Genomic DNA, 119,951 nt, shown 5'->3' on the forward strand with positions numbered 1-119,951 from the left:
GGTACTTGCCTTTAGTGCATGAGGTTCCGGGTTCAATTCCCGGCGGTGGCGATTTGCTGGGATATTGACTTGAAAAAAAATTAATTGGCAACCTCTGCAGATTAAATTCAGACTTCCGCTCTCCCCATGGTTCATTTAGAATTGGGTAAATGAATTATGAAAGTCCTCCGGCCTTCGGAGGGGACGTTAAGCCGTCGGTCACGTGTGCAGAGAGCCATTATATGTACATGTATCTCGCAGCCAGTTTCGAAAAGAGTAGGGTGTTAACCCCTGACTGTTTCCAACCTGTCCCGGTGTTCAAATGGACCCCAATGGAAATAAGCTTCAATAGAGGCTTTCTTGGGTTATCCAGGGTTGTCAAAACCCGAACAAATCAAATCAAATCGAAAATCTTCCAAATCGAAAGTAAAATAAATCTTCTCATTGAATATAAGATATTTAAGGTTTGGCACAGGCGTCACTTTAAGATCCCTTAGATTAGTAGCAAATGCTATAGGTTAATAATTATTCTCAATTCACGTATGTTCAACTAAATACTTTAATTGTGTTAGGAAAATATAAACAGGTTTTTTTTTTCTTCTACCCTATGCTTGGAGCAGAAATGCGGAGTAGTATAGCATACTTTTGCATTCTTCCATTATTAATACGTGGCTGGTATGCGAGATAGTATTCATCACTTTAAGAATAGGGTTTATTAATAACGATTTAAAGATAAATATTAAGCAACAAAGTTTATTCAGGGGTTTGAAATATAAACTGAAACATTTAAAACGCAACCGGATAGATACAGAATGACAAAGCAGGTATAATGTAGGGCACACTTGTAACCCGGAAGATGTGTAGTTTTCAGTTGTGATCGATACTACAAACATGTGATAGTTGTTAGTCAACGCGAGTAAATGGGGCTGAGGTCGGAAAAGGTTTGGTATCATAGCAATATACATAATTAGAAAGATTAAATGACACATACTCACTCCCATATTGAGACTATAGACGAATCCAACGAGCCAAGTCATGGTCAGGATTTGGTCGGCCATTATTGGGTCCCCGCATGCACCAAACTGGTGTTGGGTGGATTAAACCCGTTTAAAATTCGATGTTAGATTCTTTTGTGTTGTAAACTGTCATCATTCTTTTGTCTACGTGTAACACGGGTGATAGAATGCAGTTTAAAATACCCTCCAAGGCCGCATCATTTCACATTTTAGGTGTGATAGAGCCGACGGGGACCCAGCTAATGGCTGCCATTGAGGTGTAGGAATGCGTGAAATTGGATTCGTCTATAGTTATAGTGATGGAAGTTCAAGAGGCACTCTAATCTGCAGCGCCACCGAAAGTCATTACGGGCCCGGGGGTAAAATGAACGCTCGGGCCCCTGAATTCTCTTTTCTTTGCTTTTATATGGACCCATTAAGGTGTGTTTTCTTTATTATTACGGGCCCCCTAGGACCACGGGCCCGGGGGTAATGTACCCCCTTAATCCCCCTTGTCGGCGGCACTGCTAATCTGACAATATGAAATAGAGCAGGTAAAGTACATTCAAACACTTCCGCATCCGCATTGACTGCCCCTTCCCCCGCTGAATTTAATTCTTATTGAATCTTGAACCGGAAGCTTGTGTCAACTATTATAAATAAAACATATAATCTTTGAACAAAACATTATAATAGTAGTATTGAAAGAACGCCATAGCTCGGTATGTGTACTTGTAATACCAAGCATGCATTGTGGACATATTTCGTGATTCGCTTTTGACGACAAACGTCTCATTTAATATCGTTGCCACATAGTTACTTGTACAAAAAAAACTGATTGGCAATGCCTATACCTTGGAAAGTATGTTATTCTTAAGGGGATATAATAAAAGCTGAACAAAAGAAGTAGGTTACGTTTCAAACATAAACTTTATCAATAAATTTGCACTACTTAATCAAAAGGGTGCATGGTTTTCCTTATTTAGGCATTCCAAGTGTTACAGCTACATGTATAATACGTGCATGCTTCCTACATATTTAGTAATCATTATTAATGTCACGTTATTTTTACATTACACTAGGAAATTGGTTTAAATTTAAATTAAATTATGTCGATCAATTTCCAGTGATTTTAAAATGTTAAACATAATACAACCAAAGAAGAAGTGACAAAATGTGCCTTAATATAATTATTTTACAAATCGTCATTGTTTAAACACTTATGCACGGCTTGCTAACTAGGGCGTGACGTCATTAACACGGTCTGTATTATTCCCGAGAGTATCAAGGTATCATTTTTAGAATCAAATTTGGAAAAGCTTTACACAATTATGATTAATTTGATTTATGTTGTCGTTCATTAAATTATGTTTATTAATTTCATTTTGTTATCGTTACGAATTTGATTTCAGCAAAATTGTTTGAAACAATCTACTCAAATTCAGCATGCTTGAGAAGTTGTCAACGCGGTTGAATGGAATCACCGTTTGCACTTCATCAGCGCCACATTACCATGATTACACTACATCGAAAAAATCAACATCATCTTAAAGAATATGTGACCTAATCGACAGTATCATCCCACCACTTTTTCCTATCAAAATGGAGATTTAGCATCAGAAGAAAGCTCATATTTGCTCATAATCCCGGTGAAAATGTTATGAATGAGAAAGTGATAGCCTAATCCCCAATTCTGGTATGCCACACGTACCGTTCTATGGGTTGTTGTTAAACACGTTTTTACTTCTAATATCAAAACGGCTAGTGCAATTTACCTCAAATATTTAAAATCAGCTTATTTTGGTACATGCCTCAATTTGAGGTACAAACACAATCCAACAAATTTGACCACCAACCTTTAATTGACATGACCAACAATAACAACAACACCCACGATTATTATGATAAAAATTCCATGAAATTTAGATTATCAACAACGTGAACTTGTAATCCGACTTTAAATCATCGAAATCGGCCATACCACTGCTTGAGATGCAAGCGAATACGCTCGCTACACAAACCTGTTCAATTCGGCACAGAAACAGTGGCGAAAACAAAACTCAAAAATCACATTCTTGAAAAGTGCCCCTCCAGATTTCAGATTTAGGTTGAGAAATGTTTTCGAGAAATTCACACAAATTTGCATGACGATATAGTATTGCGCACGAAACAGTAGCACGCTTTTCTATCGATATGGAAGATCTCAGCTTAGTAAACGTTCTGTACACAAACCTGTTTATTTTGGGCAAAGAAACAGTGGTGAAAACAACGCTCAAAAGTCACTTTCTGTTTAATTAATCTCCTCCATATTTCATATTTAGGTTGAGACATAATTTTTAGAAATTCACAGAAAATTGCCTGATGATAAGTATTTCTGAGCGAAAGAGAAGCACTTTTCACTAGCGCTACGGATTGTTAAGACCCTTTTCAATTCGGGCATAGAAACAGTGGTGAAAACAACGCTCAAGAAACACTTTCTCCTTAATTATACTCCTTCATATTTCAGATTTAGGTCGATACATATTTCTAGAAATTCACAGAAAATTGCATCACGATCGGTATTTGTGAGCGAAAAAGAAGCACTTTTTAATATCGCTGGGATTATCTAGACCCTGTTCAATTCGGGCATAGGGGTGAAAACAACGCTCAAAAGTCACTTTCTCTTGAAATAAAACTCCTCCAAATTTCAGATTAAGGTTGAAACATATTTTCTAGAAATTCACAGAAAATTGCACGCCGATTAGTAATAATAATTAACCCTGTTACATCACTTCTACGGCGGCGAATTAAGTACAGAGCAACATAAGGAAGCAGTGCACGTGCAAAACTCCCGGTCCCCAAATTAAAACGTTTTCGTTTACTCGTCAATCACCGATCATCAATATAATCGTGAAAATTTGGTTTCACATTTTCTTGGCTGAATTGGTTACTGCATCATCATTATTCTTTAATTATAATTGTATGGCCGAAGTAATTTAATAAAGGTCATTCATACTAAATGGATACAGCACCGGAATAATGTAAACAAATGTGATGAATTCAAAAGTATACTGTTTGCTTACTTGACCAAATTAAGAACACAATTCATTAACCCTATATTTAGTTTGACCTTGCAAATTATGTTTGTCATTAGTCAAATACAATCATTATATAATTGAATATATGAATACAAAAGCCACCTAAGTCCATACTTTGGCCAAATTGAGTTAAGCATGGGAAATTGTTGCTATACATAGGCCTGTCATATGCATGAAAGAACAACTCAAATTCATTCTCTGTGTCTATTGGGCATGTGAAAAATAGCATGTATGAAAGAATCACCCAATTCCATGATTTGAGTCTTGTAACACATTGATTGAAATCCAGTATGTATAAAAGTCCACTTGTAACACATTCATTGCTAGAGAATGACTTTTGAACAAAAAATGGGTTTAATAAAGGAAAGTGTGTGGTTTATATTACATGGCAGAATGCTTATCAACATTATACATACCTGTGTGCTTTATTTTGTATTATCTTACTAGTGGTAATCTCATTCTAACATTGTTGTCTTTGTATATGATTCAAAAAACCACCTAAGTCCAAAATTTAAAATGAACCCCACGAAGTCCCTGAAATGCTAATCGTCATACCTAATACAGGTTAATCCACTCATTTGCACGTAAAACTTACCATATTGACCAGGTAAATCTAACTGAGGGAATTAAAATGATACACGGGTTTTTCCCTCAAAATAACTTCGCATGGACTTAGGTGGCTTTTGTATTCATGTATTCAATTACATCGATGGTTTCTCCGCAATCCATCAATTTGACCGTCATTAGTTTTATTCGTATGTATTTCTTCAGACCATTTTGATGTACTGTTCTGTAACGAGGTTTCTCAGGCTCATTATATTAATAAATCCCACATGTTAAATTATTTTTGTTGGATGTCTTTGATAAAGTTATCTTTTGCTAATGAATGTCGTGAATAACACCGCTCAGAATGAAACCAGAACAGCTCCAGGAGCGATCTCTTAAGAGTGCCTCAATTCCAGAATTTAGGTCATTGGAAGCGTAAAATCTGATTTCGACAAAACTTCTACTGAATGATTCCAAACGTTTTTCTTTATATTGTAATGATTATAAATTATTATCCATAATTATTGTATAATTCGAATGTAAATTTTCTTTTTTTTTTTTTTTATCAAACCGGATTGAAATACAATCAAACTGGTGGGGAGGAGTTAAGTTCATTCAACCCAGATGAAAACACCAGGAGATCCTGCTGCAGCGCCGAGAGGCTGCTTTCACAGATCTCTCTAATACCATAGTCATTACTGCTGATTCAGGCCATGATATGTTATCAACTTTTTACTGATGGAAGTGTTTTACCTCTAGAACATCACTATGGGCAAGACAGACAGAAATAGATGGCTATTTTTCTGTATTTTGTGCCTGTTTTGGGTAACATTTCTGTATTATTATGAGCCTACATGGACAGTATACAGAGTATCATGCAGTTACCTGTTGATTGATCTGCCTACTCAACCAAGTCAGCCTGGAAACAACTTATTGACTACAACTTACTACCAGTGGGGTGATCATTATTATCATCTTGATCACCCACTTATCATCCTACCAAGTGGAAGTGATTATCCTCCACTACCAGTGACTAATCAATGTATTTTCAATATGGAGTGTGATCAGCCCTCATCCAAATCATCTCAGTCAAATATGACATTAAGTTTTCAATACACAGCTTTCTTCTTATGTGGATTGTCTACTACCAATTATACCAACTGCCCGCTAACAACTGAAACCTGTCAAAAACTGGACTCACTTAATCTCTTAAAGCAGCCATGTTTAACTCATCATCATGAATCTACACCACCCCGAAAGACTAACAAGAGAAAACGATGGCGTCACCGTGGAAATAGAGGTGGCAAAAAACTCAAATCAAGGCCTACATCAGCACATATTGATTCCAGAATAAGTAGACCCACAACATCCATCAACACAAGAGACTGTCTTAATATTCGTTTATGGAACCCCACATCAGTTAGACATAAAACTACATCTGTATCTGACTGCCTTATTGGTGATAATGTTGACATTATGTTTATAACAGAAACGTGGTTAAATCAGAATGATAATGTTGTAATTGGTGAATGTAGCCCTCCAGGGTATTCGTTTGTTAATGTACCCAGAGGTACAAGTGATCATGGTGGCATTGCAATTATCTCAAAAAGTTCTTTAAAACTGCACACTGTTCAGCTTCAACATAGTGTTACCACCTTTGAATCTGCTTCTGTAATTGACCCGGCTTATGGCATTCAATATATTGTCATCTACAGACCCCCTCATTCCAAAAAGAATGGATTATTAACATCTACCTTTCTTAATGAGTTTGAGGATTTCATGGGTGAGATAGCCTTGTTCCCTAATAAGGTTGTGTTACTCGGGGATTTCAATGTGCATGTTAATAAACCATGGAAATCTGATGTCAGACGATTTTTGACATGCCTTGAGGTCTCTGGGTTTCACCAACACGTTAACCAACCCACTCACAGGTCTGGTAACATTTTAGATTTGATTATTTCAAGACCTGAAGATAATCTTGTTCACAATTGTCTTTCTCAAGGCATTTTCCTGCCGGACCATAGCATGGTTCATTGTTACCTGAATCGGAAAAGGCCATCTCAAACCAAGAAACCCAGTAGAGTAAGGAATTATAAACTCATTGATAACGAGCAATTTAGAAGTGATCTTCTTTCTGAACTGGAATACTTTACTGAACTTAATGATCCTATTGACAACTTGGTTATCTTATTTGATAGCAAGGTCCGGGATATTCTTGATCACCACGCCCCAGAGGTTGTTAAAATGCGCACGGTAAGAACCCGCTTTCCATGGTATAATAGTACTATCAAAGAAGAAAGGCAAGTGCGTAGAAAGTTAGAACGTAAATGGCGCAAGACCGGATCTGATGAGGATAAGCGAGCTTATCTTGATCAAAAGAATGCTGTTAATAATCTTATTGATTCTGAGAAAGCTCAATTCTATCAAAACAAATTTGCCAATAGCGATGTCAAGGGTATGTTTCAGAATGTAAAAACCCTTCTGAACCAAAATACGCGTATCCTCCCTTCCTCAGACTCCACTGTGAGTTTGTGCAACCAGTTTGCCACTTTCTTCAATGATAAGGTCACCACGATCAGAGAATGTCTTGATTTGCATCCTGGTACCCAATCTCAATTTGTTGACTACCGCACTGAACATGTGTTCAGTGATTTCATGTTGGTCTCTGAGGAAGATGTTTGCAAACTTGTCAATGCTTCCTCCACCAGTACTTGTATCCTTGATCCAATCCCTACTTGGTTGATGAAAGACCACATTGAGCGTTTTATTCCATCAATTACTCATATCATTAATGTGTCTCTCTCATCTGGTATTTTCCCGGAACCTCTTGGTAAAGCTGTTATATCTCCTATCATTAAGAAATCTTCTCTTGATCATGATGAACTTAAAAATTACAGGCCGGTATCAAATGTGTCTTTTATATCCAAACTCATTGAAAAGGTTGTAACTCAGCAAATAACAAATCATATCAATGACTGTAATTTAGGTGAAATCTATCAATCGGCTTACAAAGCCAACACAAGTACTGAAACCGCTCTCTTAAAGGTGAAAAGTGATGTGTTGAATGCCGTAGACAGAGGGAAGTTGTCCTTCTTGCACTTTTAGATCTGTCTGCGGCATTCGATACCATCGACCATGGTATCATGCTCAAACGTTTACAGGATAGAATTGGTTTGTCTGGTAATGTATTGCAATGGGTTCGTACATATCTTAATTGTAGAAGTAGTCGTGTATTTATTGATGGTTGTGTTTCCAATTCAAGCCCTCTTGTATTTGGTGTTCCACAGGGTTCTGTGATTGGGCCAATGATGTTTGTTATTTATACCTTGCCAGTGGGGGACATAATTCGTAAACATAATGTCTCATTTCATATATATGCAGACGATACTCAATTGTATGTTTCCTTTTGTCCTAACATCCCGGGCGCTGCTGAGAAGGCGTTACAAACTCTTGAAGCCTGTATCCACGAACTGCAAAACTGGATGAATATAAATAAACTCAAACTGAACAGTGACAAAACAGAATTTTTCATTGCTGGATCCCATTATCGCCTTCAAAAGCTTCCGAATCTTGAACTCAAAGTTGGCCAAAGCATTATAAAACCATCTCCAAATGTGCGTAACCTCAGGGTGATTTTTGACAGTCATATGTCTATGACAAAACAGGTGAACTCCATCGTTTCCTCTGTCAACCTCCAGCTTCGCAACATCAGAAGAATACAGCATCATTTGGATACGGACACTAAACATCATGTTGTCCGGGCCCTTATACTTTCGCGTTTGGACTATGGTAACAGCCTTCTCTATGGACTCAAGTCTCAAGATCTTCGCCGCCTTCAATCCCTTCAACACAAAGCATCCAAGCTAATTTTCTCCGTCCCTAGACGTACTGATCCAAAACCTCTCATGAACAATCTTCATTGGCTTCCGATTAGCAACCGCATCCAATTCAAACTCTGTCTTCTGATTTATAAGTGCCTGACTGACTCTGCTCCGCGATACCTCATCGATTCAATTAGTCTTAAGCCAACACCGTCCAGTGGCCCTGTTACAAGATCTGCCCTGGACAGAACTCTCCTAAACATTCCCATGTGCAAGTTAACCTGTGGAGATAAGTCATTTACAGCTGCTGGACCGTCCATCTGGAACAGCCTGCCACGGAACGTACAGGAAGCTTCTTCTCTCACACAATTCAAAAAGCTGCTGAAAACTCACTTGTACAATTTTAGTATTTTCATTTTGTCTTTACATTGACTTTTCTTGTTTTCCACTGGCTGGTTATTGTTTGTTGTTGGTAATGTAGTTTTGTGCGTTTAGATCAATTTTTTGCATAAGCGCCTTAAATCACCTTTATGTATGTATGTATGTATGTATGATGAAATTGAACCATTATTCTTTAGGTTGAGTAAATAAAAGTAACAACTTAATGAATTCATAAAAATCATTCGCATTTCTGTCCTGACAATGATATAATGATATTATTATGATCTAATTCATACTTGTTGTTTTTAATTAATAAGTCATTACAAGAAGATACTACAATACGGTTTTTTAATTAAAGGGCCTTGAACAAAATTATATACCATGTATACAGGGCAAAGTACATCCAATAAATTCCTGGAACCAATAAAAACAACATCATATTGCAGACTAGCTATTAATGTTTCATTTTGCAGTAATATGTCATAATATTTGTTCAATAAATTTCCAAATGTTTGTGCGAAAGGAACATTGTCATGATTAAATATTCATATGCTCTTTTTTGAACGATGAAAATATCAAATGTGTTATATAAGTGCAAAAATATCAAATATGTTACTGTTGTATAAACAAAAATATTGCAATGAACTAGTTATCATGGTTATTAATTAAGTGTCATTGCTTGGAATTTCTGCTTTTGCTATAGTTCATATTATACGCTGTTTGTTTGTTTCCGAAAAGGTAATATCCTCTTTCTTTAGTTGAAAATGTAAACCTAACATTAGGCAATCTTTCCGTTATAGGAATATTGAAAAAATATATAGTAAAAGGTCCATTACTTTTGCACAAACAGTTAATCAAAAAGTCAAAGCATATCTAAAACTTTCTATCAACTGTATATTGCATTTGTTAGCTATTTAAAAAATGAGACTTTTTTATTCTCTCTACACGTAGACAATTTCATTCACCACAATTAATTTTTGTGTTCCATTTTAAATTGTTTTCAGATTCAAGTGAAACGACTCTTTGAGAACCGAAATAAAAGAGTTAAACCGTTTTATTTTCCTCAAAAACTTAGGAACAATGATGTAAAATCTTTATACTAATTATATTACGCTTGCGTTAATGGTAAACTGACATTGTTTAATAGTATGTTTCAAGGTTCCAAATTAATAAAATTGGCGGTATTAATATTCGTCTGCTAAAATCAGCAGTGTCGACATGGACAACATTGTGTAACGTTGGTCAAACTTAGTGATGTAATGATTTCACATAATGTTTGTTTAAAGCCATATTATAACATTTGCTGAGAAGAACGCCCTCAAAAAATGTTTAGTCAGGGTTTTACACAATTGTAATGTACTTTAGTAAACAAAGATTCTCTGCAAAAATCAAGACTTTAGGTGCTGTAGTTTTGTCAAAATCCGTGATTTTGAATAAACCGCCGGAACCGTCGTTTTATTATTACAATTTGTTCCCTTTTTTGGACCCAAAAAGTCCCATTTGCGAGTGTAGCGAGCCAAAAAATTGGGATATTTTATGCCTTTTTGGCCAAAAATGGTCCAAATTTTGGAAAAGAAAGTCCACTTTTTCAAAATCCACCACTAGTCTAAATTTTGAGAAAAAAGTCCTCTTTTTCAAAATCAGCACTCCAGTATCCTTTAACGCGCAACATTACAACACTATGTACTATGCATGTATTTAGTAGCCTTAATACAAGACTTCTGCCATTCCCCCTATTCTTTCAATTTTTGATCACTATTTACTATTCAGTATGCCCATATCAATTATTAACATTTAACTATCCCATTTCATCCATGTGATATTCTCATATTAATGCCGAGTTAGAGCAGCTATGGTCAACCATGTAAGTACCATGGAAGAGTCCGAAGAGAGCGGATCAACTGACTTTGATTTCATGCAGTGATGATTGGTGATAGTACATTGTTGACAAGCATACTACTGCATACTGGAATTTTAACTGGTAAAATAAACTGGCCTGTGGTTTCCAGATACCATCGACTGTATTTATAAATGCGTATTTATAAATACGCACGTGACCCATGGGCTCGACATACCAAGACCAGCAAGCGTGACCAAATCCCCATGACATTGAAAAGGATATGAACTCTTTATAGATAAATATCATCAAATTTAAGTATCAATTAAATGGCAAAATTAATACAGATGGAGGATATGTTATCAAAACAACATGAAACTATTTACCGACGGAGAAAAATCGACAGAAACGTTTACAGTATAATCCCAAAGTTGAACAAAATTTTGCTGCACGGTCTCGCGTTGTTTACCGCCGTTGCATTCAAATGTACATGAAGACCACCCGATTTGTAGATCACTTCGAGACTTACTGACGCGGAGGGAAGTAGTCAAATCATCCAACACCGAGGGACCAGTAGTTTTGACTACTTCCCCGAAATGAAAGATGTTGTATTTGTTTTACTATAGATCATAAATATTTTCACTATCACAGTAAAAGTAAACAAAGGTCAAAACACACCGGTACAGGTCCGCATGCAGGCCAGCTTAGTAAATAGGCCTAAGTTTAATATTTTGCCTTACCTGATTTTATTAGAAGATTATTTTATGTTCAATCAATTTAAATTTATATAAACCTACAATTGTCTTTGTTAACTCTCCATAAAAAAACATTTTGTTTCATAAAACGTCAAATTCGCCTGTTGTTATCCATTGGTTATTTGGTAACTGCAGCATCAGGTGCCAATTTTACGATAAACGCATCTGCCGAATCGCCGCGCCGTTGTGTAGCATAATGATATACGTCTCAAGGAACGGTGTCTCGCGGGTCAGACACCGTGTGGTAGTAGGGGTGCGGAAGTTATTACTACCCGCGTGCGCGTAATTGCACAGGCGAGGGGAAGTAGTCAAAATACCGTACTCGGACGCTGGCGTTATAAACCAATACGATGTCTAGATTACCTAATAAATATTTATGAGGTATAGTATTTATAAATACGTATTTATAAATGTAGTCGAAGCATACTGGTTTCTGATGAATTGAAAAAAAAATCTATGGATAAAAGGACACGCCTGAGGACTTGTAGCAAGTCTACGAATGCGGCAATAATGACCAAGAATGCGACAACAATTACCAACAATTAACCTGTACATAAGTGTAAATCAATCGCTTACATCTGCCTTTCCAAGTAAAACACAGCATATGTTTTATAAATTGCTAGCATATAATATGCATTACTTTGTAGCGGAATGATTCAACTATTTCACTCAAAGATAAAATTGTAGTATCTGATATGTTGAATCCTTGAATATACTGCATTATAAATATGTGGTAAGGTTGGTTTTAAAGCACCTGCCACCAAGTAAAAGGCAGCATGTGTTCTTAATTAGTTCACGGATACTGCTTTTGTATTTGGGAGGCATGTATGGGAGTTTCCATAACCTGACCACCTTTTCTGACTACCTTTTCTGACCACCTTTTCTGACCATCTTTTTTGACCATCTTATTTGACATTATTTTGATGTTTGCTTCATTTTTATTATCTTTACACTTTGCACAATAATGTTGTACCATTCTGGATGTTAAAAGTGACATAAAATTGAAATTACTAGTATCAAGTGAAATTTGTTTTGTTTTTCACAGGGCAGTTTAGAGAGGAGACAATTATCATTCCAGGTGCTGGGTCAATAATCAATAAAGTAAACACAATTACCACTTCACAAGGTCATATTCATGGTATTTGTCATACATGCCCTGGTATATTAAGGGTGCAGCACAGTGGGTGCAGCATGAATGTGAATATGGGTTTAAGGGTATACGAGGTATTGTTAGTCGTAGCAGATTTTCATTATCTGAATCAATATATTATTGAAAAATAACACTTTGGTGTTTTGCAGAAGTTCATTATACAAATCATATACTTTGGAAAACTTGCTTAATTTATTGTTAATGAGTTATGTACGTTTTACAAAAGTGTTGTTTTTCAGCCCTTTTACAGTACAACATAACTCAAGAACCGCAGCACCTACAAAAGTATATCTGTGATATTTGAATTATTCTACACGCTTGCTATGAATAAGCCCAATCGCCATTGTAACTTTCGGGTTTTTTGGGACACTTTGACCCATATCTGGAAAATTACTGTAATCATTAATAATTAATTTATCATTGTAATAATGTTAGCATTATAAATAATAAAATAATTAATTTATACAATAATCAAATTTTTGGGTTTGTTTTTATTCTAGTATAAACACGTTTTAAATTATATTTTGTACGCACAAAACCCCAATTTTTCTGAATTTTCCCGATAGGTCAAAGGACAATGTGTCCCAAAACTGCAAAATGTGTCCCACAATGCATTGCAAACTTCCAATGCCGATTGGGCTTATTGAGCAATGCAATTTTTGCTAAAGCTCACTACCATTTGCAAGGTGCTGTGAACTACTTTGTTTTCTGCTGCTTCGACCAACAATACATCGTATATCCTTAATTGTCCATCAGACAGACAAAGTCTGAACAGGGAAGTGCTGAGGGTAACACTAGGGAGCACTCGTTCGAATGAAGTCAGGAAAATTGGATGTGTGTGCAAAATTTTATTTTATTGGTTTTAAATAATTTCATTTACCATGAAAGTGTTGTAGTTTTTAAGTTTCAAGTTTTTATTTGGAAATTGCTTTTACATCAGTGGCACTCGATCGGATGGTGCATCCAAGACATTAAATATACAAACAAAACTCATGAAAACTGGGTACTCGACAAGCAAAAGGTACAAATAAATAATCTAAAGTGAGAAAGAAATAACAACCATGTACCCTTAAAAATCTTGTTTATCTATTAACAAGTCCGTGAGAGAAAAGCTTGCAAATTATCACCCAGCATGGTAAAAAACTCTACTAGGATCCAATCTATAGATCTCATCTATTAGTGCACAGTTCTTTAACTCCAATACATTTGTACATTCATTGAATGACCTTTGAAAATTGGGGTACAAAACTCATACTCTGCAACTTGAGGTCAAATTTTGCACTATGATTGTTTAGTTAATGTTATTGGACTATGGCATTGGGATAAGGCCATTGTGGTCTATAGTGTAAGAATCAAATATCACAGGGCTCACTGTAAAATCTGGTCAGAAAAGGTGGTCAGAAAAGGTAGTCAGAAAAGGTGGTCAGGTTATGGAAACACCCGGCATGTATAACATATTTTGAATAAATTCACTAATAACATAACTAATATCGTCAGCCTCATAACAAAAAAGAGATGTATTCCACAAGTTAAAAAAGAAAGCGGCTGCAAATTTGATTAATTATGGGTTTATTACTCAGAAAATCAAAATGGCAAATGAGTAACATGTAAGAATGACTTAGGCAATTTTGTTATAAGGGTGGCGATATTTAAAAGTCGATAATTTTATAGTAGATTAAAAAGTTCACATTCAAATACTTAATTTCGGTTGCAAACAAATTTTAAGTGTTCGTATTGTGTGCTTAAAGATATATTATCACGTCATTGCTAATAATATTAATAATGACATATATTAATAATAGCTTTATTTATTCACGGTAAAACATGTTCACTATAAATTTCATTGTTCTTTAACATGTCAAGGTGGAAAATAAATATGAAATCTATTAAGGTTTTGCTATGGAAGCGCCAAAAAGCAGACTGCTGAACGACCTGACGAATATTATAGTATTATTATTTAATAGTAGACTTCAAATCTTTAAAGACAAATCGCATCCGAAGTTCTCACAGTTCACCCTTGCAGCCATGTAGACTAGACAGTAGAATGTGCATGTAAACAACCAGGTAATTCTTATCAATATCCTTATACAGAACTACCCAAGAATATATCACTGCGCTTTTCCTTCAACTCTGCGGGATAGACAACATTAATATTGATTGCCGTACTCATGAGGACAGAATTATCAACATCCTATGTCTATTACTCTGCCATACCAGTATAAAAGGTAACACGTTGGGAGACTTCACACGAGAGTGGGATACACAGTAAAATATTTCGATGTGATCTCCAGGGATGCACATCCTTGTAGAAATTGTCTATAGACGAATCCAACGAGCCAAGTCATGGTCAGGATTTGATCGGCCATCTTTGGTTTCCCGCTAGCACCAACCTGGTGTTTTGAGCACCCGAGTGTGCAAATAAAAGCCGCCTAACACCTAGAGAAGATGCAAAGACGAGGAGGGTTAATAGAATAATATATACATTTGTACATCTATGAATAGGCCTAGATGCGACGGGATTACCTGCGGAATGTGTACGGCGGCTTTTATTTGCACAACTGTTGGAACTGTATTGTGTTTTAAACTTTAATCATTCTTTTGTCTACCTGTGTTTTCGTGGAAGGTGTAAAACGAGTGATGGAATGCAGTTTAAAAGTTCCTCCAAGGCCGAATCATTTCACATTTTGGATGAATTGTAGCCGACGGGGACCCAACTAAAGGCTGCTAGTCAGGTGTAGGAATGCGTGTATTTGGATTCGTCTATAGTCTATCAGTACATCCAGTCATGGCACTATCTTTGAAGTTCAGCGTGTGCTTCGTTGTCTTAGCATTGCTTGTTGCATGTACATATGCGCCACATTGATCGCGAGCGTAAAATTATGTACATGCAACAGTTAACGCTACACTAACGCAGAACACACTGAACTTCAAAGCTAGTGCCGCTGACTGGCAGTTGAATCCGCGCATTGGCCCGTTTCTTGTGTGTTGGGGGCGTGCGTCTGTGTGTAGGACGCTCATTGTGCGATGTGGCGTGCGTGTAGCCGTGTAAGGCGCTCATAACGCGATGCTGTCTACTCGCACACTGAGGAGATCACATTGAAATGCATTCCGGAAATGCATTTTGGATGCTGATTACGCCACTCGTGTGGCGTCCTTCATTTACCAAATTTATATACATATGGTACGGTAGAGCTCTTATAAATTATTGCATGGTAGAGCTCTTACAACTGTATAGACATGGCAGAGCTCTTATAAATTCAAAAGTTTGCACTGCTCATCTCATCCTGTGTTTTGTTCATCCGCGTAATAATTATAATTAGCTAGTAAGAACCGCAAGACCTATGTACATATAAAATACCATGATTGGCTTCCTTGACTCATTTTCTATCAAATAGATGTATCAATATTAAGAAATACTCTGCAGTTTGTTAGTTAACAAAAACATATCCAACTCGCCTTAAACACGTCAAATGGTTTATCACCTGACGCCGATGTATAACACATTACAGCAGACGAAGACCGTTCCTGTGTTCATTTGATTCGAAACGTGATAAGAACAATAGTATTAAAGGTGTGTTTATTGGTAGCTTGCGGGTAAACACGATACGCACTTGTCACTACAATAATAAGGAATGAAATTATAGCTTACATAAATATGAGCATTACCGGCAAAAATGTTTTGCCCCTTCGGGTTTGTCTCCTAGCAACAATAATTGGAATTTTATTGGAAAATCATTTTTCTACAAACTGGAGTTACTTACAGAACACGAACACAATCCTCGCACCAATTTGTCCCTTTTTTATCGACATGAAATCTTCTATTGATCCACACGGGTTTTGATTTTGTTAAAATTGACTTAAATCCCAACGTATCAGGTGTATTCTTATGTCTTGTTCAAGTTGAAGCGAAATCAAATACCTACTTTTGCAGAGAGATGAAATGGTGGGATCAGACATCATTGAGTGTTCTATTTTCATTTGTGAGTTTTGATGACAGTACAAGGCCGGTAACGGATATCGTTACATTTTATTGTTATTGGATGTGGCTTGTATCTTTGCAAAGGAATGGAATAGAGACAGTAGTTAGTTAACATTCGTTTTATCTAGTCCTCGTTGTAGAGCAGTGATCATGATGATGTCTGTCTAACTGACCAGTGGCTACTTTGTCGTTATTGACTTATTTTACAATAAATACACTTTTATTGCATTTGGATCAAACTGTCCAACGAAAATGGCCGGGTGTATGTGGGTATTTTCAGATAATCTTCTTTTCAAATCATGGCCTTACAGTCCATGTACATGAATACTACAAAGGCATACAAATTAATAATACACATGAAACTTGAAATTTGAAAATTTTTTGGTGTGGCAACCTGGGGGTGCCCGAGGGGGCCCCCTCAAGCCCCCCGGTTCCTAAGCCTATGGCTGATTTGTTTGTATAAAACTAAATCAGATTGGTCAAGATAGCTAAGAGCCTAACACATTTCGAATTCACTTTAAGCTATTTTACAGTCTGACAGGTTACTTTCAAAAGGTTATTATAGTAGATATACAAGTACAAAGGGCAAACGACCTAACGGGTTTGCAATAAACCAAGATTGTCCAGTCAACCACCTGTATAGTGCAGGGTATACTCTCACATGCTTTATTCGCTGATAAATAACCACCCTTTCCATATCACCCACATATATAAATCATACAATACAAAATAGCCCATATATCTTTTCGCTAATCACACTGGCTAGACACAAATTAGTGGTAGACGCGAGGATGACAGCACACCTTCCGGCATAATGTGGGCGTAGATAGAAAGGGGACAAATTAGCCAATACTAACAAGCTCACACTTCATAAGCCGCCACATTAACATTTCGCCTTCAGTATGAAGGTTTTGCTCTATATCACCAAACTGCTTGACTGCTTGATTCTTATAGTTATCTCCTTTTATTCTTTTTATTATGTTGTGTGTGTATTTTGACTTAGCATATGCAAGGTTACAAAATAAATATTGAAAATAGAATAAAAAACAGACCATGTTATCGGTAAGTTATCTTCATACCCAGAGCTTCAAAAGCATACATACATCATTTTAAAACAACATAGAAGTTGACGGACCTAAACCCAATCCTTGTGGAACGCCATTATTGAACAGAATCCATTGATGATGTATGAATAAACAAAAAGTTGACTTCTGTTGGTAAAGTAACTCTTGGAAACCTCAAAACATAACTAATATCGTCAGCCTCATAACAAAAAAGAGATGTATTCCACAAGTTAAAAAAGAAAGCGGCTGCAAATTTGATTAATTATGGGTTTATTACTCAGAAAATCAAAATGGGAAATGAGTAACATGAAAGAATGACTTAGGCAATTTTGTTATTTAAAAGTCGATAATTTTATAGTAGATTAAAAAGTTCACATTCAAAATGTATACTTAATTTTGGTTGCAAACAAATTTTAAGTGTTCGTATTGTGTGCTTAAAGATATATTCTCACGTCATTGCTAATAATATTAATAATGACATATATTAATAATAGCTTTATTTATTCACGGTAAAACATGTTCACTATAAATTTCAAAGGCTTTCACTCGAATAGCATAATGGTAAAGTTTAACAAGAAGAATATTATGACTGATTGAATCGAATGCCTTCTTGTCTCAAGATCCAATAAAATACCCAGATTAGCTATCTGAAATGATTTATTATGAAGTTAAAGGACAGCAATATATGAGGAGTACTGTTTATGAAGTAAATAACAGCGAACACTGTAACGTCTTTTGTGAATAATAGGTTTCAAAAATAACCTGAGAGAACTGCAATAGGTTGATAATTGTTACACTTTACGGAATCGCTAGATTTATTAAACTGGAACAATGCAGCTTTATTGACAAAGTAAATACGTGAATTAAAGGTAATTTAATTAAATAAATTACATCTTTGACAAGTACAGTTCGGTTATGTGTTTTGTGCAAGGATACGGATGTTCAGGTTTACATTATTTTGGACAGAGGATTTTAAATTTCACCGCAAAATAACCACTAAAATACACTAAAAAGCGAGAGTTACACCGGGGGAGTTACGGCTCAGATCTAATGAATTTTGTGATCAAAACTCAGGGTTTCATGGAAAAAAACGTAGTTTCATAAACAAAACCGTGGGTTTTGTTGATAATTGGACAAAATATAACCTTTACATACTCATACATTATAAGCACGATGTTGCCTGTCAGAAAGCACAACTTTATACAGGAAAGATCCATTTTAGAGCTATTTCCTTTCCTTTTTTTTTATTAAGAAAATCATTTCAACCTTGAAATACCTTATATCTTTATAAAAGATCCTAATTTAGCAAGAAATTACAATCCTACCTTCTTTCTAAAACTACCCGAAACTATGAGCCCCCAAACTACTGAAATTTTTACTTATTTTGTACAAGACCAAAAAAAAAATGTTTCCTGTAGCGCGCGCATTTTGTTTTTGACGGCTTATTCTGCGCATTTGAATTTTTTTCACTTACAAAAAAAAAAAAAAAAAGAAAAAAAAATAAAATAAAAACGCGGAAATCAACACAAAAAAATAATATAAAACACTACTGGAGTAAACATTTACACATTACACAACAAACGAGCATAGTGAAAAACTACTGCAGGTTAAATGGGGTCAGAAATATTCTTCAATATGAAGAAATATGTGTGTGTTGTGTGTGTCGGAGAAACCCACTGTAAATTCCCATTCCAATTTGCAGCGAAAAGGGTATTTGTTTCCATTTCAAAACGTGGATTTAAAAAAAAATCGCATTTGACTTTTTGGACATGCTACTGGAAACAAACATGTTTTTTGGCCTAATTCGAAAACGTATTAACATGATCAAGAGCTTAAATATCCTTTTTATTATTATATTCCTAACCTATGGAAAATTACACGTATACGAACAATAACAGCAACACATACATTATAATTATACCGCTCTTCAAAAACCAATATTAGTATTCCATTATATTATTGTCCACGATAATGGATAATAAATCAAAAAACATTAAAACGGTAGCATAATCCTTCGTAAACCACTTTGTCAGTTTCTGATAATAAATATCACGATTCACCATTTCGTTTAAAAAGACAATAAAGTGTAATGGGCCAACATATAATACGCATGTTGATCAATAATTCTATTTGGCAATACTTATTTCGTTCTAGTGTAAAAATGGTTCACCAAATGGCTTCAATTAGGCTTCATTTTTTTTTCCAAATTCCCAGACACTATTGATTTGTTTTAATTTATAATACAATATAGTCATAAAGATTATCAGAAGCTGAATAAAAAAGAAAGAAATCCTATCTCATCATATCCTGTGATTTCTGCAGATGACTGAAAAAGAGACGATTTTATTTTTGAAACATAATAGTGTTTTATTTGCTAACAATAGCTCACAGAGATGGTGAAACATTTATAGCGTTGCTACTCTGCAATAAAATATTGTTTTTATTGGTTCTGGGAACTCAATTGGATGTACTTTGCTCTGTAAATAATTTAGACCAAGGTCGTTTTAATATAAAAAACCGTCTCTGTGGTATCGTGTAGTATGTATTAAAAATGCCATTACGCATTAGATCATGTAAAATGTTAAATCATAACTGTAAAGACGGAAATGCAAATGAAAAGTGTTTTTTTTTTAAAGAACACATTTGGTTAATCTGATTTCAGATGACGATTTTCCCTGAAAACCTTAGCCAAAAAAATGTAGACTACGTCATAGTCAATGTGGACATAATTGATATATTTTGCAATCTTTATATTGTCTAATGTTATCAAACCCCCCCCCCCACACCCTGGCAATAGTGATGAAAGTGTATGGCCCGCACGGCCGCCCATAAAGTGTAATGAAGGCGGTAACCCAGAGCATGGTAAGTGTACAATGCGCTCGTGTGTTGCTTCGCCGGGGTGTGTGTGGTGACATGGAAAACATACACAATTTCCTATGTACGTTGATCTGTATACATGATTGTGCATGACATTGAACACGATGCAAAGACACGGAAAAGGGATGAAAAGATCGTAAAAGTGACAATTAGCTTACATTGTTCTTCTCCGACTCCTCTTTTTTACGCTTCGTTTTTGCTTTATACATACACAACATTAAATGAGGGGCTAGTCTAGAGACAATGTGATATTTTGTCTGGATTTACCTTATTCGTGTCCAGAGTATTACATTCACTCCGATAACGCTTTATCATTACAGGCTGATAAGCATCTAATCAGACTACACCGAAGTACTTACAAAACACTGCCTCACCAGTCTTCTTACGCCTAACCTTATTATGCACTTACTCTGGCTTTAAACAAAGTATAATATGTCTATTGCTGTCACTGTGTAAACTGTTTGTTTTACTATGACCTGTTATTAATACTTCAATTATTTTATACCGGTAAGGATTATAACAAACTAATTCATTTTGGAACTAACCCTCCGGTAAACGACATTACTCTAGGTAACAAGCTCCAAAGTATCAGTACCAAAGTTGTTACATAAATTGCTTTTTAGACTCTGCTTGTCACCAGGCTTTACTCAGTGATGGAATGATAAGTCCCGCATCCTGTATGATTAATCGTTTTGGACACAATTGCTGCTGTAACATATTATGATCCTAGCGCTCATTCATCATATCTAAATTATTTTTAATCAGCATTTATCATTTGACTATCCAAGTCTGACATGTTTCGTCCTATATTTCACAAATCCTAATGTATTTAGTGCAGTTAATTCTAGTCTGGCAAAGAAAGGGATTGGCTTGTTGCAAATTAATTGGCTTGTTGCCACAGGTGTACTTGTATAAAGACGTTTCAAATGTTGCTGAAACAAAAAGAGCACTTTTAATTTTGATGTGATTCGCACACAAACACCCTATGAACTGATACTGGCGAGGAAGCATTGATCTTGCGTTTGTGTTCCGGCAACCTAGTGCTTAGCGTGCGCTCAGATTCTCCAACATAGGCAGCAGGGCAATTCTCACATGAAATGTGATAGACGGTTCCGGAACGTTGCTTATTAGGCCACCCAAAATGTTTGCTTGTCCTCCTCCGACCGACCCTAATCTGGAAAATCTGGAAAAAAAGTGTTGTTGTTTTTGTTTTTTTAGTTAACAAATTGTGGAAATTTCAGAAAAAGTTTTTTTTTACTTTCAATATTTTTGACATCCTAAAAAGTTTTTTACAGTTTCTACACACTTATAAACTGTTTTAAAAACATAAAAGAAGTGATTTACAGCAGAGAAATATACCAATTCACAACTATTTGGGCTATTTATTAAGACAATTAAAGGCATACAGTCATGTTTTGGCTATGACCTTTAAAAATTTATTAAAAAATTCCCGACCGACCCACCCATTTCTGACAAAGTTGTGGCGTACAAGCAAACAATCTTTTTTTTTTTGGCCTTTAACGGTCTAGTCTTTAGGAGCAACAAGATTTTGTCGTAAAGGTATGGAATAGATAAAGTAGTTAACAATCGTGTTATTTAGTCATCGTTGCAGAGCAGTGATCATGGTGATGTACGTGTAACTGACCAGTGGCTATTTTATCGTTATTGACTTATTTTACAATGAATACACTTTTATTACATTTGCATAAAACTGTCCAACGAAAATGGCCGGGTGTGTGTGGGTATTTTCAGATAAACTTCTATTTCAAATCATGGCATTACAGTCCATTTACATGAATACTACAAAGGTATACAAATTAATAATACACATGAAACGGACATACAAATACAATCAAATTACACAATACCAGGCAGAGGAATTATTGCATTTCAAAAACAAAATGTCAATGTCGATTATAAGCTATTATAATGCGATCATGTTAATTTGGCTTTGGTAAGAGTACATTTTTTCTACATCTACATAAATACTCAACAAAGCTATAATAACGCTGTTTGTAGAAATGCGATAATTATGGTTAGTGCTAAAGGTTCCCGGTAAATGGTTTCTGCATTGCATTGAATACAAGTACCCTGTCCCGTGTCCGCAAAAATTCTTAATGCAGCTGATTTGTTTGTATAAAACTAAATCAGATTGGTCAAGATAGCTAAGAGCCTAGCACATTTTGAATTCACTTTAAGCTACTTTACAGTCTGGCAGGTTACTTTCAAAAGGTTATTATAATAGATATACAAGTACAAACGGCAAACGACCTAACGGGTTTTCAATAAACCAAGGTTGTCGAGTCAACCGATTGTATAGTGCAGGGTATACTCTCAACTGCTTTATTTGCTGTGCTCTGATAGTTAAATAACCACCCTTTCCATATCACACACAGATATAAATCATACAATACAAAATAAACCATATATCTTGTCGCTAATCACACTGGCTAGACACAAATTAGTGGTAGACGCAAGGATGACAGCCCACCTTCCGGCATAATGTGAATGTAGATAGAAAGGGGACAAATTACCCAACACTAACAGGCTGACACTTCATAAGCCTTCACATTAACATTGCGCCATCAGTATTGAAGGTTTTCCTCTATTTCAACAAACTATTTGACTGCTTGATTCTCATAGTTATCTCATTTTATTCATTTTATTATGTTGTGTGTGTATTTTGACTTAGCATATGCAAGGTCCTTTTAATAGGGTAAAGTTGGGGATGAGGCTGTCAATCAGGTCACCCACCTTTAATAAATTAGACAACTATTAAACTGAACCAAGTAGAAAAGTTATACAATTCATTGTTTACATTGCTAAGATAATAATTATTCAGATTGGAATGCGGTATAATGACATATGTATCATCAACATCAGTAAGAAAAGGTAAATGTATCAGAGTATAAACGAGAAATCATTAAAAAACAACATAGAAGGTAACGGACCTAAACCCAATCCTTGCGGAACGCCATTATTGAACAGAACCCATTGATGGATTACGAATACATAAAAAGTTGACTTTGTTGGTAAAGTAACTCCTGGACAACCCAAAGGCATTCACTTGGATAGCATAATGGTTAAGCTTGACAAGAAGGATATTAGGATCGAATGCCTTCATGTCTCAAGATCATATAAAATACCCATATTATATATCCCCACGTTATTATGGGGTTCAAGGACAGCCATATGAGGAGTACTGTTTATGAAGTAAATTACTGCGATCAAGAACACAATAAAGCCTGTTGATGAATAACCTGAGAGAACTGTATTAGGGTGATAATTATTGGTACAATTTGCGGAGTCGCTAGATTTATTAACGGAACAATGGAGCGATATTGAGCTGGTCAGGCATATAGCACCACTGCATATCTAGACTGTCCCACAGTCTCGGTTCGGTCCGGCCTGGATAATGGAACGATACATAATTACATAATAGCCTACCAAAATATGCCATAGTCCTTCACCCCCCCCCCCGATTCTAAATACACAGCCCAAAACCAATTCCTCTCTCTACACAAATTAGCTCAAATTGATGCCACTACACTAATCACATCTCCTATATTGAACGCTAAAATTCAGTGACCGCTCCCCACGCCGAGACTGTTCCGAAGTGTTAGAGATTTCACTTCCAAATATTCGTTCAACGAAGCCCGGTGATTCTGATGTCAATTACGAAAGCCCCGCCCCAGTTTCAATTCAAATATGGTAGCACAAAGCTATGCCGCGGGATGTGACGCAAGATCGGATGGGACACGTGTCATTGCTTGTCAACAACTGAGAGGTATTGAGCTCAAGTGACACGCGTCTGATAGACCCATGGTACGCGCAATAATAAAAGGCAACCACTCGACTCGGACTTAGGCCTATTGTCCATATTGCGTATATTATCGCGTGCGGTTTGCAAATGTTTGCACATTATTTAGCTAGGGAAGCCTTTTCAAATATCCCCGCGCTGCCAAGCTGCGTTGATTGGTCGGATACAATAACGTTGTTTTAGTCGCTTACACAAACGTTAATCTAGTGACAAAGCTTGACAACATGGACGTGGTATATAGAAAGATTGCGTGACTCCAAATCCGTAAAAGTGAACTCCCAGCATTTTGTGGGAACTGGAAGTCAAATTGCTTACAGACTGGGAGGGTCCATGTATTGGGTTGATTTTTAATGCTATGTAATCTACATTACCAGTCGTTCTCCATGGACCCGAGGGAGGGTCTACTGCATATCCTGCTTTATTGACAGAGTAAATACGTGAATTAAAGGTAATTTAAGTAAATAAATTACATCTTTGACAGGAACAGTTATAGTTCTGTTATGTGTTCTGTACAAGGAAGCGGATGCAATTCAGGTTTACACTATTTTGGTCAGAACATTTATAATTTCGCTGCAAAATAACCGAGAGTTTTACACTGAACAAATGCTGAAAAGGCGAGAATAACGGCTCTGATCAAACCAGTTAAGACAAACTCTGCTTTATTGATAAAGTAAATACGTGAATTACGGGCAATTTAATTAAATAAATTACATCTGTGACAAGTACATTTTTGTTATGTGTTTTGTGCAAGGATACGGATAGAAAAGCGGATGTTACAATCAGAAAGCGAGAGTGTGATCAAAACTCATGGTTTCATGAAAAAAAAACCCTGTGTCTCGTGAACAAAACCATGGAGTTTGTGGATTATTGAACAAAATAACTTTCACATATTCATACGATCGTACATTATAAGTATACTGCCTTTCATAAAGTACAAAACTATACAGGAAAGATCCATTTTTGAGCAATTTCCTTTACTTTTTTTTTATTAAGCAAGTCATTTTAACCTTAAAAGATCTTATATCTGAAATTTCAATCCTTCCCTCTTTCTAAAACTATCCGAAACTATGAGCCCCAAACTTTCCCTTTTTTACTTATTTTATATAACTCAAGAACTTATTAACATTATCAAGATTTTTTGTTACTTGTATTCCTAACCTATGAAAAATTGAACATACGAACAACAACAGCAACACATACATTATAATTATACCACTCTTCAAAAACATTATTAGTATTCCATTATGTTACTGTCCACGATAATGGACAATAAATCAAAAAACATTAAAACGGTAGCATAATCCTTGGTAAACCACTTTGTGAGTTTGTAATAATAAACATCACGATTCACCACTTCATTTAAAAAGACAATAAAGTGTAATGGGCCAACATATAACACGCATGTTGATCAATGATTCTATTTGGCAATGCTTATTTCGTTCTAGTGTAAAAATGGGCCACCAAATGGTTTCAATTAGGCTTCGATTTTATTTATTTTTTCCAATTGTCAGACACGATTGAGTTGTTTTTAAATTTATAATACAATATAATCATAAAGATTATCAGAAGTTGAAAAAAAAAGAATGAACATTTACTATGGACTGCGTTCCATATTATTAATATCCTAAGAAACCTAAGAAATTCTATACCATCAGATCCTGTGATTCCTACAGATGACAGAAAACGAGACACTTTTTATGCACAATACTCGATCCTGAAATGGTCATAAATATAATATGTTGAGTGAGTTGGGTTTTTTGACACATAATGGTGTTTTTTTTTGCTAACAATAGCTCACAGAGATGGTGAAACATTTATAGCGTCGCTACTATGCAATAAAATATTGTTTTTATTGGTTCTGGAAACTCAATTGGATGTACTTTGCTCTGTAAATAATTTAGATCAAGGTCGTTTAAATATGAAAAACCGTCTATGTGATATCGTGTAGTGTATATTGAAAATGCCATTACGCATAAGATCATGTAAATAATGTTATATCTTATTGTAAAGACGGAAATGCAAATGAAAAGTGTGTTTTTTAAAAGAACATTATTGGGTTAACCTGATTTCAGATGTAATTGACGATGTTCCGCGAAAACCTTAGCAAAGACAAGTAGACTACATAGTCGATGTGGACATAATTGATATGTTTAGCAATCTTTATAATATTGTATAATGTTGTCAAGCTCTCCTCAACGCGCCCCACTCACAGACACACATAACCCCACCCCACCCCCACCAACACCCCACACACCCCACGCACCCCAGCAATAGTGATGAATGTGTAACGACTGTGGTAACCCAGAGCATGGTAAGTGTACACAGCGTTCGTATGTTGCTTCGTCGGAGTGTGTGTGTGGTGACGTGGAAACCGAACACTGTTTCCCTATGTTGATTTGTTGAAAAGGGATGGAAAGATCGTAAATGTGACAATTAGCTTACATTGTTATTATTCGACTCCTCTATATTTCTTTTCTTACATACATACAAAATTAAAAGAAGGGCTAGACAATTTGACATTTTGTCTGGATTTACCTTATTCGTGTCCAGCATAACATAACAGAGCGATAAGCATCTAATCAGACCAGACGGAAGTACTTAAAAACACTGCCCCACCATTCTTCTTACGCCTAGCCTCATTATGCACTTACTCTGGCTTTAAACAAAGTATAACCTACTTATGTCTATTGCTGTCACTGTGTAAATTGTTTGTTTTACTGTGACCTGTTATTAATACTTCAATTATTTTCTACCGGTAAGGATTACAACAGACTAATTCATCATAAATTTTGGAACTAACCCTCCGGTAAACGAAATAACTCTTGGTAGAAGCAAGGTAATGAAGCTTGTTACATAATTGCTACTCTGCATGTCACCTGGCTTTACTCAGTGATGAAATATTAAGTCCCACTTCCTGTATGATTAATCGCTTTGGACACAAATGCTGCTGTAACAAACTATGTACCTAGTGCTCATTCATCATGATCTGTTTTTAATCAGCATTAATCGTTTGACTATCCCAGTTTCGTCTAATATATTTCACAAACCATAATGTATATATTTAGTGCAGTTCTCTTTAAGGCTACATGCTCTTTTTGGTTGAAATTTTTGGCGGGAAATAATCCCGCACAAATATTAAAGTTTCTTTTCCCACAACTAAATATCATAGTCAGGAAATTAATGATGCATCTGGTAGCTTAGATCATAATTTTCATATAATTTAGTTGCAATTTGTTTTTACAGAGTCTTGAATTGACGAGGTTTATAATCAAAAACCGTCACTCGGTGTATTTTGACATTCGAGGCCATAACTCTTCTCGAATTAGCCCCAAATCATAATTTATTATATACACGTGTAGCAAACACCAATGGGAATAATTGGACGTTGTTTGCGGAGCCTAAATTTTATTTGATTTTATTTCACAATATTTCTAGTGTGAGAATTTTGACCTGTCAATCCCTTTTCGGATTTCGCATCCGAATTCATTAAAATATGATATTTTGAATAAATAATGAGTACGCTTACCTTTCTGCAACACTTCCCGGTACCATTGCGCATCTGGTGACAGCCACTATTTTGGCTGAAAACAGCCCCTTCCTATCATTTTTGAACAAAATATGCCTCGAAATTACGTCCAAGACACGTATATCTTGGCACAGCGATGATATGAAGAAAGCTATTTACGGTGGGGTAGGCTATTGGAAGCTATTATGGTACCAGGCATGTCAAGCAGATGCATACATAAGCGCGGTATATTCAAATGCTATTGTCTGGATCATTGAGTATCGATCGCGCAAGTAGGCTTATACACGTAGGGGTGTGTTGTCGCTCCCCTGGTTTTGACCTAAATTACAAGGACGTCTTGCATGACCCAGCGTTTTTATTATATTTATTAGAAAATTAATCGTCGTTTATTACGAGTCCTAAGAGTCATACCAGTTCAATTCATTAAAATTAATTTGTATTAAATGAAAAACAAACAGACAAGTAGAGTCCAATGTCTTACTCGATATCATTATGTTGGTCACACTCATGTGCACTTACTTTATTGAGTTGTTACAACTCAGAAAATGAAACTAGGTTAGAACAATTTTCTAGAGGTGTGCTATTAGTACACAAAATTTTGCACTTATTACAAAAATAAATATTTGAATACTGCTAATTGTGCAGAAAAATGTACTTTGGAAATATTATGTTTTGTTTACTTTTTTTTTTTACAAACATACAGGTTTTCATAATAATTTCACCCCATTTTAGAAAACCTCACACGGCTAAAGCAGATAATTTTATTTTCTCTGATACTTGTCAATGATATTAGTTACACAGTTAAAGTTTAAAACATTATTTTCCTACCAAACAAAACATTACGCTTCCCCACTTTTAACGGCAGTATTTACTCCAACACTGACACCAATCACACAATCACCATAATTATTTCTCCCTAAAATGCATCCATAAATTTTAACCCCACCCCCTAATTAAATTAGAGCCATCAAAGTGCATTTATAGACTATAAGCCATGCGTCTCTACGGCCCTTGGTTTTCAACTTTCGTTGTCCACTCATGGGCAGAACATGAAAACACAACAAATCAAGAGTTAAGATATGTCTGAATTAATATCCAAAAAGTTCCCACATTTTACTTTACTCATTTAGGAGTTATTTGGGGTTTAAAATGTGTTTTTCGTGATTTTTTTCCATTTTTGCCTAAAAATTTCAAATATTAAAATAGCTGTAACTTTCATAATAAATTGAGTAGAAATTTCATTTTATTGTAGATGTTACATATCACGTGGATGTCTAGCACTGGTGAATAAAAATGACACAGCACAAGTCTAAATATATTTTTAAAAAATGGCAAAAACCAATTATTGATTTAAAAAATATATCATTATGTCAACCTAGTTATTCTGAACAAAAAAGTTAATGATGGTGAATGTCTGTGACCTATAGTTTTTGATCTATGACCCTTTCAAATTCACATATGGACTAAAATGGCATGCATTACTCGTTGATGGTCGATAGACGTCCCAATAAATCGGTCAGTTCTACAGCATAGATATCCATGGCTAACGATGGTTAACTATGGAAACATGTTAACGATGGTTAACTATGGAACCCCCCGGTCGCTGGATTTTACCACTGTGCTACCTGAGTTCACAGTCGGTACTCGGGCAATCTCAACTTACGTCCCCATGATAACACTCTCATTGTGTCTCAGCGGCCAATTATATAATCCAGGTAATCCAGCGACCGGGGTTCAATCCTTGCTGAGTCCTGATTTTTTTCTCTCTCAATATTTTCATGTGCCAGTTTGCTCGAGCCCCAATCACGCCATTTAAATTATAATTTCTCGAGCTTGCATCGTTTATTTCCGATCCTCGCACATATTAATTTGTGTTTCGCATTGTCTTACGCCCTGCTAGGGTGAAGCATATAGGCCGCCTACTTCTTCATTACTGAACATTTTGTTAAAATTACAAAAAAGTACCATTTTCAGCCTAATATTGGAAACATTGACAAAAACATGCTATTTTAGTCCATATGTGAATTTGAAAGGGCCATAGATAAAAAACTATAGGTGTCACAGACATTCACCATCATTAACTTTTTTGTTCAGAATAACTAGGTTGATATAATGACATATTTTTTAAATCAATTAAATATATATTTATTTTTTCCCCATGCAAAAATTACGTTTTTAGGTCATAAATGGCCAAAATAACACAAAAATATGGTTTTTGCCATTTTTGTATATTTTAGAGTTGTGCTGTGACATTTTTATTCACCAGTGTTGGCAATCCATGTGACATGTAGCATCTACAATAAAAATGAAATTTCTACTCAATTTATTTTGAAAGTTACAGCTATTTTAATATTTGACATTTTTGGGCATAAATGGAAACAAAATCACGAAAAACACCTTTTTAACCCCAAATAACTCCTAAATGAGTAAAGTAAAACGTGGGAACTTTTTGGATATTAATTCAGACATATATTTACTCTTGATTTGTTATGTTTTCATGTTCTGCCCAAGAGTGGACTACGGAAGTGAAAGATAAATGCCCATGTCGCATAGTCTATTAGGGTGTTCAGTCCACTTTTTTTACATCAACGTAAAAACGGTCTACATTTTGGAAAACTTACATGCCTGAATGCCATAAATTACAGCTACCCACCCAGTTAATTATTTTCCCTGATTTGAGGGCAAAAATAAATAAAATTGCCCACCCTGTAAATTATCCTTATTTACCTCCCTGCATCTTGGTGATCCACTATATTATTCCTAAAAGTTATTGCTAGTTATTATTATACTATAAATTTCATTATTATAATGGCTTTAAAGCAATCAAGTGAAGTATTAGAAATATTTTTTTCTTCTTCGGTATTTATGGTAATAAAAACTTTCAATATGAGCATAATTATCTTGGGTTTGACTTTTTTATACTGCTGAAACGTTGCTTACAAAATGTGAAATGTGTGTGTGTGTGCTCATTACGGTAGGTCGGGGGGGGGGTGCTCTTGTGCGAGCATTCTTGTTGGGTACTGTGTTAGTTGCAGCAATAGCTTATGTTTACAATTTCTCTGTGGGAATATAGCTTATAGGTCATCATAAAGCATGCAGCGCACAAAAGTGACATTTTAGAGGTACCTCATAGGGGGGGGATTAGGTGGGTCATTGTAAAACGATGTTCCCCACAAGCTATTGGTGGTACATTTTTCGTACCACACAAGAATGCTGTGATAAGAAAAATTATACCCTACAAAGAACCACAGGCCTGTTTTATACACACATAATGTTGGACCCCACAAGAATCTTGGTGTAAATAGAGGTGGTTTGTGTAAGATTCTAAAAATGACTTACTTGCATTTTTTTTTAATTCTCTGAGATGCTTACCCCATTTAGTTCATAGCCAGTGCGTTTAATCTTTTGTATGTAATGAAATTTGTATGCAACTTTACCGGATTTTATAGAATTTGCCGACAACTTATGTACCTTTTCCTCACTTAGATTGCAGAAATCTGATCACATTTTGAGAATTTTACGCCACTATGCGAAATTTTAAGAGTTGGTAGGGACACGTGTGCATTGCATGCAACATTAAATACAGAATTTTGTATGAGTTTTTATGATTTACATTTTTTTAAAAATAATACCGCTTAACTTTATGACAGAAAAACAGCTCTGTACTTTCATCGAGTTGTTAAAAATGATAATTCAATAAAATGGATTGACATTTTAAATGAAAACCTACCCTTCTTAGTAAAATCAAAACATTTGTTAAATTTAATATTACATTTTACATACATTAATCTCGTGCAATTATAGGCACATGTGTGCATTTTATGCATTTGTGCAGAGTTTGTATACGTTTTTGCATTCTGGTTAGCATTGTATAAAACATGATACCAATAACTTACTGACATTAGTGAACCTGGTGTGTACTTTTATGGAGCTGTAGGTAATTAAAAATAGTCAATTAAATAAATTTACATTTACCCTTCTAAATAACTCAATAAAGTTCTTTTCTGATTAACATTCTATAAAACATAATACCTTTAACCGGTCATTAGTGAACCTGTCGTGTACGTGTATTTTCAACAAGTGGATTGACATTTTATATAAAACCTACCAAAACAACAAGAAGTTGTCCATACGATGATAGTACGTCAACATTTGGAAAATTGTAAATGATTTATGTTATTAATTTATGGTTGAGGTGTACCACAATGGTAAAGTCATATTTTAAATATAAACGATAATAAAATACATCAAAGAAGTTTCCATCAAATTCTCTCTGCTGATTACACAACAAATCATATTATATTCAATTTTGAAAAAGGTTTTTAACACAAGTCTCCACGTACATAATGACAGCCGATGAAACAATTTTACTGACCATCCAGGGCTTGAATCTGGGACCTTCGGATCACCGGACCGATGCTCTACCGACTTAGCTAACGAATCAGATGGAGAAGAATGGTGATGTTATTATCTATTCTACAAATAAATAATAAAAGGATGGCACAGTGGTTGTGGAATGCAATCATGGTTGTATGAAATCAACAAAGAGCTATCAAACAATTCGTCGTATGTATTCCATAGTGGCGGATAGTGGGGCACTGCGAATAAACAACTTTTCAATAAAATCGGGTTTGAAGAAATGCAAATTTAAAATCGAGTTGTGTAAATGTTAAATTTCTGTAGTAAACTAAATAGATTTTATTTCTATATATTTTTCAAAAGAAATAAATACATAATATTAGTACAAAACTATACGTCACTATGGAAACACGCAAAACGCACTACCCTAACATAACGGTAACCTTACACCACCTCGATCGCCGTGTAATCCCTATGGCGTTACTTTTCGTCGGCTTCATTCCATAGTGGCGTATAGGTCCGATACGTCACTATGCCATGTAGCGAGGTATACGCCACTATGACATGCAATGTTTTTTTTTTTTTATAATTTTTCCGATATTTCTTAGGCACCAGGAACAAATTTGTTTGATCTCTGTATCGACCGTCGATGCTGCTTCGATGCTTGTAATTAATGAACTAATAACTAATTAATCAGAATTAATGCTAAATCTATGTTGGTCGATATGAATAAAGACACAGATTCATATGTTATCATAATTAACAATAGTCTTGATTGAATGATTGCTTGACTTCATAAATATTAAGGATCGACCAAGCATCGATGGTCGATCAAAATATCGAACTAATTTGGTAAACAGCTCTTCTTCAGGGACAGACAACAAAATATAAAAGCAAACAACGAAAACTACATTTAAATTCAAGTCAAAAACTGAAGGCAAGTTCAAATAAAACTTTTTTGTTTGATTTGTGTATTTCATGTCGATATGCATACATCAACAGGTGTTTGCAATTAACTGTTATCCATTACCGATAGTCATTATCAAATGTCAATATCATTGTACTTTACATTAATGTTACTCTAACGGTTATGTCGATAAAGGTCAATAAATTACAGATTGCAGATGGATATCAATTGAATATATGAATACAAAACCCACCCAAGTCCATACTTAAGCCAACTTGAGTTAAGCATGGGAAAGTGTTGCTATACATAGGCCTGTCTTATGTATGAAAGATCAACTCAAATTCATCCTCTGTGTCTATTGAGCATGTGAAATATAGCATGTATTACATAATTACAGAACGAAAGGCAAACCATCCCCGAAACCATCATCCTAATCGAGGGGTAAACTTGTCAAATTTGAAACAACTGCCTAATTTGTACACGCCACCCCCCATATGTGTCAATGCTTGTCTTTGGAACGTCCAATCTGCTGCAAATAAGACTACGCAGATTGCTGATTATATTCAAGAACATGATATTGATGTATTTATAATGACTGAAACCTGGCTTCATGATTATGATGCAGTCATCATTGGGGAACTCACCCCTCCCGGCTATACTTACCTCAACGTACCTCGCCCTCCGGTACCCGTGGTGGTGGAATCGGCGTTGTTTTCAAAACACCCCTTAAACTGCGTCAGATTCCACAAGAAATTCACACTACTTATTTTGAACATGTTTACATCACCGACTTTACCAAGCGCCTTACATTGGTTGTAATATACAGACCTCCTCCTTCTCGTGACAATGGCTTTCGTACATCTGACTTTTTAACTGAATTTGACTCCTTTGTTGATGATATATCTGTGTCTCCCAGAAAATTACTGCTTGTTGGTGATTTCAACATACACTGGGATGAACAAAACAAATGGGATGTTAAAAAGTATGCCTCCATCATCTCCTCTGTTAACTTCCAACAGCATGTTGACAAACCAACCCACCGATCTGGACACATATTAGACCATGTTTTGTCATGTCCTGATGATGAATTAGTGAGTGATTTCCATGTCCATGAGATGCTTGTGACTGTTCACCACTGTGTCCTTTTTAGAATCAATCTTCCGAAACCTTTGCCACAAAGAATTACCCAGACTGTTCGCAATTACAAGAGTATTGATGCCGAACAATTCTCTCACACATTGTCTAACAAACTGAAAACTGTTCCAGTAGTCGACAATGTTGACGATTTGTACAACTGGTACAATTCATGTACAGTTGATGTCGTAGACCAATTTGCCCCAGCTACTACTCGCACCCGCGCTATAAGAAATCGCATGCCATGGTATAATGATAGTGTCCACGCTGCTCGCAGGGAAAGACGAAGAGCTGAAAGGAAGTGGCAAAAAACTCGCTCTGATGAAGATCGTGATCGGTTTTTGACCATAAACAGTTCAGTCAATGTGTGTATCTTAGAAGCAAAACAATCATATTTCACTGACAAACTTGCAGATGCTGACAATAAGACCGTTTTCAGCACTGTGAATCATCTCCTTAACAAGCAGGTGCGTCATCTTCCTGCTCACGATGACCCCAAGGTGCTAAGCACCAACTTTTCCAAATTCTTTGTCACAAAGATTCGTAAGATTCGTGATGACTTGCATGCAGGTGTTTGTGACCCAGCTACAAAATGTAATGATGTTCCATGTGATAATTGTCCCCAATTCGCTCAATTCCATCCTTTAACGGAGGATGAAGTGTTGCACGTGATCTCTAAGTCATCTAATGCCTCGTGTCTGCTTGACCCTGAACCAACATGGCTGCTTAAGGACCATATTCAATACCATCTCCCTGCACTGACAGCTATTGTCAATGCATCCTTAACATCCGGTGTGTTTCCTAAAGCTGCCCACTCTGCTGTTGTTTCACCACTAATTAAGAAACCTTCTCTTGATAAAGACAATCTCCAAAACTACAGACCAGTCAGCAACCTATCACACTTAGCTAAAGTCATAGAGAAATGTGCTTCTGCTCAACTTGTTGAGCACTTTAATACCAATGAACTCACTGATCCCCTCCAATCAGCATATAAAGCTATGTATAGCACAGAGAGTGCACTGATCAAAGTCACCAAAGACATTACTTCTGAGATTGATTCTAAGAAGGTTGTTTTAATGGTTCTGTTAGACATGAGCGCGGCATTTGATACTGTCGATCACAAAATCTTGATAGACCGCCTCAATAAGCGTTTTGGAGTTTGTGGTGTGGCATTAGAGTGGTGCCGTTCTTATTTGCAAGGATGGACAAGTCAAGTCAATATAGGTGGCCATCTATCTGATCCCGTCGTTGTTGAATTTGGAGTTCCTCAAGGATCGGTACTCGGTCCTTTGAAATTTACCATCTATACTACACCAGTTGGTGATATCGCACGCAAATATGGTATTCACTACCACTTGTACGCTGATGACACCCAGTTATATACGTCTTTCGATCCTCGTATCCCTGGTGAACTTGATTTAACTCTTGCCAATCTAACATCTTGCATTGATGAAATTCGATCTTGGATGGCCTCCAACTACCTCAAATTGAATGATTCCAAAACAGAATTCTTTGTTGCCGGCTCTGTCTACAGCCTCAGACTTCTCCCATCGCTTACTCTCACCATAGGTACATCCATGATCACACCATCTCAAGTAATCCGCAATCTTGGCGTATTTTATAACCAGACAATGACATTCACTAATCACATAAATCACCTTCGCCAAACTATCAATTTTCAGATCAAGAATCTGTGGCGCATCCGTAGTTTCATCGACTTTAACACCTGTCATCATGTTGCACGAGCCTTAATAACATCAAGGCTTGACTACTGTAATGCTCTCTTTACTCATCTATCTGCCACAGACATCTGTCGACTTCAGCGTCTCCAAAATGCCGCCGCAAGAGCCATCTTTGCTGTCGGTCGGAGAGTTGATGCTGCCTCACTGTTGGTCAAATTGCACTGGCTCCCCATCTCTAACCGCATTACTTTCAAGCTTCTGCTATATGTTTACAAATCTATGCATAATCTCGCTCCAGTGTACTTATCTGACTGTTTCATTCTATATGTTCCTGGCCGACCTCTCAGATCATCGGGTGATACCACTCGCTTGGCAATTCCCAAAGCAAGTATCACTGCCTTTGGTGAAAAGCGTTTTCACATCATTGCTGCCCAAGCCTGGAATGATCTCCCCATTACAATCAGATCAGCTCCATCCATTGATTCTTTCAAGAGACTGTTGAAATCATATTTATTCTGATGTATTTTGTATTATGTATTATGTTTTTTTTTTAATGATATTTGTACACGCTATGGTACTTTTGTGTATAGCGTTCTAAATGCAGTGTATTATTATTATTATTATTATGTATGAAATAATCAACCCAAGTCCATGATTTTAGTCTTGTAACACATTGATTGAAATCCAGTATGTTTCAAAGTCCACTTGTAACACATTCATTGCTGGAGAGTGACTTTGGGTTTAATCAAAGAAAGTGTGTGGTTTATATTACATGGCAGAATGCTTATCAACATTATACATAACTGATGTGTGCTTTTATTTTTTATTATCTTACTAGTGGTAATCTTATTCAAACATTATTGTCTTTGTATATGATTCAAAAAACCACCCAAGTCCAGAATTTAAAATGAACCCCACGAAGTCCCTGAAATGCTAATCGTCATACCTAATACAGTTTAACCCACCTATTTGCACGTAAAACTTACCATATTGACCAGGTAAATCTAACTGAAGGAATTAAAATGATACACAGGTTTTTGTTATCAAAATCACTTCCCATGGACTTGGGTGGGTTTTGGATTCATGTATTCAATTGCTTTTATATCTTTTCCTCAATGATATCATAACTTTGTTTTGTTTTTTATACTTTTGGTTATCTTGTTTGGTCTATATTTCAATTGCATATATCTATATATTATCATGAGGACTCATTTAAAAGCTCTCCGCGAGTTTCTTCATGACTCCTAGCAATCATCTTTCGATTCATTCCTTAGCAATTTGCATCTATTTTTTGCATGTATCATGTGTATAGTCATACTTGTACCATTGCCATGATTGCCGCATGATTGCCGCATGATGTTTACTTTAGCATGTTGTTTGTCTCATCTCTTATCCCAAATCTAATAAAAATTCCTTTAAAAGGAATAGGGCGGGCAAATGAAAAACTGTCAAGAGAAATGAAATAATAAGTAAGACTTCACAATAAAAAACAGGGAAAATATGACACAACATCGATTTCCAATGGGGGAATAACACAAAACGTATAAACAAAGTTAAAAGAGTTTTTAACTTTATACGTTTATACATTTGTTATTCCCCCATTGGACAGTTGGATGTTGTGTCATATTTTCCCTGATTTTAATCTTATCTATTGCTTATCCTTTGGTTCTCTGCTGGTCAGTTGGAACAGATTTTCCCTGTTTTTATATTAACCCTTCACATCATAACAGAATACGTTTTATGTTAACATTTTATATAAAACATTGTTATAAAAGTTTTGTAGATAATAGTTATTTAAAAAAAATTCGTAATCATAGGCCTAGAGGTTTTTTTTTATCATCAGATAGAAAGACTTCTGCTCATCTTCTCTGGTGAGACAACAGGGTTGGGGTATCTTTCCATATCAAAGTTTAAAAATCTGTCATATCAATTTCCTCAATATGTTGTTTTGATACAACTTATGAGGGGAAAAGTTTGATTTTACAATATTTCGATATCATTTTTTAACTTTGTAACTTTGTTATGATTAACATAACTGTATTTCAAAGCGTCAAACTATATCATTATTTTGTCCCAACAAAAATAATCCAGGTAATAAAATATTCATTCATATGTTTATTTATTTTATTCAATCTGGGCCATTTTTACTGGTGCACATGCATTATAATAATTTGTTTATAATACCTTATACAAGCATCAGCAAGCACAATTTGTCACAAGATTTGAAAAGTAAAATAGCCTATGTACACACTGAACACAATGCACATACAAGCTGTAAAGTACATATCGAAGCTGTCAGTATAAAATGATATATATGACCTTCACGATGCTATTAATTTAGCCCAAAGATTAGGAAAACTAGCAAAACTGGTGAACTGGTACTGTTCAAATAAAAACATCTGCAAATCTTGCTGCAATTTCCAAAAAGTATTTCTATTACTTAAATAATTATTTTTGTTATTTCTTTTAATACAAACACATTGTACTGCCTATGACAACTTTATCGTATTACTTACATATCAAAATCAAGTAATAATTACAAAACTCGCCGTAAACTATCACCTCTGTGGGTGTTTGGGATATAAGCGGCACAAATATTTTCTCAACACTGCGGCATGTGAAAAAGTAGGTCAATAGTCAGACAAATATAGGGCGTGTGCAAATACACTGCAATTTTTGTGCAAATACACTTCAAAAAAATATTACCCAACTTAAATATAGATATCAACAGTCTAAATTAATGGACAAAACTTACCCTTTTTAGGGATTGCTCATAAAACTTTGGTGGGGGGTGGAAAAGTTGGAACCCCCTAAAAAAGGGTGGATTTTTTTGATCCCCACCTTTTTATGGTCTAAGTTTTTTTTATCCCTCCCTTCATGTCCTACAAAAGAAACCAAGAATATACACCATTAACAGTGGCATAGATTTCTCTTTTACATTGGGGTTGGACAAAATTTCAGTCCAGTGAATCCATCACCTTTTGCCGACAAAATAATATGGTACAAATGCGCGCGAAGCGCCCAAAAAAATTTGCCATATTGAAGCTAAACTGGTGATATATAGTACAAAACTGGAATTAATTTGCGCGAAGCGAAAAACAAATTCGCACTTTTTAGTTTAAAATGACCAAATATGGGGTTAATTTTGGTTAGAAACCTATATATACAGGCGTCAACATTGGGCGATGTTCATGCCATGAGCATGGCAAGACATTCTCATTCTTTTGTTTTGTATATGGCATGAAAATTCTCTATTAAGGATTCATGGGTCGTTAATTTTGAACCCATTAAAACTGTAATTGACGCCCTTGACTAAAAATAATGGGCATGGAAGTAGAGAAAATTTGACATTAACCATGATTCATGCCATGAGTTACCCATGAATAAGGAATTTATGGGCATGAAAGTAGAGAAAATTTGACATTGACCGCGAGTCCTGAACATGTCAAGGCTCTGACTACACGCATAACAAAAAAAAAAGCATGCAAGGGCATGAATATTCACGGGTGAGCATGAACAATCCATCAAAAATTCCCAAATTCATGAAAATTCATGCCCATTGCTAGCGAAAATAGGGCATGTTCTTGGCATGTTCATGTCAAGATCTTGGCATGTTCATGGACATGACTCATGCCTTAATTTTTTGCCTGGGAGGGCCTAATATTGTCATTACCTTACATTTCGATGGCTCGATCTGACTGCTCAGATAAACAGATTGTCTGCCCAGATAGGCAATATCACTACAGCCAGGTCTCAAAAAAAATTGTGAAATTGAAACGCTCCCTCTTTGGCAATTAGAAAATACTGTTGTGACATGATGCTTACATTAACGTCAAGGGTGCAGTTTTAGCTTTCAAAAGCCGTTTGTTATGTTCAATGTGCTTGTTTTAATCTCGAGATATGTTTCGTTAATAACGAAATGGTAAAATCACAATTGTGCAACTTTTAGTAGGGAAGATGGCTAAAAATCATTGAAAGCATCACGTTTATCAAGAGTTCCTTCGTGAAATCAAAAGAATGCACCGATACACAACAATATACTGTTCTTACTGTTTTACCATGATACAGGTATGATTCTCCTTTTGCCACTTACAACAGATTAAAAGAAAAATAAATATTTCACATTCTGCTGTAAAATTAAATACATGTACAGGTCATAGATTTTATCATGGTAAATATTGTTCTCTTTGTCACTCAAGACATGTTAAAACGCAAACAAATATTGCACACTCTGTTGTAAAATTACAATCATGTCAACAAAATACTGCATATCGTATACGTTTGAAATTTTACTGAGCAAAGTTGCATAATCATTTCTACTCCTACGAATGAATGCTCTTTTATTAATTGTTATACTGTACAAGTATTTGGATCTAACATTCTATTCAATTTTTTTTAAGTGGCCTTTTATGGTTTTCATACATTTGTGTTTAGTGAAGCAGATCTCCGGATTGCCGTAACCAAACTGAATGAAACAAGCGGTATTTAAAAGCCAGGAATACTACGTTGACGTTGATGTAAGCATCATGTCACAATATTATTTTCTAATTGCCAAATATGGCGCTTTCCACTTGCATAATTTGTAGACAGGCTGTAGTTATCCAATCTTTCAATTTGAGTATCAATTTGCATACTCCGTAATTAAGCGCAAAAGTGCAATGCAATCACAGACGTCCTGAAAGTATATAAATGGAAACAAATCGATGAGATAGCATAACGCTTCATCGCAATCTTTTCTGCTGGTAATCCGTAGTGTCGTTATCTTATCACTGGTATCCAATTCGCCTAGTTCAGTACAGCAAATCGGGGTAAGTAATAAACTTAATAACAAAAACTCCTCAAAATAAAGTTTGGAAAGTATTTTCAAGCATCTAAATGTCAGATTATTTTGTGACGCGTTCATAGCGTATTGTATATTAATGGACAACTAATTTGTTCTCCTTTACATGACACCACATTTGAAACAATCACCTTTGTACATGGCTTGTGATTATAGTGTGTTCTCAAACAAACTGTGCTAAATATGTTCCATAGCACTATAGCTGACGCCTTTGATTGGTTGCCACGCATTAAGCTGTGATGGACTATAATAGCGCTTGAAGCTTGCGTGACGATGCAATCCTTTATGCCTGACGAAACGTTTTGTCGTTTACGGCCAACGATAGATTGTGTTTACTTGAAACGTTTTTCAATTCGCTGTAAAAGTAGTGATGTCACCTGCTTAGTTACCATAGTAATAGGTGAAAACAACTTTTGACTCTATCGCCTGCACTCATAAGGTCTTTTTATATTTTTGGTTTCGGATCCTGTTTCAGTTTTCGGTTTCAGATCTCATTGTTATTTTGAAGTGTTAGCATGGTACATGTGCACAATCCTTTTATTCTAGTCTTGTTACTCACTTAAAAGTTGAACGAAGATAAGTTTGTTGAGTTATGTTAATTTCTAACATGAAACCTTGAGATGAGAGGGTTTGTGCTAATCTAGACAAAAGAAGTGTCTAAATTTTACTCTCTTAAATTAACGATAAGTTGTACGGCTTGCGTTTGGTGTATAGGCATTTATCACTCAGAACTCTAGTCAACCTATGGCTATTGTATTACAAGGCTCACTCAGCCATTTAATGAGGCAATACAAACGATCGAATTTGGTGTTAAAATGAGCAAAATTTTGAGTTACACCTTTTAAATGTAAAATTGATTGAAAGGCAATAATTTTTAAAAACTATAATGCTTGATGCTGTTATTTAAAATCCAAGTGTTAAACTTAGGCGTGGAACTCAGTCATTTAGTGTAAGATTTTCAACTTAACTTAATTAATTAATTAACGCACAAATTAATTAATTAATTAATTTTTCTATTTATTTATTTATTTATTTATTTATTTATTTATTTATTTATTTATTTATTTATTTATTTATTTATTTATTTATTTATTTATTTATTTATTTAATTATTTTTTTTTTTTTATTATAACGTCAACAAGCGCTCTACGTCATGGCCAATCCACAACGCATCATCATAGCCTTCATGTTTATTTCCATCGTTGGTGTTCATCCTGAAGAACCACCAACGGTTTCAGAAGTTTGCACGACAACTTGTGACAGCGACAGTTGTCTTGAAGCTACATTCAGTCCTGGAGAATGCATTAGGATATGTACTCGTATAACGCAGTTACAATTTGTGACTTTTAAATGTGTGCAAGGTACGTGCAGGGGCGTCGCTAGACCAATATAATTGGGGGGGGGGGAAGGATAGGTACAGCATGTTTTGCCGACTGAAATATTTTGTGAATTTGAGACCCAATTTTTGTAGCCAGGACGGGGCGCAAGTATCTAAAAAGTTTGTGTGGGGGGTGGAGAGTGAAGAGACGTGGATACCGCAAAGACGCAGAGCGTGAAGCTTGCGGCACCCAATCTGAACAAGATGGAAATTTAACTTACGCTACAATATTAATATGTACTACAATGTTGATATCATGTGGCCGAAATAAGAATAAATGAAATTAAATTGAACGGGAATCATTAAATCAGATAATAATACTCAAAAGTACAATAATATAAAAAATATTATAAATCACATATTTTGACACAAAGCTGAATACAAGGAGAAGAAAGATAATTTGGACAAGATCGGAATCAAATATAATTATTGTGCCAAATAAATTAATGGGGTATGAACAGACTGAAAAGTAAGACAAGACAAGACAGGACAGGACGGGACAGTTTAGTTAGGTCAGATGGTTCACAACTATGATAGTAAAAAAATCAGGTGACACCCTGGGGGAAATTCCATGACCCCCCTAAAATGGGCCCTCTTTTGACCTTCCTCAGAATTGATATAGCTTAAAAATAGCCTGGGTCTGATTGAAAATCGCACATGTTGGAACTGAACTGAACGTTTTTTGCTTGTTTTTTGTAAGACATAATTGATGTTTTCGAATTTATGAGCATGATTTTGCATAATCATTTTGCATAATCATGCATGCAAACTAATGATATGAGATGATAATTATTTTGATTGGGTATTTTAGAAATATGTTTCCAATAACAGAAATGTGGTTTCTTTTTTGCCTTTAATGGAATTAGTTTTTTCCATGGATTTTGTTTCATTAACAACAATAAATTAAACAAGTTTTCAAAGTATATGATTTGTAGAACACCAAAGTGTTATTTTTCAATAATATATTGATTCAGATAATGAAAATCGATTTTTGGCTGCTTCGACCAACAATACCTCGTATACCCTTAAGGTCGGTAGCTCAAATACAATGCGGCTTTCATAAATAAATAAATAAATAAATAAATAAATAAATAAATAAATAAATAAATAAATAAATAAATAAATAAATAAATAAATAAATAAATAAATAAATAAATAAATAAATAAATAAATAAATAAATAAATAAATAAATAATAAAAAAGACCTATTCCGCAATTTCCCACAAGCATTGAGACTAAGGATTTAATTTAGGTGGCCTTATAAACTGGTTCTATTTCAACTTGGTTAATTCGGGTATGCTGAATTCAAAAATTTAGTCGCTCGTATATTGGAACCTTGTGACCCTTTATAAAATCACCGGGGCCAACCCACGTACTACATGCTCATATAGGGGCAACAATTGAACATGCTCCAAATTCACCAAAAAACATGTCAAATTATTCGTCTGGGTCAAAGGATTACAAAACTGTAACATACGACGTATTTGCGCGTAAGGCAGTATTCGCCTATTGCACGGTTCCGCCATAAGCGGGGAGAGCCTTGAACTTGTCATGAAAGGAAGTATTACGTAACTTTACGCAATGTTATATGACTGGTTCAATTCCCATTCATGCATGCTGCCAGATCGAGGCTCTCCTCGCATATGGCGGAACCGTGCAATGGGTGAATAGCTACCAAGTTACGAGGCTCAACAGCTCCAAGGTCAATGTTATACAGGGGAGGACAATTAAAGCCATATTATAACATCTCTGTAAAAATAGATATGTATTTTCCATAAAATGTTAGCTTTTACTGTCAGATATGCCCCCATTTAATTTTGAGCCGAACAAGTGAGGTAAAGCATAGAAAATTGGAATTTACTACTAGCGCCCATGCATCTTACTCCCGCGGTTGTAATACGGTACGATCCTCGGGGTGGGGGTGTATGTGTTAATGTGTATCCCGCACGCCGTGTACGTACTGTGCATACGTGTTCGAGTAATATTTCCATCGTAATAATAAAACGCCGGTTCCATCGTTGTATTCAAAATCTCGGATTTTGACAAAACTACAGTACCTAAAGTAATGATTTTGGCAGAGTATCTTTATTGAATAAAGTACATTACAATCGTGTAAAAACCAGAATTAATAAAAATTCCTTTAAAAGGAATAGGGCGGGCAAATGAAAAATTGTCAAGAGAAATGAAAGAATGAGTAAGTCAAGTTCACAATTAAAACAGGAAAATATGACACAACATCGATTTCCAACGGGGGAATAACACAAAACGTATAAACAAAGTTAAAAGAGTTTTTAACTTTATACGTTTATACGTTTGTTATTCCCCCATTGGAGGTTGTGTCATATTTTCCTTGATTCTAATCTTATCTATTGCTTATCCTTTGTTCTCTGCTGGTCAGTTGGAACAGATTTTCCCTGTTTGTATATTAACCCTTCACATCATAACAGAAGACGTTTTATGTTAACATTTTATATAAAACATTGTTATAAAACTTTTGTAGATAATAGTTATTTAAAACATTTTTCGTAATCATACCTAGAGTTTTTTTATCATCAGATAGAAAGACTTCTGCTCATCTTCTCTGGTGAGACAACAGGGCTGGGGTATCTTTCCATATCAAAGTTTTAAAATCTGTTATATCAATTTCCTCAATATGTTGTTTTGATACAACTTATGAGGGGAAAAGTTTGTTATTTCTTTTAATACAAACACATTACTGCCTATGACGACTTTATCGTATTACTTACATATCAAAATCAAGTAATAATTACAAAACTCGCCGTAAACTATCACCTCTGTGGGTGTTTGGGATATAACCGGCACGAATATTTTCTCAACACTGCGGCATGTGAGAAAGTAGGTCAATAGTCAGAGAATACAGGGCGGGTGCGGCACGCTTAATTTCTTTCTGCAACCATAATGGGCCGCAATATATCACTAACCGCATAGTCCGAGGCAAGGTTCATTATTGTCAGGGTTAGGGTCTTAGGGTTAGGGTCTTATGTTTAGGGTTAGGGTTAGGGGTTAGGGTTAGGGGTTAGGGTTAGAGTTAGGGTTAGGGTTAGGGTTAGGGTTAGGGTTAGGGTTAGGGTTAGGGTTTAGGGGTTAGGGTTAGGGTTTAGGGTTAGGGTTAGGGTTAGGGTTAGGGTTAGGGTTAGGGTTAGGATTATATTCGTATTTATTAGTACTAATATACTAGTAATAGTATATTGTGTGTATGCACTTTATTCCGTAATCAATAAGTATCATAAACAAACACCTTTCTGGCACAACGAAGCATAGCACAGTCGTGTAGGCATTAGACTATCGATACATAGGTTGTGGGTTCGAACCCCAGGTAAACCTTTGTAGAATTTTAATTCTATGATTGATTTCTTTTTATTTTATTAAGTAAGAGGAATTATAATGGTAATAAACTCGTGTTATATCTAGCCTCATAGGCCTATAACTACATGTATGTACTACGTGTTATCGCATTGCGGCCCAGAAAGAAATAACGCGTGCGGCACGCCGCACCCGCCCAAAAACAAAATTGAGGGCGTTCTCCTCAGCAAATGTTATAATATGGTATTAAAGTTGCTCCGATTTACGTAAAAATGGATGCAAACTGTTCCTCAAGTTCAGAGGATTCAGAAAAAGAATAATTTTTACTATCTGCGATTTCAGAAGAGATGATACATAAATACATGTACAAATTCTATTGAATTCTATGTAACCCTACATATCTTTTGACTCTTTGCTGTGTAACACGGTAACTAGACATCGCAGATAGTGTAAATGGTTCCCTTTCTAAAACCTCTAAGCTATACGAGCAATTTGCGTCAACCTTTACGAAAACTGGAGCAACTTTGACTTTTGACCCATACTCAACAAGCAAATCAACCTGTGACCTTTTGTGCCCCATAACTTCTCAACGATAGGTCGTATACGCACACATAGACTAGGAGCCCAGACGATTTATTCAGCTAAGAAGGAAAAAAGGTTTGATGGCCTGGTTATGTTAGTATAGGCCCAGGATTCAATATTTTATTGCTGCCGGGTCGCAGCCTGTACGGGCAGCATGGGGGTCACAAAATAGGGGGCCAAAATGCATTTATTCAGCTCAAGAGAGACATGGACAAAACTTGTTATATATCACTCTCAGTAGGATACTTTTCATGCCTATATCAATGACAGCAATTTTGGCCTGTACGGGGGCCCAGACAGTAGCCCCAAAGGGGCCCGCCCATATGGTGCTATTCAGCTGAAGAGAGACAAGGATGAATCTATTTGCATTGGAACTATTACACATTGGGGTACACAAAAATAGGCCTCAAAGGGCCGATGCCCCATAATAGGTTATTCAGCTGAAGGAAGACATTGATTAATCTTTTTGCATTGGAACAATTTCACATTGTGGTGTAAAAAAATACCAATGACAGCAACTTGTTTCTCTACGTGGGCCCAGACAGTAGCCTCGAAGGGTCCAAATGTCCCATAAATGATTTATTCAGCTGAAGATAGACATGGATGAATCTTTTTGCATTGGAACTATTACCCACTGGGGTTTACAAAAACACCAATGACAGCAACTTTTTTCTGTACGTGGGCCCAGACAGTAGCCTCAAAGGGCCCAAAATGTCCCATAAATGATTTATTCAGCTGAAGAGAGACATGGATGAACCTTTTTGCATTGGAACTATTACCCATTGGGGTTTACAAAAATACCAATGACAGCAACTTTTTTCTGTACGGGGGCCCAGACAGTAGCCTCAAAGGGCCCGATGCCCCATAATAGGTTATTCAGCTGAAGGAAGACACTAATTAATCTTTTTGCATTGGAACTATTACACATTGGGGTGCACAAAATACTAATGACAGCAATTTTGGCCTGTACGGGGGCCCAGACAGTAGCCCCAAAGGGGCCCGCCCATATGGTGCTATTCAGCTGAAGAGAGACAAGGATGAATCTATTTGCATTGGAACTATTACACATTGGGGTACACAAAAATACCAATGACAGCAATTTTTTCCTGTACGGGGGCCCAGACAGTAGCCTCAAAGGGCCGATGCCCCATAATAGGTTATTCAGCTGAAGGAAGACATTGATTAATCTTTTTGCATTGGAACAATTTCACATTGTGGTGTACAAAAATACCAATGACAGCAACTTGTTTCTGTACGTGGGCCCAGACAGTAGCCTCGAAGGGTCCAAATGTCCCATAAATGATTTATTCAGCTGAAGATAGACATGGATGAATCTTTTTGCATTGGAACTATTACCCACTGGGGTTTACAAAAACACCAATGACAGCAACTTTTTTCTGTACGTGGGCCCAGACAGTAGCCTCAAAGGGCCCAAAATGTCCCATAAATGATTTATTCAGCTGAAGAGAGACATGGATGAACCTTTTTGCATTGGAACTATTACCCATTGGGGTTTACAAAAATACCAATGACAGCAACTTTTTCTTGTACGGGGGCCCAGACAGTAGCCTCAAAGGGCCCGATGCCCCATAATAGGTTATTCAGCTGAAGGAAGACACTAATTAATCTTTTTGCATTGGAACTATTACACATTGGGGTGCACAAAATACTAATGATAGCAATTTTTTCCTGTACGGGGCCCAGACAGTAGCCTCAAAGGGCCCGATGCCCCATAACAGGTTATACAGCTGAAGGAAGACATGCATAATTCTTTTTGCATTGACACTATTACACATTGGGTGCACAAAAAAAACAATGACAGCAATTGTTCCTGTACAGGGGTCTAGACAGTAGCTTCAAAGACCCCGATGCTCTATAACAGGTTATTCAGCTGAAGGAAGACATGCAGACATATTTTTGCATTGGAACTATTACACATTGGGGTGCACAAAAATACCAATGATAGCAACTTTTTCCCCAGACAGGGCCCAATGTCCCATAACTGATTTTTCCAATTTTCCAAAGGCCCCAATGTCCCATAACTGATTTATCCAATTTTGTCATCTTCCAAGAGAGAACAACGCCAGGAGTGCTCATCTTAAGAAGGGTAAAATAAGACTCCGAAGATGACCGCGCTGGTGATCTACCAATGAACTACCCATTCAGCTGAAGAGACACATGGATGAATCTTTTTGAATTGGAACTACTACCCATTGGGTATACAAAAATACCAATGACACCAACTTTTTCCTGTACGGGGGCCCAGACAGTAGTCTCAATGGGCCAGATATCCCATAACTGGTTATTCAGCTGCAGAGACACATGGATGGATCTTGTTGAATTGGAACTATTGCACACCGGGGTCTACAAAAATACCAAGGATAGCAACTGTTTCCTATACGGGGCCCAGACAGTAGCCTCAAAGGGTTTGATGTCCCAAACTGGTTATTCAGCCAAATAGACACATGAATGGATCTTTTTGAATTGGAACTATTGCATATTGGGTCTACAAAATAATACTAAAGACAGCAACTTTTTCCTGTACGGGGGCCACACCTTTGTTCCATAACCATTAAGGTATAGGACATTTTTTTTTTTGTTATAGCCCCCGAATGAAATGTATTAAATTATGTTTGTACTCACTCAGGTAGCATTGTGTGTGGATTTTACATCCGAACTAAGTGCTATTCTTTTTTATGGGCATTTTAGTGTCTAAAATGGCCCCAAATGTGGGTTTTTGAATATTGCCGTCCATTACTAATCGTCACCCCCATAGACGTTACATGTAAAATAAAAAGGCTCATAAACATTTAATAGCACCTACAACCTTGGCTAAAGATGTTGCCACACCTGAGCGTTAATTGGCCAACACCCTTCCCCGCGTAATGGCGATTGAGAAGTTTTTTGACACATTTTGCATTATTTTGGCATCTTAATAATTAATAATATACAAAGGCCGATCCGTGTGAAAATGATATGAAAAAAGTTATCTACGCTTAATTGTAACATGGATAAAGCGGACAGTATCCACTAAAAACATGTGTTTAGCAGCAACTTGATACGATTTTCCGTTACTGATATTTAACAGAAAATCATACAGTTTAGGGCCTTAATTACGAAATGTGTGTACTTTAGCATAAAGGGTGATTTCAGTGACCATTCCCTAAATAAACCAAGTTCTTTGTCAAAATTGTTATTATGATTCAAAAGAACATAATCTACTCCCAAATCGTGTGCAATATGAAGCTCATACGACATTCCGTTTTTGAGTTATGGGACAAAAACGAAATTTAGATGAAATATTTTGCATTCGGCTCAGACAACCTTGGGGAAAAATGTTGCCACACCTGAGCGTTAATTGGCCAAAATCCTTCCCCGCTCCCCTATTGCAATGTTGATTTGGACAAAATCGTCATCATTTCTACATTACAGTCTCCCAATATTGAAAAATGGAGGTGGGGAAGTGGAGAGTGTAATCTGAATGTGCATTTGCAACTATTATACAAAATAATACGGAACTATCACATATTTAGCTTCGATTGCGTGCTTTTAACACCAGAACGTGCTTTTGTGGCGACGAATTTCCGCCAGAGTTGTAGTGATATCAGTATTGATGAAGTAATTACCTACTTCTGATATTGGTGTTGATGAAATATATAGCTATCTACTGCTGATATTTCTATTAATAAAGTAGCTGTCTACTGTTGACATTGGTATTGATAAAGTAGCTAATCTGCTGTTGATATCAATATTGATGAAGTAACTATCTGATGCTGGCTGAATAACCATCGGACCTTTTTAGGCGCGCACCTTTGTTTCCAATGGACATTTTATTGAGAAATTTCATTGTACAAGGAATACATTTAAAAAAGTTCCACATAGCCCCCGCGTGAAAAGTATTCAATTATCTGTGTAATCACTCAAAAAGCATTTTGTGTGAATTTTACATCCGAACTACAACTCTGGCGGAAATTCGTTGCCAAAATAACGCAAAATGTGTCAACAAAACTTCTCAATCGCCATTACATGCTGTCTACTGAAGATAGTACACCGAAAATTTCATCATTTTTGAATGATGACGAAATAGTGTGATGTTTAACAATTAGGCCAACAATAATACGAGGGATTAAAGGGTACTACACCCCTGGCCAATTTTTTGCCTATTTTTGCATTTTTCTCAAAAATTATAGCGCATTGGTGACAAGTAAGACATGTATATTATAGGGGCAATGACTACAATTTCTGCACTGACAATTCAGCAACTTAAGGCAAGTAGTTATTGATTTATTGATAAAATAGTGGTTTTCCCTCTTTTTTGACTGTAACTCCACAACTGTTTTCTGTGCTGAAATAAAATTTTCAGTGCACTAGTTGTAGTCCATGCCCCTATAATATACATATCTTACTATACTTGTCATCAATGCGCTATATTTTTTGAGAAAAATGGAAAAATTGGCACAAAATTGGGCAGGAGTGTAATACCCCCTTAAGAGAGGAAAATATTAATTTTAACAAAACTAACAAAGGGATTCGAACCCGTAGCCTGTAGGTTATAAGCCGGCGTCTTTACCGCCGTGCCACGTAGAAGTGAACGAATTCGTAGCCATATCTAATATATTAATGTTGGTTTAAAATTATGCAATGCATATGCTAGAAAATTGACCTAAAACGTCTCAAATACACATAATTTCATCGATTTACCACGATTAAATATGTGAGAAATGTATTTAGGGTTATAAAAATAAACTTGGAATTTTGATTCACGCACTTTCGCCACGTTGGGCACATTTTAAATAAAGAAAAAAAAAATCTACATTTCTTTTAACTTGTTCGTGTCCACCGTCCACCGTTAAACCATCAACCTCATCTCCATAATTATGTGCAATGGGTTACTGATCTTAAATGCATTTGTATGACAGGTTAATTATACTATGAGGTTATAACATCTCTATATTAGGTTAAACCAACCGGAACGGCATAACAATTGAAATATAGCTATCTACTGCTGATATTTCTATTAATAAAGTAGCTGTCTACTGTTGACATTGGTATTGATAAAGTAGCTAATCTGCTGTTGATATCAATATTGACGAAGTAACTATCTGATGCTGGCTGAATAACCATCGGACCTTTTTAGGCGCGCACCTTTGTTTCCAATGGACATTTTATTGAGCAATTTCATTGTACAAGGAATACATTTAAAAAAGTTCCACATAGCCCCCGCGTGAAAAGTATTCAATTATCTTTGTAATCACTCAAAAAGCATTTTGTGTGAATTTTACATCCGAACTACAACTCTGGCGGAAATTCGTTGCCAAAATAATGCAAAATGTGTCAACAAAACTTCTCAATCGCCATTACATGCTGTCTACTGAAGATAGTACACCGAAAATTTCATCATTTTTGAATGATGACGAAATAGTGTGATGTTTAACAATTAGGCCAACAATAATACGAGGGATTAAAGGGGTACTACACCCCTGGCCAATTTTTTGCCTATTTTTGCATTTTTCTCAAAAATTATAGCGCATAAGTGACAAGTAAGACATGTATATTATAGGGGCAATGACTACAATTTCTGCACTGACAATTCAGCAACTTAAGGCAAGTAGTTATTGATTTATTGATAAAATAGTGGTTTTCCCTCTTTTTTTTTTTTTCTCCACAACTGTTTTCTGTGCTGAAATAAAATTTTCAGTGCACTAGTTGTAGTCCATGCCCTATAATATACATATCTTACTATACTTGTCATCAATGCGCTATATTTTTGAGAAAAATGGAAAAATTGGCACAAAATTGGGCAGGAGTGTAATACCCCCTTAAGAGAGGAAAATATTAATTTTAACAAAACTAACAAAGGGATTCGAACCCGTAGCCTGTAGGTTATAAGCCGGCGTCTTTACCGCCGTGCCACGTAGAAGTGAACGAATTCGTAGCCATATCTAATATATTAATGTTGGTTTAAAATTATGCAATGCATATGCTAGAAAATTGACCTAAAACGTCTCAAATACACATAATTTCATCGATTTACCACGATTAAATATGTGAGAAATGTATTTAGGGTTATAAAAATAAACTTGGAATTTTGATTCACGCACTTTCGCCACGTTGGGCACATTTTAAATAAAGAAAAAAAAATCTACATTTCTTTTAACTTGTTTGTGTCCACCGTCCACCGTTAAACCATCAACCTCATCTCCATAATTATGTGCAATGGGTTACTGATCTTAAATGCATTTGTATGACAGGTTAATTATACTATGAGGTTATAACATCTCTATATTAGGTTAAACCAACCGGAACGGCATAACAATTGAAATTGTAGGTGAATGAGAATTACATCACCTGTTTTAGTGTACATATAAGCATTGCATAATTTTAAATTAACATTAATACATTAGAAATGTTCACGTATTCCACGACTTCTTCGTGGCTCAGCAGTTAAGTCGCCGTTTTTGTAATCTATAGATCAGGGATTCGAATCCGTCTGATGACTTTGTTATGATTATAATTTTCCTATTATGATCCTTGCTATTATTATTAGGTCTAATACTTAAACTTCACGCTATTTCGTCATCATTAAAATAGTTTTAAAATTTTTCGTGTACTATCTTCAGTAGACAGCATGTAATGGCGATTGATATTTTTCCCGCATATTTTTCATTATTTTGGCATATTTATAAATAATAGGACACATAGACCAAGCCATGCAAAATGCAACTTCGTCCATCCAGGACCAACTTGGGGGGGCCAGAACTCAAAAGTAAAAATAATTTTTCCGTCCATTTTTTGCCAGTCCGAGCCCTTTGGTAGGACATTACTCTTATCCAATATCGAGACTATTAGAATACTTTTAGCTGAGATATTACCCATGCAAAGCCCCAATTGTACATTTCTTGGAACATTTTGACCACCCTGAAAACCAATGTCAGACATTTTGCCCCACCATGAACTTCAGGTATGTTGAAGATATGTTCTTGTACAACATTTCTGAGAGATATTGCTTGGGGTCTTGATGGTTTCAACACATCAGTTAGGATTGCCTACTCCATAGAGTTGTACACATTTTTGATTTCGCATGTATAATGACTTAATGTACAACTCTATGGAGAAGGCAAACCTAACTGATGTGTTGAAGCCAAAGGGCTCTGACTGGCAAAAAAATGGTCGATAAAATTATTTTTACTTTTGGAGTTCTGACCCCCCGAAGTTGGTCCTGGGTGGACGAAGTTGCATTTTGAGGGCCCTTTATCTTTTAAAGTAAAGGAGTTACAAGTCTTCTGATGACAGATTTGAATTCTACACAAAAAAGTACCCCAGTATACATACTTTTCAAAGTTGTAAAGGGTTCCCTTTATACATTTATGGACCTCCAAACGTCGTCTTTCACGTTGTGACACATATTTTACGCTGACCCCCCTAAATTTCAAAATGATGCCACGGGAAAACTTAATGGAGTATAAAGCTCAAATTTTCGGGATTTTACTTTCTCATCAATATCTACCACCACACAGAAAAAAAAAAAAAATGAAAAGGTGCTGCGGTGCACATCCCTGGAGTTAACATGGAATGGGTCTTCAGTTTTTTTATAATTTGTTTTCTTTTGTATATTTTCATACGTTTTCAGTGGCTTAGGCCCTACGTATAATTTGTTATTTGGGCAACATTGCTACATAATACACATTCTGTATCAATGCATTTAGGCCTATGCATCTGTTTATTTTTTTAATTGTTTGCTTTGGGCATGTTTAATAATGATAAAAGCCACAGTATATGTATATTTTCTGTATGATTTTTATTTGTCTTTCGTACAAGCTGTATTTTGTTTCATCTAACGGTATTTTGGCATGCTTGAATATTACTTATAAATCAGTAGGCCTATCCGATAATTAAATATTATAATGTTACGGATACTCCATGGGGCTGGAAGTTGAGGTCGGAGCTTTTATTTCGAAGTTGTCTTTTTTTTTTTTGGGGTGTGGTTTGGTTGTTGTTGGTGGGTTTTTTGGCCTCAAAGTACATGGACATCAAGGTAAAATGGTCTGTAATACATATAGGGCCAACCCAGTTGTTGTAACTACGAATTTCGAACGTTTGAGGACTTTTAAACTCTAAACACTTACAATGTTTAACATTTGAACATGGTGTTTAAGAAAACGTTTATATCGTTAGTGTTTATAACACTTTGATGTGTTTAAGTTTTAAACTTTAGAGTGCGATTATTTGAAAAGGGAATGAAAGTGTTAGGTTTTATTTTGGATTTGTTATAATGTAGCTAGAGTAGAGGTTTCTGAAAATACCAGTAATTTGTGGAAAATGTGGATACTAACTATTTTCAGTTTTATAAACACATTGGCGTGTTTAAAAGTGTTACAGAAACATAAACATTTTTATTTGCAGTGTATACTCTAAATTATGGACCTTACTTTTGACGCTCAATTATGTTAAACAAGTTGAATGTTTATTATAACATATTTTTAGTATTTGAATAATTACATTCGGGTTTTTTTTCTGTTCTTTTTCTCTATTACTTTCTGTTTCGTTTTTCGTTTTTTTTTTCTTCTTTATATTTTTTATGAGTTTTCAGTCGCTTAGACCCTATGTATAATTTGTTATTTTGTGAAACATTGCTACATATACATTCTCTATCAATGCATTTAGGCCTATACATTTGTTTATTTATACTTGTTTGATTTGCACATGTTTACTGATGATAAAAGTCACTGTATGTCTATTTTCTGTTTAATTTTGATAATGTCTTTAGTACATCTGATGTTTCATCTGATGGTATTTTGGTGATGCTTGGATATTTACTTACATCGATCAGTAGGCCTATCCGATAAATGTTAGGGACGCTCCATTTGATTTCGGGAGGGGGACTGGAAGTTAAGGTCGGGGCTTTTATTTCGCGGCGAGGGCGGTGAAGTTTTTGTTTTGTTTTGCTTTTGCCGCCGAAGTTCAGGGACATGTAGGCCGAGGTAAAATGAGTTGTAATAGGGCCAACCAAATAAAACAAAGTTCATTTACAATTCTCGTACCTTTCTTCGGCTATTCGTAGAATCATGTCTGATTTAAGTCCTGCAAATGCTGCGAATCAACGATATATATCCTCGGAATGATCCCATCACAAAATTACAATTATCCAAATTCAACGAACATAAAAAAATAGTGTCCATAACTGCATGGTTGTTCCAAAATCGAACACTCGAGAGAAGAGTACCATTGTATAGCGGCAGGTCTAGCTTACTTGAGGTAGACAGCTGTAATGAGCCGCAATTTCATATGAACCTATGACCACTTTGCCAATTGTCCTAATTATGCAAAATAGAGACCTAAACGCAACTACTTCAATAGTTGATACATTAGAAGTGGGCATAAAGAACTATTGTTGGTCTAATCACTTGAATGATTTTACGAATCTACGGTTATTAAATTCATGTAACAAACATGTTAAATCTTTATATTTCAAGAAGGTGGTTACGGATGATTTGAACTAAACACCTGGATCGTGATGGATAATTCTATAGAAATTTTACATAAAGCTGAGTCAATGTATTTTTCAATCGTACCTGCACAATCATTGTTATTATTACGGTATCAATCTGTAAATGAGCAACCTATTTCTATAACACTCCATTCGTGGAGAATAATGGAGCGATAAAACAAAAGCGACGTCATAGGTGTGTATTAAGTCGGTTAATGGCCGCGGATTAGAACGTTCGGGATAAGAATGGCCTAGGCCCTTCGGGCCACAGCCATTCTTATCCACGAACGTTCTAATCCTTGGCCATGTACCAATCAGTGGTTCACAGTAGCTTAGGAACAACAAGAGCGAGGGTAAAGCACCAGACATGTGAAATAAGATGCTTATGCACGCTGCTCTTGAAGGATGGTGCTCCTTTGTCAGATATGTCTCCGACTACCACATCTGGTAGGCTATTCCAAACGTGAACTGAAGCGTGGATGGAGGTCCTGCCAGTAGGTGTGGTTCTAGAAACTGGTACTGTGAGAGCATGGCAAGGCATGGACAGGCTTGTGCGGGTAGCCCTTCTGACTACAAATGACTTTGGTAGCTGTGCCTTCAGATTTGGTGGGAACAGACTGGTGTGCATTTAATAGAGGATTGCAGTTGTTGCAGCCACTTGACGTTTTTGATGGAGAGATGTGATGTGAACATCACATCTCTCCATCAAAAACGTCAAGTGACACTTGGACTTGCTTCCTCTTCGCTCACACCTATGATTCGAAGGTCCTTCCTCTGGATAGAGTCTAGTAATTCTGTGTGGGGGTGCTGGCACTCATCTTAGATAGTGAGGCGTATACCATCACACTGCAAACTCTAACCTTGTAAACAGTTGCTCTGCCTCTGACATCAAGTTTATTTGCAACTCTCCTGACTTCAGTCCTGCTCTGTATGAGACGTTAGAAACGTGCTTTGTCTAGGCAGCTTGCTGTCGACTATGACTGACTACCAGGATCTCCAGCTCCTCCTTCTCAGCCAGTTTGGTGGTACCAAACAGAATATTTATCTTGGTTAGATTCCTCTTTTTTGATATTGCCATTGCCTTATGTTTCGATGTCTCGAAGGTCACCATCCGTCTGTCATTCCTATCTGCCTAGATCCTAATTTTCTCCAGGGCTCTGCACAGGCTAGCAGGGTTGTCTCTAGATGTAATCTCACAAAACAAGTTGAAATCATCTGCGTAGAGGTAGAATTTGGTTTCACACTCATCACCCAGGTCAATAATGAAGACCCAGAACAAAAGTGGGTTCAATGTTGACCCCTAATGGAGGATGGCCAGATACAGACAACTTTGATGGTATGATCTGTCAGGTAGCTACTAATCCAGATGAACAGCTTGCCGGATACTCCTTTTGCCATGAGTTTCGATCAGAGTCCATTATGACAGACATTATCGAGTGTTCCTTTTATATCCAGGGCAGTCAGACGCAGGTCGTTGCCTCTGTCCAGGGAGTTGGACCACTCTTGGGTCAGAATGGTAGAGATATCAGTTATACTGTTGTATGGCCTAAATCCAAACTGTCTGTCTGATATCAGTTGGTTTCCAAGGAGGTACTTCTGAAGTTGGTTCTGTACAACAGCCTCCATGACCTTGCTGATGATGCAGAGCAGAGAGATGGGGCGGTACATAGATGAATTAGACTTCGCATCTCTTGTAAATAGGGATGAAAAATGTAGTCTTCCATTGGCTTGGAAAAACTCCCTGGAGAAGCAAAGCTCAAACAGCAGACTGAGTGGTCTTGCCAGTTCTGCGCTGTATTCCTTCAGGACGCTTGCAATGATTTCATGATGACGAGTAGCTTATCTTTTTGTAGATTCCTAAGATGCTTCCAAAAATCGTTGACCTGGAAGGCTATCTTTTCCTTTGAGGATCTTGCTGAATGCTGAACTTCAGGAGTAGATTTTTCTGTGCGGGAAGCTAACATTTAGCAGCAAAGGTCTGGCAAAATCTTTCAGCTCTGACTTTGATGTAGTGTAGACTTGACGCCCATTCTGCAGCACTGGTATATCAACTCTGATGGACTTACCAGACAGGGTGTTAAGATTAATGGGATATCGGACCCTTTGAGGCTACTGTCTGTAGACCAGGCTGTAGATGAGCTAGGTGTCACTTGGAGCGTAAACTTATCCCATATGGTTTTTCTAGATCAGAATTTCATGAGGAATAAGAATATCTTGGGTAACAAGCCCCTATCCTGAACAGGCTCACACAAAAGAGAGATTCTTTAAGGGGAGTACATTTTTTAAGGATAAAATATCATAAGTTACATTTAAACACAATAGTGTAGAGTAAACTCTTATAAATCTCATAATGTACACCCAATTAGTAAATTAAGCCCAACATATTTGATGTGGTAACAATCTGGAGGGTGGAAGAGTAGTAGGGGGGTCTCTAAAGGACCCCTATTTCTGGGGGGGTCCATTTTAAAGGAAAACATACCCTAAGTTACGCTTAAACACAAAATAGTATAAAGTACACTCTTTTTAATGCCAAGATTGAACCCACTTATTTAAATAAGCCTTTTATATTTGATGTGGTAACAATATGGGGTGGGGTGTAGAAGGGGGTCTCTAAATGGCCCCTATTTAAAAAACAGCACCAGTGAAATTTGCCTAAAGTTTATTCTTTGTTTGGTATGACCAGATTTTATGAAGATTAAGTATTATCTTGACCAAGAAAGTCAAACTCCTTCATACAAACATCCAGCCACCATCTCCCCACCCCACCCCACCCCCAAACAGGGGGGTGCCATTCAGGCGTTATGAGCATTTTGAGAATATAATGTGTAATAATGTATGATACTGTAATTTCAAATAATTATGATGCAACACATCTTACAACCTAAAATCAAAATTAATGTTGATATGTTATTCCAAAACTCGATGGCAACAATACTGTGTGTGTGGGGGGGCTGGAAGAGGAAGAGGAAGTCTCTGAAGACCCCATATTTAATAGACGGGATGGGGTCTTTAGTCTTTAGGGAATCTTATATTATACGGTTCCAAGCATTTGGGTCCGTAATTTGTAGGAAAATACTTCATACCATTATGTTACCCTTTGGTTCAAATAGGTCACAAATACTTGTTTGTACTATAAACTTTGCTTTAAAGTTCTACCAATTATGCTTACTTAATCCTCTGTATCGCTTTCATCGCTGTTGCCTACAAAGTCTTCACAATCATGATCTATAAACAGTTTAGGTGACATAGATATTGCAATCCTAGCGTTATCACACTTCATTGATGATGGTGCAAGAGTTGTACTTGATACAAACACAAGCACATATCGCAAGGTTTTTAGAATGAGCGACATAGACCTAACACCAGCACAGAAGACATCGCTGATAGGATTTCATGCCTTCACAGGCAATGACTACAACTCCTTTTTTTTTTTTAAAGGTAAACAAACTTGTTGGAAGTTACTTGAATGCAAGCCTAAATTCCTGGATACCTTCGCCAATCTTGGGGTGTCTTCTGCTGAAACCCTGGAGGCAGACCTTGAAGAATATGCTGCCTTGCTGTATGGCATAAAGTGTAAAAGCGTCAACGAGGCCCGGTATATACTCTTTGATCGGAAATTTACCAAACAGAACAAGATCACTGATGTGTCATTGCTACCACCATGCCAGCATACACTGAGACTTCATATTTTGAGATCAAACTTTATCGCTAGAGAATGGCGCTCAGCAGTCCTTTGTAGTTATGAGGCTGGAAACATTGCTGACAATGGAAATACAGAATCACTAGAACTGAGATGGCTCGAGAAGGTTATGCCTGATGATATGCAAGAACTGTTTATAGATCATGATTGTGAAGACTTTGTAGGCAACAGCGATGAAAGCGATACAGAGGATTAAGTAAGCATAATTGGTAGAACTTTAAAGCAAACTTTATAGCACAAACAAGTGTTTGTGCCCTATTTGAACCAAAGGGTAACATAATGGTATGAAGTATTTTCCTACAAATTACGGACCCAAATGCTTGGAACCGTATAATATAAGATTCCCCCAAAGACTAAAGGCCCCCTCCCGTCTATTAAATATGGGGTCTTCAGAGACTTCCTCTTCCAGCCCACGCCCCCCCCCACACACACACACAGTATTGTTGCCATCGAGTTTTGGAATAACATATCAACATTAATTTTGATTTTAAGTTGTAAGATGTGTTGCATCATAATTATTTGAAATTACAGTATCATACATTATTACACATTATATTCTCAAAATGCTCATAACGCCTGAATGGCACCCCCCCCTGTTTGAGGGTGGGTGGGGTGGGGAGTTGGTGGCTGGATGTGTGTATGAAGGAGTTTGACTTTCTTGGTCAAGATAATACTTAATCTTCATAAAAATCTGGTCATACCAAACAAAGAATAAACTTTAGGCAAATTTCACTGGTGTTGTTTTTTTAAATAGGGGCCATTTAAAGACCCCCTTCTACACCCCACCCCCATATTGTTACCACATCAAATATAAAAGGCTTATTTAAATAAGTGGGTTCAATCTTGGCATTAAAAAGAGTGTACTTTACACTATTTTGTGTTTAAGCGTAACTTAGGGTATGTTTTCCTTTAAAATGGACCCCCGGAAATAGGGGTCATTTGGAGACCCCCCTACTACTCTTCCACCCTCCAGATTGTTACCACATCAAATATGTTGGGCTTAATTTACTAATTGGGTGTACATTATGAGATTTATAAGAGTTTGCTCTACACTATTGTGTTTAAACGTAACTTATGATATTTTATCCTTAAAAATGGACCCCCGGAAAGAACCCCCTTTGTGGGAGCCTGTTCAGGATAGGGGCTTGTTACCCAAGATATTCTTATTCCTCATGAAATTCTGATCTAGAAAAACCATATGGGATAAGTTTACGCTCCAAGTGACACCTAGCTCATCTACAGCCTGGTCTACTGGGCTCCCGTACAGGAAAAAGTTGCTGGCATTGGTATTTTTGTAACAGTTCCATTGCAAAAATATTCATCCATGTGTTTCTTCAGCTGAATAAACCAGTTATGGGACATGGGGCCCTTGAGGCTACTGTCTGGGCTCCTGTACAGGAAGAAGTTGTTGGCATTGGTATGTTTGCAAACCCAATGGATAATAGTTCCATTGCAAAAAGATTCATCCATGTGTCTCTTCAGCTGAATAAATCACTTATGTGACATCGGGCCTTTAAGGCAACTGTCTGGGCCCCCGTACAGGAAAAATTTGCTCTCATTGGTATTTTTTAAAACCTCAATGGGCAATAATTCTAATTCAAAAAGATCCACTCACGTATCTATGTCTCTTTAGTAGAATAACAAGTTAAGGGATATTGGGCCCTTTGAGGCTATTGTCTGAGCCCATGTACAGGAAAGAGTTGCTGTGATTAGTATTTGTGTCCCTAAATTGTATTCTGAGTTATACAGGGTGTCTCAATAAAAATAGGCCCTGTGGATCGGGGAATGTAACTTAAAATATCCGCCGTAAAAATAAAAGTTTCTTACAGATTCAAAATCATTGAAGTGTCTTCTATAGATTGGTGCATAAAGCATCAACATCCGTTCACGCGTCACTGAGATAATTGGGAAACTACAAATAGACTAATTTTTGGACCATTCCAATGGGATAATACACATTAACAAGAATGTGCTGCATTGTAGTTTAAAATTGAAGAAATTAATGCAGTTAAGGGTTGACTTAGTATTGTTGGTCGAAACAGTCAAAAGATCGATTTTCATTATATTAATCAATATATTATTGGAAAAAACACCTTGATGTTTTGTGAAACTTCATACTTTGAAAACTTGCTTGATTTAGTGATGTTGTTGCATCCCTATTTACAACATAACTCGAGAACCACAGGACCTACAAAGGTATATCTGTACTAATATCAATGCAATTTTTGCCAAAGCTCACTACCATTCGCAATATGATGTGAACTACAAAATCACAATAGTTTAAAATAGTGTAAAACCTTGCTATGTAGGAGATAACTTGCCTGATCAGCAACTATGCCTCCTTTCTGTTATTGATGTTGCTTAACAATTTTTGTTTATTTCTCCATCAATACTATCACTTGGACATTTCATTTTGAGGGAACCAATTTCTTTTGAATCAAATATTTCAGCCACTTCAATATAAAGTTCAGCCCTACTGTATGGTTAACAGATGTATGAGCAACGTCATTTTCACGCATTTTTTGTGGGACCTGAGAGCACATCAGACATATCGAATTGCATTTCAAAAACGAAAACGAGGGATATCCTTCTGATATCAATTTCTTTTTAAATTCGCGATTTAATGCCATTTTATGGCAAATGATTAAAAATTGATATTTTTTAAATTTAACAGTCCTCGAAGTAAATTGTATAAATTTAATGATATGTACGTATACTTAAAGTGTATGTAACTGGGACAAAAAGCCGTCTATCATATGAAAATTTTGACTCTTATTATTGAAGATAAAGATTTTTCCCCCCAAAACACAAAACACACAAAAAATAGGTCTTTTGGGGGGGGAAAAACTCGATATATTTAATATGAAAGGTGTACATATCATTAGATGTATGTTACTTCGAGGATGGTTAAAATTATATCAAAAATACAAAAAACATATCAAATTTGAATCATTTGCATGAGATGTATGTTATATCTTGAATTTCAAAAAAATACAAAAATATTTGATATCAGAAGGACATTCCTCGCATTCAGAATTCAATTCGATATTTCTGATGTGCTCTCAGGTCCCACAAAAATTACTGCGTAAACGTTGCTATCCGAGCCCTTAACCCAAAAAGAAACGTGTGAAAAACATTCTTTGGGAGATTGATTGATATTGATTTTGAACTCATACTCAGCAACACTTGGCGTTTCCTTTTATTTCTTTTATAATAAACTACACATTTCTGTTTATGTGTATTACCCCATTGCAATGGTCCAAAAATGTGTCTGTTTGTACACATTTAATTAGCTCAGTGACGCGTGAGCGGATTTGGATCATTTTTGCACCATTGTTAAGCAGACACTTCATGGTTTTTGAATCTTTAAAAAAAATTTTTACTGCCGATATTTAAAGTTATGCACCAATTTCCATAGGGTCTATTTTTATTGAGACACCCTGTAGTGTAAAATGTGCTTGCATGTCGTATTCATCGGCATATTAGCTGGCGCGACATCTGTCTCATTTTGATAGTCAAAAACCAATCAATAATCCTATTATTGAAGAGGATAATAAGCTTCTACCGTAGATGGCAATACGCCGTAGAAGTGACGTCATAATCGGATTAACTAGCATAGCAATAGATGAATACAATTTTTGAATAGACCGCTCTGCACTACAAGCAGATTGCACTAATCACCTGTGTATGTCAGCAAACATAGATTGAATACAATAACGCTCTTTTCAAAGATACTTATCTTACAGGTGCGAGTGATCAGGCTTTCTTTGACATCTATGGTTCAATGCATCTGTAACGCGTGATCGTTGTAGTGCAGGGCGGTATAGTCAAAATTGTATTCATATATTGCTATGGTAGTTAATCCGATTAACTACGTCACTTCTACGGCGTATACTAGTAGAATTGTCAATAGCTCTGGTGTTTGTTTGCTTTGGCTATAAAATCCTGTTCAAGTGGTGGGTTGTTACCAGGCATTGTTTTTTTTGTTGTATAGGTATGTATAACCATGATAACCAACAATTAACAATGAGCGTGTTTATAGTGGGAGCAGATGTGCGGTACATTCCGGCACAACTTCTACCCGGTTAGAGATTATACGGATACTTCCCCACTATAAACACTACTGTCTGTTCAATTAGCTTAGATTCTTGTATTTTTAAGATATTTGAAAAAATTAAAAAATTTGGTCAAAGTCATCAAAGAAAAGTGTTAGCACAGCCTTAGACCCAATGTGATTTTAACTTTTCAAATTCCAAAGTTCAATTTAAAACCCCATTTCTTTTCAATGTTGCCTCATTTTAGGCAGTTACTTGGGTCCACCAAAAGGGTTCGCGACCTTTTTACAAATCGAGTGGGACAGTCCATTCTCAACTTAGGGCATATACCCTATCCAATTTAGCAAAACAATCTGCCCACCAATGTGTCCTGCCATTTCAATTGTTATACCGTTCCGGTTATTGGATATGGTCTATAGGTGATGCCCGAGGTGATGATGGTCCAGCGGTTTTGTTACCCGAAATTATATGCGCGATTACTTTTTATGCATAACATTATGCTGAGCATTTTTTTTCCTAAACAATGACATTAGAATTATGGATTTCGTTCTTATTTCAACTGGTTTACAATGTAAATTGAGTTTTGCTTAATACCATCATTCCTTTCCCAAGAATATCAGCATTCGCTTGACATTTTCAGACAGTGACTTTACAAGAATTGTTTTCTGTGACCTCATTGTTTTAAACAATATTGTCTTGTACAAAAGTTCTTTTGTTTCCGAATGTCCTTCGCATACTTTGTATTCAACAAACAAAATAAAATAACAAATTGAGAATAAAATGTAGTTTTATAATAGGCCTAGGCCTACACCTTCACAGACCCATTCACACAATCAATAAATCAATCAATCAATCTATAAATATGCAAGGAATGTTTATATAAGCTAGGCCTATTCTGGAAAACCTCCTTAGTTCATCTTCACATTTTTATAAAAACGTAATGTTTCAACAGTGGGTTTCAACACAAATTATTTTTATAGGCCTACTGGCAAATAATTATAGCTACTTAGCTGGACAATACTTCCTGATGCGGATGGTCGAATAAATACCATCTCAGCGCATCTAATTATCATGACATTTGTCCCCATTGCACTAAATGGATTGCTTCAAAAAAGTTTATGGTACCCGACGTTCTACGGCTTTTTATAAAAAAATATCGCGGGAAAAGACCAAAAGTGAAAAGAAATGGGGGTTCAAATTGAACTTTGGAATTTGAAAAGTATAAATCACGTTGGGTCTAAGGCTGTGCTAACACTTTTCTTTGATGACTTTGACCACAATGTTTTATTTTTTCAAATATCTTAAAAATGCAAGAATCTAAGCTAATTGAACAGACAGTAGCAGTAGGATATTGTGGCGAGATATTCCCACTATAAACACACCAGTATAAATTGTGTGCGGTATTACCGGAAGTAGGAGCATAGAGTAAATTCCTGGCGAGGGCTTAAATCATTAGCATGAGGCGCATTGATATGTAAATAGCGTATTGTCATTCAAATTTGTGCCCTGGCTTATTGCGGGCGGTAGTCATGTTATGCAGACGGGGCCTGCATCCATGCCAAATTGCATTGATAAGTGAATACGTAAAATCACCATTCTTTATTAACTATAAGCTGGTATATTTCGTATACCGTTTCGTTAAAAAAAAAAGGCCAACTATTAAATGTATCAAGTGTATACACTTTGAGATTTACATGCCTTTTTATCGTCTGAAGTGCGGACCTCCAGCGACAGAATCCTATCCCAATAATATGGAATTGTATCAAATACATTTGAAGTAAATACGGTTCGTCTGCATTTAGAAGACATGTTAATTCACAAAGATATATAATTGAATGTACACAGTGTCATCCAGCTATGCTAAAGCAACAATGGATCTTAAAATGTTCAAGGACATTGATTTATTCGATTTCCGGAACACACAGACTGTGATAAATCAGAAGTTGGTTCATTTTGGTGTTGTGCATGCATAGCTGAAATGGCACTATCACACCACTCTTCGCCATACATACATTCTCCCAGCCACATTTCCCTAACATAATATGAAATTAAAAAAAAGAAGGAAATTTAATTAGGCAGAGGCGGGGCTCGAACCCACGCTGCACTGCGCCGCTACCACGTATTATGACCAGCGCCTTAGACCGCTCGACCACGAAGGACTTGATAGTGTCATCGTGAAAATTTAAACATATAATATTAATAAATCGTAACTTCATTACTGCATCATATTTTGGAATTTTATCTGCTTAAAACATTATAATAAAGCTACCATTATTTATATTGTTGAATTCTCAAGCGCATAGAGACAATTAATACGAGGGTCCTATGAATAGGCCTACATACACAATACAAAATCGATTTTGATATCGGCCACGTGCTCTGCTTTGCATGTGGTTTCCCGCAGTGGCGGTAGTTGTATTACGAAGTGCATCCGAACTCCATTTTGAAGCAAATGCTTTTGACAAGGCATTGGATTGTTCCAGTTTGCATCCTAAATCCACATTAGACCCCTAATTTTATTTACGAAATCAAAAGATTAGATTATCATAACAACAAAACGGTAATCTTTTGTCGGGTCTAATGTGAAAATTACATAAAAAAATTACAGTTTTTACAGAATTAATTTTCACTTAATTCCCCAAAAAAAAGGCGTATATAAGATTGAAATAAATTCTCTACCTTCTATACTAGATCAATTGTGACGCAAGTTGTTATCAAAAATTGTTGTGATAGATGTACAGTTAATATTCATATATTCCATTACCTATCTGATGGTACAGTTTTTACACAGAAAATATTTATTTGAAAAACCTGCCACTCGGCTTTTTTTTTTTATTTCACAGGGTCGCCGTGACCTGTGCAATAATTACAATTAAAAATTTTCTTATTCTAACAGCAAGCGTTTCTAAAATGCAGTATGGCGAAATATGGTGTATGGCACTATGGTGTGAAATTCTTTACATACATTTAAAAATACTTATTCACTCCAGAAGCCAAGCACCAATATGTCTAATAATTGCAGATTGATAATTATTATCACGCAAGGAAACGAATAGAAACACACATTCAAAATGGCGCCAAACTGGAAGGTCAGATGTGATGTCAAATATTTGCTATACTTCAAATTCTACATGTATTTCATACCTTACACCTGTCACGCATTTCCTTCGTATTACTGACAGCAAGTCCTTATTTCTACATTACTATTGCAAACAGTCATTTCCAAATTAATTTAGTAGACTTTCTTTGAAAAACAAAACATATCACGATGCCCGATGGGAAATGCCTGTCCGCCATTTCATTAAACCGGATCGTTTTCGAGTGTTTTGTGCCCAGATGTATTGGGGGCGCGCTATACTCTCATTGAACAGACAAAGTTCGTAAAACTAACGGCGTCAGTATTCGCCAACTTGATCATGGGGTCGAATATGAATTATTCATAATGGTTCATAACGGATCGATAACTGGCCTCATTTTCTAGATAGCAAACCAACGGGATTTGTCATTCGTGTGCGTGCTTGATAGAACAACCGTGAATTTAGTGTCACCCCCTTGGTAGGAGCTTCTACATGATGCGTAGGATGCGCGCAGGACATTCGGAACGATTCTCACCCCAAGAGTTATCAAAAGAGAAGCTACATGTTCACCGCCATGATCATATTGTTGAATGGGCTGTTTATAGCTCGCGCCACAATATTTACACATTTCCCGTGTGACCTCGGGGTCATTGCAAATGTACGATAATGTTAGTTGGTATATAATTTGTGCAGTAACTGTGTCTCACTATAAACAGCAATGGTATCGGTATATATACAAGGATTAACGTATACGGTATACTCAAAATGCGGTATATTCACTATAAACACGCTCAATGAGAGAACTTTCTTGAAACTCGTTGACTTGGAGATGATTTGATATGACCGCCAATTATGACTGTTTGATATTTATTGCCAGCTATGTGGAAAAAGAGACACACGTAGAAGCGAAAAAAGCTACAACTTTGTTGAAGGTTTTAAGTTCAACAAACCATAACCCCGCTACTGGATATCGTTTGAAGTCAAATAATATACCATTTTAAAGCTTATGATGTATATTTTCTAAACACGAAATAAAAAAAATTGACCGGGGAGGACTTTACGGCTTATTCGCCGTGACAGGTCACATTTTGTTGACCCCATGTACAATAGTTCAAAATTAAAAAAAAAGAACAACCCCGTGTCTCTTCAACTGAATAACAAGTTATGGGACATCGGGCCCTTTCAGCAACTGTCTGGGGCCCCGTACAGGAAAAGGTTGCTGCCATGTAGTGTCATTGTTTTTTTGTAAACCCTAATGGGTAATAGTTCCAATGCGAAAAGATTTATCCATGTCTTCCTTCAGCTGAATAACCTGTTATGGGGCACCGTTCCCTTTGAGGCTACTGTCTGGTCCCCCGTACAGGAAAAAGTTGCTGTCATTGGTATTTTTGTTTACCCCAATGTGTAATAGTTCCAATGCGAAAAGATTTATCCATGTCTTCCTTCAGCTGAATAAAACCTGTTATGGGGCATCGGTCCCATGGGCCCCCGTACAGGAAAACGTTGCTGTCATTAGTATTTTTGTAAACCCTAATGGGTAATAGTTCCAATTCAAAAAGATTCATCCATGTCTCTCTTCAGCTGAATAAATCAGCTATGGGACATTGGGCCCTTTGAGGCTACTGTATGGGACCCCGTACAGAAAAACATTACTCGTCGATACTCGATAGACGACCCAATAAAGCGGCCAGTTCTACAGAATAGGTCCATGGCTAACTACAGCCTGTCTCAAAAAAAATTGTGCAAGTGAAAAGCGCCCTCTTTGGCAATTAGAAAATACCATTGTGACATAATGCTTACATCAATGTCAAGGGCACAGTCTTAGCTCTCAAATACCGTTTGTTCTGTTCAATTTGCTCTTTTTAATCTCGAGATATGTTTGGTTAATAACGAAAGGGTAAAATCACAATTGTGCCACTTTTACTAGGGAATAGGGCTGGTACAAGTAAATCAATGATAGCTGATGTTGATGCGTCTAATGCACTCCCCCTTCGCATTAGACGCATCAACACTAGCGCGCGTGCATTATGTTGTCTAATTTTATTAATTTGTCTAATTTCATGAACTTGTCAAAGTTCATTAACCTATAAGTGTGCAATATTTGTTTGTCTTTTAACATGTCTTGAATGACAAATGAGAACAGTATACCATGGTAAAATCATTGACATGCAGATGTATTTAATTTTACAGCAGAATGTGAAATATTTATTTATCGTTTAATTTGTCGTAAGTGGAAAAAGAGAACCATTATACCTTTATCATGATAAAACATTAAAAACAATATTATGTATTGTTGTGTAATTGATGCATTCTTTTGATTTCACGAAGGAACTCTTGATAAACTTGATGATATCATTGATTTACATGTACAGCCCTCTTCCCTAGTAAAAGTGGCACAATTGTGATTTTACCCTTTCGTTGTTAAGTAAGCATATCTCAAGATTAAAACAAGCAAATTGAACAGACTAAACTGCATTTGAGAGCTAAGACAATGCCCTTGACGTTGATGTAAGCATTATGTCACAACGGTGTTTTCTAATTGTCACAGAGGGCGCTTTTACTTGCACAATTTTTTTGAGACAGGCTGTATGGAAACATGTTAAAGGACATCCATAATATTTTTAAAAAGTTATTTATTGATTTATCGAGTGTCGACGAGTAATGGATATATTCTGTAGATTTAGGTCATTGATTGAGGTCAGAGAAGATGAGAAAAGAGGAGATCGCTCGAACATATAATCCGATTACCCACAGTTAACCTCCATTCTCTTTTCTTTGTTTGGGGTACTTAAAACACCACTTGAAACTTCCTTTGTGGTAATCTGTTCATCCTCCCAGGGACCACGGCCGTTTTTTACGTCCACTTTTATCTAAAACAACGAAAACTGAGAGGGTAAGCTACTAGTCTCATATATACGTTTGTGGAGTGTCAGATGCCTACACAGCGAATGCCCACCGTTACTGATGAGTATGTTGAAGATACGGACACGTATTTTATATTACTGAAAGTTAAGTTTTTAAGCTTACTGAAAATTAAGTTTTTAAGCTTCCTCAAAATACCATAGATCATGTTTATATAATAGTTAAAGTGTCCAATACCTTCAATTTAACAATAATATTGACTCTAAGCTAAAGCAATTAATGTAAGTTTAATTGAATCTATTCCGAAGTGAAATTCCGATTCTTGAAGACCCGACTAGTGGACACCCGTCTGTTGGACGGGCAGTTTAGAATGTAGACGGGTGGAAAAATTCGATCTTTTTTTACCAAAACATAACTGGTCTTTCGTAGGAGCTTAATGATGAAATCGGAACATACAGGTATGTTATTTCAACATCGTAAAGTACTACGGAACCATGTACAGAACAAGACATTAGACAATGTAGCATTTAGTTACGTAGCTGGTTAAAACAAGCTAAAACTCATCGCGTAGCGTTACATATGTAAAATGGACCAAATTGGTCCTTCGGAAGAGAGCGACAATGATATCGGAACATACCGATACACTACAGGAAAAATGGAAAATCTAATTTATCAAGATTTTAGGCCCCGCAGAAAATTTTGTAACGTAGCTGGTAAAAACAAGCGAAAACTCTTCGCGTTTTGTTACGTAACTTACGCATGTGACAAAACCAATATTAATTTGTCGTAAGAGTGTGACGATGATATCAGAACATACCGATACACTATTTCAGCATCGTAAGAACTACGGAAGGACAAAATGGAAAATCTAGAATTTATCGAGATTTTAGGCCCCGCAGAAAATTTTGTAACGTAGCTGGTAAAAACAAGCGAAAAGTCATAACTTTCACTTTCTAAAGGACATTTCGTCGCCATTTTCAGGGATCGATTACGTTCGGTAACTATGTAGGGTTGGGCGGTATGAGAATTTTGAGTCAACAGTACCGCTATACTTTTGTGTGCTAATTGGTATCGGTAGTTTTAAATTATAACTCTTTGTATACACCACTTAAACGAAATAAGACTCCTTAAGTCAAAACTGAGGGGCTCTAGATAAAAGTGGACATCACGCATAGGCGGCGAACGGCCGTGGGACCGTGTATAAAGGGACTGGAAACGGGATTATTGATAGCTATTGTCAAGTTATTGTTATCATATTATCTGTCACGACCTTCGATTGTATACGAGATGCGCCGAGGGCGCGATGTTTGAATTTTATTATTTACTCATGTTGCCCTAAAAATATCAAAAACACGTCAAAGTATTCCAATATCTTTTAAGTTATGTCAAATTGTGTAAAATGTCTATCCTTTGTCAAACATAATTTCTGTGTAGCATGGAGAATCATTTACATAGGATTTTGGAGACAAAATGTGATAATTTTTTGGAGATACAGAATGCTAGAACAAACATAATTATGTTTTTTTCTGGAATGTGTACACCGTACGCTTGGTATTCCTATTGATTTCGATACTGAAAAATTGGATTCGTACCACGGTCTATTGATCAACGTATTATCAAGAGGGTGACACTAAATTCACGGTTGTTCTATCAAGCACGCAAACGAATGTTACGAACATTATGAATAATTCATATTCGACCCCATGATCAAGTTGGCGAATACTGACGCCGTTAGTTTCACGAACTTTGTCTGTTCAATGAGAGTATAGCGCGCCCCCAATACATCTGGGCACAAAACACTCGAAAACGATCCGGTTTAATGAAATGGCGGACAGGCATTTCCCATCAGGCATCGTGATATGTTTTTCAAAGAAAGTCTACTAAATCAATTTGGAAATGACTGTTTGCAATAGTAATGTCGAAATAAGGACTTGCGGTCAGTAATGCGAAGGAAATGCGTTACAGGTGTAAGGTATGAAATACATGTAGAATTTGAAGTATAGAAAATATTTGACGACATCACATCTGACCTTCCAGTTTGGCGCCATTTTGAATGTGTGTTTCTATTTGTTTCCTTGCGTGATAATAATTATCAATCTGCAATTATCAGACATATTGGTACTTGGCTTCCGGAGTGAATAAGTATTTTTAAATGTATGTAAAGAATTTCACATCATAGTGCCATTTCAGCTATGCATACACAACGCCAAAATGAACCAACTTCTGATTGGTCACAGACAGTCTGCATGTTCCGGAAATCGAATAAATCAATGTCCTTGAACATTTTAAGATCCATTGTTGCTTTGACATAGCTGGATGCAAGGAGTTTATATAGGAAGGAGAAGAAATAGATTATGTAACACTTATTGTTACTTTGTGCCAATTGGAGTTCCCGACACGCTATTCATCGAGAGGTACCTTTTGTTCGAGACAAAGGGCTTCCGCCATTAAATCGGTAACTGACCTGACCAGCGTATTAACGCTATAATAGGCAGGCTACTGTCAATAAGTGATGAAACGAAAGTCACGTAAAAGCGCCTATACGAACGAGAGGTACCTTTTGTACTAGTCCATCCCAAGGGTGTGCGTGAGTTGTCGCATGCACACAAAACAGAGGTTCACCTACAATACAAACCTATTGCAGCGCCTAAATTGGTTTGGGCGCTCATTTGATTATACTCAGTGAACACGCTTTGCTCTACCATTTCGCTACGGACAGTTCAGCAGCATAGGCAAAGTGTGCGCTCTGTGTGGCGGATATAAGAATCTACACAAGTAAGTTGTCTACACTGTTTGCCAATAGATCTACATATAAGGATTTGAAGTAATTATGATATCACTCCTACTGTAGTATTTTTAAGGACATTAGCCGCGGTCCACTTCGTGTTTTATTATGTATAGGCCTACCATAGTATTTTACATATATAGGAGTCTACCCTGGACCTCAAATGTGATATATTTGCTGATAAATCGAGAAGCATATAGCCATACTATTTCTGAATCAATCAATAAAGCAAAGCAAATCATACTTGTAGGCCTATAATACTATATCTTAATACTAATTACGGCGTGTCCGTCCGTCCGTCCGTCCGTCCGTCCGTCCGTCCGTCCGTCCGCATTCGCGCGCAGCGCTTTCGTTGAGTCCGCGCGCTATTGCGTCGCGCGGAGCGCTTGCGCTGATTTCGCGTGCGTGCGGATCGCTTTCGCCGAGTACCAACGGGCGCAGTGTGTGCAACTGAAAGCATTAGGCCAAACAGTGTGCATACCAGGTGCATCTCTTCGGACGAATATGCCTATTTTAAACACATATTTCAATACGGAACGCGTGCATAATGCCTATTTCAGTAGAACATGACTATTTCCGGGGTCATCCAGAATGGTTAACATTAAAATAATCAGTTATGATAAGGCATTACAACCCGTTATATTAGGCGTTATTGCGTTTACTAATTTCGGGGTATTTTCGGGATCCTCCTTGGAAGACGTAGGCCTAGGCGCTAGGCCTATATCATAGTAGTTAAAAAGGTCAGGGCAGGTATATGGGTAACGGGCGTTGGGCAATTAGAGATAGGCCTATTACAAGAACTGCCCGACCCGAGAACCGCGAAATCTAGTTAAATATAATTGCGGACCAACCGATACAGCTCGATACGCCCAGTGTATGAATAAAAGCACCTAACAATAAAGTCGCCCAATTGAACAGTTGTAGGTGTCGATCGCACGACTTCATTAATATTGATTGACATTTTCCAATATGTCAGCGCTCAAATCGGACACAATAGAACAATAGACTCTTCAGTGCTTCATGCTTGCTCAACTGAGGATAATTTGTAAACCAGCAACTCGCATGGTACAATGGATGGAAGCCGTTTCCAGTCCCTCCATACAAGGTCCCTGATACGCCACACGCTCGACTGATACGATAGGTCCCCAGGCTGCCCGTGCAGCAATATGGAATATTGAATCTTGGGCCTATACTAACATAACCAGGCCATCAAACCTTTTGTCCCTTCTCAGCTGAATAAATCGTCTGGGCTCCCAGTCTAACACATTACATTTCTGGAATCCGCACAATTTGACATGTTTGAAAGTTTCATTGGAATAAAATTCAATTGTTATACCGTTCCGGTTATTGGATATGGTCTATAGGTGATGCCCGAGGTGATGATGGTCCAGCGGTTTTGTTACCCGAAATTATATGCGCGATTACTTTTTATGCATAACATTATGCTGAGCATTTTTTTTTCCTAAACAATGACATTAGAATTATGGATTTCGTTCTTATTTCAACTGGTTTACAATGTAAATTGAGTTTTGCTTAATACCATCATTCCTTTCCCAAGAATATCAGCATTCGCTTGACATTTTCAGACAGTGACTTTACAAGAATTGTTTTCTGTGACCTCATTGTTTTAAACAATATTGTCTTGTACAAAAGTTCTTTTGTTTCCGAATGTCCTTCGCATACTTTGTATTCAACAAACAAAATGAAATAACAAATTGAGAATAAAATGTAGTTTTATAATAGGCCTAGGCCTACACCTTCACAGACCCATTCACACAATCAATAAATCAATCAATCAATCTATAAATATGCAAGGAATGTTTATATAAGCTAGGCCTATTCTGGAAAACCTCCTTAGTTCATCTTCACATTTTTATAAAAACGTAATGTTTCAACAGTGGGTTTCAACACAAATTATTTTTATAGGCCTACTGGCAAATAATTATAGCTACTTAGCTGGACAATACTTCCTGATGCGGATGGTCGAATAAATACCATCTCAGCGCATCTAATTATCATGACATTTGTCCCCATTGCACTAAATGGATTGCTTCAAAAAAGTTTATGGTACCCGACGTTCTACGGCTTTTTATAAAAAAATATCGCGGGAAAAGACCAAAAGTGAAAAGAAATGGGGGTTCAAATTGAACTTTGGAATTTGAAAAGTATAAATCACGTTGGGTCTAAGGCTGTGCTAACACTTTTCTTTGATGACTTTGACCACAATGTTTTATTTTTTCAAATATCTTAAAAATGCAAGAATCTAAGCTAATTGAACAGACAGTAGCAGTAGGATATTGTGGCGAGATATTCCCACTATAAACACACCAGTATAAATTGTGTGCGGTATTACCGGAAGTAGGAGCATAGAGTAAATTCCTGGCGAGGGCTTAAATCATTAGCATGAGGCGCATTGATATGTAAATAGCGTATTGTCATTCAAATTTGTGCCCTGGCTTATTGCGGGCAGTAGTCATGTTATGCAGACGGGGCCTGCATCCATGCCAAATTGCATTGATAAGTGAATACGTAAAATCACCATTCTTTATTAACTATAAGCTGGTATATTTCGTATACCGTTTCGTTATGAAAAAAAAGGCCAACTATTAAATGTATCAAGTGTATACACTTTGAGATTTACATGCCTTTTTATCGTCTGAAGTGCGGACCTCCAGCGACAGAATCCTATCCCAATAATATGGAATTGTATCAAATACATTTGAAGTAAATACGGTTCGTCTGCATTTAGAAGACATGTTAATTCACAAAGATATATAATTGAATGTACACAGTGTCATCCAGCTATGTTAAAGCAACAATGGATCTTAAAATGTTCAAGGACATTGATTTATTCGATTTCCGGAACACACAGACTGTGATAAATCAGAAGTTGGTTCATTTTGGTGTTGTGCATGCATAGCTGAAATGGCACTATCACACCACTCTTCGCCATACATACATTCTCCCAGCCACATTTCCCTAACATAATATGAAATTAAAAAAGAAGGAAATTTAATTAGGCAGAGGCGGGGCTCGAACCCACGCTGCACTGCGCCGCTACCACGTATTATGACCAGCGCCTTAGACCGCTCGACCACGAAGGACTTGATAGTGTCATCGTGAAAATTTAAACATATAATATTAATAAATCGTAACTTCATTACTGCATCATATTTTGGAATTTTATCTGCTTAAAACATTATAATAAAGCTACCATTATTTATATTGTTGAATTCTCAAGCGCATAGAGACAATTAATACGAGGGTCCTATGAATAGGCCTACATACACAATACAAAATCGATTTTGATATCGGCCACGTGCTCTGCTTTGCATGTGGTTTCCCGCAGTGGCGGTAGTTGTATTACGAAGTGCATCCGAACTCCATTTTGAAGCAAATGCTTTTGACAAGGCATTGGATTGTTCCAGTTTGCATCCTAAATCCACATTAGACCCTAATTTTATTTACGAAATCAAAAGATTAGATTATCATAACAACAAAACGGTAATCTTTTGTCGGGTCTAATGTGAAAATTACATAAAAAAATTACAGTTTTTACAGAATTAATTTTCACTTAATTCCCAAAAAAAAGGCGTATATAAGATTGAAATAAATTCTCTACCTTCTATACTAGATCAATTGTGACGCAAGTTGTTATCAAAAATTGTTGTGATAGATGTACAGTTAATATTCATATATTCCATTACCTATCTGATGGTACAGTTTTTACACAGAAAATATTTATTTGAAAAACCTGCCACTCGGCTTTTTTCCGGAAAGGTCACAGGGTCGCCGTGACCTGTGCAATAATTACAATTAAAAATTTTCTTATTCTAACAGCAAGCGTTTCTAAAATGCAGTATGGCGAAATATGGTGTATGGCACTATGGTGTGAAATTCTTTACATACATTTAAAAATACTTATTCACTCCGGAAGCCAAGTACCAATATGTCTAATAATTGCAGATTGATAATTATTATCACGCAAGGAAACGAATAGAAACACACATTCAAAATGGCGCCAAACTGGAAGGTCAGATGTGATGTCAAATATTTGCTATACTTCAAATTCTACATGTATTTCATACCTTACACCTGTCACGCATTTCCTTCGTATTACTGACAGCAAGTCCTTATTTCTACATTACTATTGCAAACAGTCATTTCCAAATTAATTTAGTAGACTTTCTTTGAAAAACAAAACATATCACGATGCCCGATGGGAAATGCCTGTCCGCCATTTCATTAAACCGGATCGTTTTCGAGTGTTTTGTGCCCAGATGTATTGGGGCGCGCTATACTCTCATTGAACAGACAAAGTTCGTAAAACTAACGGCGTCAGTATTCGCCAACTTGATCATGGGGTCGAATATGAATTATTCATAATGGTTCATAACGGATCGATAACTGGCCTCATTTTCTAGATAGCAAACCAACGGGATTTGTCATTCGTTTGCGTGCTTGATAGAACAACCGTGAATTTAGTGTCACCCCCTTGGTAGGAGCTTCTACATGATGCGTAGGATGCGCGCAGGACATTCGGAACGGTTCTCACCCCAAGAGTTATCAAAAGAGAAGCTACATGTTCACCGCCATGATCATATTGTTGAATGGGCTGTTTATAGCTCGCGCCACAATATTTACACATTTCCCGTGTGACCTCGGGGTCATTGCAAATGTACGATAATGTTAGTTGGTATATAATTTGTGCAGTAACTGTGTCTCACTATAAACAGCAATGGTATCGGTATATATACAAGGATTAACGTATACGGTATACTCAAAATGCGGTATATTCACTATAAACACGCTCAATGAGAGAACTTTCTTGAAACTCGTTGACTTGGAGATGATTTGATATGACCGCCAATTATGACTGTTTGATATTTATTGCCAGCTATGTGGAAAAAGAGACACACGTAGAAGCGAAAAAAGCTACAACTTTGTTGAAGGTTTTAAGTTCAACAAACCATAACCCCGCTACTGGATATCGTTTGAAGTCAAATAATATACCATTTTAAAGCTTATGATGTATATTTTCTAAACACGAAATAAAAAAAATTGACCGAGGAGGACTTTACGGCTTATTCGCCGTGACAGGTCACATTTTGTTGACCCCATGTACAATAGTTCAAAAATAAAAAAAAAAGAACAACCCCGTGTCTCTTCAACTGAATAACAAGTTATGGGACATCGGGCCCTTTCAGCAACTGTCTGGGGCCCCGTACAGGAAAAGGTTGCTGCCATGTAGTGTCATTGTTTTTTTGTAAACCCTAATGGGTAATAGTTCCAATGCGAAAAGATTTATCCATGTCTTCCTTCAGCTGAATAACCTGCGACATTGGGACCTTTTTGGCTTCTGTCTGGGCCCCCGTACAGGAAAAAGTTGCTGTCATTGGTATTTTTGTTTACCCCAATGTGTAATAGTTCCAATGCGAAAAGATTTATCCATGTCTTCCTTCAGCTGAATAAAACCTGTTATGGGGCATCGGTCCCATGGGCCCCCGTACAGGAAAACGTTGCTGTCATTAGTATTTTTGTAAACCCTAATGGGTAATAGTTCCAATTCAAAAAGATTCATCCATGTCTCTCTTCAGCTGAATAAATCAGCTATGGGACATTGGGCCCTTTGAGGGTACTGTATGGGACCCCGTACAGAAAAACATTACTCGTCGATACTCGATAGACGACCCAATAAAGCGGCCAGTTCTACAGAATAGGTCCATGGCTAACTACAGCCTGTCTCAAAAAAAATTGTGCAAGTGAAAAGCGCCCTCTTTGGCAATTAGAAAATACCATTGTGACATAATGCTTACATCAATGTCAAGGGCACAGTCTTAGCTCTCAAATACCGTTTGTTCTGTTCAATTTGCTCTTTTTAATCTCGAGATATGTTTGGTTAATAACGAAAGGGTAAAATCACAATTGTGCCACTTTTACTAGGGAATAGGGCTGGTACAAGTAAATCAATGATAGCTGATGTTGATGCGTCTAATGCACTCCCCCTTCGCATTAGACGCATCAACACCAGCGCGCGTGCATTATGTTGTCTAATTTTATTAATTTGTCTAATTTCATGAACTTGTCAAAGTTCATTAACCTATAAGTGTGCAATATTTGTTTGTCTTTTAACATGTCTTGAATGACAAATGAGAACAGTATACCATGGTAAAATCATTGACATGCAGATGTATTTAATTTTACAGCAGAATGTGAAATATTTATTTATCGTTTAATTTGTCGTAAGTGGAAAAAGAGAACCATTATACCTTTATCATGATAAAACATTAAAAACAATATTATGTATTGTTGTGTAATTGATGCATTCTTTTGATTTCACGAAGGAACTCTTGATAAACTTGATGATATCATTGATTTACATGTACAGCCCTCTTCCCTAGTAAAAGTGGCACAATTGTGATTTTACCCTTTCGTTGTTAAGTAAGCATATCTCAAGATTAAAACAAGCAAATTGAACAGACTAAACTGCATTTGAGAGCTAAGACAATGCCCTTGACGTTGATGTAAGCATTATGTCACAACGGTGTTTTCTAATTGTCACAGAGGGCGCTTTTTACTTGCACAATTTTTTTTGAGACAGGCTGTATGGAAACATGTTAAAGGACATCCATAATATTTTTAAAAAGTTATTTATTGATTTATCGAGTGTCGACGAGTAATGGATATATTCTGTAGATTTAGGTCATTGATTGAGGTCAGAGAAGATGAGAAAAGAGGAGATCGCTCGAACATATAATCCGATTACCCACAGTTAACCTCCATTCTCTTTTCTTTGTTTGGGGTACTTAAAACACCACTTGAAACTTCCTTTGTGGTAATCTGTTCATCCTCCCAGGGACCACGGCCGTTTTTTACGTCCACTTTTATCTAAAACAACGAAAACTGAGAGGGTAAGCTACTAGTCTCATATATACGTTTGTGGAGTGTCAGATGCCTACACAGCGAATGCCCACCGTTACTGATGAGTATGTTGAAGATACGGACACGTATTTTATATTACTGAAAGTTAAGTTTTTAAGCTTACTGAAAATTAAGTTTTTAAGCTTCCTCAAAATACCATAGATCATGTTTATATAATAGTTAAAGTGTCCAATACCTTCAATTTAACAATAATATTGACTCTAAGCTAAAGCAATTAATGTAAGTTTAATTGAATCTATTCCGAAGTGAAATTCCGATTCTTGAAGACCCGACGAGGGGACACCCGTCTGTTGGACGGGCAGTTTAGAATGTAGACGGGTGGAAAAATTCGATCTTTTTTTACCAAAACATAACTGGTCTTTCGTAGGAGCTTAATGATGAAATCGGAACATACAGGTATGTTATTTCAACATCGTAAAGTACTACGGAACCATGTACAGTACAAGACATTAGACAATGTAGCATTTAGTTACGTAGCTGGTTAATACAAGCTAAAACTCATCGCGTAGCGTTACATATGTAAAATGGACCAAATTGGTCCTTCGGAAGAGAGCGACAATGATATCGGAACATACCGATACACTACAGGAAAAATGGAAAATCTAATTTATCAAGATTTTAGGCCCCGCAGAAAATTTTGTAACGTAGCTGGTAAAAACAAGCGAAAACTCTTCGCGTTTTGTTACGTAACTTACGCATGTGACAAAACCAATATTAATTTGTCGTAAGAGTGTGACGATGATATCAGAACATACCGATACACTATTTCAGCATCGTAAGAACTACGGAAGGACAAAATGGAAAATCTAGAATTTATCGAGATTTTAGGCCCCGCAGAAAATTTTGTAACGTAGCTGGTAAAAACAAGCGAAAAGTCATAACTTTCACTTTCTAAAGGACATTTCGTCGCCATTTTCAGGGATCGATTACGTTCGGTAACTATGTAGGGTTGGGCGGTATGAGAATTTTGAGTCAACAGTACCGCTATACTTTTGTGTGCTAATTGGTATCGGTAGTTTTAAATTATAACTCTTTGTATACACCACTTAAACGAAATAAGACTCCTTAAGGGATCTAAAATGAGCGTTTATTGCGTTTCGACAGTATTTTTTTGTGGGACATGAGAGCACCTCAGACCTATCGAATTGCATTCTGAATACGAAGCATGTCTTTCTGATATCAAACAATTTTCATTTTTGAAAATCACAATATAATACAAATTTTATGACAAATTATAAAAATTTGATATTTTTCAAATTTTTGATATATAACAGTCCTCGAAGTAAATTATATAAATCTAATGACATATTCTTAAAGTGTATGTAGCAGGAGGAAAAGCCGACGGTCAATTGAAAATTTTGACCTTTCATATTGAAGATATGGATTTTTTCCCAAAAAGACCTAATTTTTTTGGGTGTTTTGGGAAAAAATCCATATCTTCAATACGAAAGGTCAAAATTTTCAATTGATCGTCGGCTTTTCATCCCACCTACATACACTTTAAGTATAAATCATCAGATTTATAAAGTTTACTCAAGTACTGTTAAATATCAAAAATATCAATTTTAATGATTTGCCATAAAATGTGTATTAAATTGCGAATTTCAAAAATCAAATTATTTGATATCAGAATGACATTCTTCATATTCAGAATGCAATTCGATATGTCTGATGTGCTCTAATGTCCCACAATAAATACTATCCAAACGTTCATACCCCAGCCCTTAAGTCAAAACTGAGGGGCTCTAGATAAAAGTGGACATCACGCATAGGCGGCGAACGGCCGTGGGACCGTGTATAAAGGGACTGGAAACGGGATTATTGATAGCTATTGTCAAGTTATTGTTATCATATTATCTGTCACGACCTTCGATTGTATACGAGATGCGCCGAGGGCGCGATGTTTGAATTTTATTATTTACTCATGTTGCCCTAAAAAATATCAAAAACACGTCAAAGTATTCCAATATCTTTTTAAGTTATGTCAAATTGTGTAAAATGTCTATCCTTTGTCAAACATAATTTCTGTGTAGCATGGAGAATCATTTACATAGGATTTTGGAGACAAAATGTGATAATTTTTTGGAGATACAGAATGCTAGAACAAACATAATTATGTTTTTTTCTGGAATGTGTACACCGTACGCTTGGTATTCCTATTGATTTCGATACTGAAAAATTGGATTCGTACCACGGTCTATTGATCAACGTATTATCAAGAGGGTGACACTAAATTCACGGTTGTTCTATCAAGCACGCAAACGAATGTTACGAACATTATGAATAATTCATATTCGACCCCATGATCAAGTTGGCGAATACTGACGCCGTTAGTTTCACGAACTTTGTCTGTTCAATGAGAGTATAGCGCGCCCCCAATACATCTGGGCACAAAACACTCGAAAACGATCCGGTTTAATGAAATGGCGGACAGGCATTTCCCATCAGGCATCGTGATATGTTTTTCAAAGAAAGTCTACTAAATCAATTTGGAAATGACTGTTTGCAATAGTAATGTCGAAATAAGGACTTGCGGTCAGTAATGCGAAGGAAATGCGTTACAGGTGTAAGGTATGAAATACATGTAGAATTTGAAGTATAGAAAATATTTGACGACATCACATCTGACCTTCCAGTTTGGCGCCATTTTGAATGTGTGTTTCTATTTGTTTCCTTGCGTGATAATAATTATCAATCTGCAATTATCAGACATATTGGTACTTGGCTTCCGGAGTGAATAAGTATTTTTAAATGTATGTAAAGAATTTCACATCATAGTGCCATTTCAGCTATGCATACACAACGCCAAAATGAACCAACTTCTGATTGGTCACAGACAGTCTGCATGTTCCGGAAATCGAATAAATCAATGTCCTTGAACATTTTAAGATCCATTGTTGCTTTGACATAGCTGGATGCAAGGAGTTTATATAGGAAGGAGAAGAAATAGATTATGTAACACTTATTGTTACTTTGTGCCAATTGGAGTTCCCGACACGCTATTCATCGAGAGGTACCTTTTGTTCGAGACAAAGGGCTTCCGCCATTAAATCGGTAACTGACCTGACCAGCGTATTAACGCTATAATAGGCAGGCTACTGTCAATAAGTGATGAAACGAAAGTCACGTAAAAGCGCCTATACGAACGAGAGGTACCTTTTGTACTAGTCCATCCCAAGGGTGTGCGTGAGTTGTCGCATGCACACAAAACAGAGGTTCACCTACAATACAAACCTATTGCAGCGCCTAAATTGGTTTGGGCGCTCATTTGATTATACTCAGTGAACACGCTTTGCTCTACCATTTCGCTACGGACAGTTCAGCAGCATAGGCAAAGTGTGCGCTCTGTGTGGCGGATATAAGAATCTACACAAGTAAGTTGTCTACACTGTTTGCCAATAGGTCTACATATAAGGATTTGAAGTAATTATGATATCACTCCTACTGTAGTATTTTTAAGGACATTAGCCGCGGTCCACTTCGTGTTTTATTATGTATAGGCCTACCATAGTATTTTACATATATAGGAGTCTACCCTGGACCTCAAATGTGATATATTTGCTGATAAATCGAGAAGCATATAGCCATACTATTTCTGAATCAATCAATAAAGCAAAGCAAATCATACTTGTAGGCCTATAATACTATATCTTAATACTAATTACGGCGTGTCCGTCCGTCCGTCCGTCCGTCCGTCCGTCCGTCCGTCCGCGCGCTATCGCGTCGCGCGCAGCGCTTTCGTTGAGTCCGCGCGCTATTGCGTCGCGCGGAGCGCTTGCGCTGATTTCGCGTGCGTGCGGATCGCTTTCGCCGAGTACCAACGGGCGCAGTGTGTGCAACTGAAAGCATTAGGCCAAACAGTGTGCATACCAGGTGCATCTCTTCGGACGAATATGCCTATTTTAAACACATATTTCAATACGGAACGCGTGCATAATGCCTATTTCAGTAGAACATGACTATTTCCGGGGTCATCCAGAATGGTTAACATTAAAATAATCAGTTATGATAAGGCATTACAACCCGTTATATTAGGCGTTATTGCGTTTACTAATTTCGGGGTATTTTCGGGATCCTCCTTGAAGACGTAGGCCCAGGCGCTAGGCCTATATCATAGTAGTTAAAAAGGTCAGGGCAGGTATATGGGTAACGGGCGTTGGGCAATTAGAGATAGGCCTATTACAAGAACTGCCCGACCCGAGAACCGCGAAATCTAGTTAAATATAATTGCGGACCAACCGATACAGCTCGATACGCCCAGTGTATGAATAAAAGCACCTAACAATAAAGTCGCCCAATTGAACAGTTGTAGGTGTCGATCGCACGACTTCATTAATATTGATTGACATTTTCCAATATGTCAGCGCTCAAATCGGACACAATAGAACAATAGACTCTTCAGTGCTTCATGCTTGCTCAACTGAGGATAATTTGTAAACCAGCAACTCGCATGGTACAATGGATGGAAGCCGTTTCCAGTCCCTCCATACAAGGTCCCTGATACGCCACACGCTCGACTGATACGATAGGTCCCCAGGCTGCCCGTGCAGCAATATGGAATATTGAATCTTGGGCCTATACTAACATAACCAGGCCATCAAACCTTTTGTCCCTTCTCAGCTGAATAAATCGTCTGGGCTCCCAGTCTAACACATTACATTTCTGGAATCCGCACAATTTGACATGTTTGAAAGTTTCATTGGAATAAAATTAATTTTTGCCCACTATACCATCCTATGGGGTCATTTTGGGGCTTTTTGAGGGTCGCGATCTCATGATATTGTTTGGCAGACAAGAGATTCGAGTTCAGCATACCCAAATCAACAAAAATAACCTGTTTGCCAACGTTTACGCAATACACGTATACATAGTCCCTCTAATTATTAATCTTCTATATATTATTTCAGATACCAAGATAGCTACAATCAATGCCGCTGTTGAAAAAGGAATTCAGGAGTTCTGTGCCACTAATGCTGGTCCTACTGCGTGTCCCATTTTATGTGCTGGAGGTGGATTCACAAAAGAAGGTCAGTTGATAAATCTTCCAAAGATTTTACCAACTTTTTTTTTGTTGATTTTTTTTTTGTAAGCTTTTGTGAGATGGATGCATGTGAAATATATTATGGTGCAATTATGGTTGTTTAAGACCAGAGTAATGTGGATCATCATGGACCTTTTCGAACATCATTATTTCTGAATTGCATTTCCAAAGTATATAAAACTATACATTTTTGGAAAGAAAGTGAGGCAAGGAATTCCACGGTGACGTCAGATTTCTTGAAAAAAAAATCACAAATATTCACCTTTTACCCCAATTTTTTGTGACAACATAAAGAAAACCGGTTCGGAGTAAAAAAAAACCCATCAGCTGGGTTCTCATTAAGAAAAGACATGAACTTAGGCAAGGTTTTTTATTATTTTTAATTCGTCTCTATTTCGAGATATTAAAGAAAAAAAGCAATTAGCACATAATGGTGTATATTTTTGTTTAAAACGTTCATATTTCTCGAGTTATCTTGTCACAAAAATCGTGCAATGTTTGAGAAATCGACGTTTTAGTAAAAACATGTTAAAATTATGCGCGAATGGCTCATGTCTTGTCCTGAAAGCAAAAGATTGCCATCCTCCCCTGTATATCTATATAATTTTCCACAAAGAAAAGGCTAAGGAAAACTAAGATCAAAAGGGCTAAACACCACCACCGCCAACAACACAGGCCTACAAGTGTATTATAATGTAGCATGTGCACACATTTATCATGTTGTGGATGGTGAATCAAGTTGGTCCCTACATTTCCCAAATGAATGCAGCGACCAGCTCGTGTTCACTCAGCTGATTCAGGGCTGAAGGAGGTTAGATTGCATGCAACAACCTTGAAAGTAGAGCATGTCTCTACCTTTTTGCCTGTTGCTCTGGGGATTAATTTGCCTGATGCTTGGGGGATTAATTCCTTGCAAATCCAAAATACACGGAGCAATCTTTTTCTAAGGTATGTGCAACATGCAATTGCTTGGAAAATTGCCTCGTGTAAGTCGGCCTTTATGTCCGATAAGCCTATTACCGGTCATAAATCCCTCCTTTCTAAATGAGCATCATCAGAAAATTTAACCCGATTTTATTTTTTCACTGAAAATTAACTTTAAATAAACGCCCCTCTTTAGAAAAAATTACAGACAATGCGGTAGGTATGTCATGTAAGAAAAATGCAAATTCAAAAGTTCCAAAATTATTATTATTATTATTTTAGTTTGACAAAGTAAAAAAAATAATAATAATAATAACAATGACTCCCATCATCATGCTATTTTTTTCGGGGGGGGGTCCCAAATTTACAAAAAGTCGGCTTCAATAAAATTGCGACCTCCCCTATTTCGTCAGCAAAGATTTTATAACCCCCCCAACCGTTTGCACCCCTCCCCCAAAAGGCATCAGTCTTTTGGAATAAAATAAACACACTATCTGTAGTCATGTTGTGTTGTGACTCCCTACATTTTGGTCATCAAAAATATTTTATGACACCCCCTATTTTTCTTTCCGTATATTTGGGGCCCCCCTAATCATCTTATAAAATCCAATTGCATGCCTGTTATCATGCTTATGGCTTAATAAATGTCATCTCCATCTACATCCAGGGCCATACTGCCCCCCCCTGATCCCTCTGGAGGGTTTACATTTGCCCCCCCCCCCCCTAGAAACTCGTGTAGGTCATCCCAATAAGGATGGTCAATTGCTCCTGCGCCTGAACTTTTCAACCGATCATGGAGGGTGCGATGGAGAGTTTTTAGTGCCTTTATCTTAGCATGTATTTGCTCCCCCGACCGTATGGGGAATCCCCCCTTGTCATATAATAGCGTGGATATCTCCTCCCAAAGCTTTTTATTTTTTTATCCCAGAAATACTTTCCGTGTCTCTCCAAATTTTGAGGATAGCCAATATTTCCTTGTCATTCCAATTGACCCCTCTATTGCGTTTATTTATATTAATATTTGCAGCTGCAGCCATGATGACATCACGCAGTAAATTACTCTGCTCGGTGGCGTAGATTTCTTTTTGACATTGGAGAATGGAGCTGGGAAAAAATTTCAAGTATTAGTATAGTCAATCCAGCACCTTTTGGCGACAGAATAAGTTTTTGGTTCAATTGTTGCTATTTTGAAACTAAACTGATGAAATAATGATGTAAAAGTAGAATAAATGCGCGTGAAGCGCGCGAAAATTTGCACTTTGGGGGCAAAAAATGGGCAAATATGAGGTTAATTTGGTCAGAAACCCATTATCAGGCGTCAACATGGGGGGATGATTGTATGGACCACCCCCTGGCAAAATATTGGGGGGATTTATCCCCCCCCCCGGGATCTACGCCTATGACTCTGCTTAAAATTTTGCGCGAGTGATATACTCACAGTTATATCCGACAGCCCAATAGTGCTGCATGTCCACACGTAATTACTATTACCGGACGTAACGTTTCGATCGGTCTTAACAGCTCTTAACCCTGGTCATCTTCGGCTTTAAATTGTCGGATTTAAAGAACATTACGTCAGATATAGAATTTGTTTTATATCCCAAAAAGGCAATTTTCGCCGCTTCGCGCGCATTATACTTTTACACCATATTTCATCAGTTTAGCTTCAAAATAGCAAAATAGCTTCGCGCACAATTGAACCAAAAACTGAATCTGTCGCCAAAAGGTGCTGGATTGACTATACTTGAAACATTGGCTATCCTCAAAATTTGGAGAGAGACGGAAAGTATTTCTGGGATAAAAAAAAAAGCTTTGGGAGGAGATAGCCACGCTATTACATGACAAGGGGGATTCCCCATACGGTCGGGGGAGCAGATACATGCTTAGATAAAGGCACTAAAAACTCTCCATCGCACCCTCCATTTGATTGAATGGACTGCACTGTGCCATGATTACGGTAAAGGACACCGGTTCAAATCCTTTGTTTGGAGCCAATCGATAAAAGCATGCATGGTCTCTATACGCTGGCGAAGTTACGTAATTAATCGGATTAACTACCATAGCAATAGGTCAAAAAAATTTTTGAACATATCGCGCTGCACTACAAGCAGGTTGAACTAATCACCTGTGTATGTATGCAATCATAGATTGCATACCATACCGCTCTTTTCAAATATACTAGTCTTACAGGTGCAAGTGATCAACTTGATATGGTTCAATCCAGAGGTACAGCATGAACGTATCAGTGCTGCGCGGTATATTCAAAAAGTTTTTTTGACCTATTGCTATGGTAGTTAATCCGATTATTATGTAACTTCGCCAGCGTATACCTGCACAAAAATGAAGGTTACTCCAAACAGTTGTGGAACGTATAATTTTTCCATACGCGTTATGTTGGAGTTGCGTATATATGTTCAAATTTCAAGATAGCTACCAATAAGTCAGGTGGCCAACTGGTCTAGGGCGCTGGAAGTATACAGCCTCAAAAATTGTGCAAGTGAAAAGCGCCCTCTTTGGCAATTAGAAAATACCGTTGTGACATGATGCTTACATCAATATCAAGGGCGCATAGTAACTCCATAGTGCAGTGTCGTCCACGGCAAATTCACCGTGACCTTTCCAGCCATAAACCCGCTTATTGAAGATTAAACCGATATATGCAGTACTAAACCATTATTATAGTAATCTATTGTCCAATGCCAACTTATTACCACCTGATGATATTGATCCAATGAGCGACCGAAGTGTCCGCTACGGACGACTTATCCAATCGATAATGACGCTATTGACATGTACGAGCGGAGCTCCACTGACCGAGTTTTGGGGTGTTTTTCACTGGTTTGCAGTTATTAACTCATCAAGGCGGACCACCGTTATTATAGGGACTATGCCAATTATTTAAAGATTGACATGTAGAGAATAAGCCATAATTGATTGACAGAAAGTACTAAATTTGTACCTATGACGGTTTTATGACACCAATCTTCCAAATACGACCAAAAAAGGGCTGCCCGCTAAAGCAAAATGTGCATTGGAATAACACGGCGAGTTTGGATAGATGGTAGGATTTCTTTTTAATAAAATGTATGTTCCCCCGTTATTAAAGCTTGTACCGGGTTGAAGATTCAGATATTTGGTAAAGAATAAGTAATTGAAACATAGAGCAAGTACTAAAATCATAGCTTGTATACTTTTTGATATATGATGCTAACTAGTTCATCCCGTATAGCTACAACACAGCGCTACCAGTAGGGTTCAATTGCCTATTGTGAGTGCCCCTGTGTTGAGTGCATACATGTAGTTAACATTAACTGCATGATGGTTAGCTCTCAAATGTTGTTTGTTCTGTCCAATTTGCTTGTTTCAATTTCGAGATTGAACAACGAAAGGGTAATATCACAATTGTGCCACTTCTACTAGGGGAGAGAGCTGTACATGTAAATCAATAATAGATGATGTTGATGCGTCTAATGCACCTCCCCCAACCACCCCCAACCACCACTTGGGGCTCGTACATTAGACGCATCAATATCCGCGTTATTTTGTCTAATTCTCTCCGCGTTCATTATTTGTAATATTTGCAATATTTGTTTGTCTTTGACTAAGAGAACAGTATTTACCATGATAAAAGCATTAACATGCACATGTATTTGATTTTACACAGAATGTGAAATATTTATTTATCTTTTAATCTGTTTTGAGTGGAAAAAGAGAATCATTATTCCTGCATCATGATAAAACAGTAAAAACAATGATAAAAAAAATAGTATTGTGTAATTGATGCAGTATTTTGATTTCACGAAGGAACTCTTGATAAACTTGATGCTATCACTGATTTACATGACTTTACCCTTTCGTCGTTAACTAAACATATCTCGAGATTAAAACAAGCAAATTGAACAGAACAAACAGCATTTGAGACCTAAGACTACGCGCTTGACGTCGATGTAAGCATCATGTCACAACAGTATTGTCTAATTGCCAAAGAGGGTGTTTTTTACTTGCACAATATTTTTGAGACACGCTGTACTGTAGCCATGATAGCGGCTAGCTGCGGCGTGGGTTCGAGGTCTGGCCCACCTCTGCAAAAACCAATTTCACTTTTTTTTTAAATTTCATATTAGGGAAATGTGGCTGGGCGAATTTACGTATGGCGTAGGATGGTATACAGTAAGCCAAAAAATTAAGGTACCAGCTGTGTTCACCCCTGTATATCCTAAATAAAGAAAAATGTGTCAAATTTAAAACAAACAGCTAATACCTGTACTCTTTAGCCATTTTAAGACTTCATAAAGAAACGCTCACCAGTAACAAGCTCAAGCTCAATATGGCGAAGACTGAGTTTTTTGCTGCCTCTTCTGATTATCACTACATTAATCTCAAGCATCTCACCCTTTATTTGGATGGGTTGGAGATCTCTGTATCTTCATCCATAAAGAAGTTAGGGGTCATTTTTGACCATGACATGAAGATGTCCAGTTATGTTGCACATTTGTCCAAAACTTTGAACTGGCAGATTGGCAATATTTGGAGGATTAGGCGATTCCTCAGCTTTGATGCGTGTACCAATGCGGTTAGGACTCTTGTCCTGTCTAAGATTGATTACTGCTCCTCCTTGCTTAATGGCATCTCCCAGAAAAACCTCACCCGCCTACAGCTTCTCCAGAACAAGTGCGCCAGACTCATTTTCAGAGAACCAAAATATACGCATACTTCTCCTTTGCTTCATAGTCTGCACTGGCTTCCAGTTGCTAAACGTGTCCAGTTCCGCACTCTCGTCCATGTTTATAAGGTTCTTGCTTCATCTACACCTGAATACCTGTCCTCCATCCTTCACACCCGTCATTCTGGGTACTCTTTGCGCTCTACTGCTGCCACTTGTCTTTCCATTCCAAGATCCCACAAGTTGGCTGGTGACAGAGCATTTTCCATCATTGCCCCTGTTCTATGGAATGGCTTGCCTTCCCACATTCGTGACTCTCCCAATGTCCAAACTTTCAAAAAGAACCTAAAAACTCACCTTTTCACCTAATGTTTCCTCCCTCTTGCATTTTTTCCTTTTCCATAGCGCTTTGTAACAACATTTAAAAAGCGCTCTCTAAATCTGTGTATTATTATTATTATTTATTATTTATTAAATCAAAAGTTGCACTTTTGTCTTCTAATCAATGAAAGCACGATGCTAGTTTTAAAGTGTTAATCAATGGAAGCACGGCGCTGGTTCTCTTGTTCGCGAACGCATTGTGTGCAAATCAATAGGGCACGCAATGGAACAAACTGCAACTTTTACATTGGTATCTTCCTTGAATTTTTAGATCGTCATATCTTAGATTCAAATGAATAGATTCTGAAAAAAAGAGAACTGCGAATTTTCTTCCTACCATATTCATTTAAAAAAAAAATTTTTTGACGGTGGTAACCTGCATCAAATTTACAGATTTTGAAAAAGAGAATGTAGCTTAAACCCAGATTTTCATATTATGTTTTCAATAATTGCAGCATTGTACGGCTCATACCTCCAAATTGAGTTGACAGGTGACAGCGAGTTGGAGCTCAACATTACAGAATGCGACAATGATGCCTACGGCTTGCATGGGGAGATCGCCTTTGGAAAATTTAAAATCAGAGATGGTGCTACAGAAAACGAAATACCGTGTAAGTTCCACCCCAGTAGTCTTGTCCCTTGCCCCCCTTTTTGACTCCCATGGGATGCTGGCTGCCCTCTTTAGTAAGGTCTGTGTGCCTTTTTGTACTTTTTAGCCCATTTTTACAATTTCCGTCAAATTTTGCGCTCTTGAAAGTTGTTTTTCCTTCTTATACGCCTATTTCCAGCCTCCACTGAATACGCCAATGTACCAAACAGGTAGGATGTACAAAACATGTGAGTGTAAAAATGCCGTTTAAAATATATATCGCTATTAAAGCCATAATGTGTGATTTGGTCCGCAGCGACGACCTCATTTTCGTAGAATTTCTACTTTTGGCATGATTGTGATATAATGCCCAATGACATACTAAACAACCACTTGATAGGCTAAGCCTAAAATTTAACTTCTGTATTAAATCCGGAGATCTCCAGTTTATTCCGAGGTCACCGATCGAGTGGTAACTAAACACATCACATGCATGTGTAATATTGAATAAGTGACGTATAAACGGTGCAGTGTTTTCTTTAAGCATTTTGCTGACCCTTATTATTACTTTTTACTCTGAAGGGGTCCAAAACATTACACAAGTTGTATTTTTATAATATTATTTTGAAGACATTTTAACAATGTGTGTGTTTTTGGAGCAGTGGCGGATCTAGAGCAGTCAGGGGGGGCATTTTAGAAGAAAATAATCAAATGTAAAAAATGTCCCCTGAGAAATAAGACACTTTTGCAAAATGAAGACACAATTGAAGCGATTTGGTGGACCATTATGGAAATATTAATGTGTAAAATTTTAGTTTCAAAAGCTGAAAAATTGTGAAATGAGCATTCTATGAAACCTTTCGCAGACGGCAAGTTTGTCCAATATGGTAGGCCTATAAATTGTGTTAAACATAAATTGGCAAATGTCAAAAGCAGAAGTAATATTCAACAAGATGCATTTTTTCAATATTTTGCCGACTGCATTGAGCAGGGACTCTCCAATCCCTGCAGTGAGGGATAAATGATTTCAATTTTCAATCTTTTTAAGGGATCTAGAACGAGCGTTTATTGCGTTTCGACAGTATTTTTTTTGTGGGACATGAGAGCACCTCAGACCTATCGAATTGCGTTCTGAATACGAAGCATGTCTTTCTGATAAAAATAATTTTCATTTTTGAAAATCACAATATAATACAAATTTTATGACAAATTATAAAAATTTGATATTTTTCAAATGTTTGATTTATAACAGTCCTCGAAGTAAATTGTATAAATCTAATGATATATTCTTAAAGTTTATGTAGCTGGGAAGAATAGCCGACGGTCAATTGAAAATTTTGACCTTACATATTGAAGATATGGATTTTTTCCCAATAAGACCTAACTTTTTTGGTGTTTTGGGAAAAAAATCCATATCTCCAATACGAAAGGTCAAAATTTTCAATTGATCGTCGGCTTTTCATCCCACCTTCATACACTTTAAATATAAATCATCATATTTATAAAGTTTACCTTGTGACTTCTACAACATAATTGGCAACATCTAAGCTTTCTGAAAATACAGTTGTTTTAACAAACAGTCTGTCCTACTTGGGATATTCCATTGTTTCAAATAGGGGTGTTTTTCTAAATTTTTGACTTTCTGAAATATAGCAATATTCAATGAGCTGTAACTCCCAAAGTGGTGCTTTTTATATGTTATATTTTTCAGTGTGGCTGGACTAGATAGTACTGTACCCAAATAAATAAAAAAAAGTTTTGGTAATTTTAATATAGGCAAACAGTGTTGCCATAAAGATAGGTATTTTTCCATAAAATAAGAGTTAGACCAGGTTAAAAATGTTACCACACATGAAAGGAAACATTCTCACATAGCTTTTCTGGACCAGTTTTTCATGAGCAACAAGAATTTATGAGGTAAAAATAAAAACCATGTATCATGAGAACTTCCTGTGAGGGCGCTTTATTCACAATGGCTGCCAAAATCCAATGAAAAGCTACTATACGTTTAAAAAGGTCGCATAAAAGATAAAAGTGACTAGATTTCGGATTTGTATTGATGAAAGTAATGTATAACTAAGTCAAGGTATTAATAGAATGGTACCAACAGGTCACAGTTGGGAACGCTTTTCAAAATGGCCGCCAAAATCCAATGAAAAGCCTATATATGGTTAAAATAGTCACTTATGAGGTATGATTGCAGTGGCGTAACGTCATAGGGGCATGGGGTTACATGGCCCCCAATCGATCTGAATTTTAAAAATCCCATAGGAAAGTTGCCAAAAAACGGACTGCCACCCATATTGGTTCGTGCCCCCTCCCATATGATAACTGGTGTGCTACGCCACTCTATGATTGACCAGATTTTGGTTAAGCATTGATAGCAGTAATGTAAATCTACGTCAAGATATTAATAGGAAGGTGCCAGGAGGTCACAGCTGAGGGCACTTTTCAAAAGGTCGGACCAACATAGTACACCATTAAACTTAAAAATAATAGTCACTTAAAAAGAGGTATAATTGACCAGATCTTGAATTAATATTGATCCCAGTACAGTAAAATTAAGTCAATGTAATAATAGGAAGATAGCGGGGGTCATCGTTGAGGTCGCCTTTCAAAATGGCCACCAAAAAGAGCGGCATGATATCAGCCACAAAGCCACAGATAAAAGTGTTAAGAAAGAAAGTTGTCTTTGATAAAAGAATGTATAGTTGTCTTTGATGAATCATTCAATAGTTGTCTTTGATCATTGTCTCCTCTAAGCAAGTGTTTCATTGTGATATATAACGAGCTACAGAGTGCTATATAGCGAGTCAAGATGGCTAATATGATCACCAAATCTCCAAAATGACCACCAGAGAATTGTCCCTATGTATTGACAAAGGGCAGGATATTTACTTCATACTCTTCTTGGTTTCACTGAATTCTTTTATTGTGTGTTTATCTTCAAGATCACTCACATCGATATCACTACATTAAGACAATTATTACATACATACATTATCTAGCCTATCTGAAATCAAAGCGGCATATAGGTCATGTATATCTTCTTTTGTGAAAACGTTGCATTCTCTGAAAAGAAGATAGCTGCACTTTGAGTTTGCTAAAACCTTTTCCTTCTTTGACACCAATAGACTGTTTTGTTCTCGATGTTGGTAAAGAAACTGTTGAAATCACAAAACAACTGTGATTACCTGGCGATAACTTTGGATGTCATTATTGTAATACCTCTTGTTTTTCTCTCAACATACTTGATGCTTTATGTCAAAGAAAAATGCAACAATGATCAACTGTCGTGCATATAGGCCTACTGGCAAAAAATGTTTTTGAAAAGCGAAATCCTCATATATACATGACTGGTAGGTGTAAATGTCCTGACTAAAGCCATCGGGTCAACGGCACATGCAATGCCAGTTGCCTCTGCTGTAACTTCAAGAAGCTAAGTTACTTACAAGCATTTGATTAGACGAAAATCCAGTTTTAAAAGTGACACACTGGCCTGTTCAAAACAACACGGACTAGACATCTGGTTTGAGAGTGGTAATGGCTAATTTGTGTGTGCCTTTGATTCAAAATAAAAGGAACAAAAGAAAACTGAAACAAAAGAGCTGACAAATAAAAACTGAAATAAATATTGCTTTAAATAAAGCTTCATTGAAGAAACTGTGTAGTCTCTTTGTTGCGCTTGTTGGAATCTTTTGCACATCGTATAGGCCAATTTGTCACTTTTAAAACTGGACCTTCGTCTATTCAATTGCTTGTAACTTTTCTTCTTGAGGTCACATTTGATTCAATGTAGTGTCATAATGTGCAGGATTACATAATTTTACCCCAATAATGGTTAAGTTTTGAAATTGTGCTTATTTTTCCAAGTGTAAGGATCCGGGGGGGGGGGGGGACACTCAACTTAGAAGTATGGGCCTATCGGTAACAAAGCGTTATTTCAAAAAGGGGTCATTGGGTACAAACAAAATAAAAAAGGAGATCATTGGGTATAATATTTTGAAAAAAAGGGGGTCATTGAGTATAAGATTTCAAAAAATGGGTCATCGGGTAGAAATTTTTGGAAAAAATGGAGCAAAATTTTGAAAGTTTCGGCAAAATTGTGAAAAAATGGAGCATAATTTGAAAGTGTTGACATTATTTTGTTACATTGTGATGATGTTCTTCTAGAAAAAAGGGGACCATTGGGTAGCCGCAACCACAAAAGGGAGTCACTGGGTAGCCGCAACTAAAAAAAGGCGGGTCATCGGGTATGACTTTTAAAAAACGGGGGTCATCGGGTATGACTTTTTCAAAAAAAGGGGTCATCGGGTATAGTCAACTTCAAAAGAGGGCCTTTTGACAGGCACATACCGTCGCTTCCAAAGTTGGGGGCCCCCCCCCCCCCCTGGGTAAGGATACTTTCTTGGCGCAGTATATTTAGTTAATATGTTGCCCTTCGTGAACATATAGGGACAATAAATTATTCCTGTGGCCATTTTAGTGGTCATCTTGACTTGGTGACTCGTTCTTTTGCACCCTCAAAACGCTTACTTAGAGGTGACAATGATGGAAGACAACGATTACATCAAAGACAACTGTTTCAATGTTTCAAATATTTTTGTTTTACAATGCTTTGTGGCTGATTATACTGTACTTTGATAAATATTATCCAAATTCAGATCAATTATGACGATGTACTATATATATATATAAGCTTTTCATTGGATTTGGCAGCCATTTTGAAAAGCGACCTCAACTGTGACCTCCTGGTACCTTCCTATTGAAATCTTAATTTAGCGTTACATTACTGTCATCAATACTTAAACCAAAATATGGTCAATTATACGTCATAATTGACTATGGTAACCGCATAATGTTTTTTTTTTAAATTTTGGCGGCCATTTTGAAAAGCGTCCCCAACTGTGACCTCCTGGTACCTTCTTATTAATATACTGACTTATTTATACATTACTTTCATAAATACAAATCCATTTATTTAATCTAAAAAATTCTATCTTTTATCCGCCTATTTTAAGAGCATAATTGTTTTTCATTGGATTTTGGCAGCCATTTTGAAAAAAAGCGCCCTCACAGGAAAGTTTTCAGGATACAGAATTTTTACCTTATACATTCTTGTTCCTCAGTTTCTCCTTTCATGTGTGGGACCTAGCTTATTTTGAACCTGGTCTATTTGGCCGTTTTTCAGCATAGCTGTATGATAGGTAATAACAAGATGGGCAACAGCTCCACTGAGAGACGTTTTTCTGGCAACACTGTCATTAAAATATTATCAAATCGTGTCTCACTTTACGGTGTATTGATGCCAATTTCTTTTGGTACATTATCAACCCTAATCAGGATTTTCAGTGAAAGTAAATGCTCAAAATCCCTATTTTTCCACACTACCTTATAATGTCAACAATCTAAAAAAGTTCAAAGTTTCTGGCAACACTGCTTTCCAGTACAACAATTACCAGAACTTTTTTTAGTACCTTATCTACCTACCCTGCAAAAAATAATTTAAAAAAGCACCACTTTGGAGGTTACGTCATTTTTAAAAAGATCATTTTTTCATAATTAAATTAATGAAAAACACCCCTATTTTACAAAATGGTATCTACCATATTGAAATAATTAATTGTTATGTTTACTTCATTTTTGGAAAGGACAAGGATGGATACTTTATTGTATGGGAGAATATTATTTTAATTCACGTTCTTCATACAGAAATATGACCTAATATTTAAGCATTTTTCCAGTTGTGAAAAGGGTAAAAATAGTGAATATTGGGTCAATTCATATTTTGGCCGTTACCATGGTAACCATAGATGAAGAGGTAAAATTTTAACCACATTTATACATGTTGACTCAATGTCTAACCATGTGCAATGTATAAAGAAAATCGATTTTTTGAAGTCTGCCACCACATCTTTGATTTTTATACACAAGGTCTCTTAAATATCAAAATATCAATTTTTAATGATTTGCCATAAAATGTGTATTAAATTGCGAATTTCAAAAAATCAAAATTATTTGATATCAGAATGACATTCTTCGTATTCAAAATGCAATTCGATATTTCTGATGTGCTCTAATGTCCCAAAATAAATACTGTCCAAACGTTCATACCCCAGCCCTTAATCAATCAAAGGGAGTGATTCTCAACATAGGCGCGGAAGCATGTGGATGGGGGATACGTCACCTCTAAATTTTTCCAAGGTTATAATAGGATAAAAGATAAAGCAATAATTGCCATGTGAATCTTCATTTTATGAATTTACTCGCGCGCACTGGCCCATCAAAAAGCAAATTTAGCCCCCATTTTGAGCCACTAAGACAGTCTGAAAAAACAGAACAAAATTATGTTTGGGCCCCTAAATTTTAATGCTTCCGCAGCCGCTGATTCTCAATATTTTAATGATGTAAGCCACCAATAATTATTTTTAATTGAATATTCAGTCGATTCTTTTACCGACTGCAGTTATCCATATTATGATAATAATTGAATATAAGAATACAAAACCCACCCAAGTCCATACGTTGGCCAAATTGAGTTAAGCATGGGAAATTGTCAAGTTGCTATACATAGGCCTGTCATATGTATGAAAGAACAACTCAAATTCATCATCTGTGTCTTTTGAGCATGTCAGAAATAGCATGTATGAAAGAACCGCCCAATTCCGTGATTTGAGTCTTGTAACACATTGATTGAAATCCAGTATGTATAAAAGTCCACTTGTAACACATTCATTGCTGGAGAGTGACCGTTGAAAAAAATGGGTTTAATAAAGGAATGTGTGTGGTTTATATTACATGGCAGAATGCTTATCAACATTATACATGCATGTGTGCTTTATTTTGTATTATCTTACTAGTGGTAATCTCATTCCAACGTTGTTGTCATTGTATATGATTTAAAAAAACCAGCCAAGTCCAAAATTTAAAATGAACCCTACAAAGTCCCTCGAATGCTAATCGTCATACTTTATACAGTTTAAGGGTAGAGACAATAGAAATTTTTACCAAAGGAACATATTCTTGTTTATACCATGATATTGTTGTTTCTCAATACTATCACAAGTTCAGCTGTGTAACTTGCCTAAAAAGTGGTTCTTTTAATTAAAAATGCAATAAATAAAATCACTCTGCGCTTTTAGTACTGACCAGACTATAGTAATATTTTTAAATCACTCTGCGCTTTTAGTACTGACCAGACTATATTTTTTCCGATAGAAAACGCTTTACAATATTATGCAATACTAGCAGCTATTAATCATGCTTCAGTGGGCAAGTACCTCGAGCTTTAAATGGTATAGAAATTTGTCTTGTCCGGGGGGACTTCCATAATAGCTCAGTGGCGTTATTTTCTAGGATGGCGAAGGAGACTGATGCGTAGTAGGCCTATGTAGGGCTGTAAAAAGCCTGTTCAGTAATTTCATCCGGAGAATGTAGAAATCCATGAATCAGCAAAATTTAGATTTTAGCACCTTGCCCAGCACCTTTGTTAGTTTCGATGTGCAAACATTAAGCCCTGTATTAAAGACAAAATAAGTTATTTTACATGAATCTGTAATTTCTCTACATAGTATGTAGAGAAATCAGATATTATTATTATATTCGGTATTTTATTTTTCACATATCGTGGCCAAACGGCCAAATTACATGTAAAATTACTTATTTGAACATACATAATAAATATTAAAAATATTAAACACTTTAAGAAATTTTAAAATACATCAAAAATTGCATCTATAGGGAAAAAAAGTATTAGATCAGAAAAGCATCATATTGCACGCAAATATTAATTTGACCAAAATACTATTGCACTATGAAAAACATCAAAATATACTAAAATCCAAAATATGTCAAACATATTATAACAGTACTGTTGTACCAGACTATAAAAAGCAATCATGGCATTGGCAATGAAGAACAATCCCAAGAGGAGATAACCGATTTAAAAGATTAACAAAATATAGGACAGGGCTCAGCATTTGAACGGGGCTTAAACTTTATCAATACTGCTGCTTTCCTCGCGGTTCTTGCCAAAACGTTTTAAAATATCTAATGACAATTTTAATGATTTATCCTTCACTTTTAGGCATTTTATATACAATTTAAATTTGTTTTATACTTTATACTTTCGCTGGGATCACTGAATTAAGACCCCCCCTTTCGCTATCACCCAGATCACATGGTTTGTCATCCACCCCCCCCCCCACACACACACACTTGTTTCCCATTGGATCTATCGTCATCCTGATTCAGACGCTTTTATTGTTTCATTTACAACTTTTATTATATTTATCACTGATTATGTTGCCGAATAGTCTTTTGAAATTAGTAGGCGTCATTAGTAGATCTCATATAATTGAAGTGCTCCCCCGAATAGCAAGATAATGACAGGCTTATGCTTAGTTTTGACATGTAAGAATACAAAATGATTTCCTGAGTTCTTAATGGGGAGTTATAAGCTCCATTGCAAAGTGAAAGCAGAGCGAGGTGTGTGGATGCGAGGGACATGCGTTGTGTTTATGGCCCGGGGTTTATGGGGGAGGGGTGGGTTAGGCAATTAACAGCTGCCTGGTATCATTCAACATTTCTGATACTGTTACGGCTTGAAATTTGAAGGCAGCGGGACTTAAGATGCTCTCAGGAACAACTTTTACCACCTGATGAACAATCTCAAATGCTCTACTTTGCACCAACATGACAGTAGGCCCATGAAAGTCAATTCCGAGTTTATCGTCCTTTTTCCAGGTTGGTGAGGTGACTTTTTCATTTTTCACTATTTCATCAGATTTCATTATTGACCTATAAAATGCGTGTTGATTTAAAACCAAACTCATACATGTGATTTATAAACATGTTTTTATATGGGTAAGGACTACGAAAGTTAGAAAAGAGCCTGGTTTTGCTTCCAAGTTATGAATATATGTTTTACAAACAAAAATATATGTTTCCAATTGCTAAAACTGGTGAAAACACTGATACTTTGGAAATAATGAATTATTTTGGCATTTTTGAAAATTTGACGCGGGTATTTTTGGTTTCCAAAAAGTGACGCGGGAGGGGGACGATAATCCCGGAATCGACTTTCACGCGCCTTATAGGAAATATATTCCATAAGTTAATGGTTTTATAGTTTATTATTTCGGTTTACCAAAAGTCAAGAAATAATATCAGTAATAACTGTAAAAAATGGTTTATGTCCATTTGAAGCCAAAATAATGGGATGAATTTAAAAAAATAAAACGCACTATATATTTATATATCTTGGAGCTGTGCATAGTGATAAACTAAACCAAAAAACATATAGAACCACGATAATAAACTCTCTTTATTTCCCAATCATTTATCTAATGTAAATAACAAAGAGACGCTTATTATACGAGAAACTGAGCACAGCTGTTGCACAATTGATCAAGATCCATAAACTTCTGAACACATTACAGTAGAATCAAGGACGTTGGTTCGAATCAATTGTTTCAAATCAATAGGACAGAATCTGAATTTCAATACGCTTACGGCATTCTGTCAAAATCGGAAAGGACAGCATGACACGTTTAAAGTATGGCTGGTGGAGTAGTCAGTTTTGAAATATTTTCGCCATTTTACAAAATACAAATATGCTCATAAGTTTGCCAATAGCAAAGATCAAGGATCTGGAATAAGTCATAGTCGAACCGGAATATATTTGCCAACTATGTTCTACGTTTGAGGTAAGTTCATAATGTTCTTCATAGCAAGAACAGAATAATCACTGGCAAAATGCAACTTTTTACTAAAACGCCATATTCCGCGATAGTCCCATATTTACATGACTTTGGCGAACACTTTTGGTTCTCGTTTAATTCTACCGATAGCACAGTCGATCTAATGTTATCTGCGGTTAGAGGGCAGTTTAGAGAACTCTTTTTGCTGGTTGTTTGGTTTAAAAAACCCATGATTTTTAAAATATCGGGATTCAAGCAGGCGACCCGCATGGTGTGCAAAAGACGTTGCAAATTGTCAATGAAAGAGCTTATAAATTAAAATCACGGACATTAAGCTCCACAATAGGCATCTACATTCCAAGCGGAAACGCTTTTCAGAAATATACCCGTCTTTTTTCAGCAATCGCTGAAACCTAAATATGCAATTCCAGGCGATTTGTAAAAAATAGCGTCAGCATATTTTACTATGAATTTGGGACACCGAAACAAATGCTTGCATTGGTGCCAGACCTATTATAATGATACGATAATTAGGCCCCCAATAATGGCTTTCACTTTAACCGTTATTTATTAAACTGAGATTTTTACTTTTTGAGAAATTAATGAATTTATCGAAAAACTTTTCGGAGAACGCTACTTTAATGATCCCATGCCTTAATCCACTCATTTGCACGTAAAACTTACCATATTGACCAGGTAAATCTAACTTAAGGAATTAAAATGATACACAGGTTTTTCTCTCAAAATCACTTCCCATGGACTTGGTTTTGTATTCATGTATTCAATTAGTTAGTATTATTTATACGGTCTCTCTCTCTCTCTCTCTCTCTCCCTCTCTCTCTCTCTCCTCTCTCTCTCTCTCCCTCTCTCTCCCTCTCTCTCTCTCTCTCTCTCTCTCTCTCTCTCTCTCTCTCTTCCGCACTATCACCACCACCCACTGATCATCAATATTTTAACCAAAGTTATCTCCAAAGTCGAACCAAAACCAAAAGAAAATTCTGGCGGCTGCATTTACACGGAAACTTTATGCTCGCTCTGCGCCTCAGCGTGCCCAGCTGAAATCACGTATCAGTGAAATCACGTTAAAATTGTGACGTCGAAATCAGCTTGAAATCACGTTGTTTTTGCAAATGGACTCCAACCAGACATCAACCTCCTTTTTTTTTTTGCATTGAATTTTTGCATTGAAAGTTGGTTGAAATCAGGTTGAAATTTCAACGTTGTATCAACGTTGATATTTCAACCTGATTTCAACTAACCTCTAGGTTGATATCAGGTTGAAATCAGGTTATGTTGAAACTTCGACGTTGCATCAACGTTGATTCAATGTCGAAATACTAACATGTGCGCACTGGGTGTACTATCATATAGCACACGCGCCTTCTCTCTCCTCTCCCTCTCCCTCTCCCCATCCTCCTCTCTCCTGTCTCTCCCCCTCTCTCCCTTCCTCTCTCTCTCTCTCTCTCTCTCCTCTCTCTCTCTCTCTCTCTCTCTCTCTCTCTCTCTCTCTCTCTCTCTCTCTCACTCTCTCTCTCTCTCTCCTCTCTCTCTCTCCCTCTCTCTCTCTCTCTCTCGCTTAATCAACAGTTTTGCCGAGTGGAATCCAATGCCGACGAAGATTGAACCGTCTTCAGTCAACCCGGACCGATTGGACAACGGGGTGAATTATAATTACCTATTGGTTTTCCTTTGTATCTTTGTGGTAGTAAAATTCCCACTCGCTTTTTAGTTTCTCGTTGTTGTCCTGTAGAAAACAACTCATTTTAGCCATATTGTTTCAGCGATGTATAACGTGAGTAATTCGCTTTAGGCCTACACTTCAAAAATGATAGAAAACATAAACAATATCACCACATGTCTTGCCTGAATCAGTGGCGATGCGTCACAGGGGCACGGGTAGCACGTGTCCCCAATCGATTTGAACATTTATAAAACCCCATAAAAATGGCTTAAAATATTGATTGTGCCCCTATCATTAAATAATTTAAGATATTAAAGCGGATCGATTTAATCCTGTAAATCATACACTGTTAAAACTGCTGGGTAAAACTTTACCCAACCCAAGGTGCCATATGAACCAGACGATAGTGACCGACGTCATTTAATTATAGTAAATTATTTTCCCTGATTTGAGGGCAAAAATAAATTAAATTGCCCACCCAGTAAATGATCCTTATTTATCTCCCTGCATTTCACAGTGATCCACTATATTATTCCTGACCGTTATTGCTAATTATTATCATATCATTTATTTTATCATCATAATGGCTTTAAAGCATTCAAGTGAAGTATATTAGAAATAGTATCTTCTTCTTCGGGATTTATGGTAATAAAAACTTCCAATATGAGCATAATTATCTTGTGTTTGACTTTATTATACTGCTTAAATGTTGCTCACAAAATGTGAAATATGTATGTGTGTGCTCCCTAGCGTGTGATACGTTAGGGGGATGCTCTTGTGCGAGCATTCTTGTGGGGTATTGTGTAAGTTGCATCAATAGCTTAAGGGTACAATTTAAATAGCTTATAGGACCCCATAAGGCCTGAAACGCAAAAAATTACATTTTAGAGGTACCTCATAGGATAGGAGGGAATAAGGCCTCGTATCCATAGGCTGTTCCCTTGTGGCGTGTGCCCTTGTTCCGTGTTCACTTTTTCCCATGTGACCTGCCACGAACCTTTGTTTTGCTTAGTGGCCGCTACGGTTCGTTGTCTGCCTGGCAGGTCACATGGGAAAAAGTGAACACGGAACAAGGGCACACGCCACAAGGGAACAGCCTATGGATACGAGGCCTAAGGTGGGTTGGTATAAAACGACGTTCCCCACAAGCTATTGGTGGTACGTTTTTTCGTACCCCACAAGAATGCTGTAATAAGAAATTATACCCCACAAAGAACCACAGGCCTATACACACATAATGCTAGATCCCACAAGAATCCCGGTGTAAGTAGAGATGGTTGTGTAACATTGTAAGAGGTAGAGAGAGGGAGAGAGGAAATGAAGGTGGAAAAAGGAAAGGATAAAAGGGAAGAGGAACTTGCAGGGCCAAGTCGGCTACATTGCCTAGTACCCTAATGTTACAACGTATGGTGGAAAATCTGGTAAATTAATCTAATTTTTCATTCGCATTTATTATAAAACACAAACAATTTTGCGTGATTTGGCAGTGTCCCTAGTCTATTGATTTTATGCTAATGCTGTTACGTAATCATGTGTGTGATATAATTTTTGCAAGTGTTGTTTGAAAGACAAAGGTACAGTGTTTATGTAATCATTGAGAAATGCCATGAAAACAATCCACATATGACGTCAGGAGTCAACTCTTAATACATACTGACTGACCCTCGTACATCCGTGTTTGGGATCGTCAGCAGATACAAATCATTTGCAGTAATGGCTAGCATTAGGATTGCGAATGTAGCTTTATATCTATTTTGGTCGGTACATAGCTATTAATGACTGATACTTTGTAAGATCAACGTGAAGGTGGTAGATATATCATTAAGGAGGTAGATTTAGTACATAAACTGATCTCAGATATATAAGGAGGTGCGTGTTGGTGATAACTTTAAATTGATTCCATCCTCTCATTTATGACAAAATAGAGTCAGTGATATTTTTTTTAATGAGATAAATCCTGGATGAGGAAGGTTTTCATCAACTTCCCGGCCGCGACGTGAGGCCGCGAGGTCACACAATGTTGAATATATACACAACTCATAGAATATATATAAATGATTACACATATTCATTGGCATTTTTGCAAACACATCATTAATTTTGTAAATCAGATGAGTGTCATTTGGCAACATAACACTTATACTGCCAAGTACAGATGTGGTGATTGGTTTGCACGATTGTCAGATTAAGTAACATTAAGAAACGGAAGTAATATCCGAAGCAAAGACAGACGAAGCACGTGATTATAGTCTGATACGTAAATGAAATAATCAATCAATTGATCGGAACATCTTAACCCTATTAGAGCACAGCGAGTAAAGGATCCCACTTACAGTCGGTTAACTCGACAATCTTGGCTTATTGAAAACACGTTATTCAGGTCGCTTGTACTTCATCGTCCTTATAATTATTGGCTTATGTTGTAGTGTATCCACTTTAATTACATTTAGGTAAAGCTGTACAAAGATAATGGTGTGGTGTACGTGAGTATAAAATGAAGGAGAAACAAACATTTAAAAGATCACGCAATATAGGCATAGTCCCGGTAAGGAAATTTAACTGGCTGCTTGATCATGTATTATGGCATTGGTAAGAATACTATAATGTTGTGTGTAGATGCGATATGGCTAATACTATGAAGGTACCCGGTAAAAGGTAGTAACATTTCACGGAGATGGTTTTTGCATTACATGAGCAAAGAACCTGTCATGATTGTAAAATACATTAAGTTTAGTCAACATAGATAACAAGCTAAAACACTTCGAATTTACTTTAAAGTCGGACAGATTTATTTCATAGCAGGTATTACTAGCCGTGGAGAGTTATTTGGGCATCACTATTATCACTGATCTGAGATGAGGGCTAGATAAAACTACCGTGAGTATTCAACCTACTTTTATCACCGTCACGTTACATATAAATCGCCCTTGGGCTTCTAAACATGCGAGTCTGTACAAAATATGGGCCTTCGGATTAAAGCAACCGTTAAGTGGACATGGCTCGTTCGAAAGAAAGATCACAATTTATTTGAGATATGGTTCACATACAACGCTGCAAACCCCCTAAAACAACAACAACAACCCAGAAACTACTTCGAAAGATGAAATCTGACAAGAATCTGAACCAAATCGCAAAACAGCCAAAAAATACAGTGAGTGTCGATACAGATAATCATTGTTTTTATGTTATAGTAGGGATATAGTATCTCATGTTTAGAACCATTGGAAAATATTACCTAATCGTATTCTCCAAGCATGTGTTGACATCAAGGAATGGCGTACTCCCGAGAACAAGATAGCCAGCATCTATGCTTTTGAACCTGACACTTCCGACATGAGCATGCAAAATTTTAGATGAGAGTGCACACTTTTGAATTCCTAAGAATCTCTACCATGTCTACATAGCTACAATAAGTAAATAGGCTACCTGCTATACTGGCACCGTGAAATATGGAATAAAAGGAGGTCATAAACGCTGACTTACTTCGTTGAGCCAATTGAACACCCAATATCGACACTATCTCATAGTAATACATAGGATGCTGAGTATTCTGTCCTCCAGAGCACAGCAACCAATGTTAACGGTGTCTACCCCGTAGAGATTAACGAAAGCTACTCTTACGTGTATTACCTGTTTAAAGGCACAATGAATTTGTGAACCAAAAAGGAGGTCACAAACACTGACTTTTTGAGCCAACATAACAACCAATATCGATACTATCTCATAGTAATACATATAGGATGCTGAGTATTCGGTCCTCCAGAGTACCAGAGTACAACAATCAATGTTAATGTTGTTTTCACATTCGGTTCTTGCTACTTGCATTTCTTTCTGGCATTGACATTTAAAAAAGTGTTCCTCTATCGGGACAGTAAGTTCGAAGATAACAACTGGTTTTTTTTCATTCAGAAAAGATGCTGATATCAGGACGCTTTTAATTTTTAATTTTTTTTTAAATTGCGCTGGAATCACCGAATGGGTCTTTAAGTTTAAGAAACAAAATACATACGGGGAAAATGTAACATTTTGTATGTATTATAAAACACAAACGATTTTAAAAGTGGAGAAATCGAGTATAGATTTTATATCCGTGTTTGGGGTCGTCAGCTGTGAACATGGTGAATGGACAAGTCGTTTTCACTACTCGCTAGCATTAGGATTGCGAATTTAGCTTTATATCTATTTTGGTCGGTACATAGCTAATGATTGATACTTTGTTAGATCAATGTGAACCTCTAGGTCTTAGATATTTCATTAATGAGGTATATTTAGCACATGAACTGAACTCAGATATACAAGGAGGTGTGTGTAGGTGATAACTTTAAATTGATTCCATCCTCTCATTTATGACAAAATGGAGGCAGTGATATTTTTATATGAGATAAATTCTAAATGAGTTAAGGTTTTCATCAACTTCCCGACCGCGACGTGAGGCCGGGAGGTCACACAATGTTGAATATACGCAACTTATATAATGTAAATGATTACACATATTCATTGGCATTTTTGCAAACACAACATTAATTTTGTAAATCAGATGAGTGTCATTTGGCAACACTTACACTGCCAAGGACAGATGTGGTGATTGGTTTGCAAGAAAAAAATGGAAAAAAATCACGATTGTCAGTATGGTTAGATTAAGTTAAATTAAGAAACGGAAATAATATCCGAAGCAAAGACAGACGAAGCACGTGATTATACTCTGATACGTATCAATCAATTTATTGTAACATCTTAACACTATAGAGCACAGCGAGTAAAGGATCCCACTTACAGTCCGTTAACTCGACAATCTTGGTTTATTGAAAACACGTTATTCAGGTCGCCTGTACTTGATCGTCCTTATATTGGCTTACGTTATAGTGTATCCATTTTTAATTACATTTAGGTAAAGCTGTACAAAGATAATGGTGTGGTGTACGTGTGTATAAAATTAAGGAGAAACAAACATTTTAAAAGATCACTCAATATAGGCCTAGTCCCCGGTAAGGAAATTGAACTAACTGGCTGCTTGATCATGTATTATGACATTGCTAAGAGTACTATAATGTTGTGTGTAGATGCGATATGGCTAATATTATGAAGGTATACCCGGTAAAAGGTGGTAATATTTCATGGAGATGGTTTTGCATTACATGAGCAAAGAACCTGTCAGAATTGTGAAATACATTAAGATTAGTCAACATAGATAACAAGCTAAAACACTTCGAATTTACTTTAAAGTCGGACAGATTTATTTCATAGTTATGTACTAGCCGTGGAGAGTTATTTGTGCATCACCATTATCACTGATCTGAGATGAGGGCTAGATAAAACTACCGGGAGTCTTCAACCTACATTTATTACCGGCACGTTACCTATAAAATCGCCATTGGGCTTCTAAACATGCGAGTCTGTACACAATATGGACCTTCGGATTAAAGCAACCGTTAGGTGGACATGGCTCGTTTGAAAGAAAGATCACAATTTATTTGAGATATGGTTCACATACAACGCTGCAAACATTAAAATCCTGAGAACAAAATAACCAGCATCAATGCTTTTGAACCTGACACTTTCGACATGCATGAGCGTGCAAGCTTTTGAATTCCTACGAATCTCTACCATGTCTACACAGATACAATAAGTAAATAGGCTACCTGTTATACTGGCATCGTGAAATATCGAAACTAAAAGGAGGTCATAAACGCTGACTTACTTTTATGAGCTAAACACCCGATACTATCTCATAGTAATACATAGGATGCTGAGTATTCTGTCCTCCAGAGTACAGCAATCAATGTTTAACGGTGTCTACCCCGCAGAGATTAACGAAAGCTACTCTTACGTGTATTACCTATTTAAAGGCATAATGAATTTGCGAACCAAAAAGGAGGTCACAAACACTGACTTACTTCTTTGAGCCAACTGAACACCCAATATCGATACTATCTCATAGTAATACATATAGGATGCTGAGTATTCTGTCCTCCAGAGTACATCAATCAATGTTAACGTTGTTTTCACATTCGGCTATAAGTTCTTGGTACTTGCATTTCTTTCTGGCATTGGCATTTGAAAAGTGTTCATCCATCGGGACAGTAAGTTCGATGATAACAATGATGATATCAGGACGCATGTCTGTCCCAGTGTCTGTCTCTGTAATTTGAGGAGGGAAAACTATTTTCTTGTGTTCCTCATGCATGTTTCTTCTCATTTGCCACTCCGATGAAGGGCCATCTAAAATCGACTTCATGGTCTGGTCGTGTAGACAGTAGTATCTCACACTCTGCAGATAGTAGCTGCAACAGTTGAATATATGAAGCAGTGTTCAGTGATTTTGATAGCATCCCAGCAAACACAAAACATTTTCGACATAATTCGCAAAAAGTTATAAAAGGTTGTCAGAAAACGTTTAAATGTCGGGTTATATAAAGGGTACATTAATGGTATAAAACGTTTTCATAACATTAAAAAACATTTGCTGGTAATTTACTGCACAGCAAACACAAATGTTTTACAGAAACATTTAAATATCGGTTTATAAAGGGTATAAAAACGTTTTAATAACATTCCAAAAACATTTTTGAAAACTTGGTACAAACCATTCTAAACAGAATGTTATTTTGGGATTGAAAAAATATTTTGCAAAAAATGTTTGCCCAAAATATTTACAATAACGCTTTTAAAATGTTTTCACGACCTTTATATAACCCGACATTTAAATGTTATTAACACGTTTTGTAAAAAACATTTTAAGAACCTTTCTGTGTTTGCTGATGGGTGCAAATATTTTAACATAATGTTATTTAAGTGTTGACAAAATATTTGGCCAAAATGTTTGCAAAAATAGTTTACAATGACATTTCGAAAACATTTTAAAAATATTGTTGTAGTGTGTTTTCATACAAAACGTTTCAAAACGATTTCATGACCTTTATATAACCCGACATTTTAATGTTATTAAAACGTTTTTTCCTAAACCCAAACCCAAAATATAACTTATTTAAAACGTTTTAAAAACGTTTTTGTGTTTGCTGGGATAGTTGGTAGAAATCCAGGTTGGTCTCCCCCCCCCCCAAAAAAAAGAACTCAGGTTTGTGGAGGATAGTCGTGGATTACATTAACGTGGAATGGAAACAACTAGGGTGTCAACATAATAGAGCCCCTCCCCCATATACGCGCATGCTCCAATCCATCTCTTCAGGTACTTGGTAAAAGCAGCTTTCCAATGAAGCAAGTTCTCAAGCTAGCAATTCTCAATGTAGATGATTGGAAAATTATAGACGGTAAACTACCAGGTCATTATTGGTATGATAGCGTTATTACAGATCCACGTCTTCAAGGTTCCATTGAGCTGACCTTTCTCTGTTGTCTTCGGCATATCTGTTAGTCTTTACTTCACAAATGGTCTGATGCCATCATCTTTCAGGTCTTTGAAGATGAGTTTGCCAAGGGATGGCATTGGCGCGGCTGGTTGTGGATGTACGCAATCACTCCTCCGTCTACCGTCAACTGGGGGTAAGAAATTAATTAACAAATTGCAACGCTTACAAATACGACGAATTCAGCTGATTCCAATCATTATGCCAAATAATCAGGTTAATTTTGTTTTAAACCAAGCACATGATTTTCCTCTGATATATTAGAATGATTCAATTCATTTATCTGAATATCTTTTAACGCTATTGGAGCACAGTGAGTAAATGGTGTGAAAGTGTATCCCGTGGCAATTCGACAACCTTAGTTTATCGAAAGTTACACTGTTACGAGCCGTACTTGACTCAAGGCCAAAATCACCTTTTACCCGAACTCACACGAATGCACAATACAAATACTGTTTTTGACAGATGCGTGGCCTTCACAAACCCAGCAAACTCCAGCAATTTGACAGAAGAACTTTTAATCCTTTGATGAGGAAGAGCACTTTTGTGTGCTCGCTGTCTTCTTCGTTGCTGTATTAAAATTAGCTCAATTATTGGCTATATAAACTGGTTAAAATGTACTTCTTTTTTGAAGCACGAAGACCATCACACACATGTGGAATATCTCAATCTCCCACGGCATTCTGTAAAGTCCCAACAAAAGCCTCCAGCGTTTTATATCCGTACTCATGCAAAAAACCCACCATCTATTAATAAACCATTACTTCAATCACATTTTCACAACATTGCTGCAATCTTGGGATTTCCCAAGATTAATTATACACATTCACCTTTCACATTACATCACTTCCTGGGTTTTTTTCTGACTATGGTGCAATATACTGAACTGGGGATTTCCAAGTTCCAAACATAGATCTGACTTTGTTTACAATAATTTGGGGGAATACCAAAATGACTTTCCACACCATTGTCTTGCACGTACAAGGGGGTTTCCCATCTCATGAAATACTTTCAGCTTGTAAACAAAGTTAAATAATTAAATTAAATCAAATTACTCATGGCACATCACAACACGTCAGGTCATTTGTACTATGTCTTGTTCGTCCTTATATTTGGTTATATTGTAGTGTATCCCCTTTAATTTAGATAAAGCTGTACAATGAAATTGTGCGGTACATGGGTGTATACGATTGAAGAGAAGGAGAAACAAACATTAAAAAGATCATCCAATAAAAGCCTTAAGCGGTCAGGAAATTGGACGAATTGGCTTCTTCATCATGCTGATATGGCATTGGTAGAGCTATAATGTTGTGTTTACAAATGCGATGCTATAAGGTTCCTGGTGAAGCTAATATTTTACGGAAAAGGTTTTTGCGTTACATGAACACAAAGACCCTGTCAGGAAAAATTATAATGTAGATGACTTTTGAATAAGATTTAGTATTTGTTTGTAATTTTGTATAATACATTAACATGATTAAGATTGGTCAAGATAGCAAAGAAGCTAAAACACCTCGAATTCAATCTAAGTCTGATAGGTTTACTTTAAAAACGGTAATAGCAGATATTAGCTTGGGAGAGTTATTTAGACAGTGCCATGATACTGATTTGAGATGAGGGCTTAATAAAAAAAGTCTTCGAGCTGCGTTTATTAATGTCAAGTACCTATAAAGTCGCCCTTTAGTCGCTACAATAATGGACCTTTCGGATTAAAGCAACCGAAAAGATACTTTTAACTCTGTTGTTCTTAGCAAGTTTCGTATTAATAATTAGTGGGTTTTTAGCGGATTCGCCGTTGGACAAGTTTAGAACTGTCAAGCTTTGAGTAGCTCTGACTTCTTCAGGACAAAGTACCTAAGAATGAGATATGTAGACAGCCCCTTGCCTACTGATGGCTCTGAAACGAGCCGTTCACTGAAGACTGCCCCTTGTCAACATAGAACAAGCAGATCTCGCCTATCTGCTAATTTAAAGGTTTTGGTGGCTCTGAAAAGAACCGTTCACTGAAGACTGCCCCTTGTCTACAGAAACAAGCAGACCTCGCCCGTCTGCTGATTTTAAAGGTTTGGTGGCTCTGAAAAGATCCGTTCACTGAAGACTGCCCATTGTCTACAGAAAACAAGCAGACCTCGCCTATCTGCTAAATATGAAGGCTTGGTGAAAAACGTCTTCGTGAAATTTTGAAACAAAAAACGAGGTCACAAACACTGACTTACTTCTTTGCGCCAACTTAACACCCTATATTGATATTATCCCGTATTAATAAACATACGATGCTGTTATTGTGTCCTCAAGAGTACAACAATCAATGTTAATGGTTAATGGTGTCTACCCCGTAGAGATTAACGAAAGCTACTCCGGTACGTGGCTACGTTGCTCTATCACTTACTTGCTTATGCACGTCAAAAATGCATAGGCTGCATGGATGTACTTCTAAAGTAACGTAATATTACCTTGTTTTGGCTTTACATTTCTGAAGTCGGCTATAAAACACGAACTATCACGAGAAATAACACTGCCAATTAAAAACCTGCAGGGATTTTTATTATTTTTTTTTTTAGTTGTATTTCATTCATTCATCTAAATTTTATTCAAATATAAAACATAACAGCACAACAAATAACACATACATAGCATGAGGAGGTTCTCGGAAGGCCGGATGGCCTGTATTAAGAACCCCTGTCCTAACCTTAAAAAGTTTCAAAACAACAACAACAACAACAATAACAACAAAATATACCGCAAAATGACAACAACAAAAAAAGTCTGTTTTATTTTAAGTTTCCTTGACATATAAACGGTTCCAAAAAAATAAGTCCCCCCTTTAGAATTTTTGGCATAATCCAAAAACGGCTTTATCAATTCTCTTGTTTTAAAGTTTGAAACATAGGCTGATTAGTTATGCATCAAGTGAACGGTGTTTTGTTGTTATCTTTTATCATCCTCAGTGAGAAATACAGCCATTTATAACATTTGCGGCCCAAAAAAGTTGCACTTTTCTACATATGCTTTTTATGCATGACTTCCGTTATCAAGACCCAAGCGGCCAAATGAGGGACAACACCACAAAAGAACTTTGCAGCAAATCCTGCAGCATGCGGGGAACCAGCATGACCAACAACAGAGAAGAACTATACTTGAAAGCCATCTCACATGAAGGAAGGCCTATTCATTATTGAAAGACATTAATAAGCTGCAGCATTCATTTTAATTTATTCACTAAACCGTAAAAACTGTTTTTGAATGTGTGACACCTAAATCAGGAAAAGCTTAAATTTAATTAAATTCAATTATGCTTCTTTTTGATTAGATTACTCACTTAAAGGGAAAACAATTGTCAAACACAAACTGAAGCATAAAAAGCCTATGTCGAAAAATGCAACTTTTTTTTTGGCCGAAAATTTCATAAATGGCTGCATTTTGCAATGATGATAAAAAGTAGCAACAAAAACCCGCTCACTTGATGGATAACTAACCAGTCTATGTTCCAAACTTTAAAACAATAGAATTGATCAAGCCGTTTTTGGATTATACTCAAATGTCTTAGGGCATGTAGGGGGGACTTTTTTGGAACCGTTTATTAGCAATGACATGATAAATGTATCTTAAGCACACAATACAAACACTTCGCAATTTTAACACAATAATAACATATATTTTAACAATAATATATCATATTTATTGTGAACTATACTTATGATATTAGTTTTACTATAAAACTATCGACTTTAATTTAAATATCAGTTATGTTGTCAGTGAACAGAATGGGAATTTGCCATTTGGGCTAATACCATTCCGTCTAATAACCATTTAGTCTACATCTATATTCTTAGACCGACCCGACTGGTTATGGCACCAAACAGTATCAGACTAAATCGACGTTATTATGATTATTTGATTAAACGGTAATATTAGCCTTTCTGGTAATAGACGAAATGATGTAGACTAAGTGGGTATTATACGAAATGGTATTAGACCAAATGGCAATAGACCAACGAAATGTATTCAACGGATTCCATGTCTGCCCTCCCAAGTACAAACAGTAAACAGACACCGCCCTTTACTCGGAAACTACAATTGTATCTTGGAGGCACCAAACAAATTGCGGCGAATGGGTTTTGGTTGTATTTGACATCAGGAATAACAAGGAAAATCTAAGAAAATCGGACTTCCGGAAAGCTGTTAAGATGAAACATGGCGTCCAAGATGGCCTCCTATACTATGGAAGGGATATAAACCATTCATTATTACATAATTTACTAACAACCCCAGTGTTGTAATGTTGGTGTCTACACTTCACAAAGGCCAGTAGAAATGTTATTAAGTAAACAGGTAACCTAAAAATCCACGGTGGTATTCAAGATGGCCGCCAATGCACTAAATGGCTTAAAGTCATTTACTTATTCACCTTAGAGGTATAATTTTGGTCTCTATGATCACTAGGTTATAGCGGTTAAGAAACATATTAATACCAATTAAAGTATCATTGAGTAATCAAGTCATCAATAAATCCAAGAGGGCAAGTATATTTGATTAAAAAATACACTAAAATGTCTAGATATTTATGATTCAAATTTGTTTATTCTGAGGATTTTATATCGCCTATTACTAGCTGACTTCACCAATACAAAAAATACCCGGAGGTCATGAGGTTGTATCACTGTAATAACTAGCTGTATGTGTGTATGTAAGATAAACCCCAGGTGCATTGATCACATTGCAGCCCGATTGATTTACACTTTGGTTAATCATTAGTAACATTGCTGCATTCCAAATGCAAATTATTGTAACTTCGGGATGGTAAGACCACTAGTTCAGGTAATTCATTTAGTGTTATAATGTTACATGTTTAAAGATATCTTTACATTGCCGAGTAACCAAAGCCTTCGTAAACTGAACACAATCGCGTAATATTAGTAAAAAACACCACAAATTAGTAAAGAATTATAACTACTATGGGTGCTTTTTTGAATTTTTGGATCCCAAATCTGTCATTGATATTGTCATTTAGTTAGGCAACTTTCGGTTAAAACCACATGTATGAAATCAATACATCACTAAAGTTTATCCAACGTTACACAATGTTCACAATGTCGATGACACTGAATTTAGCGGACGAATTTTTTCACAACGATTAAATACTTTTCTAAACACAATTTTGCCATCACTTTGTAAACACATTTAGAAGCTAAACATCCCAGCAAACACAAAACGTTTTCGACATCATTCGCAAAAGGTTAGAAAAGGTTGTCAGAAAACGTTGTCAGAAAACGTTTAAATGTCGGGTTATATAAAGGGTATATTAAGAGTATAAAACGTGTTCATAACCTTAAAAAACATTTTTTTTGATAATCTATTGCTCAGCAAACAAAAATGTTTTACAGAAAACGTTTAAATGTCGGGTTATTATAAAGGGTATAAAAACGTTTAAATAACATTCCAAAAACATTCTTGAAAACTTGATATAAAAACTTTCTAAACAGAATGTTATTTTGGAGTTGAAAAAATATTTTGCGAAAAATGTTTGCCCAAAATATTTTCAATAACGTTTTAAAAACGTTTTCATGACCTTTGTATAACCCGACATTTAAATGTTATTAAATGGTGTTGAAAAAAACATTTTAAGAACATTTCTGTGTTTGCTGGGTTCAAACATTTTAACACAATGTTATTTAAGTATTGGCACAATATTTGGCAAAAATGTTTGTAAAAATAGTTTACAATAACCTTTTTCTGAAAACATTTCAAAATATTGTTGTAGTGTGTTTTCATACAAAACGTTTTAAAACGTTATCATTACCTTGATATAACCCGACATTTTAATGTTATTAAAATGTTTTTACCTAAACCAAAAGCCAAAATATAACTAATTTAAAACGTTTTTAAAACGTTTTTGTGTTTGCTGGGATCATATGTAAAATTTCTGAACATTGATCAGTGATGGTGTTTAATTTCTAAACATCTGATATCCATATTCTAAACATAATGTTTCTAAACACATTCTTGCCATCACTTGGGAGTGTTCCTTTTGCACAAACAGTTGAAAATTTATTGACCAATAATACGATATATTATTTCAGGATGAAACATTTATAGATTTTCTGCAATATAATGTTGATTTTATTGGTTCCGTGACTTCGATTGGCTGTACTTTTTAAATAATTAAGTACACGGCCCTTTATTAAAAATAGTGTCATGGTCCCTTCTTGTAATAACTAACAAGTAAAAATTGGATCATAATTATATCATTATATATTATTTATTACTTAATATTTATTCAACAGCTCAACATAAAAAGATGTTGGTTCAGTTTCGTCACATGATGTTTATACTTGGGTTGAATGACCAATAGTTTGGCATTTTAATATGTTTACTATTAATGGAGAAAAGGTAGGGACGAGGTTATTGAACGGACCATTCTCCCTGTATACGTATATCAAAAATATGAAGAGATATAGGTAGTAAGATAACATTGAATGCAATTGGAAAAAATATGTATATTTAATTTTAGATGACAATGGTCTTTGTAGTGTTAAAAAAACACGTTGGTCATAATGGTTTCAATTACGGAATTCAATGAAGTATTTTCAATTCAAGAGATCATGTGGTTTAAGAGTTTCTGCAATAATTGTATGTCAAGTAAATTTGTACAACGTTGACTTTTGATTGATAGATAGTAGTCGGATAGAACTGATAACTCTCTGGAGTAGTACCACTAGCGTACCCGATAACCATGTTAGTAAATCACGTAAGGCTATCTTAATTATAGCCCGAGTCTCTTAAACCTGCCACGCGCGTTAGTGAATCATGCACGTAGTCATCTAAATGTCTATTTGATTTCAAGTTTTCAACAAGCTTTGAAATTTTCAACACGGAGAAGAATTTTTTTGTCTACTCTTCCATATTTGCAACAGACGTCGGATACTTTCTGCACAAAATGCTTGTCCGAAAGCCTGTACTGACACACACCAACACCATACATCCATAGGTATCCCCATCCCTTTCCCTCCCCCACACACGTGCACCCGCACACAAGAACAATGGTGATGAATGCTTAATGAATGCGGTAACCCTGAACATGGAAAGCGAACACTGCTTTCGTATGTTGCTTCGTCCACCTGTGTATGCTGGCGTTGTGTATGCTGGTGTTGAACGCACACAATTGTTTCCATACCGTATGTTGCTTTGTCCACTTAGAAGTTAAGTGGAAACCGTTCCACCGCTTCACTATGTTTTTTTTTGTTTTTTTTTGTTTGTTTTTTGTTTGTTTTTGTTTTTTGTTTTGTTTGTTTTTGTTTTTGTTTTTTTTTCACTTGTGTGTGCTGACGTGAAAATGTTGTTTTTTTGTTTCTACAAATTAAATAAAATCCTGCAAAACCTGGTACCCAGCAAACACAAAATGTTTTCGACATCAATCGCAAAACATTAGAAAAGAATGGCAGAAAACGTTTAAATGTCGGAATATATAAAGGGTATATAAAGGGTATATAAAGGGTATAAAACCTTTTCTTAACATTCAAGAACATTTCTTGATAACTTGCTGCAAACATTCTCACATATCGTTATCTGTTGACAAAATATTTGGCAAAAAATGTTTGCAGAAAATATTTTTCAATAACATTTTGAAAACATTTACAAAATATTTTTGTAGTGTGTTTTCATACAGAACGTTTTAAAACGTTTTCATAACCTTTATATAACCCGACATTAAATGTTTTTTACCAAAACCAAAAGCCAAAATATATAAAAACGTTTTGTGTTTGTTGGGTACCAGAGCCATAGTTATTTGAAACTGGGCTGTAAGAAATATATGCATTTTTCAATTCAAGTGTGATTCTCTCTCTATGAGCAAAAATGGTGTCATTTGCCAATGGCACAATCCGTTAACCGCCATTCACCAATCAAGACCAAATCTGTCCCCATGTTTCAGGGCACGAGTTTTGTACCCAAGGTCATTCTGTCAATGTACGACCAAGTAGCTAGCCAGGAACTGTATATGATATATGAGCGTGTTATGATCCTTGTACTTGTTAGAACGTCCTCTTGAAGGATAGTACACGCTAAGGCGATTTAAGCTTCTCATTTCCAGTGATATATCATGGGAGAGCAGAATTCTGATGTCATCTGTTTATATATAAAAGCAAATACGTGCAAATAAAATGGGTTCAAATTAAGCTGGATTTATCCTAAGTAACTTCGTGTCCAGAGTGTTTTATTTACTCTGATAACGCTACCGGCCGATAAGCATCTAATCAGACTGCACGGAAGTACTTAACCACTGTCTCAACACTTTGCTGAATACGCCTAGCCTCATCATGCACTTTCTCTGGCTTTAGACAAAATAATTTATACCAAAAACTCCTTTTATTTATGTCTATTGCTGTCCTTGCGTTAACTATTTTGTTTTACTTTGAATGGTTTTTGATACTTCATACTTTTCTACCCTGTAAGGATTGCAACAAATTACTTTGCCGAGTACTTCTTAGACTCTACTCATCACCTGGATTTACTCAGGGAGTAAATATTGATTAGTTACTTTGGACACAAATGCTGCTGTAACAAATTATGTACCAAGTGAACTTAGTGAAGATCTGAGCGCAAGAAGACCGTAAGTCCATATTTGGCATTTTGAGATAAGATAATTTGGAAACCCAAAAAGCCATAATACTGATACTTCTCAGGTACATGGGTATAGGCAAGAATAATCATTTTGTATATCAATTAAGTAAATATCTGTAATATTGATCAATATTGATCGATTTATCAATTTTGGACTTCTTGCGCTCGGATTGAAACAAAAGCTTTTTGTTTACTGAACCCAATGACCCCCTTGTTTGTTTTCCTGTCACCAAAAGACCCCTTTTTTTCAAAAAATTCGGGGAAAATTCTGATAATCTCCCACTGAATGACCCCATTTTTTGGTCTGAATTTCCCCAGTCTTACGGAAAGACCACCTTTTTTGGAACCTGCTCACTGAAAGACCCCACTTTTTCGGTGTCTAGGCTCTCACCGAAAGACCCCTAGTTTCGCACTTTTGTCCGCACATCCCCGTCACTTCCAAAGTCGAGTGCCACCCCCGGGTCCTGCCGTTGCAACCCAATCACATACACATGATGAACATGAAGTCTCACCAGAATGCTTACAAAGACGTTACAAAATGTTGCTGAAACGAAAAAAAAGCCCTTTTTGTCCATTATCTTTGGGGAATTAATCCCATACAAACACCCTATATGCACACACACCCACTCCCCCCCCCACCCCCCCCCCCCCCACACACACCCACACATACTGCACGCCAACCCCAACACGCCCCATTCTCATTCTCACACCTACTCTACTCCATATAAACATTTACCACTAATAATTTACGACAATCATGAAAACGGAAAGAGCACTTATTGATGTTGCGTTGACGCATTTGTAATTGAAAAGATATCACTCACCACGTACCCACACACATACACATAAACCTTAACACCACAACTTAAAAACTCGTAAATAATTACAGAGGTTATGTTACATGGTAATACTGAGATAGAACTGATGTTGGTGCGGGTGGGGTGTTGGTGCGTGGATAGTGGTGTGTGAAGGATGGTGGTTGTGTGAGATTCTAAGAATGGCTCATGCTTTTTGCAATATATTTGTCGTGACTGTGCAAACGATAAAGCTAAAATGCACAATAACATAAATAAAATAAGATGGGTATAACAATCAAGCAGTAAACCACGTGTGTTGAGATAGAGCAAACCCTTTAATACGTAAGGCGTAAAGTTAATGTGGGGGCTTATGACGTGTCAGCCTGTTAGTATTGGGTAATTTGTCCCCATTCTATCTACATCCACATTATGCCGGAAGGTGCGCTATCATCCATGCGTCTACCACTAATTTGTGTCTAGCCAGTGTGATTAGCGAAATATGTATGTGGCTCTTTTCTTCAAATCTAATTTGTGGATTTTTTTTTTATTATTTGATTTATATCTGTGGGTGAAATGCAAATGGAAGTGAATTACCCTTCTTTAGAAGGTAGATTTTGCAGGATACTACCATTTCTAGGCCCGTATTAATTTGAAGAAAAGAAAATACATGTACCTTAAAAAACGAAAGCAATGTGTCTTTTGTGTTTCATGTAGCATTTTAATGTAATTAAATATAAATATTGTGACTCTTTTTCACAAAACTATTCGTCGATTCAAAAATATCACTTCAAATACATGTCTGACGTCAATATAGACATACAATACCAGTGAATTATTTTGTTTCATTAAACGAATCATTAGACGAGTCGCTATCAATGATCGGTAACATTAGGGTTACTTATTTAGTATTATATCTATTTTGGTCGGCATGTAGCTAATGATTGATACTTTGTAAGATCAATGTAAACCTCGAGGTGGTAGATATTTCATTTAGGAGGTAGATTTAGTGAATCAACTGAACTCAGATATATAAGGAGGTGCGTGTAGGTGATAACTTTCAATTGATAACATCCTCTTATGGATGACAAAATGGAGTCAGTGACATTTTTAAATGAGTTAAATTCAAGATGAGTTAAGATTGTCATAAAATTCCCGGCCGCGACGTGCAGGACTCGTCATGTTTCCGACAGAATTCGTAATCAAATGATTGATTACATGGTTTACAGTCAGTTCACAAATTGAAGAAGTGTATATGACTCAATGTGAAAGA

The 119,951-nt window shown here is 36.5% G+C and overlaps 2 protein-coding genes across 3 annotated transcripts; both read left to right on the plus strand.

Moving 5' to 3' along the window:
* Positions 1-7,740: 7,740 nt before the first annotated feature.
* On the plus strand, positions 7,741-36,408 carry LOC140142305 (uncharacterized). The gene is made up of 2 exons (XM_072164274.1): positions 7,741-8,813; positions 33,900-36,408. Exons 1-2 carry the CDS (start codon positions 7,741-7,743, stop codon positions 36,406-36,408), a joined length of 3,582 nt encoding a protein of 1,193 aa, XP_072020375.1.
* Positions 36,409-40,619: 4,211 nt separating this feature from the next.
* LOC140142889 (uncharacterized) lies at positions 40,620-102,564 on the plus strand. Of its 2 annotated transcripts, none has more exons than XM_072164910.1 (5): positions 40,620-40,697; positions 41,855-42,090; positions 83,829-83,948; positions 90,386-90,541; positions 101,808-102,564. In XM_072164910.1, the coding sequence occupies exons 2-5, from the start codon at positions 41,883-41,885 to the stop codon at positions 101,882-101,884; spliced, it is 561 nt and encodes a 186-aa protein (XP_072021011.1). In that variant the 5' UTR covers positions 40,620-40,697; positions 41,855-41,882; the 3' UTR covers positions 101,885-102,564. The 2 variants fall into 2 exon arrangements, with proteins under 2 accessions (XP_072021011.1, XP_072021010.1); XM_072164909.1 differs by lacking the exon at positions 101,808-102,564 and adding an exon at positions 101,183-101,671.
* Positions 102,565-119,951: the final 17,387 nt, after the last annotated feature.

This window comes from Amphiura filiformis, chromosome 20 (assembly GCF_039555335.1).
Source record: "Amphiura filiformis chromosome 20, Afil_fr2py, whole genome shotgun sequence".
Taxonomy (NCBI): Eukaryota; Metazoa; Echinodermata; class Ophiuroidea; order Amphilepidida; family Amphiuridae; genus Amphiura; species Amphiura filiformis.

Excerpts from the sequence above, each read along its gene's own strand:
- LOC140142305 (XM_072164274.1), top strand. The coding sequence starts at position 7,741 with ATGCTCAAACGTTTACAGGATAGAATTGGTTTGTCTGGTAATGTATTG. Across the intron at positions 8,814-33,899 it reads AAGCTGCTGAAAACTCACTT|ACCTCCTCCTTCTCGTGACA; the intron begins GTACAATTTTAG and ends TGTAATATACAG.
- LOC140142889 (XM_072164909.1), top strand. The coding sequence starts at position 41,883 with ATGGCCAATCCACAACGCATCATCATAGCCTTCATGTTTATTTCCATC. Across the intron at positions 42,091-83,828 it reads GACTTTTAAATGTGTGCAAG|ATACCAAGATAGCTACAATC; the intron begins GTACGTGCAGGG and ends ATATTATTTCAG. Across the intron at positions 90,542-101,182 it reads TACAGAAAACGAAATACCGT|TTATCTCCAAAGTCGAACCA; the intron begins GTAAGTTCCACC and ends TTTTAACCAAAG.